This window comes from Homalodisca vitripennis, chromosome 7, assembly GCF_021130785.1.
Source record: "Homalodisca vitripennis isolate AUS2020 chromosome 7, UT_GWSS_2.1, whole genome shotgun sequence".
Taxonomy (NCBI): domain Eukaryota; kingdom Metazoa; phylum Arthropoda; class Insecta; order Hemiptera; family Cicadellidae; genus Homalodisca; species Homalodisca vitripennis.
The window spans coordinates 96,582,038-96,723,843 of NC_060213.1; the positions used below are offsets into that span (position 1 = coordinate 96,582,038).

Here is a 141,806-nt window from a genome sequence, read left to right on the forward strand (position 1 = left end):
AAGTTCAAGCATATCGAGGTATGCCTCTTTAGTGACTGTCGGTTCTGCGAAGAAAAAGGGTCCTATCACTTCATCTATAGCCAATGCACACCAAACGTTTATTTTAGGGCTGTCTCTTTCTTGTTCTCGAACATTATGAGGATTTTCAGTACCCCAAATCCTACAATTGTGTCTATTCACCTTACCAGAAACATGAAAGGTTGCTTCATCAGAAAAAATTACTTTTTCCAAGAAATTGCTTTCTCCAATGTTTATTGTTTGTTCTTCGAGGTCAAGTAATCTAACAGCAAAATCGTAGCGTCGAGGTTTATCGTTAGGTTTTAGTTCATGTAATAACTGAATTTTGTATGGATGGAGCTTAAGGTGTTTGTGCAAAATTCTTAAGACTGTTGATCGAGGTAATCCTAATTCCAAACTTGCACGCCGAGTAGACTTACCAGGGCTCCTCGTAAACAATTCTCTTACTTGATCAACAATAGCTTCAGAAACTGGAGGTCTACCAGCACCTTTTCTATGTTGGACACTTCCCGTCTGTTCAAACTGCCTATACTAGCGTTTTATAGAATTGTTACTCGGAGGATTGCGACCATACTCTAAACGAAACCTTCTTTGAACAGTTATTACAGATCTGCTTTCATGAAACCAAAGAACACACTTTGCTTTTTCTTGCACACTAGCCATTTTGATACTGAGGTTAGTTTAGTGTTTGTTTAGTCAACTGTAATTAACAGCTGGTATGGAAAGATCCATTGTTGACCAGCTGACTATGTCACAACACAGGTCATTAAGAAGAATCATACCTTACACCCACAGTTTAAGTGACATTTTTACTTTCTTTTTATAACTACTTTTTATAATTATTGTAATGTGTACAATTATTAATTTTCAGTCAGTATATAAAACTGTTTTAAATTTACAATGTAATAAAACAATTCCCATGTTTTTAAGTTGATTGGTTATTTATTTATTCAATCTTAAAATGTGTACAATAATTTATAACTACCCTGTATAATTAAATCCAATAAAAGTATGTCATTGGTGAGTTGCTTAACAAAAACGGTAACTCATTTGTACTTTCACAATCTCATAATAAAAAAGAAAAACATAAAAAAATTGAGGAAACTCATAATGGTAAAAGGCAAAAGGTGCTTATATGTTTTGACAGCCATGGACGTGACTTAGCTATTCAAGTGAATAGTTATTCAAAAACATTGGATGGTGTCGGTTTTGTGAGGCCAGGTGGTTTAGCAGAGGAAGTGTTAAATTTTGCAAACATTGATGGTGAAAACTTGGGACCCGAGGATGCCCTTGTTGTTATATGTGGTGCCAACGATGTTGCTCTCAACGAAGCAGAGAGAGCACTCAACATAATCGACAAGACTTTGCAAACGTATTGTATCCCCAAAATAGTTGTGGTGGATTTTCTAATTAGATACGATTTAAAAATGTGGTCATGTGTTAACAAAGAAATAAAAAGGTCAAATGCAGCACTTGAAGCTCTTAGTAAAAAGTACCCAAATGTCTTGCTGGTCAAGTCAAGTATGGCTAGCAGAAACTTACACACACAACATGGTATGCACATGAATGGTTTGGGAAAACACTGGCTTGCAAGAAGAATCTGTGAAGTATTGGTGGAGAGTACAGGGCCAGTCTTGATCCATAGATCAACCAGCGGCAGAACATCAACTCCAACATCACCCCTCAAAGATGAGTACAGGGCCAGTGGCGTAGCGAAGGGGGGGGTCCAGGGGGTTCGGACCCCCCCCCCGAAATTTTAAGACATATTAAAAAATAAAGCATGGAGCAGGAGAAAAAAAAGGAGAGTTATCATTTACTCTTGTTTACAAACATTAAATTGATTGATTTAATTGATTAAAGTGACCGTTGTTAAAAATATAATTGTCCTTTCGTTTAAATCATAAAGTATCAAACGATACTTATGGGCTCGGCCTTTCGGATAGTGTAGTGTAATCACGGTATTGCTATAGAGCGCGGTCACGTGACGTCGCAAAGCAACCTAAATTGTAACACGGCAAACATTCGACCTCCAGCGCTCGTTGTGTCAACAACTCCTGAAACAACATGAGTGACATCTTCAAGAAGATGGGACAGCGTGCCTTTGGAAGCGCAGCCAGCTAAGAGGCCTAGCTCTCCACCTGCCGGCTCGGCGCCTAAGAAGGTCGCTGCTCCTGCAAAGGGCCTTTTTAAAGGCCACAACGTCACCACTGCTACTGTGACATCTGACCAACCTACGGCTTCGGTTTCTACGCCCAGGATACCCTTGCTGTTCCTGGACAGTGTTCCGGACTGGCCTACCCACGCCAAGAAGTTGGAGGAGTTGGCGCGGGACGGCCTGACGACAACATTCCGCGATGCTCACTATCGCTTGAAAGTGACCACCGTGGAGGACTTCAGGGCGGTTCAGCGGTACCTATGTTTCAATAAGCTGCCCTTCTACACTCACAACCTTGGGTGTGAATGCGTCCGCTGCGGGGATAATCATCTGAAGATGAACTGCCCCAAAGTCTCGACGGAGAAGGGTCACTGCTGCAATTGTGGCGGCGATCACAACGCCAACTATCGTGGGTGTCCGGTCTACAAGGAGGCCAGAGCGGCAGCTGTCCAGTTAGGCCGCAAGTCCCGGCCAACCAAACCAGCGGCGTGGCGGTCAACGGCCCAGCCGCCCAAGCGACCAGCGCGGGACGAGTCACCAGCGAACTCCGTATCGGAGAGTGAAGCTGAGGACGACATGCCGCAGAAGAAGAAGCGCCGGAGGAAACCCCAGAACCCAGCCAACCGACTTCCTCGCCCGCCGGCAAATACACCAGCCACTCCGCCGCAACAAACGGAGGCGCCAGCAGCTGATGCAGCAGCAGAAGCAGCCGCCCTCGCCCAGCGCAGCCTACAAGCCGTCTTGAAATAGCTGCGCAGCTGACCGCCCTCACCCGGCTCTTCAATGAAGCAGTGGCCCTCAGTGGCACACCGACCAGCTGCTAGACTGCTGCAGGAGCAAATTGTTCCAGTTGACAGGCAAATCATTGAGCTCAACTGCTCAGATACTGCCCACAGACCAGAAGGAGCGCCAAGAGGCTATCCTAGCGACCCGACTTGGACTTGGACAGTTTAAATTAGCAACCACTTCGTTCAAATTCGTCTTGGGGACGTAAGAATTAAGTCAAGACCTTGATTTTAGTGTCATTAAACTGTAGACGTGTATATAATTATCGAAAAAATATAAAAAAATCACTTTCGGTCGGAAAATACACTTTAAAAGCTCTACTGATAAGAAGTTCCGACTACTTCGGATTTCACTGACTGAGGTATTATTTCATTTTCCTTAGTATATTCCGATCGGAAGTGATTATTTTTTTTCTCGATAATTATATATTTATTAGCCGGCGTTGAATTAATACCTGAAATCAATGTCCTAACAAAATTATAAATACCACTTTTACCTCAACCACTCAACCAGTGAAATCCAAAATCGTCAAAACTTGAATCTGTTCAAAGCTTTTCTTCGGTATTTACCGACCGGAAGTGATTTTTTGTCGATAATTATATAGGTAGTCGAGTACAGTTTTTAATGATAACAAAAAAATCGTCGTCCTAACTCAATCAAAAATACCACGTTTACCTCAATAACTGAAGTCTGAAGTAGTTGAAGTTCTAATCATTAGAGTTTTTCAGGTGTATTTTATTTCCGACCGAAATGATTTTTTGGATTTTTTTCCGATAATTATATACTCGTCTACAGTGTAATGATACAAAAAATCGTCATTATAACTCATTCATAAATACCTTAATCAGTGAAATCCAAAGTAGCCGAACTTCTAATCAGTAGAGTTTTTCCGGTGCATTTTCCGACCGTTAGTTTGATCTGCACCCGAGCAACGCTCGAAAATTACCCTCCTTTTCTAAAGGGTTTCGACCGTCAGTGGCCCAATGTCCCCGAAGGGGTATTTCATTTTTTCCACAGAATATAGTTGTGTCAATTATAAGCTTGAGTGAAGCTCTGTTTTGTTCTTTTTATTTCTTATCCAGTGAATCCAACATCACTTTGGTGCCTTATACTCGGCCAGAATCGAACTTCGTAAAGTTTCTGTAGCTATACAAGAAAATTTGTGGTACTAGAGTTGCTGTGAGAGTTGAATTTGCCTATTACATCTTTCCACTTTCTATAAGGCATAGTTACTAAAGCCCATATTTTTGGTATTTACCTTTTACCAGTGAACTCATTGGAAAATAACACACAAAACGTCCCCCGGATCTCCCGGTTTCGGACCCCCCCCGAACGAAATTTCTGGCTACGCTACTGTACAGGGCAATGAACAACAGTTACCAGTCAATGAGTCCAGCTCGATATTGGTCATCCTAGACACAGAATCCACTTCAAGCTGCGAACTGTCTGTGGTTGCAGAGCCGGTGAAAAAGTTAGCTTCGGGAAACTTCTCACCCCTCTGTCACACTACACCACCGTAAAAACTGCAAGTCCTATCAATAGTAATTTAATTTCATGTTGTACAAAGTCTGGTAAAGATACATGGGTGAATGTAATGCATTTAAATATACAGTCAATAAGAAACAAAGTAAATGAATTGTCAGTAATGTTATATGAAGCCCAATGTGATATTGTGTTAGTTAATGAACACTGGCTTCTTAATGATGAGGTGAATCTTTATGTGCCTGAGGGTTTTAAATTATCTGCCGCATACTGCAGGAATGAGCCCTACGGGGGTGCCTCTATTTTAGTAAAGTGTAATATTGCATACGAGTTAATTGATATTGCCCACTTAACTCTTACTAGCATTTTTGAAGCTGTCTGTATTTATGTAAGTACCTTTAATGTATTATTTATTTCATTGTACAGGACTCCAACCTCAATTTATGATATGTTTTTTAATTACCTTGAATCGTTACTCATTTTTACTAATAATAAGAAGCCAAACAGTAAAGTAGTACTTGGGGCAGATTTCAATACAGATTTTTTTAAAGTAAAAAAAAAAAATAGAAACAGTAACTCTCATTAATGTAATGAAATCTTTTAATTTGTATCAGGCAAACAGCCTTCCAACCAGACAAAATAGTGTTATAGATAACATAGTCACTAATATTGATAAAAACTATTTTGAGTGTAGTTTGTGGAACTACGCTATTTTCGATCACAAGGCAATTAACTTCAAGTTCTCAACCTCCTCAGTTTTTTCCCATACAAAAAATATCTCTTATAGGAAAGTAAATGATAAAAATATGTATTTGTTTTTACATCACTTGTCTCAATTTGACTGGGATCCCCTATTTAAAATGACTGATACACATGCTGCTTTTGAATATTTTGTAAATACACTCTCATCTGTGTATAATCAGTATTGCCCAAGAGTACAAAAATGTATTAAGGTACAAGATAGAAAGAAACCTGACTGTTCAAAATGGTTTGACGATTCACTAAAGAAACTAAGAAGCTTTGTAAATATACTTAGAGATATGTTAAAATTACCAGCATATAAATATGATGTAAAATTGAGAAATTGTTATGGTACACAAAGGAGATTGTATAAGGCAAAAATTGAAGAAGCAAAAATTAAGCACAATGATGAGTTTATAAATAAAGCTAGTAATAAGTGTTTAGCTGCTTGAGAAATTATTAAAAAAGAATCAGGGAATTTCAAATCAAATGTCTCTCTTCCCCCTATAATACCAGATCAGTTCAATGACCACTATATACATATTGGTAAACAAATATTGCAGTTAAGTCAGTCTACTAGTAGTAATAGGATAAGTCATGAAGTGTTTTTAACAAATGCTAAACGTCCTCTGGTAAAGTTCTGTTGGAAAAGAGTGGATGAGGGAGAAATATGTGACATTGTAAATTCTCTGAAGATATCAAAATGTGAGGATATTTTTGGATTTTCAAACAAAATTGTGAAACAGATGTCTCCATTCATAATTAAACCTTTAGTGTACATAGTTAATCTTTGTCTGTCGTTTTCTGTCTTTCCAAACTACTTAAAAACATCCAAAATTATAACTCTGTTTAAGAAGGGTGATGGAATGTGTATTGATAACTATAGAACCATAACAATTGTATCAGTATTTTCAAAAATAATTGTAGAAACTTGCGTTAAAAAACAATTATTAGATTATTTTGATAAATATCAAATTCTTTCATGTAGCCAGTTTGGTTTTCGTCCAGGATACTCTACAGTTAAGGCCCTAGATATTGCTGTGACAAAGATTTTAAGGAGCTTTGAGGATCATGAACTTGTGGGAATGACCCTTTTAGACCTCAGCAAGGCCTTCGATAGAATTTCTCATGGTGTCCTTTTGAAAAATCTTGAATATTACGGAATAAATAACGAGCAATTACAATTTTTTCAGACGTATCTGTGTGGCAGATTGCACATGGTATCGGTTGGAAATCAGATTTCATCCGCTAAGGAGGTTCTTGCTGGAGTTCCACAGGGTTCTGTCCTAGGTCATTTGCTATTTGTACTATATACTAATGACTTGCCTGTTAATTTAGATTGTGATACCATACTGTATGCAGACGACACCTCTATCTTAGTAAATGGAAATTGTTTAGATAAAGTGCTCAATCAAACTAATAGAGTAATTAACACAGCCAATGTATGGTTTGATTCTAACTATCTTAAAATAAATGAAAGTAAAACGGAACATATAGTGTTTACTTTAAGACAAATGCAGATAGATAATAAAATGACAAAGCCAATAAAACTCTTAGGTGTCACTATTGATCAGAAGCTTTTATGGGAGGATCATGCAAACAACTTAATCTCTAAATTGGCACATGTTTGTTTTTTATTGAGAAAGTTAAAGACCTGTGTAAGCCAAGACATGATGAAAATGTCATATTTTAGTTTTTTTCATGCTCATATATTGTATTCAAATATTTTGTGGGGAGGTAGTACTGGTGCAGAAAGAGTTTTTTTATGGCAAAAAAGGCAATAAGAATCCTTTTTGGTTTAGGGTTTAGGGGTAGTTGTAAGGCTTATTTTTCTACTCATAATATAATGACTGTACCTTGCATTTTCATTTTTCAAAATTTAATTTATGTAAAAGAGAGTATTAATGACTTCCTCTGTTTTAATGGTATCCATAGTTATCAAACAAGAAATGTAAACAACTTAGTCCTGCCTATTCCTAGACTAGAAAAATATGCAAAGAGTCATAAATATTTACAAATAAAATTTTTTAACAAACTCCCTGAATCATGGAGATTATTAGATTTTTATTCATTTAAGAGGCAGGTTTCTAGTTGGCTGTCAAGTCGTGCATTTTACTCCATAAGAGAATTTTTAGAATATAATATTAGTGACAGTTAAATGTGGGTATTTTAAAATGTTTATGTAATGTAGTATTGTATTATTTAGTATTGGTGTTTGTGTTATTTATTGCACATAATATGTTATTGATATGTAATATGTGAACTAACCAAAAAATTACTATATTATTATTAGTATTGTTATTTTTATGTATCTTTAAATTAGCAAGCTGTAATATTTTATTGTTGGAACTGACGAAGCCTATTGTAATTTTGTATTACTTAATGGTCAATAAAGATCTTGATTCTTGAAGTACTAATTAAATTCTACAATTTTTCTTTCATATCATTTATAAGCATTCCTAAGATAAAAAATAGTTATGTGTTAATCAAACAATAGTAGTGTATCTATGAAGATCCATGCAGTATTGTATAAAACAGTCCACCTCTTAATAGTTTAATGTTTTAGTTTATAAAATTGAAATGTATAATATTTTGAACCTAACTTTTGTGGTGCTTCAGTTATTTCATGTTTACTGAGTATGAGATAAACGTAAATGCAACTTATTTAAACTATGTACTTAAAGGTCAATCAATGCAATAATTATTTACGATCAGATCTTTATAGTTTTAAATGTAGAGTGAAAATAGTTTAGAGTGTAAGTACAAGTGTTCTGAGATAGTAAATGTGGAATTTTATTTTTCATTGAATTTAAAGTTAGATAATGCTTTAAAATACCTATAAAATATAAACTTACACAAAACCTAATTTTAAATAAACTGATAGATTGGATTGCCAAAGGGCCTGATAGAACACAATGAAGGGGTTAGGGCATAAACATACAGACTGACAGATGGACTCTCCTTTTACTTCTTGACCACAAAATCAACAGCAATCTTTCTTAGACCAAGCGGAACACATGCACTAGTTTCAAGTCTCTAAGGAATTTTTATCAAGAGTTATCAAACAGATGGACTGACAATGGCATGATTTCAAGGCTTACGTTCTTAAGGGAATCACTGCATGAGAATATCTTTGTTACTTGTATTTTTCATTGTATCTTGTAGTCTGAAATTTTCTCTTTAAAATGACATATTTAACAAGTGTATTTTAAAACATAGAACATTCCCACTTGCCATATCTTATAATGGTTTACATAAAACCAATTTTCAGAGATCTGTCTGATACAAAATTTTTGCATAAATGTTTGGGGATAAAAATACAGAATAGTAAAGAGTTGCTTAACAACGTGATTTGGAGTTCCTAAAGGAACATTTGTAAGACTAAAAAATTTTAGCCTGTATGTATATTTGACAGTACCTACCTTGTTGTAATGAAGGTGCAGTGATTCTTTGCAAAGTGTTGGAGGAATATGGGTTTCAACCTGGAAAAACCTTAGTTTATGGCTATCAAAAAGATGACTAATGAAGAATCAAAGCAGCAAAGAAAGCGCAAGACAAGATCAAAAAAAGATAAAAATCTTCTATAAAGAAGACAAATTATTTTCCTATTGACTAGAAATTATAATAAAGATACACATCTAAGGTAGACTAATAAAACCTGTTTTGTTATTCGGTACTAATATTTTCTTTTATTGCGTTTTCAGAAAACTTGTATTTTCAAATGTCATTGTTATTTTTCTCAGAACTCATTTGATACCAATATCATCCTCAAATTTTTACTGATACTGTATTACGTTGATATTCTCAGGTGGAACCAATAAACATGTAAAAAACAATAACATGACTACAAAAATTGTATTCTTTGTAATTGTATTTCTTTTTTATGTAAGTTTTGAGAAATTTTATAAAAATGTTTAAGCATATACTATATATTTTAATGAAGATTGGTTCAGTATAAAGAAAATAACTTACTTGCAGAGAAATAAGAAAACATTATCTGAAATAGGTATTAAGAAAATCAAAATATGTTAATATGGAAAAGGATACAGTGCACTGCTTCCCATGGTAACAAAATACAACAACATAATAACCCTGACATGCTGTGATCGCTTATAGCACCATCTTCTGGATTCCAAAGTTTAATAAATACCTATTCAAATATTGGTAGAAACTGTTTTAAGTAGGCCTATCATAGACATTACTTAATCATAATACTCATTCCCTAATGAATTATATCTAAAGCTGTTATACATAATACATTTACTCAAACTTAAAAACATTTATGTCCACAGTAGAATAGATTCTTATATAGGTAAAGGTTTGAATATACATATATGTGTATTTATTTATACTTGTGTATTGTTCTTAGTGTTGTTATTATGACAAACAATTAATGAACCGATACAAGTATTCAAAGTCCCAGCAGAACTTAACAAAAGAATCATTGCTCACATTGGTAGACAGTCGAACAGACTATTATATTACCTTTTGATCTCAAAATCAACAGATTTTTTTAGATATAGAGTATGTAGGCTATCATGTGTCATGTCTCAAGGATCATTCCATTAAGAATTTACAAATAGAAGGGCTGATGGACAGACAGGCGGACTGCCATTTTACCCTAAAATCATAAGGGTTCTTCCTCCAACAAAGAGAAACACACAAGTACCAAGTTACAAGTTGTTAAGACTTTTCTATCAAAAATTGTCACATAGATGGTTGTGTTGTCCTATGACGTTTTTGTTCTAAAGGCCGTCTTCCTCGGACCAAGCGGAACATATGTGCCAAGTATCAAATCGCTAGGACCTTTCTACCAAGAGTTATGGCACACGGACTTAGGAAGGACAACGACACGATTTTAACAACACCCTGTCGGTTCTTTTAATAATGTACACTAGTGTTTTTGTCATAATATTCTATACGATGATGGAAATTAATTTCATAAATAAATATGTTTGTGATAAACCACATGAATCTAAAGATTGTTGAATATAATACAAAAATTATACTTAAAGACTAATAAAATAGTAATTAAATGAATTTTAAATTTTAGAGCTGTCCTTACAAAACAACCGAGTGATTCCTCAAGATTTCAAACATCCTGAATCTTCCATTATTTTTCAAACGCTTTAACACCTTTATACTATTGTGTGGGAGTTTGTCACTTAACATCGTATACTGTAGCTTGTTAGACATGATTATACAACCCTTTCAACGGTGTTTCCTGTAATAGGTGAAGGATAAACTCGTATTTACTGTCTTTTGTAACTGGGAGTTGTCAGTTTAAAAGTAAATAACGTAAGTACTCCTATACAAAACTGTTAATCCAAGACAAAGATATGAACTTAGAATTAATATAATCTTGTAAGAACGTAATGATCAAACCATAATCATACAAAATTGATACTAAACTTTCCTGACAGGAACAGAGCAAAGGGAACTTAGGATATGGATGGTAGCACTCTGTCTAGCTTTTTTTACCGTGCAATACTTCTGGTTCCTCTCTGCCACCAACAACAGCTGCCGGAGGGTGCATACCACAGTCAACACCTTCTCAGAGGTAAATTCTCACTTACAAATAAGAACCTATATTTCTCAGTTTGTTCATTCCTATTTACAACTGATTTATCATAGAGCGGCCTTTTGTTAGGATCGATAAAAGAAGTCAAACGGTCAGCTGTTTATTAATGGTTTTACACATACATACTAATAATATAAGCTTGTACTGAAGAACAACTCCATAACTCTATATCACACATCAGGGGTTTAAAAATAACAGTCAAAATATTTTTCTAAGATCTCATCATTAGATATTAAATAAAAATTAATTTTCCTTAAATTATTCGTGTTGTTGTATTGTTTATATCGTTAGCAGTTGTATACTTTTCAGTTGCATGAATTTTTCCAACAAAATATTTGTTTTCCAGGTATTTGAAATAGCAGATAGAAGTTTTAACACAGTAGAAGTCTACGTGTTGAATAATGTTTAATAGAGAATTGATTAGTTGAAGTGGATTATATTGAAGAATCATGGTTTATATATGTAACTTACAGAAACAAAACTGGCCCAAGAAGTGATCCCTGAAGAACACTACGTAAATTGTATTTTATTTAATAAGGCATTATAAATGTACAGGTTTTATTCAATTATGCCGTAATAGCGTACGATGTAGGTTGCTTTTACTATATAAGAGATCGACAGACTGAGAAGACTGCGGCAGTAGAGAAGCTACTTCTGAGGTCGGGACTTTCCTTTGTTCACCTTTTGGGTAAGTTTTGTGACATTCAACCAGGTAATTATATCCTATCGTAACGCAATTTTTATCACAATTCTACTGCAATCTGTAATATATTGTTATGGCTAAAAAAACTATAACCCTAAAACAAGAATAATGATTAGCTTCAGAAAAAGTAGTAACGTTCTAAATATTGTCAACATGTACATGATTTTCCATGACATTTCTAGAATCATTTTATCCAACTTCAATTTCCGATATGAGGTAGTACTTGTTACTAACAATAACAACTCCTGTACTAGTCAAAATTTAAAATAAACTCAAGATACATTTGGTGTTTAATCTGAGATATTTCGAATGGAATTGATTGATAAACTCTGCCGGGTACAAGTTACAAATCTTACCATACAAAATACGATAATATCTTTAAGATTGTTAATTAATCAAATAATATGACAATGTCTGATGATTTGCGCCATTAGGATCGTTGTTTTCACTGGGATAATCTGGTAAGCCGAGGATCAAGAGATTCTAAGACCGGATAACCAGAGCGCTTTGCCGAATATTTGGATATATTTTTCGAATTAATTCTTTCACCAATTGGTTCTTTCAAGGCCCTTATGTCTTAAGTAATCACTTTCGTGAAAACAGAAGAATATATTAAAACATCTTTTACTTTAAATGATAACTCATTACAGCACCCATGCCAGAAAATATCAAGAAAGCAATAAAGGAGCAAAGCAAAACGGCCTCGCGGAGTGCCCAATAGAAACCGAGGCATCAAATGGTTGAGAGCCAATGCTACTTCTGGGGTATTCTACTTCGCAGATGATAACAATTATAACATTAGGCTCTTTGAAGAGGTAAACAAAATTATTCATTATTACAGGGGAATTAATTAACATTTAGTTACGTTTCTTTAGGAATGATCTTGGTATTGTATGAGTTCCTTAGTCTTTTTTTCGTACTCTACAATATTTGCTACCAGTTAAAACACTTTACATACATTACAGTTAAAATATTTATATTTTATACAAAATATACGTATACAATTTGATCCGGTTTGACTTTCATCGTTCAGGACTTAACAGGAACTAATTGAAATCGTTTCGCTATCCGTCCATCTGTCCGCTAGAACGGCATCCTTTGTTACGAAGGACCTCGTAGAGAGATCCTAGAGAATTGAAACTTGATACATATTGTGTTCCTCTTGGTGCAAGGAGCAATGCTTGGTTAGTTAATATAAGACGTTTATATAACGGTTTGTTTGCGCTTCGGTAAAGCTGCCATTCTACTTTTAAAGCATGTGGCAAACATAAATATGCGAGACGCGAAACGAAAGTTTTTTGCTCGTGCAAAACATATTACATGTACATCCATAGCCGAAAGGAGCGACAGTAACCTCGCACAAGCACGCCTGGATGGTTACTGAACAGAGAAACGCCCAGCCTTGTGATGGGTCGCGATTTGCTTACCTGCTACTTTTTCGGAAGGGATGATTCAATACCGAATGTTGAGTTTAGCTCCAGTTCACCTTCATCTTACGTGCAGCATCTGAAATCTGATGATGTTGCAGACTTGACTCCTGAAATCTGAAGTCATGTTCGTCTGAAGGGATCTAAAATAGTCAGCGACGAAGAAGCTCAAAACGAACCCCCACATCGTTTCACCATCAGAGATACCCAGACTACAAAAGTTAGTGCAATCTAGGTGAAGAGGTATTTTCACTGTCTCGTCAGATGCACAATTGAGTGCACTACGATGAAATCCCAAAGTAAGGTGGAGCACCCGAGTCTTCTACACATAACCCATCTATGGTGGGAAGGGTTTACTCAATGCGAAAGTTCAGTTTAGCTGCAAAACTTATTTTAAAAACTTTAGCTTGAGTATTTCCTTGTCGCAGGCCTATCTGGATGTGCAATATTAAACCACCTGTCTGCCTCTTGATAATTTTCCCTATGAAAGCCCAGAAAATATTAGAAGCGATTCAAAATCAATAACTGTAACAACACTAAAACAAACGAAAATTTCAAAAAACACCTAAACAGTAACCACGCAATAATGATACCATGACTGGACAATAACCACACAATAATGATACCACTGGATAACCAATGTAAAAGTATGACCTGTTTTGGCGCGATTGAAACAAAGAAGGGACTTTTCGTCCTAAACCGTAGTTCGCACCGGAACTGCTCGGTCACTCTTTGCAAATAAACCTCTCATTAGTACACTTTCTAAATTTCATTGGATTCTTCGTCCATTGCATTCCTAATTGATTCAGAACACAAACGACCAATAAACCAGTCTCCACGCAGACAGTTACTTTACAACAACAAAAATTTAAGTTTAAAGACTTAATTAAGATTTTGAAGACCTATTATTTTGTATGGGAAAGAGAGAGCGATTTCTGGTTTTCACCATTCTTTGAGCCTTTTTATTCTCTTAAAAATTATAAGTCAAATGAGGGGTTTACGTTTATTTTTTTTTTGAGTTGTCCCCAAAATCTTGCATGTTTGGGGAACACCAAAAATTTTCAAAAACCACCAAATGAAACTTCCTTATGTGTATTTCATATATTACACATAAATTAAATATATATGTGTTTGCATGCATGTATCTGTGTATGTATAGTATGCAGAAGCAAGAATAGATTTAAGTCAAGTAGCAATTATAAGTTGCAGGTAAGCCCATCACTAGCCTAGCCCTACCCTTGACATCAAAATGGCCGTGATAGTCCCACCCCTAGCGGCTACAGAGTGAACAAGCGTTCCGTTCCGTAAACCATCAATTGTGGAAACAAGTATTTTGAGAGCAACATTCATCATTAAGGGTAGTTACATAGTGTAGTTGCATAGTGAGAATGTATATAAGGGATGCAGAGATGTAGGTGGACATATACGAGGTATTGTACGGTAAAGAGGGGTTTCCTTGACGATTTACCTACCCTGAGGTTATGGTACCGAGGTTAAGTGTTAAAGAGGACTTTATAGTCCTATCTTTTTCTACAATAAAGCCAAATTTTCTTAAATTTCATTTTCATTTCAGTATTCTACTAAGTTGCTCGTTTCCTTTTCTAATTACTCGTACTAAATTTCTTCAATGATTAGTGATTAGTGAAAGTAGTGATGATAATGATGAAATGCTGCTAGGAGGTTAATCAAACCAATTTTTTTTAACAACTCATCACTTTAGCTCTCCTTTACCAAGCCCGCTTATTATTCGCACATCCAAATAACATGTAGAATTGTTTTGCCTCACTATTTCGACGATCTTTATACAGTCACAATGCGACTATCCTCAGTATCTTGTTCATCATCAGCCTAAAACCCACCAGGCACCAATGTCATCCTCATGAGTATTGGGATGGGTACAAACGATCATTGAAAATTCAGCATTATCTGATTACTATTACTCCCTCCATCACAAAAGGAAATAATGCTGAAGATGGAAACATGAGAAACATGAACTTTGCAGAGTTCACAAATTATAATTTCATGTTGAAGTATACTTAGGAATCAATGTATTACTTTGTCTAAGATGCGAGATACAGATAAAGTGTCATTGTGGCCTGTTGGATTACTTATTGAAGGCTTTGAAACTCCGATCGTGAAGGAAGGAAAGTTCGAAGGCTTCTACTCCAGTAGACCTGGAGGGAGATAATAATAATACTTTATTGTCATGGACATATATACATGTATTGACAATGTCAGAATTGTTGAACGTTACATTGTTCTTAGTCATACTAGAGCAGTAAAAAAAAACTTAGCCGCATAAAATAGTAACAATGCATGAAATGCATGTAATGTAATGAATGTAACAATTGTAAAAACAATGTAAAATTGATAATAATAAATTGATAAATAAATAAGTATATAAAAATAGATAACATCATAAAAAATTCAACAAGTTAACAAAAAAATAAAGACTATTAGTAAGAACAGTGAACAAGAACAAAAATAAACTATTTAAAGAATCAACAAGTAAAAAGGTATTGATCAACGGACAATATATTACAGAGTTATGCCAGGGTGTTCTAGGAAATTCCTCAATGTTATAAAAAGGATTTGCTAACAGCCAGTCATTGAGTTTTTTAAGAAAAACCTTACAACTATACAATTTAACAAAATAACTTAACTTATTATAGACTTTTTTGCACATGACGGAATGGCTATTTAACATTTTGCTTAATCGGCATTGTTGAAAACTAATATTATCTTTATTACGTGTATTGTATGGATGTAGGTCTTCATTATCATTTCTGGTAATTCTTTTAAGGAGTAAGCAGCAAGTTCAAAAACGTAAAGAGTGACAACAGTGTTAATTTTTAAACTAATGAATATAGGCTTGCAATGATATAATGGGGCTGAGCCATTAATTATTCTAATAACCCTCTTCTGCAATTTCAAAATCTCAACAATCCTTGGAGAGTTACCCCATACAAGCAAACAGCATTTCATTATTTACTGAAAGAAAGCGAAATATGCCATCCAAATATAATCTGTGGTTACACAATGTTTCAAACGTCTCAATAGAAATACAACTCTATACAGTCTAGTTTTAATGTGGTCTATATGTGTTCCCCAGGTCAGCTGGTGATCAATAAAAATACCAAGAAACTTAACATTATTAACAGTGTCCAACTCTGCAAGTTCTTGATTGTTATGGCCTTAAGCTAAATATTAAATTTTCAGTTTTACTTTTATTTAAGAGATAACCATTGGCTCGAAACCACGCCCCTGCCTCTTCTATAAAGAGCTCTTCACCAAATCATTCAGCTCTACAATATAATTTGAAACATTCAAGAAAGTTGTGTCATCAGCATAAAGGAAAGTTCTACTAATAACATTTACAGGCAAATCATTAATACTTATTAAAAATAACAAAGGCCCCAAAACCGAGCCCTGCAGCACTCCATATTTTAGGACAACTTCTTGAGACCATTCTCCATCGATAAAAACCACCTGCCTTCTATTTTCTAGATCGGACTTGAAAAGCGTCAATGAGCTACTCCGAAAACCATAAAAATTAAGTTTTTCTAATAGGTCCGAGTGATCAACACAGTCGAAAGCCTTGCTCAGGTCACAAAACGTTACCCGAGCAAAAGCCCTGCACTCAAAGGCCTGCAAAATTTCAAAAACCAAACTATCTATGGCATCAAGCGTGGCTTTACCCCTCCTAAAACCAAACTGAAATTTGGACAAAATGTTTTTCTCTTCCAAAAAAGTAACAACTTGTTCATAAATTATAATTTCAATCAATTTGGATACAACAGGTACAATTGAGACTGGGCGATAACTTTCAGGTTATCTCTCGGACCTTTCTTGTAGATAGGACAAACTCTGGAGATTTTAAGCTATTCAGGAAAATTTCCATCTTCCTTCTTATCATGTATATTCATGTGATTCATTCCTTCTTATCCTCTATCCATGGAGACGTTATCAAGTGGACATGGCAGGATTTGCTGTGAGCGTGGAGCTCCTATTTCAGGTACTTTTTGAAAAAATATTTAATTGTGTGTATAGCTATTCTTTATTTTGCTCATCACACTCATTGTCGATTACACCATTATGATGCAAAATGCGTAAACATTTTTCAGAGGCCGAATGCTCGAATGCCATACAAAGTTAGATACGAGGAGGATTTATTTTTAAGAAGTCTTGACCCTCTCAAGCTATCGGATATTCAATGGAAAGCAACGAATTGTACAGAGGTAAATTACAGGCCTACAATAAGTATCGTTGGTTAACATCACAAACTTTCTTTCTTTAGATATAACGTTGTACTTCGTGGTTTCCAAAGTTGTGGAAATTCTAGTTTATATATGGAATAATTTTAATTTAAACCTCATTGCATGCGTAGACATTTTGAACTTAGTACCTGTTATACGGTATATTAAGCGTTATGTTACACAAAATTAAGTGGACAGTGCAAAGATATTCAAGGAATCGGTCCAATGTAGACATATATTCTAGTCTATGTGTAGTCTTTAATAGCCAAATTACTAAGTTTATTAAGGACCTGACGTTTATCGCAGGCTTCAAACCACTTAAGTTAGTTAATACACAGGTAACCAACCCAAACCAGTTGGTTTCATTTGTTTGCATTGGTAACCAATTAATCATTACAATCTGACCTTCAATTTCTACCATCCATCTACATCTCAAAGTGTCTTTGTTTTTTCCCGATGTTGTTGTAGGTTAACCAAAAAATATTTCAGATTTCTTGTACTACATTGTTTAAATAGTAAAAAATCATACTCTTAGTAAGAAAATATGAAAATGGTTTGGGCATATTAACCATTTTTTATAGTGAGACATCTACATATATGTTTATGTTCACAAGTCATTAAAACGTTTGAAATTTAATATTATCTTTATTGCTTAATCTAAAGGTCATTTAACTACTACAGCTGGCTTTTAAATAGTTCTTGTCAAAGTAAACGTGTTTTAAAAATGTAATTCTTAGGCTTATGTGGCGATATTGTAACTGCCATCTCAGTTTTTCCCGTTCACAGCCGCGTTGAAATATCATTGGAACGGTTACATTCTTGGAATACTTTGGGCTCTACGTGTTTCTGTTTAATATCTGTTACTAAAGCTGGTTCTCCACAGCTAGGCCAAATATTTCAAGATTTTAATTGTGCTAACAATGTTCTGACGCAGTGTAAACTGAAATATATATATATATATATATATATATATATATATATATATATATATATATATATATATATATATATATAGAGTGAGTTGAACCGGAAAACTCGAAATGGTGCGTTTTACATCTATAAATATAACAGCTACAGAGGAAATAGCAATTCTATAGCTATAATAGCTTTTACTCAGAATCTGTCAACTGTTATAGTTAATAAATGTTAATACCTTAGCGACTGGAGTGAAGCTGTTTAGCGGCGTTCCTGTTGCGTAAAATATACACAAAGACTCGACAGAGGTATTTGTCAGGAACATTTTACTCTGGAAATTAGTATTTGGACATTTACGCGAATACTTAAAACAGGAATGGGGGTGTCAAATGAATTAAGTATTTTTCTTGTAAAAGATTATTGGTGGTTTGGTAGTATGTTTTGTTGTATTTGCATATTAAAAATATACTAAACAAAAAACTTACAAATTATTTAAAACTATTGCTTTTTAGTACTAATAAATAAATATTAATTTTTTAATTAAATACAATTTATTTTAAAAATTTTATTTTTTTCTTTGTAAATGTTTTAGTTCATGAAATTCGTACAGTTCATTTTTTTTATCTCTAGGTACTAAACTTTCTTAACTGCTCAAATAAATGTCATGTAATTGCTCCTAAGCAATCATGTTACTCCATAGATCTCTCACGAAGAAACTGTTTTGATTTTAAACATAAAGATTCACCAAATTTTATTAAAGTTTTGATAGAAACTTATAATCTCCTGAAAATACATTACCAGATAACGTGAAGACTCATGATTCAATTGTTTGTTGGAGTTTGTTCCTCTCGTATTTCACTCTAGAAACTAATAAAATCCTTTAAAATATTGAAAGAAATGCTGTAGCGATGAGTAGGTATCCTTGTTACTTCATAGATACATAAGGTACTTTTTGGTGCCAACCTCGGGGCTCCGCCCCACTCTTTAAGCATTCAAAAATTCGGAAGTAATTCTGAAGATGGTGGTATCTTCCAATTACCATAATTTATTGTAGAATCTTTAAAAAAAGTACTTTAATTATAAGGTTGTGAGGGGTGGAAAAGTAACGGATGACAAGTGGTGTCCTTCTATTTTAATTATTAACATTTTAGAATTCGCTTTAATACTTAATTGAATACTAATTTGAATTTATTTTTCAAACGATTACTTTGACGGTTACATGCATGCCGATTATTTAGACGATTTCTCCTAGCTCGTTAACATCATGTGGCAAACATTTTGAGAAAGATTTCATCTATAAACTTAAAAGTTTGGATAAAATTTCATTCCCGCTTATACAAGTGTGAGTTCTATGATGCTGCATGTCGCAACAATGTAAATGTTTCGTTTTGAGCTTCTTCGTCGCCGACTTTCTTTGGATCTCTTCAGACAAACATGACCATGGCATAGTAACCATGCAATTGGGCTGAGTGTCATTGAAGTCTATCACTCAATCGGTTGATACAATTAATATTTTGGCTCCTGGGGGAATGTAAAACTTTCTTTTCTGAATGATTATCCGTCTGATTGCAGGAAATCTCTAAAATAAAATTAGCTATATACTTGAAATGATATATGCAACCTCAGCATAACATGTTACGTGACACGCTCAGTATAAATTACAGCATATCAAACAATTATTTTCCTATGCTTAGTTATGAATTAAGCTTTGAGTTTGCTTTCATAAATGAGTTCATTTATAATAGCTAGTCTTAATTTATATATATGTTGTACGAATATATCTTGTGTATTTATGTATATATAAGTTTCTGCGCATTTTGTAACCAATTTTAATCTGTTCTACCAGATATTGGTGTGGTACACGCAGACAAAGACACCCAGCCCACAAAGCCTCATCGATCTGAATCTCTACAACGGCACTAATATCCCGATACTGTTCAATAATCTCTAATCTACTTGTCTACTTAAGTCTACTTTTCATATTAAACCAATTGACATGTATTACTCGTTTTCTCGATCAATATTAAATGGTACCTTTCCGCTATTGTGAGACGAGAACAAAGGCGTAGAGTTCATTTTACTCACATAGTTAGTCCTGAAATGAAGTCACGAAATGAGTTATTTATTTTTAAACAATCGATGTCCCATCATTCTCGTGTTTGCAAGATGGCTCTTGATTACATCTGCGAAGATGTCTTTAGTATAAACTGTACTAGAGTAGTCAGCACGAAAATAGTCCAATGGTGCCTGGTGCTTCTGAATCCCCCTCCCCCTCTACTACTCTACAATGTTGCTAGTTTTACGTGTATTGAAAATTACCTATTCGTCTCAACATCATCAGCTATTATCGCTAACAAATGCGTACATTTGATTTCATTCGTTTGATTTTTCAGACAAATTGTAAATCAAGCAGATATATATGATCATATGACAGCCACGTCATAGAGGAAAAAACTGGTGGTCAGCAGCGATTTGGCAAATCCGCCTCAAATGTCATTGGACTCAGTAGCGTAGCCAGAAATTTCGTTCGGGGGGGGGGTCCGAAACCGGGGATTCGGAGGACCTTTTGTGTGTTATTTGCCAATGAGTTCACTGGTAAAAGATAAAAATATGGAGATTTTAGTAACTATGCCTTATAGAAAGTGGAAAGATGTAATAGGCAAATTCAACTCTCACAGCAACTCTAGTACCACACAAATTTTCTTTTATAGCTACAAAAACTTTACGAAGTTCGATTCTGGCCGAGTAGAAGGCACCAATGTAATGTTGCATTCACTGGATAAGAAAGAAGAACAAAACAGAGCTTCACTCAAGTGTATAATTGACACAACTATATTCTGTTTGAGAAAATAAAATACCCCTTCGGGGACATTGGGCCACTGACGGCCGAAAACCCTTTAGAAAAGGTGGGCAATTTTCTAGCGTTGCTCGGGTACAGATCAAACTAACGGTCGGAAAAATGCACCGGACAAACTCTACTGATTAGAAATTCGGCTGCTTTGGATTTCACTGATAGAGGTATTTATGAATGAGTTATAATGACGATTTTTTTGTATCATTACACTGTAGACGAGTAGATAATTATCGGAAAAAAATCACTTTCGGTCGGAAATAAAATACACATGAAAAACTCTAATGATTAGAACTTTAACTACTTCGGACTTCAGTTATTGAGGGTAAACGCGGTATTTTTGATTGAGTTATGGCGACGACTTTTTTTTATCATTAAACTGTACTCGACTAACTATATATATAAGAAAAAAATCACTTCCGGTCGGTAAATACCCGAAGAAAAGCTCTCTTCAGATTCAAGTTTTGACGATTTAGGATTTCACTGGTTGAGTGGTTGAGGTAAAAGTAGTACTTAGAATTATGTTAGGACGTTGATTTTAGGTATTAATTCAACGCCGACTAATAAATATATAATTATCAAGAAAGAAAATCAAAAATAATCACTCCGATCGGAATATATACTAAGGAAAATGAAATAATGCCCCAGTCAGTGAAATCCAAAGTAGTCGGAACTTCTTATCAGTAGAGTTTTTCCGGTGTATTGTCCGACCGGAAGTGATTTTTTCAAATTTTTCTTCGATAATTATGTAGTTATTAGTCGGCGTTCAATTTATACCCAAAATCAATGTTCTAACATAATTCTATGTACCAGTTTTATCTCAACGACTCAACCAGTGAAATCCAAAATCGTCAAAACTTGAATCTGTAGAGAGCTTTTCCTCGTTATTTTTCCGTCCGGAAGTGATTTTATTGATTTGTTTCTCGATATTATAATATGTATTAGTCGGCGTTGAATTAATACCTAAAATCAACGTCCTAAACATAAGTATCACTTTTTACCTCAACCAGTGAAATCCAAAATCATCAAAACTTGAATCTGTAGAGAGCTTTTTCTTCGGTATTTACCGACCGGAATTTATTTTTTCTCGATAGTTATATAGGTACAGTGTACAGTTTAATGATAACAAAAATCGTCGTCCTAACTCAACCGAAAAACACCACGTTTTACCTCAATCACTGAAGTCCAAATTAGTTGAAGTTCTAATCATTAGAGTTTTTCATGTGTATTTTATTTCCGACCGAAAGTGAATTTTTTTCCGATAATTATGTACTCGTCTACAGTGTAATGATACAAAAAAAATCGTCATTATAAACTCATTCATAAATACCTCTATCAGTGAAATTCAAAGCAGCCGAACTTCTAATCAGTAGTTTTTCAAGTGTATTTTCCGACCAAAAGTGATTTTTTTTTTTTTCGATAAATTATATAGCCTACACGTCTACAGTTTAATGACTCCTTAAATCAACATCGTAACTTAATTCTAAGCGGTCATTTTACGTCCCCAAGACGAATTTGAACGAAGTGGTCGCTAATTTAAACTGTTCGCCGTTTTACGGTTCAGGTTACTTTGCCACGTCACGTGACCGCGCCCTATAGAAATACCGTGATTTCACTACACTATCCGAAAGGCCGAGCCCAAAAGTATCGTTTGATACTTTATGATTTAAACGAAAGGACAATTATATTTTTAACAACGGTCACTTTCATCAATTAAATCAATCAATTTTATGTTTGTAGACAAGATTAATGATAGCTCTCCTTTTTTCTCCTGCTCCATGCTTCATTTTTTAATGTCTTAAAATTTCGGGGGGGGGGGGGGTCCGGACCCCCTGGACCCCCCCCCCCTTCGCTACGCCACTGATTGGACTCCTTTAGTGCTGTCTAATCTAGTAACATCAAATTGCTCTCTGTTACAGTTGAAAAAAAAACATTTCATTTAAGTATTCAGAAACGAAAATATAGTTAAATGTTGTTATCTTAAGAAACAACTCTGATACGGAAGTTGTTGTACTACATACTATAAAATAAATTAAGATGTAATTGTAATACCGTACCTGTAAACTTTATCATTGGTGAAACTCAAATCATTTTGTTATAGTTTTACGTAAATATTTTAATATTATTGATAGGTAGGCCTATATATACTGGCTTTGGATGTAGCCATACTTCAGATTGTAACTGAAGATTGTCAACTTGTAGTTTTTCGTGGCCCATCCAGCATATTAATACATACACCTTAGATCATTAATTAAGTTTTAAGGAGCAATTTCACAATTCTTATTTATTTTGCTTCAACATTTAAATTGAATCACTGAGTCATTGTAACCTAGACTCAACACAGTATTATTAGTCGTACAATTTTTATGTTTCTATAGCACATATAAATAGTAATATTTATATTACAAACCCTCATACAATATCAATAAACAATTTCACCGGTTTCAATGACTCCAAAACTCATTTTATTTTCATTTCCCCCCATTAGCACAGGCTTGGGAGTTCCTTGCTGCAAGTGATTCCTGACAAAAAGCACTCTGAATAAAACATTTCTCCCCGGGTCCAAAGCATTGTGTTCCTGCTTCAATTTACCTAGTGGGCGCTCGGTTCTGATGAAATGAGATAAGGTGGTGCGTAGTTGTGACAACCGCCACCAGGGCGCTCCACCCGCGCTATCGATTTGCTCCTTGGGTGGATTCTGCCTCGCTCTGCAGACGACACGCTCAGCTGTCTTAAGTTCTTACATTATTCGTTACAACTTATAGAATCGTTAATGGTTCACTGACTGTTGTTGTTTTGTTACTATCAATCTTGAGTTATGATCATTCTAACAGTATTGTGTTACTGTTATTTACTCGCTTACACGGCTTCCGGTGAGTACACGTAGCTATTAATGTAATTTTAATGCTTTTATGATCTAATTTTTTTTATAACCACTGAAACCATTCTTCGGAAATTGTAAGTTTAACACAATATTGTTTTAGCACGAAATGATAAATATGGTAAATATATATTACATTCATATTATTTTGTTTAGCAATTTTACAACCAGTTTAGTGGGCGTGTTCTTGATGTTTAGAAATTTGCAAAGCTAATTTAATGGAATTAAATCATTTCAGTTTTATATTTGGATAAAGCGGAATATTAGTTATCAAAATTGTTATCGAGTGTTCTATTTTATTTAGATTTCAAAATATTAATGATCAATAAAAACTATTTACTTACATATACAATGTTAGAGTCTCAGTATACTAAAGGATTTTGTATGTAATATAAATTTTAAACATGCGTATAGTGTTAAGCACAACACATAGACAAATATTTGTGTATGTTTATACTAATATATACTTAAGTGATTAGTTTAGTTCATTATATGTTGTATTATTTTAAGTATATAAACGTTGTATTGGATCCATTCAGATCTTTAATAATAATAGTAATTGTCTGTATTCGTTTCACATATTTGTACTAAATTTGTCTAGGGCCTAATTTTAAATACTCAAGACTAATGTACTTAAATTTATAAATAAAATAAAAGCAGTCCTTTAACGTTTATTTAACGTCAAGAAGAAAATACCTCTAATTACAGTTGTTAGTTGAAAATTATAAAAAGGTCTTATTTTAGAGGATATAATTACCATTTTTTATGTTTTCAAGTGATATTCCGGATTTATGGGATTGATTCAGCTCCCTTTAAAGATACATTTAACTACCTTAATCACCTGACGCTATGCAAAGAGCGTGCCTTGTATTTATTTTACTAAAATATATTATTCAGCGATACTTCGCTAAATAATTAAACAAAGACTATTAACAGTTTATTAAAACTATAATACCCAGCATGGGGGAAAACGTAATGAAATAGTCTATGTGAAATAAACTTTAACTTTAACTAACATTTACCCCTTATACTGATAGTTTCAAGTGTATCTACCTATTCAAATGCCTTTACATTCCCTCTTTAAGGCGAGAACAGATCACTAGTATCTACTTTTCATTTGTTCACAAAATATTGGCTGAAGATTTAGATAAATCTTGTTATCTAAATGCATTGTAACTTTATTATAACATGTTTCCTTTGAAATTGTAATAATTACTTAGATACTTAAATGCCCTGCATACTAAAATACCGTTTCCCGATTAATCGATAAAAACGGTTCATTTCACATATGTCATCTGGAATGTGTCAGAATCGAGATGCATTATTAGTTTTGAAGGTTACTTAACACAACGCTAATGTTATAACGACGTATTGGTTGGTGCGATAATATATACTTTTATACACTCATAAAGTTTCTAAAATTTAGAAACCCTATCTTCTTGAATCCTTACTAGACAAAAACCATGACGAGTGAATAAATTTGTTTATACGAGTAAAATTAGTTTTTTGTTCTCTTAGAACAAGAAGCAGCTTAGATATTGCACCTAGTCCTATAAGGACCTTTGCGCTGCTTCCGGAGTGACAGGATTCTGGATGGTTTTTAAGGTTGAGAGTAGGAGTCGCATCCTTTCGAGATCCATGAGGAAGAATTTAGGGCACTTATCTCAAGACATGTCCCCTCGGAAGAAGAGGAAAGCCAGCTCTGAATCAGTCTCTCCAGTCAGAGCAGGCAGGGGGTGGCAAACTCTTATGTCCAGGCTAGCAAGAACCTTTGACTTTTAGGGAACGAACCCACAAACTCCAACAGTCATCTAGACCTATCGAACTACCCTTGCACCCTAGAATCTTGACATTTGCGGTTAGTGTTCTGCCGCTCTTGCATAGCCATAATGGTGTCCAGATTGGTGACACATCGTTTTTGCTGTCCCCAGTGTGGGTTCAACTGGAAGGTATAAACCATCCAGAAGTGAACACTCCTGGGTATTATAAAAAATATAATATATTTATTTTAGAAAATTATAAAGACGTTAGTTGCATTTAATAAACATGATTGAAAACAATTTCATCTACAATGATTCTCTAGTATTATACAATTCTAAAACTGTGTAAATTTTTACGTTATCTTTGGTTTGGGATTGTGAGGGTTATAATCGGAGGAACTTTTAAAAATCTTTTCGAAATTCTATTATGAAGATGATTGCAATAGGCAGATTTCTTTGAAATCTACATAATGGAAGGATAAAAGAAAGGGACCTTTCGATAATTTACAGTCTTAAATGAAATTAGTATGTGCGTGCCATGCTATACTCTTTCGTTCAAATGAGAAACCAATCATTTAGAAGTGAAGTTCCAGTGTATAAAGCCAGTTTCTCTTGTTTTATTGGTATTGTTTTGTGTATATTCATTCAACATGCTTGGGGAGGTGAAGTTTATACCTAAATCTAAACACGTGATGAGCGCAAGAAAGCTTTAAAAATACAGTGACCATTAAATTTACTTAATCCTTGAAAAATAAAAATTTTAAATGAACATCTCCATTTCTTTAGAAAATTAAAACTATGGTGACGAATAGTCACTACGGTATTAATTTGTATTTATATATTACATTATAGGAGGAAAAACAACATTTCAATATTAAGGTTGCAATTTTGTTAAATAATGTTAAATTAAGTATAAACATAAAATTAGTATTTAAAAATATTAGATTATTAAAATTCTATATGTACACTATTATTAAATTATGCGGTGTTTAATTAACTTAAAGTATTCCTTTCGATATGAATCGTTAAACATTTAAAACTACGAAATCATAGTTCTGTTGAAACTCTCAGAAAGATAATACAGCCCCGGTGTTTCCCAACCGATGGCCTGGTTACTGTAGGAGTCTTCTTTTGCGTCTTGTGAAGCACCCTCTTGAAGGAATGCGAAAATCAGTCCCTGTAAGGGAGTGATGCCTGAGCCAGTGGGATGTTTAGTGGGTGCGAGTCCCACACAAACAGCGGAATTCGCCGACGGCGCATTATCATTTTTTTCCCATCCCCACAAAAAATCCCTACATATCCGAGTATACTCTAAATAAAAGTTCCATTACATTTTTATTATGTTGAAATCCCTAATTTCATGATCAGAATACAAATAACTTAATTTCTATGTAATGTATTGGGCTTCTGTTAGACTTTAGTATTAGAACAATTAATTTGTTTCCTTCTGTTAGGCCTTTAGGCTATGTGCAAAACTATGAGCACATCGTTGACACATAGCATCTCTTAATTTCGTGGGATAATATATATAGTTATCTAGAAAATTAAAAAAAAGAGAAACTGGTCAAAGAAATAAGTTTTGTTAATGGCATGGTCTTAAAATGATAGCAATTTAAGAAATGTTACATCTCAATCTATATTTAAAATTATTATTATATAGCCTAAGCAACACTTGGACTAAGGTAACCTAACACCACAACGTATTCTAACTTTAAGTATTTATTACCATTTTTACTCTTCCAGTCTCTGTCGCTTCGGTGGAAAGCAAGCTGAAGTTGATTTAAAAGTATTTAAGATCCACTATGAAATAGATAATAAATTTAAGTATCGTATCAATTGAACATCAAAGAGAATAAAAATCCATCCAACATAATCAATATATTTCCAGCCAAAAATATTAACAAATTTAAGTACCATACCAAAACATCAAAAAGTATGAAAAAAATAATTTGACATAATCAATATATTTATATATATAGCCAAAAGTCTTGAAAGTTAACCTGTATTAAGTTCAGAAATAATATAAATTCTTTTTTTTTTCAAGTTATTTATTATAAAGTTTTAATGCAGAATTTATTGTGCCTTTTTAATACAAAATTTGTGTATTTGTTTCATTTAAAAAAACAGCTAGTGGATTTGTTTTAACTCAAAAATGCCAAATATTTCTTCTGTTGGTTGTACCATTGCGAAAAAATTTGGAAATAGTAATATTAATTTCCTAATATATAACTATGGTAACATAATTTTGTAATTTTTAAAATTTATGTAATTTAACTGCAGATGTTATTAGTGACAATATAATATTTTATTTTTTACTCTCTTCTTTCTATTAAACCGTTATAAGCTTCAGTTTTATAATTAGTACAAAATACGGGGAATATAATTTTAATTGTAATTAATTACTTCTTGATTATTTACAAGGTGATTGTAAAGTAACTTCCTTTTAGTGCAGCGTCTCAAACTTTACTCTTGGAATCTGGAGTCATGTTCGTCTGAAGAGATTCAAAGAAAAGTATTAGACAGCTTCAGATACCAGACGCAGCACCAAAAGGAAGGTGATCTGGAGCTAAATTGTACATTCAAATTAAATTTCAAGTCATTATTCCATTTGTTTTTGAGATATGGTGACGTATACAGACAAAAAGAAGAATTGATAGCAAAATATGTAAAATATGTAAATATGTCTTCAGCTCGTGCGAACGCTCAACAAAATCTCATGGTCCAGCCAATGTCATGCATCATCATTGAACTCAGTTTTACCTCCATAGAACTGAAGCGCATGCCAAATTTCAAGCATTTTGCTGAATTTATTCTAAAATATACGGACACACAAACGGGCAGAGGAGAACTTTTAACGCTTCTTGAGTGACAGGATTCGCTAACGCTCAAAAAGTTAATTTCTTTGAATACGATATGGGCATGAGAATTTGTTGCACTTCATTATTTATTCTAAACAGTGTTTTTGAACTACATTACTATTTTAATAATGCCGTGAATAACTTGGCTGAATTAAATATTAAAAATGCATTAAACTGGAGACATTTCCTGAGAATAATAATGTAGCCCACTCTATATTTTAATATTGTGAAGTCTACCAAGCTTCTCTGTTATATTTCCTGATTATTAAACATTCTTATCCTCAAAGCAACTTACTCGTACATTTTCTGTACTGGTGGCGACCTCGCAACAATATATGACAAATTATGTTTAGCCAAAATATGTGCAAATGTTTTAGCCCTGAATGTGCGAATATTAATAATTAAAACTATTTATCAATTTATATCGAAAGCTCATTTAAAAGATAATGGGTGCTTTCTTCTGCAGCAGCTTGAGTCAGAGGGGAGAGACTACACTATTCTAGCCAAATTTCCTAATTGATTTTCTCTATTTCTCCTAATTATACGATGCGGATCTTACTATATAATATTACTTTCTCTATCTTACATATTTGTTCTGAACAGATAATTATTTAACCTATACATATTGGTTTTAAATAATTATAATAAAGATTATAATGTCATAGTTATTCTTTATAATATAAATGATCCTCGTCAGCAGCACATGTATAGGCTGCAGGCAAATTTACTTTGTGTCGTATATTGAACTATTTTTTAGACGCATAGACCCAAAATCAGTCGCTATACAAAAAGTGTACTTGTAGCAGGTACGTTCACGACTTTTTCGTGTTGGGAATGTTAGAAAAAAAAACTTTACAACGACCAGTCAAGGTCTCGAGAGTGTAAATTGTTGAAAATGTTAAAATGTTTAGTAAACGAACGAAATATTTACATAATTATTAGCACAAAGTTCATTTACCAATAGAATAAGGTTTTTGTTGTTATCAAAGCAAAAACTGTTACAACAGCAATTAATAGCCAACTACAAGTAAGGCCAACCACAATGACATCATTTCTGGCTGGTTTATACTTGCCAGTTGTACCTACACTGAGCAAAGTAAAAACCGATGAGTCATTTAATTATGGCCAACCCTTTGGATATCCTGGTGTGGCACATCACTAACCGCAAATGTCGAGATATTGCGATGCAAGGGTCTAGTTTACTGAGGGGAATAACTGTTGGAGTTGATAGGTTTAAGCGTTAAAGTTAGTTACTAGACTAGGCATAATGGTTTTGTCACCCCTGCCTCCTTTGACTGGAGAGGCTGGTACAGAGGTTGCGTATCCTTCTTCCAAGGAGACATGACAGATTAATAACCCAAAATCCTTCGCTTTGGAATTTAACGGTAGGTGGATCCTGCCCCGATCTCACCCGTTCAGAGTATCTTGTCGCTCCGGAAGCAGCACAAAGGACCCTTTTAGGACCCTTTTAAGTGCAATAATTTCTCAACTTTTTTCCCTAAGATAATAAAAAAGGCTATATAGGAAATCCTTTAGTCATCCTTTAAAATGAGAATGTGAATATGGAATATTTCATACAGAGGAAACATATTCTTAAAAACTGTAATAGGTTGCGATTTCCTTTGCCTAGTTTGAAAAATTCAAAAGTTTGGTTCAAAATGTAAAATAAAATCATGATAGGGATAAATATGGTTTTAGGTTTTAGGTTGATCTATTATCAGTTGAAATAAAAATGGAAATTTACAGTACATTCCCGGAACATAGATTTTTAATTACCAAGTAAATTTAACGTACCTCCCTTTTTGCAACTCATTGATCTTATGAATCGACTATGTCTGGTTTTTTACTTCACTGGTTACAGAAAGAATATGTTAATCAGTCATCCTTAGTTCATTTCCAATTCTTCTTGTATAGTTTGGCGTACTATGTAGGGTTTGCGGTCTTATTTCTTGAATGAAGATACCCAGTGGGCTCAGGGTTTTAGCGGGAAATGGCTGAGTATAAATATTGGTTAGGCAACGGTTGAAAACCTGATTTGTGAGGCATCATGCTACTGAAAGCCCTTACTCTGGAAAGGCAGTCAGTTGACTAGCTCGGATGGATGTAGACGGGGCCTCATGGCATTGAAAAAACTCCTTGGTTGCTTATGGGAATGTTTTTTTAACCGCAAGCGGCTGGTGATGTTTGAGAAGCCTACTTTTGGTAAAAGGCAACTTAGATATGTTTAATATCAGCCTTTAAATGTATATTAAAAGACTACATTGTCTCGTATATCTGCACTGCTAGCGTTTATCCGCCGCTTTGTATGCAATTTAGTGGTCCGAGTGAAATATGTTATACGCCAATGCTTAGTTTGCCTTGTTGCCACAATCAAGGAAATATGTAAAAAAATGTATAATTTTATAGCTACTATAATTTACTTAGTATGTTTTGTTTTATAGCTGATTTTCCCCCTCAAGAAAATATATATCACAGATCAGAGAAGCCTACTTCTGTCAAAAGAGAACTAACATGGAGTTTATCTTAGTCTTTAACCCTCTTAGTGATAGAAGCCGCTCTAGCGACGTTCATTCGTTTAATATGAATGATAGAGATCGATGCGTCGACGTTCAAACATGCCTTCGAATTCGTCATCGCTGCTCGGCTATCTTCGATTAAATTCGGCCGTTATTTACTGCATTGTGTACAGAAACGTCTACTCTTTCCTCTAGATCTGTCTCCAGATGAATTGTTAAAAGAATTAACAAATAGCTGGTATTTGTTACGACGTTGTTTGTGTTTTACTCGCAGCCGCTAACCAATGAGTTGTGTCGGCGTGTTTTATCGGTGTTATTTCGTTTATTCCGATCGTAATACGTTCGAAATGGCGGATGATTTACGTTGAGAAGATATTAGAAATATTTTAGAAGAACAAATGAGTGATGTGAGTGACAGTGATATCAGTGCAGACAATTTTCCCGATGATTATAATTCAAATCCTGGTGCAGGCCATTCCCTCCAACGCTTACCAGGAAGACAAGAGCGGCTATGTATTGTATGTGGCCACACAAAAAAAATGGGGAGATCACGATTTTAGTGTCCAGGATGCAATTCTGGTGTTCATAGAGTGTTTCCATAAATTGGATAATTTTTGGAGACCAAAGTATCAAGGGAGGAAGAGAAAACATGATAGTAGTAGTGCCTAAGAGTGAATGGAAGGTTTCTTCCATGTACATACTGTATATATTTCCATCATAACAGTTTTTTCAAGTAAAATATTGTGCGAAAACTGTATATATTATTTATTTTCATGAATTTTAGAAAAAATTGGCTATCTTCAAATCTTTGTCTAGTAAGTTTTATACTATGTGGTTTTTGTGGTAAAAAGTTTTTTTTTTCAAAAACAGTTTTTTTAATTTTTGAGCAAGTTTTTAAGGGATATGTACAAAGGTAAGTAGTTTTATTTATTTTAAAATCGTTCTTTATGTTTTTATGAATATTTTGGTATATAATATGTTGTATTTTCAATAAATTGAATAATTTTTATTAATTTTTAAGAAACCCCCAGCTAAACACTCCAAATGCACCTATCATTCATAATAAACATATTCGAGAACTAACATGGAGTTTATCTTAGTCTTTAAATTTAAAATAAAAGTTGTTTTAATATTTTAGAACATTTACAGCTAGAATTGGTACATTAGTTTTAAAAAGAACATCCCAGCCAAATTTCATCTAACATAGTTCTTGTCGACTGCCTCAAAGGGTGTCTTCGAAGTGACATTCTGACCACCTTATGTTTTAGGACATTTTGTAAGGTTGATATACGTAACTTGAGGTAAATTAGTACTTACCTAATCGCTGACATCTAAAACTGTGTGAAAGCTTTTTTGGCTACTATTTAAACAATTTACTCACTATAAACGTAAACAAACTGAAAATAACAAGCGATGTTTACACAGAACAGTTGATTTTATTGAATTAATATTACACAACTTTAGAGACTAAGGTGTGATTTTTCGTGTAATAATTGTTGTCTTTCAAAAATTCCACAATTTTCACAGATTCCCATATCACAGGATTATTTTGTTTTATACCATTCTTATTTGTATGTGTAAGCAAATAGCTACCCTGAATACACAAGTATTTCATAGTTTAGTGTTTTAGAATGTTAAATAAAGATGTATTGCATTTAAAATAAGAATTTTGTTAATGGCCTAAAATTTTATTTTTGAAAATTTTTAAGGTTTTGATTATTTAGATATTAAATGAAGACTTCCAACATGTTTCAATTTCTTATTAAGTTCTGTAACGTTTTAAATTGCACTAAACAAACTAATAGTACCAAATTACTATGGATCGTCTGAACAGGTATCTTGGGAATTAGATATCGTGATGTATTATAGGTAGTTTTGCCACGAACAATGTCGTAACCATTAAAATAGGCACTGGCATAATTTTAGTGAAACACAAACAAATAAAGAATTTATTGTTCTAATTCCTTTTTTTTAAACAAAGCTGACTAAATATTTATTTAAAGAAAGTTTACAAAGGGAAATTAAAAAGCAATTGTTTAGAAGAAAAGGATTCGCCAAAGGGTAGACTAGTCACTGTTAACAAGACCCTAGAATTAGTGAGAAAACCGCCCTCAGCGCAGAAAGCTCGTTACTTCAAGGGCCAACACGTCATTCAATTATATCCAAAAGTAAACTAACCTGCACTTTGTACCTTTTAAAGTCGTAGCTATACGGCAATAAAAGTTTTATTGGATAAATAAAAATATATTTTATTTAATTCCTTGATTTCCTAAAGAGTATTTGTTTTGTCACCAAGCAAGTTATTCATTCTCTAATCAAAATGTTTTAATCATCTTTCTAATAGTCGAAATTGATTATTCATTAATACCAAGTTATTGTAATGTGTACTAGACGAATTTGTAGAATGTTTTAAGAAGATTATTTAAGATTGTAAGATGTCAAAATATTATAAGTAGGTATTTTTTGAAATACGTTTTCCAATATTCGTACTTTTCACATTGCTTACTTAAACATTTCTCACAGTAAAACTTTTTTTAAACAACTCTTTTATTTGGAATACATTAAATCCAAATATTTTTAAAATTTGATATTTTATAAATTGATTGTTCTTTGATGGTTGTGGATAAAAACAAAAAGAGAAGAATTCGTTCGAATCACGCCAACGTCACAAAACCATACATCAGAGAGCTTTTCTACATACAGATTTTGAGGATTCTTTCATACTTTTCAACATAGAATCTTATTGTAGAACTGTTGAAATTGTAGACTATGTATCTTGCTGATTATGGCACTTATCTCATGATAGTTACTAATTGGGAAAGCATTTCTTTGTTGAACATTCGTGTAATATCAAATAATTATGCATGTAACGTAAATTACAACAAGTGTGTATTAAAGCTAGGCACGCTATCTACAGCGTTTCCCTTCTATAAAGCCATTTGAAAGTTTTCTAAACATTTCCACCTACACAACTAGAACTAGACTGGAAATTGGCCTTTCTCTGTCTTGAATATCAATGTTGTTGGTTTGTCTATGCTGAATTTTCGACGTGATTCTATATTATAAAAACTATAAATGATAAAGTTTACTAAAAAAGCAATCACCCCAACTGCGTACACGATATAGTCTTTCATGATGACGTATTTTCATTAATACAAGTACTAGTTGTTAAGATTAGAAATTGTAAGGTTTTGTAATACTATATATTATTTATAAATATATAATAAAAATTTCTTCACTCTTTAGCCTTTCCTTGTAATACGATAGGAGCATTGCCTTGTGGACATGTACATGTGGATTTTTTTGTTTCAGCAATGTAACATTTTATTTTATTTTATTAATTAATAATTTCTCCTGAATGTATTTTTACGCAATTGGCACTCCGAATGCGTATTAACATTAGGCCAAACACAATATAAATTTATGTTAGCTTAAAAACATACACATTTACTAAACTTTTATAGAATGTTGGCTTATGTAAAATTTGTAATGTTTTCTTACTTATTACAACGAAAATTAATAAATAGTAAAAAGAATGAATAATGGTTTTACTGTACTTTTATTTTATTGTAATCAATTTAATTACAGTATTTAATATTCAACAGACATCAATGGTGTACAATTGATTAATTTCTGCATCATGTTTATATCAGAATAATATTAAATAATTTTGAATTCATTTAAATTTATATACAACCCTACTTTCAACAAAAGTTCAAAAATGTTATATATGAAGAAAATAGGTACACATTTTATATTAAAATATATAGTGACCAATGAATTACCTTAATTTCGTGCGTAGAGAAATTTTATTAGAATATTTCTAGGTTCCTTATTTAGGCCTATATACCATTTGATTAAGAGCGGCTCTCGTATTTTTTTCAGATAGCCAAATTTAAAAGTAAGAACGTGTCTGTGACTACGAGTACTGGGAGGGTAATCAGTTTGGCAACGTAGCATCTCTCTGATTGGTTGATGCAAAGATGCAGGTCGCACTGGCCACGCCCTAAACCGTCTTCTCTGCTGCACCCGGGTTTATTTAGTATCTGTTGAACAGTGATGATTCCAGCATAACTAAACTATGAAAGAACATTTTATTTCCTGAATTATCAGGCCTACTCAGTCGGTTTCATAACAAACTTCAATGTTTCGACGCACTGTGAACCAGAAGACGTTGATGTTAAATAATTTCCTATTCTCCTTTACATACTCAATAACTACAATTTTCCTACTTTATTTGTTTCTCATAAAATGTATAAAACCTTTTTTTAAAGAGGTTATTTTCCGGCTGTTATTTATGCCATCTTTTTATCTTTCAACCCCTATTTTCGTCATAGAATTATTATAAAGATGTAATATAATACTGAAGGAATTTGTTTTCAAGTCGAAATTGACTTGTTTTACTTGAAAACTTACATCAGTTTTCCTCGCTTTGAGAAGGATAGAGGTCGATTGGTGCAGAAATTTCACCTTCTTACTACAAAAATATATTTTGTTAACAGGTAAGAAGCAGATTGAGGCCAATCCAGATGCCAAGCGGTTATACGACGATCTTCTCAGTAACTATAACAGGTTGATAAGACCTGTTATCAACAACACAGAATCTGTCACCGTGTGGCTGGGTCTCAAGCTCACCCAACTCATCGAAATGGTGGGTAAATGGTTTTACTACTTGTTGTTTCGTAAGTTAGGGTTACACTAAGGCTCTTTATGATGATTACAACTACTGTATCACTATTTATGGTTATCCGAGATAAATATTGATATTCAATAAGGTAGTTATTAATGTACACAAACAAAAAATTACTGTTTGGAAATTCTTTAACAGTTCATGGTTTGAAATAAATTATGCTTTAACATTTTTGTATTGTCACAGAACTTGAAGAATCAGGTGCTCACAACGAATGTATGGGTTGAACAGGTAAGATTTTCCTACACACATATTGATGTTGTGCTGTATTGATATAGAACTAAATTATATTATTATCTAAAGTGTTGTTACTTCGATTCTAACCCTTAGACTAATAATACTTGGTGAACAGTAGAAAACAGAATTATAATAATCGCTAATAGACAAATAAACATAACATATAATAAACTATAAAAATATAATAATTTAAGGAAAACCTGAATTACTGAGAATTGCTGGTTAGTAGAAAACTCGAAATAGACACCATATTGTCCAGAACGTTTTTTTATAATCAAATGAAATAATAGTGTATACCTTATATTCAATATTAAACAATTTCAAATTGTTTATGAAATTGAATCATTAACTAGTTGTTCAGTATATACATAGGGTTTCGGACATTTGCCATCGTCGTATGTTACAAAAGGTATAACACAACGTTTCAAATGATTGGAAGTGCCGACATTGATTTGCTTGTTAGTATCCTACTTGCGCCTGTGCTGGTGTGATGTGTGATTGTGATTCTCGTACTCGTGGTGCTCGGGACTTACATTCTGGGCAGTGACAACGTCTGGACTGGGCTCCAAGCAGTTTTCGGTATGTTTGAACCCTTTTATTTGCCTTCTTTTCTTCTTTCTGTTCTTTTTATTTTTGTATGTATTGTAACCTTCCCCAGCTGACGAAGAGGACAGGTTCCAATCCTCGAAATGTTGTGTTAAACCTTTCTGACATATAACGATGGCAAATGTCTGAAATCCTGTTATCCTTCAAACCTTCCATCGTCAATAACAAACTTTAAATAAAGAGTATATGCACGATATATAGACTATTTCATATGCAAATTACGATTTATTTGGAATACATTACGTTTTGTTTACAAACTCTCCTGGAAATATTTTGGCGCTAACTGTTTGAATCTTTGCATTGTTAGTAAAAGTTACATCACATATATAACCAATGGGTGGTTTTTAATAAATAAGCCCTGAATAAACGCCAATGCCATCCACAATGTCAGAGACTAATGTGTTTAAGAGTAAGAGGAAATCGAGAGTGGTTGGTTTGGAACTCGACGCGCTGTCATCTGTTAAGACTATTAGCCCACACATTCCCCGTAGGCTTTTCCCGCTTTCTCTTCTCAAGTCGTCACAATCCCAGAGGAATTATACTATTTTTTGTAGTAAAGCTGCAAATTGGTTAGTTTTTTGAGTAGGCCAAAAGTAGGAATTTTTCAATTTGGAGGGTTACATCCAAACGGCACAATCTTTAATGCATGAAGAAAATATATTGAGCGCAATTATATAACACTAAATAAAAAATTGTGTAATCACAATATATCTGGACACTTTTAGTTATTGAAAAGTGCTTTAGAATAATGTGTTATGTCGATCGCATCTACTTTTATTACATTTATAGTTTGTCTCCTACTTTTCCAGAAATGGGTGGACTACAAGCTACGGTGGGACCCCGAAGAGTACGGGGGTGTGGAGATGCTGTACGTACCCTCAGAGCACATTTGGCTACCCGACATCGTTCTTTACAATAAGTAAGTTCATTAAATCTGTCGAACACAAATGTATTGCCATTTTTCGCTTTAAAGTTACACGAATCTGTCGAATCGGCATTGATCACACACTCGTGCTACAAATAGGAATGTAATAATTGCTAAAGTGCAACTTTTTATATACATATTTTAGCTTTCTATTATATACTAAACAGCAAAGAGAATGTAGTCAGCAATACCATATTTTATTAACATTGAAACCAATTTTCATTAGGTCCAGTTTTAAACCACTGAAATACTGCGGCACTAATACATTTAATGCAGTAAAAAAATGCCTTCTTTTAAGTAATATTATTTTTTTACATTGTTATTACGATGTACTCGTAAGAGAATGTAATTATTTATTTAATATGTTAAAATATGTATCCATATAAAAAATGAACTATATGTTTTTTGAGTGGATCAGATAATGGATCACCAATTCTAAACGTCATACTGCATTATTTGCTTATTAGTACACGGCTTTTTAATTCATGCTCCGTTGATGTTATAAGTTAAGAATTTAACACATTTTCTCCAATGAGATTTCAACAAATATTTGCCTAATATTGTGTCTTAAAAAATCTAATTTTTATCCCAACTTGCTTTTATTAAGGAAGTGAGATTTAATTTCACTTCTTATCTCCCAATTCGTTAATACTGGCATAGTTTGAAACGCTTTTAGGACGCTTAGTAGATATTCTATAAATATTAAGTGAACACAACGGATCATTTTATTAGAATTAAATTGACCATTTAACAGTAAGGATTTAAAGTTATCATTCTGTAGGTGAAAATACCTTTGAGGGTGACATCATTAACAAAAACTCTACTTTAGACAATCTAATAATCGTGTCAAATAATTAAGATTGAATTAGGAAGAAGATAACCAACTAAGGTTTCCAGGTTCATTCTAGGGATGTTCCTCTTTAATTAATCTAAATATGTTTAATGGCTGAGCGTTTGCTAAGGCTATTCCTCAGGGTACTGGCAAAATTTTTACTCTGACTGTCTGCCTGTTCGCAAGATATTTCGAGAATTTAGGTATATACTTGAAGTTTCTGCATAGAGAGGATCGAGATCAATGATTTTGCATGTCACTTCATGAGATGTCACTCATATCCTTAACGAAACCTCTTACATGACATTTTAGACCGTGCGTACTCATACCTCATATTATTGCCACTGACAGTCAGTGCTTGATGTTACAGTGCTGACGGAAATTATGAGGTGACCTTGATGACCAAAGCTACTCTTAAGTACACAGGGGAAGTCATCTGGAAGCCACCCGCCATTTACAAGTCGTCTTGTGAGATCAATGTACTATACTTTCCTTTCGACCAACAGAGCTGCATTATGCGTTTCGGCTCATGGACTTACAACGGCTACCAGGTACTCAGCATCATCTCAATGTCAAACTTACCACTTAGTAAGCCATTATCTAAAATATTTTAGAGGCTTAAATTTGTCGTAATAACTGCTAATACGATTTATATATATCTAGGTGGATTTGCGCCACATGGAGCAGCAGACAGGTTCCAACCTGGTCCCCGTCGGAATTGATCTGAGCGAGTTCTACCTATCAGTGGAATGGGACATCCTTGAAGTTCCTGCAAGGAGGAATGAGGAATATGATCCGTGCTGTCAAGAACCTTACTCAGGTATGTTTGGGTCAAGTAAAGACCATGGATGAGTTTTGATGCAGATTATGATCAACATATTAAATCTGAGGATGATATTGTTCTAAATAATTGCAGACATTACATTCAATCTGACAATGCGGCGTAAGACTCTCTTCTACACGGTGAACCTGATTATTCCCTGTGTCGGCATTACATTCCTCACTGTCCTCGTCTTTTACCTGCCTTCCGATTCGGGTGAAAAGGTAAGAGTAATTGTAATATTACCTTAATGCATTTTCTCTTAAAGTAATGTTAAGTACTAGCTTTAAAGTTAAATCAATCAGACTCTAGTTGTCTCGAGACGAATTGAGTTATGGTCTTGAAAGTACGAGCCTTCATTCCCACCTAAGCATGAGTTTGATGATAATGTCAACGTGTGAACATGCTGTCCACGGGATTTAAGTCCGCTGATATCCTACGAACGAGTGTAGATATAGATTTTAATATTGCTTAAACTTCGTTTCTGTGCAATAAGCTCCATGAAATTCGGAGATTGTCCATGTCAGTCTATGGGATTTAACTGTCCGCATAATATGTCCAGAATGAATTTAGCTATAGCTTTGAAATTGTGCATGGAACTTTATCGAAGCCTGTTAAACGACAAGGCGCGTGAGGTACTTTGCAATAAAGGAGCTTCATACTTTCCTAAACAATAATTTTTTATTTCCAGGTGACTCTTTGCAGTTCTATCCTTGTGTCACTCACTGTGTTCTTCCTCTTGTTGGCCGAGATTATTCCTCCCACATCTCTGGCAGTGCCTCTGCTTGGAAAGTACCTTCTGTTCACCATGATCCTCGTCACTCTCTCAATCTGCGTCACTGTATGTGTGCTCAATGTCCACTTCAGGTATCGTATCATGAATATATGGGCGAATAGACAAGACAACTCAACACACTTCTCAAATCAGATATAATCTTAAGGTACGCAATGTTTCATTGGACAAGTTATACTGTAGACTTTTAACGTCTCTTAATTTACAGGTCACCATCTACCCACAAGATGTCACCCTGGGTGAAGAAAGTATTCTTGCACGTGATGCCACGGATTCTGATGATGAGACGCCCTCCCTATTCTCTTAGGGACAACTATGACGAGTCTTTCTATGATGGAGGTTACATAAATGATGGTGACTTCAGGTACGCCTGTATACGAGAAAAATCAATCATTTCAAATATACCAAAATTAATAATTTTAAATTACATAAATAGGCTAAAAAGGGAATTGCTGTAAACAATGATGTACTTTTAAGGGACAGCATCAGTGATCCATATCCAGGAGATTCTAAAGGCAGTCCGCACGAACCTCGAGGATTCGAATCTGTGGCGAGCGCTTACCGAACTGCGATCGGCGATGAGTCGCGACACCAGCCTCATTCTTCAAGTAAGTAATAATTAGGTTTTACTTTGAAGATGGGTTTCGGTTTTGTAAATATAACAAGAGATAGTTATACAATTTACTTGACGAAGTGATTTTTTAATTTAGAAACTCTACTTCCGATCTGGATTGTACATGTTGACATGTACATTGTTGTTGGCACATGTTGACTTGTTTGAGCATAGTGACTACAAATAAAACCAGGGAAATTCCCCATGATGTTCTAATACATTCTGATTAGTCTCACATGTTTGTCATGGATTTCCACAGCCAACTACATTTTCGGTTAGTAATTTTGAATCTTTTACAGAAAAGCTTCGCCTCTCTTCTCATCATTTTGCTATAGGATTTTCGTATGCATAATCGTGTATCAAGATTGTAATCAATGGAATACATTGATTGTATTGATGAGAAGGCATTGACAACCCACGTTAACATCTTCAAATCATGTGCGTATTTCAAAGAGTTCTTCAAGTGAAAGTGTCAACTTAAAGGAATTCTGTTGATTGAAAATATTATCGAAACTAAAGCTGACGTTGTTTACAGACGAGTAAAACTGGTATCATAGATCCCATCGGAAATTATCTAGTAGTATTTGGACTATTCTGAAAAGACCTGCTTAAACATTTCTTGAGAAAAGGCTATCATTCTTTTTAACTGACATGACGTGACGAACGTGGTGACATATCGCTATTATTATTAGTATGAATGCCTCTTGCAGACAGGTTCAAAGACAATCCAAATGCCTCATTGAGGTTAGAAACTAGCTTTGTAATCTATCAACAAAATTCAATAGTGTTGCACTATATCCGCGCCAATTTTAATACTAGGACTGGCTGTCCGATCGTGATGTGAACGGTAAAGTTGTTATCTTAAGACACCTAAGTTTTTTCATAGGATAGGATCTTCTAATATCCAACTTGAGACGTCAACCATGCCTGAGCTTGTATCTTAAATAGAGTGTGAATGAAAACTTAATAAGATACTTGTAAGTCTGCAGTACTGTTACGCTGTCCATTACAACTAGCGTTGTAACAAACACAAACAATTACAAGTACAAACTCTGATTGCTTCTTTGCAAGTATAATTTTATTGATAGTCAATCGGTAACCTAGTGAGTCCAACAGTTCAATGCGGAGTTATTGATAGACTGGTGAAGACAATAGTACGACAAGAACATAGTCAGGAAAAATTGTGAGAGGGGATCCAGACAACATATTTTCCCGTAGTGGACAGAGAGTAAGAAGAGTAAGGCCCTTTTTTGTTTCTAAAAAAGTTCTTAACCCGTTTCTTTTTTGAGAACGATCTCTCAGCAGTGCATGTCAGTAATACTGAATTGTTTAAATAATAATAATCGTTTACTAAAAAAATGTAATTTATGAAAATTAAAAATTTGGGGGGGTTCCGGAACCCTTTGGATCCCATCGCAGGCTACGTTCTTGCAATACGAGGATTTGTGGCATACACGAGGTTGAATGGACATCCGTCTAGTAGCACACGTTTCCATTAACTCAAACTAAAAAAGTAATAATTTATTTTCGCACTATCAAACCATCAACCACCAGTCCTGCAGTAACAGTAAAATCCTTTATGCGATTTTAAAAGTTCACCTTGACACTACCATAAAAACAGCAAAATATTTACTTTCTTTAGAGAACTTTCTTTCCAGATACAGTTGAAAATTGTATTGCAACTGTTCTAGTGACAGACTCTGAGAACACGTTGCCTCGTCAAATGTCACCAGATGTTCTCTCGGCTCTCCAGGGTGTCAGATTTATCGCTCAGCACATCAAAGATGCCGACAAGGATAACGAGGTTAGTCTTAGTCCGTTTGTGCAATATGCAAGGTGGTTATAAACACCGAGAAATGAAGAATTCTAACTATTTTCTCCCACAGATTGTGGAAGATTGGAAGTACATCTCGATGGTTTTGGACCGCTTCTTCCTGTGGGTGTTTACGCTGGCCTGTATAGGAGGAACGTGCGGCATCATCTTCCAAGCACCCTCCTTGTACGACACTCGCATCCCCATAGACCAGCAACTCTCCGAGATCCCCTTCCGCAAGAATAATCTGCACTTGCCCGACGAGTTTTTGCAGATTCACGTCACTGGCGTTGTCTAATAGCCATATCTGAAAGATTGCCAGTGGACCATTAGAGTTCCTCCTGCAGAACTGTTATAGAACCATTTAGGATTGATGAAGAACAGTGAGCCCCCCAAAATCACAGTTTCAAGTGAACCTTGAAAACACGTGCATGAATTTGTTATATTTTCTACAGTTAGGTTCAGGACGAAGAAATTAGTAATTCGCTACCTAATGAAAGAATAGAAGAGTACACTACTTTGTTACATATAAAATTATCAGATAGTAGCTCCAACAGAATTAAGTAGTTTAGATTTAATTTTAGTACATTAGATTTTAGTTTTAGATTAGAGTTCATAGGGCCAATATTCTGAACTTGTAGAGCAAGAGGTTCGGGCTCAAATTTGAGAGCACAAAATGTTGTTGAGAAATTAAACCAGTGCACTTGAGCCACTAATTAAACCTGACTAAAGCCAAGCTCAGTAACTAATTAAACAAAAGCACGGGTTAATACAGATCCTCGAGTCTTCCATTGGTTTTATTTGTCACTCGTTGTTTATTGTTTGGAAATCCTAAACAGTAACTCGTAGTTATAATAGGTCACCAAGTTTTTATTTTATTTAAACAATTTACAGAAACAATAATTAATTATAATTTTGAAATCAACTTACATTTGGTTTTTCAAGAGTACTTTTCTAAAGGTACGAATTAGAGCCTATAGATATTATGAAAATCATATTCTTAATTAATTGTTGATATTGATATATATTTTGAATGGCTTACTTAATGTACTAGTAAGATACTTGTCAACGCCCGTTATACAACTTAACTAACTGTATAAAATTACCGATAAAGCCTCTTAATGATTTAAAGTAAAATTACTATGAATAAAAATAACAATACTAAAATATCTCTTATAATGTTTTACTAAGTACTGATTGAGTGCTGCAAACAATTTTAAGTACATTTTTAAAAAGGTAATTTGTAACTCTGACAAATTTGTGAATAGTGTAACTCCGTAGCAAGTCCACAGTGTCTTTGCATGTTGGTGGATATTTGTCGGAACCACGAAAAACTCGGCAGGTAAATACAAATAGTAGAGAATTAAAAATAATTATAGGTTGCTTATATTTTAGAAGGCATGGCATAACAAAATCCTTGATGATCTTGAATTAACAACTTTGTTATTAAATTACAGTTTGGAACATTAGATTTTTCAAAGTTAGACTGTTTTGTTACTTACATCTCCTCAGAGATTTTAAATGTTAACCACAACATTTCTTCAAATGCCCTTTTAAATTATGGCAATCTTGGATAGACACAACAACTAAAATGGGCAAAGTCCTATGCTATAAATCCTATAAAATTAAATTTAGGAGTTCTTAAAGGTTCATTAACTTTTCCTTCATTGTTTCCAATGTATACTAAATACTTCTTCCGTAACACTTAATCAGTATGTTGATAAACACAAAACAAAAATGAGCCTATAAATTCAAAAGTTTTAACATGTAAATATGTACACAATATTTAGAAATAAATTTTAAAACAAAGTGTCAAAATTCATTGTTTATCAATGGCTTTTGTCCGGATTTATTTTAACTCACACCATATATTATTTTATATGATAACATTTATTTGGAGAAATAATAATCACAAGAATATGTGAGTACATATTTATGGAGCTTCAAATTTAAAAATGAATCTTATCTGACATGCTTAATCTAAGATATGTATCCCCTATGTAAGCTTAACAAATGTAGTTAATCAAGTAACGAAAATATATTTGTATGGGCAAATGTATCCCCATTGAGACAAATTACATGGAAAAGATGCACTCATAATATATTTATATAACTGTTTGTCAAATTGAAGTCAAATTGCATATTATATTTTTTAACCTAAATTTCAAACTGTAAGGAATATTTATGATGATATTATAAAACATATTGTAATGCACAGGATCTAACAACATATATTAAATTTATGTTATAATATTAAAGTGAGTTAACATTATCAAAATTTATAGTACAGTGCATAAATATAGAAACTAATTTAATTCACCATTTAACAGGAAACTAAAGTACTTATAGTTTATTTATTAATAACTCGCATTTGACTGTAGAGTATTGTGACCTTTATCAATACAGACAGTTGATAAACCCTACCAAGATGTCCTATATAGACACCAGCAGGATAATTTGGGTTAAGTGGAAAAGTTTCTTCTTCGGGCACACCACTGCACATTTTTAACCATTGATTATCTATATACATTTTCTATTCGCCCTCAAACAAAAAAATACTGTAACATATACTATACGATGTTCTTATTTGATATGAATATTAACGTTTTTGACGTTATAAAGTGTATCATTAACTTGTAATTATTTAAAGAATTACAAAGGTTGTGACTATGGTTAATATTTCTGTGATCGCTATTTTAAGAATATACTAATAGTGAAATACTTTGGATTGTTATGGAAATTAGTCTATTAATGTGTCTTCCTGCTGAAACATGCTTGCAAAGAAGTTAGATTTTGTTTGCACTACATATTTATATTGAGTTAGGCTATTAACTAGACATTATAATATAAAAGGTTTTAATAATGTAAAGAGGATATTAAAGTGTTTAATTACAATTGTTGCATTCTTAGTATGCCCACATCCTGTGAACAATTTAAACACTAGTCAAGGACTTGTTTTGTCAAAAATTCCGCTAAAATACAACAAAATTGAGGTAATAATAATAGCGGTTTTATACAACAGAAGAGAAAACTTGGACAAACTTAATTAATGAAAAGCGTGAGGCAAAAGTAAATTCAAATAATCTCTTATTTTGCCCGGCGAAGTTAGGCCTACTAAGCCTTCTTCAACACTTAACCTGGGCACCTTCGGCTTAGAGATAACTTCCATACCACCACCAATGGCCGGGCAGGCCAACCGCTTGCAAGGACATGATCACTCACTAGAGATGGACTAAATCAGATGGGTGTCTGAATTAGCACCCCTTCAATTTAACGTCACGAAGGGGTGAGCGCTAAATCAGCGCAGTGACCGTGTCCATGCCCTGAATAAGCACCCACTTGTAATACGGGGGTCCTTATTCAGCACAGTGACCGTGTCCATGCTCTGAATAAGCACCCACTTGTAATACGGGGGTCCTTATTCAGCGCAGTGACCTTGTCCATGCCCTGAATAAGCACCCACTTGTAATACGGGGGTCCTTATTCAGCGCAGTGACTGTGTTCATACCCTGAATAAGCACCCACTTGTAATACGGGGGTCCTTATTCAGCGCAGTGACTGTGTCCATGCCCTGAATAAGCACCCACTTGTAATACGGGGGTCCTTATTCAGCGCAGTGACTGTATCCATGCCCTGAATAAGTACCCACTTGTAATACGGGGGTCCTTATTCAGCGCAGTGACTGTGTCCATGCCCTGAATAAGCACCCACTTGTAATACGGGGGTCCTTATTCAGCGCAGTGACTGTATCCATGCCCTGAATAAGTACCCACTTGTAATACGGGGGTCCTTATTCAGCGCATTGACCGTGCCTATGTCCTGATTTAGCATCCTCTCGATTCTATTTACAATAATCACGGGCTCACAGCGCTCGCCTATTCCTTAAATATTGTAGTGACGGAGAAAATGACACGTTGGATCATGTTAGTCCCCGGGCCACAATTGCTCGAAAGAACGTACCAGCGAATCCCTACTGTAACCAAGTCCCAGGACTTTTTCGTGGGCTACGGTAGCGGACCTTATTCGGCCAGAGTGCGATGCCCAGGATACAGAAATTCGGTTGCTTAATCTCTACAGAAGTTGACTTTTTCAACATGAAGATCTCTTCTTCCAAAGAGGTTGTAACTGAGTTTTTCTCCTCACATTAGTGTAAACACGAAAAAAAACACGTACATGTCTAGTTCAGTTAACTGTTTAATTATTTTTTTTACTGTACTTATGCATCTTCTTCGTTTTATAATTTTCTGCAAAGTGATAAACCGTTAAAATAAATACGCTTTTTTATTCCTTCGGCTACTGTAAATATTTCTTGCCACAATATCCGGAACTCCAGTTATGGGTACCTTACGAGTAGCCTGTGTATTCACAGTTTGGTTCATTAAATTGAATCTTGTGCCAGTGTTTAAATAATATATATAATAATAGTGCATTAAATGGTGCCACACATACTACAATTTTGTGTCATTGCTGTTTACAGTACACTTCTATTTCTCGAAATGTTTGGAATATCCAGTTTCATTGAAAACCTGGATCTAAACATAATTTCTATTTTTTTTCTTCCTAAAACAGATTAATTTGGACTATTGTAAGTGTTTCAAAATAAAAATAGCCACATCGGTCCAGCGTTTTTACCAAAAAAGAACATTTTATTTTTATTTGTGTAGATACAATCGTACATAAATTATTTACTAGCTTAGTCAAGTAAGCTGCACTTACTTACGCGTTTTTCTCTTTTTTACATCAAGATTACTATCTTTTCTTATTATTACTTAAAATTAGACGTTATCGGTGATAAACTACCAGTCTTAAATTGAAATGAGTTTTAAACGGTGACACCATATAACGACACCCCACATTTCATGATTCTGGAAAATCTTTATTCAAATCCCCTCAAACGTCCACCTTTGCAACCTTGTAAATTGTGATTGAGAGAGGTTTTAGGCAAAGTTTTCCACAATGATCCACATCACCCGAGACATGGAGTTTTGAAAATTATAACAACCTCAGAGGTTCATATTGCTGATTTAAAACTTTACATAAGATGTAAGCCTACATATAATATACTAAATATTTATACATTTAAAATTGCGAAATATATTTAGCTAACACAAAACTTATTGAACTTAGTATAGTATCAATCAATCAATTTGTTTTACTGCCGTAATACATGTTTACATGAATGGCATTGCCAAGTTCATATGTTAAAAACAAGCACATCATCTGATATTGGCTACATAACTAGGCTATCATGTTGAATTTTTATTGCGGTTACAATATATTATAAATTCCTTGGTACCATATAGGAACTATCAGCACTGATTTTAACTTCTGTTTAAATTTCTTATCATCGACATTTTATTTGTTCAAGTAACAAGTTATATTTTTTTACACAATTGAAAAGTTCATTCAATGGTTGTTTGAAAATTACATTGCCCAATTCTAAGAAAGTTACTCTGTCTGATAAATTTAGTCATGAACTAAGCTATTTGTGGGAATAAAACCTAAACTTGCTCTTATATACAATAACAAATGCATTAGTTACTATGAAGGAACAGTCAGAACCCCGAGACTTAAATAAAGGTTTACAATTAGTTCTACAACTAACATTACAAATAACTCTTAAACTCTCTCTGTAAAATTTAAAACTTTCTTACATTAGTATCTATTTATTAGTATTTTACTTAGTACTAACTTTAACAATAGTTTCCTAGGTTATTTAATAATGTCACTTTATTTTTACACTGTTACTGATTTTTTAACTAGTTTATCATTTAAGCATACAAATAATACAATTTAACTAACACCTTTGCTACTAGTATGTACGAGTAGTTTGTGTCTGCCACAGACATCGTGTTCAACTTTTAGTTAATCTAATATATGAATGCTGTTGTGAAAGTAAAATTCAGGAGACTGATGGTAACAAGTTGTTGTGAAGTGGTAAGTTACTCATGTGAAGTTCATGTCATGAACTGGACGAAAATCATCATAAAGCACATCACGAAGCCAACTGCCTATATACAAACAGATTTATTAGCAATTTTGTTTATCTAAAAATGAATACACCTATATTATCACAAGCATTATAAAATATCATAAAAAGTCCATTTATACTTACAAAATCAATTATTACAAGTTTAGTTATATATATATTCACACTTTTATAAGATCCAAAAATCAACTTAAATAATTCTTACATCAGTAACCAGGTTGTTGTTGACAGAAACGAAATCCAAAGCTGTAAATTCTACTGGAGTGTGAGCCAGCTCCAGCATTATAATTTCCAACTGAAAACAATGTTAAATACGTATAGAACCACTGTTTTAATAAAATACCATTGGAATGTACAGTCATAAAAATGTAAATACGTAATATAGAATAATAAAACAAACAGTCCACTCCGTTTTAATACATTGCATTACATTAGTAACCTCAATTGCATAGGAAGTTATTGATAATCGATACTACTCTACCATGGTTTTTAGGAAATTCTAAGCCTTAATATTATAATCCTTGACAAAGCCCAAGAACTTGTAATTTGAAATTGGTCGTGTTTCGCTTCGAGCATTGAACGGTGCATTACTAAATCAAAAAATCAAAATAAATGCCTGTTACAAGTGTTATACAATTAAGGATTTCTTACTAACATAAAAATCTATAAGGGTCTTTATTAAGGAAAACAAATAGCCTAATAACCCTTCAACTGATATTATGATATCAAATTTAGATATAGTCTCGAAATTTCTACTGACGTTATATTTTCGTTTGAGCATAAGTAAAATCGAGTTAAATGAAATACATTTCCCTCCATGGGTTGTCCTTTATTGTATCCTTAGCGGAGACTTAAAGTAACAGCTACACATATTCTGACATACTTATATTTTATTCACTAATGAAAGAGTGTAATTTTTTGAAGAAAAACATACTTGTCCCAACTCGTCTTTTAAAAATGCCATCAACCCTTCAGATGTTTTATGCTAAATTGACACTAAGGGATTTACGAGTTATGGTTTAGGACATAAAAGCCTAGGGTACAATAACATATTTCCTTATTTTATTTAATACTAGCTGTTTCCCGCTGCTTCTCACGCCATTCGTAATCTTTGCCCGTATATGAGCAGTTCTGGTTCAAGTGAATTAAATTTACAATGCCTATGTAGAGTTGTTGCCACGAGCAAGAAAATCTGTACAAAGTATATGGTTATAACCACTGTACAAGTAAATGTACTTTATTACTTGTGTGGTCTAACACTCAATCTTTAAGTTAAACCAAAATTGTATTTTAAAGAGAAATATACACCATAACCTACCGCCTTCAAATAGTGTTTGGCTATTTAATATACGTAACTGTCTCGTAATTGGAATTATAACGTGCAGGCGCTTTTAAAACTTCTTTTGCAGTGCCGCCTGGTGGTGAGTTACATGAACTGGCATAACATATAAACCTTCTACGTGGAAAAATACATATGCATACAAATTTTCATAATGATCGGTCAAATAGTTTTCGGTTCTATAAAGGACATACAGACAAACATTCATATGTGTGTGTGTGTGTGTGTGTGTGTGTGTGTGTGTGGTGTGTGTGTGTGTGTGTGTGTGTGTGTGTGTGTGTGTGTGTGTGTGTGTGTGTGTGTGTGTGTGTGTGTGTGTGTTGTGTGTGTGTGTGTGTGTGTGTGTGTGTGTGTGTGTGTGTGTGTGTGTGTGTGTGTGTGTGTGTGTGTGTGTGTGTGTGTGTGTGTGTGTGTGTGTGTGTGTGTGTGTGTGTGTGTGTGTGTGTGTGTGTGTGTGTGAGAGAGAGAGAGAGAGAGAGAGAGAAATGTAAGTGACTGTAGGTATTTTAATTTTATTGTTTGAACTTTACCACTCAAGGGGCTGGAAATCTCAATCTCATTCCTGACTATAAAAAATAAAAAAATTAATAAACTACTATCTGTCTATCTGCGCGATATGTCAATAACGGACTGACCTACAGACTTGACATTTTTTATGGTTTCATTTTTATATAAGGAACATTATAATTATAGGAGTTTGGTGGCGTGAGATTTGGTTGAACGTTAATCGACGTTTTTACATTGATTTTATGAGTAACGATGATGCCAACGAGAAAATCACAGAATAAATCAATTTGTAAGCGAACTGAGGACATAGTACAACCATATGACGTTTTATCATGGGCCTGGAAACGAGTGTAACTACAGGCTAGAAATTTTGCATGCAATGCGAAGCCTGTTAAGCGACAGGTTGTGCGGTGTATCCCTACCTTTTAATTAAGTGGTAACAGAAGTGTATGGTTCAAAATCGCTTCGAAACCAGTGATTAATCACGGAATAAAAATGTAAAACGTTACATTAAAATTGGTTTATACAGACCTGTTTCCGGTACTCTAGCTGGTGTTCACCCATCGTCATCTTGCGATCAATCTCAAAGGTCAGTGATTGGACCTAACAGAAAGCAGTACAAGAAAGCTGACAGCAATCGTGGTGAAGTTACGATATGACTGAAGATAGTTTGGTTTGAAATGAACATTTGCGTGCATAATGAGAATTAAGTTTGTACAAGAGTAATCGTAGGAGATTACTTTCAGCTGCAACTTAAAAAATCCTCATACTATAATACCCTATATCACCATATACCATATACTATTCTACCCTGCATCCCATAACAGCTTTAACGAAGATAAATATATATTTTACATTTCCATATTAAATTTGTGTAACATTTTGTAGTCTACAATACAAATATTTTATACGACCTACATTAAACCTTAAATATTATCTTTGAAACTAACATTTTGCATGTATTTAAATAAGATTTTAAATTTTTATCTCTACATCTCTTTCATCAAACGTTATATGCTATCGACTGTGTGTCGCTAAGAATAGTTTATTCAAAATATTTTCGAATATAATTAGTTACAACAATTACGGTATGTGATAATTATTAAACGTTTGTATAACATCAATGCATTTGAATATACACCAATTCAATGTCTAGTAACCGTTTTTAGGGTGCAATTGTTGCACTAGCGTGAATTATTCATCATCATTTACTCAAATACACATCCATTCATTTTTGTGTGTGTGGATATGTCATTGTTTGTTGGACAAACATCAGCAATATACTTATTTATTATTTTTGTTATGCTAATTAACAACAATTAATTAAATACACACACGCACACATATTTATTTATTTATATACAGTCTCCGTAAGGAAGTTATCTCCTAGCACACTAAACCAAATTCCCTTTTAGTTATAGAATTTGACTACCTTCGACATGAAGTTGATTTGGATCAGTTATATCAATTCGTAATTTAGCAAGAATTTGGTTAATTAAAACACTAATTAATTAATAGCAACATTATAATTTAACAAAGATTTAAAGGTGATTAACTAGTAAATCTTGCATATGCAAATGATCATATATTTTGCGGATCTCTGCTCGGTTACCAGACGCTGGAATAACAGGAAGTTGAACTGGAGGTAAACTCAGCGTTCAAATTGAATCAACCCTTTCTACCGTAGTTACGTTATGTGTAGGTGTCTAGTATTCATTACTTACCAAACTATTTAGACGAGTTCCTGACCAAGAGATGCTTTGCAGTTCAAACAATACCCTGTCATGGGCGAAGACCGTAGCTATGGGAGCATGGTACTCATAACAGTCGAGGACGTAATGGAGCCCATACACTCGCCAATACGCAGAGATCGACTGCAGGGACATTATTGTCCCACTCACAAGTGAGTTGGCAACACGAAGTGAGTAGTTCCGGTTCAGTTTCCTGTTGTACTCGAACAGTTTCCTCAGTTGTAGAACTAACCTGAGTGGGTCATGATGTTCCTCTGTTTGAGCAGTGCTAAGCTCTACCCTCTTAGACAGCATACGCAGCAAGGCAGACACACGGTAGCTTGTCATTATATTGACCAATACATCGATAAAATACATAGTTTCAAAGTATCTAATCAGCCATGCAAATGAGATCAAGCTGAGAGTCGAGTAAGAAATAACCACAAACAAACAAAAGTCTCTGTTAAAATTGAGAGACAACGTTAATGACTCGTCGAAATATGTTGTGTCTTCCATGCTGAGATAACTGGAGCTGTATGTTCTGAGTAATACCCAAACATTGATACAGATTGATATCAGAAAATAACACACGGTTGTACCAAGCAGAAATGTTCTTATATCTGATATACCTGTGTTGTTAAGAAAAATACACAGATTAACAAAAGCTATTGCCTCTGCTGACACTAAGACGGCTTTAGTAAACTTAGAATGTACGCTAGCTGTACTAAGTTTTAAAATAGAAAGTTTAATTTTATCAAATAATTCTACAAACTTATGTTCTGATATCATCTTTAATGGTATTAGTTACGGGTATCTTCATAGTCGTTTAGAACCATCTATGATTATAATTCTGTACTAAAACAGTGTTGCCACAACAAAAACCAATTCATTTAATGCTATTTGTACTGTACACACGTTAATAATCAAAGTAAACCGTCTTTGGGCTAATAGATATTATAATATCCAATCTATAAACGTCAGTTTGTGGAATAAATAATTTAACATTTCGTTAGAAGACATATTTGGCATCCACTTAATAACATTTCAAAAATTTTACATCTTTAAATACTGGAAAATTTGTGGATATTATATAGTCCTTCATCTCAGTTTTCGGTAGATTTCATAGAAATGAGTTCATTGCAACAGGTGCCATACCACAATAACTCTAAATGTTTATATAATATGCGTAGCCTTATGTACTATAATGTAAACTGTACAAGTTTTCAATATGGTTACTGTTTTCATTTTCCAAAGTTTGTCGTAACTATTTCCCAGCATATACACAAAATGGCCCGTCTATTTTAATAATTGAAATTAATTGATCAATTTCAATTTAAACCGTTACTATTGCACATTCTTAGACATATAAATATTTTAATGGGATGCCCTTAAAAATTGTAAAAGAAGTGGTATTGGGTAAAGTATGTCAAATGTCAGGTAGGTATAGTAGAGTAAAACCAAACAGTGATCTGGAATTCTATAAGGTCATTTACACAATGTTTATTCTTTTATGTTTTTAAGATTCCGTAGGATTCTTATTTTAAAGAATTGTTTTAAAAATAAATAATTTATTTCACAACTCAGAGGTGTTCATGTATGAACTCTACGCCCTTGTTTTCGACTCAGCAGAGTGGAAGGGTACCTTATAATATTGATCGAGAAAACGAGTAATACATGTCAATTGGTTTAATATGAAAAGTAGACTTAAGTAGACAAGTAGATTAGAGATTATTGAACAGTATCGGGATATTAGTGCCGTTATAGAGATTCAGATCGATGGGTCTTTGTGGGCTGGGCGTCTTTGTCTGCGTGTGCCACACCAATATCTGGTAGAACAGATTAAAATTGGTTACAAAATGCGCAGAAACTTAGATATACATAAATACACAACATAATGTATTCGTACAACATAGATATAAATTAAGACTAGCTATTATACTGTATAAGTGGACTCATTTATGAAAGCAAACTCAAACGTTAATTAAAAACTAAGCATGAGAAAATAATATGCTAAACATATCACATAACATCCTTTGCTGGTGTTGCATGTAACATCTCAATTGTATAGATTTTTTTTTTATTTTTGTTGAGTACACTCATTGTACATTAACCTCAGTTAATGGTATACTCATGATGGTTGAATACCGAAACACGTGTATGGCAATAACATAATTTTAAAGAGGGTTTTAGTTGACTAGTTATTGTACTAATATAATATATATTTAATGTTTTAAATATTAAATTTATTATACCTAGTGATTATTAGCCTTTTCCACGCAATATAACCATAGCCTTATAGTTGATCTATTTTGACTAAATAGTCCGAGATAAATTACGGCTATTGGAAGATAACACAATATTTTGAACTACTTCAGAATATTTGGATGTCCAAACGAGTGGGGCGGAACCCTAAAGTTGGAATTCAAAAGTACCTTATATATCTATGAAGTACAATGGTAAAAATGCTATAACATTTCTTTCAATATTTCTATCGATTTTATTAGTTTCTAGAGTGAAATGAAAGAGGAAAAGACTGCAATTTCGGAGACAACAATCGTATCGTGAGTATTCACGTTATCTGGTACTGTATTTTGAAGAGGTTTAATAATATATATCAAAACGTTAATAACAAAAAAGGCTTTTTTAGGCCATGTGTGGTGTTTTATGAGCTAAAATACGAGAAAAAATAATACTCGTATTTACAGAAAAATAATACTTTTAAAATAAATTGTATTTATTATTAAATTAAATTGTATTTATTTAAAATAATGTAAAAATTAATATTTATTTATTTGTTTCAAAAAGAATTTGATTTGAGTAGTTTGTTATTATTGATTTTTTTTTAAATATGATAATACAGCAAAACATACCGCCAAACAACCAATAATCACTCTCAAAAAACATTAACTATTTGGCCCCGATTCCTGTGTAAAGTATTCAAATAAATGTTCAAACATTAATTCGCAGAGTAAAATGTTCCTCGCTTTATCTCTCAAGAATCTTTATTTACTTATATTTTATGCAATAGGAATGCCGCTAAATAGTTTCTCTGTAATGTATTAACATTGCCTTTGACGGTTGATAGATTCTGGGTAAAATCCTAGTTATAGAATTGCTATTACCTCTGTGGCTGTTTTGTTTATGGATATCAAACTCATCATTTCAAGATTTCCGGTTCAACGCACTGTTAAGACAGTTATATTTTATCAGTTATACATTGTACTGGAGTGTAATATATATTTTTCACTTTACACCGCATCAGAACATTGTAAGCACAATTAAAATCTTGAAATACTTTGTCCTAGCTGTGGAGAACCAGCTTTAGTAACAGATATTAAACAGAAACACGTAGAGCCCAAAGTATTCCAAGAATGTAACCGTTCCAATGATATTTCAACGCGGCTGTGAACGGGAAAACTGAAGTGGCAGGCACAATACGCTGCATAAGCCTAAGTTAAACATATTTTTATCGCTGCATAAACTACCTTTAATGTTAAACATTTTAATGGCGTGATCATAGAGTTATCTCGCTATAAAGAATGGTTTATATGCACAAATGATTTCCATATATGTCGTGCTAAAAGTATGATATTTGGATATTTAAACAATGTAGCACTAGATGTCTGAGATATTTTTTGTTAACCTATAACAATATTATAAAAAATAAAAAGACACTTTTAGATATAGATGGGTCGTCGGAATTGAGAGTAGGCATTAACTCAGATTGTATTCGGTAAATGGTTACCAATACAAACAAATTAAACCAACTGATTTAAGTTAGTTACATATGTATTAAACTAACTTAAGTGGTTTGGAGCCTACGATAAACGCCAGGTTCTTAATGAACTTAGTCATTTGACTATTGAAGACCACACATAGACTAGAATTATATTACTACAGAGACCTAATTGATTCGATATCTTTGAATCGTCCTCTTAATTTTTGTAACATAACGCTCAATATACCGTATAACATGGATTATGTCCAATATGCCTACGGTTGCAATTGATAATTATTTAATATACGAGGTGGTATCAGAAAGTTCCTGGACTATACTCGCCATGTTTTTGGATTTGTACAGTCACGTCAAAAAATAGTACAGTCCGGGAACTTTCTGATACCACCTCGTATAAAGCTAACATTTCCGCAACTTAGTGATGAAGAGAAACCACGAAGTATAACGCTATATCTAAAGGAAGAAAGTTTTTTCCATTACTCAACGTTACTTATTGTCAGGCCTACAATTTACCTCTGTACAATTCGTTGCTTTCCATTGAATATCCGATGGCTTGAGAGGATTAAGACTTCTTAAAAAGAAATCTTCCTCATACCCAACTTTGTATGGCATTCGGGCATGCGGCCTCTGAAAAAGTTGTTACACATGTAGGCATCAGAATGGTATAGTAATCGATTGTGATGATTGTGATGAGCATATTAAACAATAGCTATAAAATATACACACAATTAAATATTTTTTCAAAAAGCACCTGAAGTAGGAACTCCACGCTCACAGCAAATCCTGCCATGTCCACTTGAAAACTTCTCCTCCCAGGCCAGCCGGAGTAGAAGCCCTCGAACTTTCCTTGCCTCACGACCGGTGTCCCAAACCCTCCATTGAGTAATCCAACAGGCCACATTGACACTTTCTTTGTATCTCGCATCTTAAACAAATTAATACATTGATCCCTGGGTGTATTTGTGCATGAAATTGTCAATTATAATTTGTGAACTCTAATAGGTCATGTTTATATGTTCAGTATTATTTCTTTTGGTGCTGGAGAAAACATATAGTACGGTAATCCGATAATGTTGATATTACAATGATATGTTTCTCACAATCCCAATACTCATGATAATGAAGTTGGCCCCCAGTGGTTATAGGCCGATGATGTCAGAAGGTATACCAAATATTTATAGGCATTCGATTGTGTTGACCACAAAACTCCACTCGAAAAACTGGAATCACATGGCAACCGAGGTGTGCTATACTTGTGGCTTAGACAATTACTAAGTGACAGAACTCAAATTGCCCAAATCATAAATAAACTTTCAATTCCAATCTAGTTGAGCTACGGGGTTCCTCGGAGATCAATTCTCAGTCCAATTCTGTTTCTCATACGTGTCAATGACATTAGATCAACACTACTGCACGGAAACGTCATGCAGTATGACGATAACACAACTCTCTGTTTCAGTGGAAAACCAAACTCTCTTTTGGAAGAACAAACTTTTGTTGAAATCAATAACTGTGTTCAACTTTTCAACAGCCTCAATCTCAAAACAAACAAATCAAAATGAACAAAATATTAGCTCTGAACTCTAATATTATTGACTTTTGCTATACATGTAAATCTCGTCTCCGCAGTAAACATTGATTGATTGATTTTCAGGAAAGTGCAAATCGTCGAAAAAGTGGGATGAAGCAATTTCACTATGATATTTGGATGCGCACGTACTAAGCAGCTAAGGAGAGCTAATGAAATGACTTGAAACAAATTGGTTTCATTAACCTCGTCACTAGCTACTTCTCATCACTACTTTCACTAATCAGCGTTAAAGAAAATTAGTAATAAGAAAAGGAAACATACAACTTCACAAGACAGTATAAGGCTGAAATGAAAATGAACTAAACGAAATTTGGCGAAAAAATTGGTGTACTGAAAGGCGGGCGGTCGGACTGCCCTTTACTTTTTGATCTTAAAATCAATAGAGATTTTCCATGGTCCAAGAGGGACCTACGTTCCTAGTTTCCAGGTTTCTAGGTCCACTTAATTAAGTGTTATCACACAGATTATCGCAGATGGAAAGACAAACAGAGTAACAGACTGCGCTTTGACTTTTTGTCCCCAAAATCTAAAGCGTTCTTCCTTACACCAAGAGGAGACATGTTTCAAGTTTCAATTCTCTAGGACGTTTCTAACAAGATGTGCCAATCTGGCGGACAGACGGACAGACAGCGAAACGATTTCAATAAGTTTCTGTAGAGTCCTTAATGATAATGCAAGTCATACTGGATCAAATTTTTTACGGATATTTTAAATAAAAATAAATATTTTAACAGTAATTTTTTAACAGGCCGCAAATGATGCCATAACAAATATTGTAGAGTACGAAAAAATTAAGGTTGCTGAACAAACACTAAGAAACTCGTAATATGCCACGATCATTCCTAAGGAAATGTAATCAAATGTATGGTAGTTCCCCTGTAATAATGAATAACTTTGGTTACCTCTTCAAAGAGCTTAATGTCATAAGTGTTGTCATCATCTGCGAAGTAGAATACTCCAGAAGTAGCATTGGCTCTCAACCATTTCAGCCCTCGGTTTCTATTGGACACTCCGCGAGGCCGTTTTGCTTTCTCTTTTACTCCTTTCTTGATAACTTCTGGCATGGGTGCTGTAATGAATTATCGTTTAAAGTAAAATATGGTTAAATATATTCTTACTTTTTGATTAAATTGATTACTTATGCCAGAAGGGCCCTTATAGAAAAAATATGAAAAAATCAATTTGAAAAAGATACCCAAATATTCGGTGGACACTTTGGATATCTGGTCCTGGAACCTCTTGATCCTCGGCTTACCCGATCATCCCAGTGAAAACACCCATCCTATTGGTGCAAGTCATCAATCTGTGTCATATTATTGTTTATTGTCATGTTGTTTGAATAATTTAAAACCGTAAAGGACGAATTCTCGCATGTTGTATGGTCAAATTGGTAATACCTGGCAGAGTTCATCGACCGGTTTCTTTCATAATTTCTCACATTAGACACAAAAGTATCTTGAGTTTATTTAAAACTTCAACTAGTTCAGGAGTCGATGTTAATAACAAATACTGGCTCATAAAAAGTTCAAGGAGGATAAAATTACTCCAAATGAGCTTTAGAAATTTCATGAAAACTCAAATACATGTTGACGATATTTCATGTTTTAAATGGCCTAAATAAATGTATTTCAGAACATATGGCTTAACTGTATTTACAAGCACACTAAAATATGTAAATGCGTTGTCACTGATCAATGTCATGTCACTAGTGTTTTGTATATTAAGTACTGTATGTACAGAAAATCATAATACGAATCTTAGCCTTTGGTCCTGGACGCTTTGGAAGCTTTGTGAGACTGGACCTGATTCTATCAAAGCTTGAAGTTCGTCGTGCATTTTGGCCTGGTATTTTGGGTTCTCAGAGAAAAAGAGTAGAATTCACCGATGCGGCAATATAAACTTCAGGAAGTGAAATAAGATGAACACCATGAACACATCTACGAATCCACATAATGAGGAATTTCAAAGTTTGCTCCAAATGCTAACTCTTTGTTGTTTCTCAAAAGATTTTGCGATGACAATATCATGACAGTGTGACATACCCTATATTCAAATACTGGTTTTCTTACCAATACTTAGATTTTGTACTCTGAGAATACCGGATATTATATATCTTAACACCTCCTTTATGACCATCGTTTAATGTTCTGTAACTATCACAACATTAAATACAGTAATTGCATATTTAATATACTTTTCCCACTGAAGTCCTTAGCGTATAATATTTACATCTATGTTTTTGGCATGAGATACTAATTGCATTGTTTATAATAATTTGCATTGGTCGAGACAATTTAATTTAACTTCACCTGAGGTCACGTGATGCCTGATCAGCATAGCGTCCTCAGTATGCTGCCCGGGCCGGCAGTCGTTCCCGTCATTCAAGATTCCCGTGGGCGCTCTCTATCTTTCTCTCTCGGTTTGTGATAGGTCTCTTGCTCGTTTCGCGTATCATTGTAATATGTAAATTACACAGGCTAAAATAACAAGGTAACCAGTATCTCGGTCTCCCCGTGTAAACCCCTTTAGGTTTTGTGGAGATGTAGGTTCCCTTGTAACCATTTTTCCCTCCCAACGCCAGTGATTGTTGTTGTGAAGTGTATTTTCAATGTCAGCTGTGACTCCTATACCCATGGACACCGGTCGCCTCCCTAGGAGCCTTTCCGGAGAATGTGACGGCAGACGTACCGACCCGCGCGCCTGATCTGTAAGAACGTCGGTGAGTGGCATCGTTCCATATAAACCTTTCTGTTAACTGATAACCACCCATGTCTGTCTCTTTATATTTATGTCTCTAGCAACATCATTGGTCCTTTAGCCGGATTACTATTTTATTTTAGTCGCTTACCCTGATTTGATTCAAGTAGGTAGTAATGTTTTGTTTCATACAAAAATCAATTTGATAGATAAAGGAATATATTATTGACACAGGTATACCATAGTGAATTAAATAAAATAATATTATTTTCATGTAGCGACCTGAGTGACAAAGTGGGCGATTAATGAATTAAAAAGCGAGTGTAAGTGTATCTGATCACTTTATGGCGTTAATGATTATGTAAGTTGTTCACTTGTCAAGATTTGCCACAAAAAACCGTGGTCCTGTTCTGTAGATAACGGTAAATTATATGTCTAGTAGGTATGTTATTACTTTTGCTGAAGCTAATCATTATCCCTGTTTTAAGGTTATAGTTTTGTTAGCCATAACAAAATATTACAGATTACAATAGCATCATGATGAAAATAGCGTCACAGATAGGATATAATTACCTGGTTGAATGTCACAATACTTACCCAAAAGGTGAACAAAGGAAAGTCCCGACCTCAGAAGGAGCTTCTCTACTGCCGCAGTCTTCTCAGTGGCGTCTTCCACGAGGATCCACACAAGGGCGGGGACCAGCCGCAAGGTCTGCGAGAGACGTGTGAGCTCGGCTAACTGTTCGAGTCTCTGATAGGTGGCGGTGATCACATATATGGTGCGGGGAGAAGGAGGGGTCTGCTGATTAATATGCTAAAGTAATGAACAGATTGGTAGTTGGTAATGCAACTATCAGCTTCAAACTGAGCATAAGGATATTTCTGTACTTCAGAGAATGAGAAACTAAATAATATATTGATCAACCCTATTCTGCTGTGAAGTGTGAGACTATAAGGACAAATATCAGAAAGGACATTTTGGAGGTCGAATGGAAATAATAATTCATCTAAATTTGTTTAACTTGTGGCCTGTGGAAAAATCTCCACAAAACAAAATACTGATTGTGTTTATTCTATGTACATTAGGAATACTACCGACCTCTTTCACTGTTTCACCTTTTCAGTTCCATCCAGGTACTATAAAGATGAGGTCTAAACAATAAATTACATTGGTAATGCTGACAATAATTCCTTGTGCTTTTAACTTTGTGACATATCCTTAATGGCGGAACTGATAATTCTTTGTATGTAAAGAGTATTATTGGGTAAGATAAATTTTAAGATCTTGTCACACTCTGAGATTATGCAATCTACCATAGGTAGCCCAAAGAAATAATTTTGGTTAAGAACTGATCGGATAGCGATTTAAATGCATTGATAAATTTATTCTACCAACGTTAAAATCTAAGACTTGCTGAAGTAGTGGTTCTCCACATGGATTTGTATCCTACAAGGAAAATTATTGAAACATTAGTTTGTAAGGTGTTAACCATGTCCAAATGTGCTAACATTATAATAATTTATCTTTCCTTAAAGATCTGGAAAGGCAGTGGTTTAATGGTCAGTGGTCAATGTGTTAAAAGCATGCTGGCTCTGCAAATTAAGTGTTGTATAAATTTAAAGTTAAATTACATTAATTAAGTTTTTATCTTTTATGGAGCTATGGCATGTCTCACAGTCAAAACGAAATATACTTTGTTAATATACACATTGTTTGCAACAAAAATATGATTTAGAACTGTCTATAAAAGAATTTTTTCCCCTTTAAAATTCATAAGCCAGAAAATAGTGTCACGAAAATAATGGAAATAAAAGTTGCATTAAAAACTTCGACATAAAGAAAATTAGGTAAACTAAGAAGGCTTTGGTACCTCACTTGTAACAAAACGAAAAAAAAAATTGAAAACTTCCAAAAATATAACAGAAAGATATCTTTGAAACTGAAAAATGTATATGTAAAAAGTAAACTAATTCTCAATATATACTGACAAATATGAAATTCTTGTACTTAAAAATATTCCTAACTTTAAATCGTATTGAACTTGTTGAGCCGGGGCTCAGTTTGGGCAATTTATTTTTTGTCTATTATTTTCCCACCTCGGCCACTCTTGTCAGTCGGTGGGGGAGTCACTCCGTCAAGTATTGATTTTCTGCCTGGTTGGACTGATTGGTTGAGGTCAGCTGGTTGACCTTGACTAGTTTACCGACCAGCTGTTCACCGGCACCGGCACCGGCTACTGTTCGGAGCGGTCAGACTGTTCGGAGACACGTTCGGAGAAGCTACTGCGTTTGCTGTCTGTTCGCTGCTCGTCCCGTTCCACATGGCTGGCTAATTCTCCGACTTTTGGCAGGTAAATGTTCTTTTGCACTCTCTTAACTTATTTAGTTGGCGGTTTTTCTCTCCCACCCAGACATATATTATCGTAGATTAGTTATAAGTAATTTATATATATTTTTGTAACTTGTGTTCCTCGTGTACGTGTTCGTGTCGCAAAGTGTTCGTTCCTGTCTTTCGTACATTCTAAAATTTGTTAATTTATTTACTATGCTATTTTAGTTTTTTATATTTTTTTGCTCTAGTGCTTTCTAACTGATCCGTTCGGCGAACGGAAATTCTTTTTTCCGTGTACACACTTTGTCTTTTTAGTGTAAGCGAGACGGTACAGACTTTGTAAATTTTTGTTACCTCGTGTTTTGTGTTGCGTGCAAAATTGGGTGGCAACATTCATGATTTCGATTTTATTATTTAATTATTGTTATCGTCTTACGTAGTAAAAGCAGCCTATGTAGCATGTTATTACGGCATAATTAAATCAAACTTGTACAACAATATTAATGCCTTATTAAATAAAATACAATTTATGTGGTGTTCTTCAGGGATCAGTTCTTGGGCCAGTTTTGTTTCTGTATGTTCATATATAAACCATGTTTTTTTTAATATGTTCCGAGTTAGTGAAAAATGCAGGAGGCCTCGGAAGCGTGCCCCTCCCAAACTCGGAGCAAATCATAAAAAAAACAATCACATGCCACTAGTGGGAAGAGACAAAACGAGACAAGATTTCGAGTAAATGATATATAATTAATAGGTGGCAAACATTTCCATGCAAATTACAATTACTTCAGCACCACGGTGCACCGCGTAACTTAAAAACTAAATAACAACAATAAAATAAAATTCCAATAATAACAATAACACAATAAATAAATAATATAATATTAATAACACAATAAATAGAAATTTGGTCTATAAATAACATATATCAGGTACGGCGGTGGTAAATATAAAATTTTTAACAGGTAATTTTTATGAACTGAGGGGAGGAAAAAGGTTGTAGAATTTCTAGGCCCACTATTTTTGAAAAGTAATTTTGTTTCAAGTTTGTGGCCGAAATTTAAAAAAAATATATTTAAAGCCAATTTTCGAAGGAGGCGGGGGCTTAGTTGCCTCCACGAATCCGAATTAAAGATGAAATCCTCCCCTTCAGGTCATGTAACTAACTAAATAAATACTGGCTAGGTACTGGCCCTCCTCCAGATCTAACATCTGGCAGCGCTCCCTGCATCCCAGTCCTCGCAAGTGGTATAAGAAGTAAAAAACATTTCTGGATCCAACCTTGTTCCGGATGAAATGAATATGAGCACATGCACTCCGGTTGGATGCCGGTACAGGAGCACTGGCAGGGCGCGGGGCATTCAGTTTTGGTTTCAGTGGTTTCATTGGGCAGACTCGCCGCACCAGTCCCGCTGACGACACTCACGGGGACCCTGCCGAAAGTAGTGGAGTTAGCCAGCCATGGAGAAACGGGAAGAACAGAGAACAGCCAGAACACAGTAAGCTTCTCCAAACGTGTCTCCGAACAGTCTGACCGCTCCGAACAGTAGCCGGTGCCGGAGCCGGTGAACAGCTGGTCGGTAAACTAGTCAAGGTCAACCAGCTGACCTCAACCAATCAGTCCAACCAGGCAGAAAATCAATACTTGACGGAGTGACTCCCCCACCGACTGACAAGAGTGGCCGAGGTGGGAAAATAATAGACAAAAATAAATTGTCCAAACTGAGCCCCGGCTCAACCTCCCCCACTAAAAAGGGTGCAACCCCAAACAAAACCTCTCCCCCACTGAAAGAAGAACCAACAAGCTCTGGCACAGGATACGGGAAGTCGAGAACCCTAACAGGAAACGAAGTCCTGAGCAGGAGGCAGACAAAACACGGTCCTCCTGAAAAATTTTGAGAGGCGCCTCTCTAGGAGAAAGAAGAAAATAGAAAGAGAGTAAAACGACACTACAGAGGAAACTAGGGGTGATCAGTCCCCGGACACCCCCGCAGCCGCACCAGTATCCAGAGCATGACCAGAGGTATCACCACGGAAGGCCTTCAGATGAGAAACGTGGGCCTTCCGCCACAACCTCCCCGATACGGGATCAACCAACTCAGCAGTAACTGGGGAGAGAAAACGAAGAATCCGGTGGGGACCTGTCCACCGATAGCAAAGTTTGGCTGCCCGTTTATCAACGGCCGAACTGACCGGATGGGCCTTACAAAAGACAAGATCCCCCACCTGGAAGGGGTTAGCAATACGTCCCTTATTGAATTTTCTCCTCACCCTTTCCCTAGACTGTAGGAGCTTAACCCTGACTGCCTCCCAAGTGTCACTCACATTGGGAGTACCAGGCACTGGTAGAAGATCATCCAGGCTCCAGAGATTAGACAAGGGATCAGAAGGAGGACGACTAAACATGACCTGGAAAGGCGTGGAATCATGACTCTCGTGAAGAGCAGAATTGAAGGCTAACTGAAGCCAGCTCAGATTTTCGTCCCAGGTAGTTTGTTTCTCAGCGTGATAAGCGATGAGGGCGGCTCTGAGATTGCGGTTGAACCGCTCAGCATGAGAAGGCTGGGGGTAGTAAGGAGATGTCGTAACATGTTTGATTCCATGCCCAAAACAGAAGCGATGAAACTCCCTCGACACGAATTGTGTGCCGTTGTCTGAGACGAAGGTGGCGGGCACTCCAAAATTCTGTAGAAGGCGGGACTTGAGTGCCTTTACGGTGAGCGACGCCGTGGCACTCCTAAGAGGAATCAACCAGCAAAACTTAGAGAAAGCATCCACAGCAACAAGCAGGGAGGTGTTCCCTGACTTGCTACGGGGAAAGGGTCCCACATAGTCAATGAACACTTTCTCAAGAGGCCGCTCCGCCACCTCGGAGGAAAGAAGTCCTAATTTGGTATTTTGTGCTGGTTTACTGACCGAGCAAAGATGACAAGCTCGTACTCTACCAGCAATGTCTCTGTCCATACTCTTCCAGATGAACTTATCTCTGATTTTAGCGATGGTCTTGTGAATACCTAAATGACCGCCCACGGGAGAAACATGAAAGTAGGAAAAGACCATCGGTATGAGGGCACTCGGCAGAACAATCTTGGGACCACCTCCGCGTCGGGCACGACAGCAGAGGACACCCTTGGACAAGAAGTAAGGAGAGTGGGCTACTCCCTCCTGGAGCTCACCAATGATGTTTGACAACTCGGGGTCTTGAAGTTGGTGAGAGCCAAAACTCTCAAAGGCAGCAGGGAAATCCAACATCACAGTCCCACACAACGGTGCTTGAGAATCAACAGGATCGCTGGGTAGATGATACATTCTAGAAAGAGCATCGGCGACGACGTTTTGGGTGCCGCGAATGTGCTGCACCCTGAATTTAAAGGCCGCAATTTTGACAACCCAGCGACCAATCTTCCCGAGTTGTCGAGGATGGGCCAATAGCCAGGAAAGAGCCTGATTGTCAGTTTCCAGCAGAAATTCGGAATGCTCTAGGAACCTCCGAAACTTATCCATGCCGAAAACGACCGCCAGACACTCCAGCTCATAAATAGAAGATTTCTTTTCCTGAAGGGTCAAAGTCCTAGATGCAAAAGCTATAGGTTGCCGAGCACCGTCGAATTCTTGAGAAAGCACAGCTCCTACAGCACAGGATGAGGAGTCAGTCTGCAAGATGAAGGGCCTACTAAAGTCCGGTATTCGCAGCACAGGAGGTTGGATAATTGCCTCCTTAAGCAGTTGAAAAGCACGTTCTTGATCTTCACCCCAAACGAACTTTGCGTCTTTCCTTCTTAAGGCGTTCAGAGGGGCGGCCACCTCGGCAAAGTCAGGAATAAACCTACGGTAGAAATTAACCATGCCGATGAATCTGGCAACACCCTTGGCATCCTTCGGAGGAGGGAAGTCCCGAATGCCTTGGGTCCTGGCAGGGTCTATAGATACACCCCTAGACGACACGAGGTGACCGAGAAACGATATTTCAGACTTGGCGTAAGACACCTTCTCCGGATTGACTGTAAGGCCAGCCCTACCCAACCTAACCAAGACCTCCTCAAGATGTTTAACGTGTTCCGTGAAAGACTCACTGTAGACCAGAAGGTCATCAAGATAATTAAAGACATACCTGAACTTCACATCGTGGAAGATGGAGTCGAGCAACCTAGTTAACGTTTGGGCCCCCACAGCTAGCCCCATAGGCACAGATCGGTACTGATACAAATTCCACGGAACACAGAAGGCCGTGAGAGGACGTGATTCCTTCTTCAACGGAATCTGATGATATGCTTGGTTCAAATCAAATATAATGAAAAATTTGGCCTTACCGAACCAATCAAAAGCAGAATGGAGATCGGGGAGAGGCACTGAGTCTGTTTCAATTTTGGCATTAAGTTTTCTTAGGTCGACCACCATACGATTTTTTCCATTCGGCTTTGGAACCAAGAACGCTGGACTGGCATACGATGAGTTTGAAGGCTCAATAACTCCTTGATCCAAGAGATCCTTGATGATACCACGCATAACCTCCATCTTTGGAGGAGCCAACTTGTATGGGTGGGAGCGTACTGGCTGAGTGTCAGTCAGACGAATTTCATATTCAATAAGATGGGTAGAACCGAGCTTGGGTGTGAGGACATCCGGAAATCTTGAGCAAAGCTCACGGAGAACCCCAGCTTGCTCCTCATCCAAGTGACCGAACGGGTCCCCAGGGGCAGAACCTTCCTCACACTCCACCTCACCAACCTGCGATGTCGATTTGAAATTCTCAGAAAAGGGGACTGACACTCGCCGATTGAATTTGAAATAAGACTGGCCCGCCTGAAGATCCAGCACCAAACCAGTCTTTTGAATAAAATCCGCCCCCAAAATACAATCCATACTCAGGTCCTGGGCCACAAGGAAGCTCCACACCCATGAAAAATATTCAACCTTAAACTTGATTGAAGCCTTCTTCGAAATTGGAAGAGGGGAATTAGAAGCAGTCCAGCAAGTTAAAGAAGACTCCTCGGTGTGCTTCACCAAACCCAACCTTGAAATGGCTTCAAAAAGACGGGAAGAGATGAGGCTACAGGCTGACCCGGAATCAACTAGGGCCTTATGCACTGAGTCTCCCACTAAGATATTGATATAAGGGCACACCGAAGATGCTGTCCTAAGCCGTAGGTTTCCCTTTTCTGCTAGGCTCGTAGTGTCCAAACTATTAATCAAATTTTTCGCACAGGTACTATTTTTTTGAAATTTTTTCTTAGACCTCGGGGGAACTTCAGAGAAAACCCCCCTTTGATCTAGTTTTTTGGACCAGTGCGATATCTCCTAGGACACTCCCGACGAGTATGACCTCGTTCACCACAGGCATAGCAGATGGGTGGATGAAGCCCACCAGAGTGATGTGGCCCATCCACGGGATTCTGTACGGCCGTGACAGCCCTGGAGGGCTGGATGGAACGATGATTGTTCCTCTCCGCCCTCTGCCGGTCAGCAAACTGCACGCTGCGCGAAGCAATGCACAGACGGTCCAGTTCAGAAAAGGTGGAAGGGCGACCAGCAAAAACTAGACGGGACCTCTCTTCAGGATTGAGACCCTCAAGAATGGTGGTGACCACAGTACTTTCGGGGATATTGAGCCTTAACACCCTATCAGTGTCCCTCACCTCGGCCACAAACTTAGCCAAACTCTCTCCGTTGCCCTGAGGCCTAAAGAATTTCTCCACACGGAGACGTTCCCTCAACTGACCAGGAACAAAGAAATCCAATGCCTCCCTATGAAAATCATCCAGGGTACCACCCCTCTGGAGAACTCGAACCAGACAGTCACCCAAAGGTGGCCTACAAAACGGAGAGATGACATGCAGGAAGCTCGCTCCCTGAAGACCAGGCAAGTCATGCAGTCGCAGGATCTCAGAAAGAAACCGCAGCAAGTCTTCAGTATCTAGACCATCCACCGTTGGTAGTCGCTGCAGCAACGGGGTAAGTGGGTTTGGAAGCTTGTGATACTGAACAAAGGATCCCGTCATCACAGTCCCCAGTCCTCCAGATCCAGCAGGCATTTGGGTCACAGACCCCCGGGCCACGTCCACACCAGACACCTCCGCAACGACTGATCCAGGGATCTGGCCTTCACCCTTAACAGCCGCAGCAGAGTCAACCGCAGACACAGTTTTTTCAGGAGCCTTTGCCCCCTCGTCCCTCTCGAGTACAGTCAGCAGGCCGTCCACCAAGGTGATGCGTTCCTCCAACCACTCCCTATCACCAGAACTGGTAAGCTTGGATCTAAGTAGCGACAGCCTCATATGTAGATGGGTAAGCCGGGACAAATACCTAGCCCTCTCTCGGCCAGTAGGCGGCGACTCCAACCAGTCCTCCTGACCATTTTCAAAAGTCTCCAACTTAGCCTCCAAAATAGGCCTCTGCTTCTGGAACGTCAAATCTCTAGGCCAGGTCGTGTCCAGTTCCATATTATCCCGCAGTTGCTTCCGCATGGACTCGCAGTCGGAACCCGGAGTAAGCCCACGAGCCAACAACTCAAAATGGAGATCCTCCTTCAACAAGTATTCAGGCACCAGAGAGACAGGCATGATAAATAAATAAATGACACAGACTAACAAGTAACACACACTGACTCGAAGTCAACTACTAACAAAGCAATAACTAAGGCGACAAGAGAATAACTTAGTGAGACAACACTCTCAGCAGGGTCCCCAGAATTCCTGCCGTCCACGAAACACGGCAGCGAAACCAAAATACCACAACAAAACACTACGCCGTACCAGAACAAAACCAGAAAAAAAACAACGATGACAAGGTATAACAAAAACACACAAGTAACAAGAATCCGAAAATAATAAACAAGTTTACACACTTCCTGTAGATCGGCGGAAAATAGCACAGCGAGACGGCACAGGCGCAGGAAGTCAACTAACAACTTCAACTCGTGCCTCTCACCACCAGTGGCAAAACAAAAACCCCGGGCCCGCAGAGGGTAAAAACACGTAACCACGCTCTGCTACCATTTTGTTCCGAGTTAGTGAAAAATGCAGGAGGCCTCGGAAGCGTGCCCCTCCCAAACTCGGAGCAAATCATAAAAAAAACAATCACATGCCACTAGTGGGAAGAGACAAAACGAGACAAGATTTCGAGTAAATGATATATAATTAATAGGTGGCAAACATTTCCATGCAAATTACAATTACTTCAGCACCACGGTGCACCGCGTAACTTAAAAACTAAATAACAACAATAAAATAAAATTCCAATAATAACAATAACACAATAAATAAATAATATAATATTAATAACACAATAAATAGAAATTTGGTCTATAAATAACATATATCAGGTACGGCGGTGGTAAATATAAAATTTTTAACAGGTAATTTTTATGAACTGAGGGGAGGAAAAAGGTTGTAGAATTTCTAGGCCCACTATTTTTGAAAAGTAATTTTGTTTCAAGTTTGTGGCCGAAATTTAAAAAAAATATATTTAAAGCCAATTTTCGAAGGAGGCGGGGGCTTAGTTGCCTCCACGAATCCGAATTAAAGATGAAATCCTCCCCTTCAGGTCATGTAACTAACTAAATAAATACTGGCTAGGTACTGGCCCTCCTCCAGATCTAACATCTGGCAGCGCTCCCTGCATCCCAGTCCTCGCAAGTGGTATAAGAAGTAAAAAACATTTCTGGATCCAACCTTGTTCCGGATGAAATGAATATGAGCACATGCACTCCGGTTGGATGCCGGTACAGGAGCACTGGCAGGGCGCGGGGCATTCAGTTTTGGTTTCAGTGGTTTCATTGGGCAGACTCGCCGCACCAGTCCCGCTGACGACACTCACGGGGACCCTGCCGAAAGTAGTGGAGTTAGCCAGCCATGGAGAAACGGGAAGAACAGAGAACAGCCAGAACACAGTAAGCTTCTCCAAACGTGTCTCCGAACAGTCTGACCGCTCCGAACAGTAGCCGGTGCCGGAGCCGGTGAACAGCTGGTCGGTAAACTAGTCAAGGTCAACCAGCTGACCTCAACCAATCAGTCCAACCAGGCAGAAAATCAATACTTGACGGAGTGACTCCCCCACCGACTGACAAGAGTGGCCGAGGTGGGAAAATAATAGACAAAAATAAATTGTCCAAACTGAGCCCCGGCTCAAATAAACCACCTCCTCTTCAATTCACTATGTGAACTCCATTCAATTCGTGGACTAGACATCTACTGTGTTAAAACTCCTACATGCTATTTTCAACACCTAGAATCAAATAGTTTGTTGGAAGAAACTCATGCTAAAAATTTTACCATATCAATTATAGAAATAGTACAAGAACACGAATAGTTTAAGTAAAATTAATTCTTATTTAGTATCTAGTGATGAGTTCTTGAGACAATATGTATTATTTTTAAACTCCTGATGTGTGATATAGAGTTGTGGAGTTGTTCTGCAGTAAAGTTGCTTTGTATATGTAAAACCATTAATGAACAGCTAACATCACTTGCTTCTTCTACTTTACCTAACACAAGGCAACTCTATGATAAATCAGTTGTAAATAAGAATGAACAAGCTGAGAAATATGTTATTATTTGTGATAATACCTCTGTGAAGGTGCTGACTGTGGTATGTACCCTCCGGCAGCTATTGTTGGTGATAGAGAGGAACCAAAAGTATTGTACGGTAAAAAGAACCAAGCAGACAGTAGCCATCCATATCCTAAGTTCCCTTTGTTCTGTTCCTGTCAGAAAAGTTTAGTATCAATTTTGTATGATTACGGTTTGATCATTAGGTTCTTACAAGATCAGATTAATTCTAAGTTTAAATCCTTGTCTTGGGTTGAAAATGTTGTATAGGATTACTTACGTCATTTACTCTTAAACTGACAATTCCCAGTTACAGGAGACAGTAAATACGAGTTTATCCTGCATCTATTACAGGAACCAGCGTTGAAAGGGTTGTATAATCATGTCTAACAAGCTGCAGAATACGATGTTAAGAGACAAATTCCCACTACAATAGTATAAAAAGTGTATTAAACGCTTTTGAAGTGAATTAAAGCGTTTGAAAATTCAACATGTTTGAAATCTTAAGGAAGCACTCAGTTGCTTCGTAAGGACAGCTCTAAAATTAAACATACAAATCAATTACAAAAATAATTTTATTATTTTTTTAGTCTTTAAGTATACATTTTTGGATTGCATTCATGGGGTTTAGATTCACGTGGTTTATTGCAAACATATTTATTTATTAAATTAATTTCCATCATCGTATAGGGTGGTATGACAGAAACATTAGTGTACATTATTAAGGACCCGACAAGGTGTTCTTACAATCGTGTTGTCCTTCCTTCTATCCGTCTGTGCCATAACTCTTGATAGAAAAGTTCTAGCATCTTGTAACTTGGTACGTGTGTTTTTGAATTCAGGCGTAACATGTATTTCAGAGGGAGAATTCTTAAATGTACTTTTTATTTGTACCATTTAAATATTCGAACCAGGAGTGCTCATACATGTTTAAAGCCTACAAAGTTGGTTTAATATAAGTTTATAACGATAAATACATTTTCTTTATATGGACAACAAGGCAAACCCAACTTATGGCATTGGAGAAATCAGAGCGGGCAAACTCAACAGTGAGGTCAGAAATATCACTTATTCAAATTAGCGATGCATAATCCTTACGCACAAATCCTGAAATAAGAACAAAATAAACATTATACAATAACTATTGAATCTCTTAATAATAGACACTGAATTACAAAGATCAGGTGTGTGCCAACCTATGTTTGAAAAACATCATAGGGCTTTATCACATTACATCATAAAGGCTAACTAAGAATACTACGCCATTCTCTTTTTGCATGCAAAGCCGCGGGTAATTGATTGCTCCTGATATATGTTTAAAACATATATCAGGAGTTCCGATGACCATATGGTCTAAGATATCAGACTTTGGATCTGAGTTAGACATAGCGCCGTCTCAAATCCTGTCTGTGATCGTAGTATTTTTTTTTTTCAGTACATCGATATGTACTGAATCGACTCTCCACCTTATTCTATTTGATAAGATCCTTGCACAGCCCAGTGGCCCATGTGGACGGGAAGAATAAGTCTTAAAAGAGGATCAGTTTCTCTTTCATAAAACAATTATATAAATTAAAACATTAGACTGTTGTTATAGAGGGAACTATTTTAAAATACTACATGGATCTTCCTAGAAGGGCTATGAATCAAAAATGATTAAAAAGCAATACATGCATACATAGCATTACAAATTACTATTTGTCATTTCTGGAATGTTAGATAAATGATTAGTAAGAACACTTTTTAGAATTGTATTAGTACTTTTTCAGATGTGATGATATATAGCTTAGTAAATGTCTTATCGTGCTATAGAATGTTAATGTTTTCAATGCTAGGAAACTGGGTTTAATATTTGAGAATTATAAAGTTTCTAAGTGTTCTAGGATTTTTTAAACTTTTTTATTGTTTTAATACCTTTTTATTGCAAATTTAAACCCCCTGGAAAGAATACTGTATATTCAATATAAACTCAATTTGTAAATATTTTAAGAATACGTTTGATATATTTTACAACAGAAACTTACCCATCACTTTGTTATTCTGTCTAAGTCTGTTGTGCACTGTATCATACAACAAATGCCTGCAACTAATGTTTTTAGTTCGCAAAACAAAAGTCACGTTCCCGTTAGTTAATAGAAAATGTTGAGCACTCGATAAAATAGATGTACTTTTCAAGAATAGTATGACAAAACTGCCAGGCCACCTGTGCTTCGCTTGCAACTCGCAACACAATAGTAGAGAAGTAATGAAATCACTCGAATTATGTACAGTATTTACCTCATTCCAATAGCAAACATTTGGTTTCTGTCATTCTGAGCCAATTAATGAACAAACTTACATTTTGGAATAAGATCCAGTTGCCGCAGGTACACAGTCGATCCCAAAAAAGGAATTTACACACTTATTTTGGTCCAAAATATGGTCCTACCATGGGATATGTATAAATATTGTATTAACCTGTCAACAAGTTTATAAATTCAACCTGTATTTTAAGTTTGAGTTTTCAACTTTATTCTGTTCGGAATGTATTAAACGCTAAATAGCAGGGTAACAATTATTTATTTATTTTTAAAATGCTACAACACCAATGAAAACGGTTTGGTACAGTACATGGTCATGTACAGTATGGTACCCAATTACCTTGTAGCACTACTATATTATTTAAATGTATAGAGGAAATTCTTCAATTAGTTCTCCAATCACAGTCTACTTTACATCATTGAACAAAAAAAGTTTCAAAAAGTCGGGGTTCAATTTAATATAGTGTAATTTATATAATAAAAATAACAATAGGCTGAGCATTAGTGAAGCATATCACTCGTGAGGCTAAAAAACTCATGTCTGTCTGTCTATCTATCCACACGACACTCTAAAACAAACTGAACTATATACTTACAATTTTGCATGAATCTTAATTTGTATATGAGGAAAACTGAGTTAGATCATGGTACCAGTAAATCCATCGGATTTAGCTGAGCATTTTCCATGTTAGAATATTTTTAGGGATTTGTTTTATATTGGTATTATGGGCAATCCTGATGGCAACAAGAAAATGCCAAATAAATAAATTTGTAAACAACTTAGTACACTCATTAGAGATTTTAACAAAACAAATTTTGAAAAGTTTAACCTACATGTCCTGACACATACAAAATCATATTATGCTGGTGACTTAATCTGTAGACTGTTATTATTTAAACACTGATATGAAACCAAATTTAATGAAAAAAGTGTGGCAAAATATCTTGTTCAAGATTAAATTAGTATAATTTGCATGACACTTTTTTTGATAAACAATAATGACTTCTTTGAAGTTGCAGGTTCAACCAAGAAATTTGGCTGAGCATTGCTCAGTAAGCATATTGAAAATATCAATTTGTAATGGCTATAAATAGAACATTGTGACATTTTGAATATTACACAAAAATCATATTTTATATATGAATATTCTTGCAAGCAATAGTGAAGTAAAAAACATAGCAGGACCAATCTTAGAATAACAATACTCGATTATCATTATTAAAAGTGAAGGAAAATTTTTTGAATGATTTTTTATATAAGTAAAATAATTGTGCACATTTACTACAATATGTGATATAAAAATCAAGTAATGTATCATAAGTAATTAAATAAAACAAGTAATTTGCCGTTTAACTTGACCAATCAACAAACAACACAAACAAAGCTGTGTTGGAATTCTTTGAGAATTACAAGAGCACGTAATTTTTGTGCCTACAAAATAAATTTATATATTTTAATAAGTGGACAGTATGGAGCTGTAGTAAGATATTAAAAATTAAATTGTACTGATTGGACATACAATTTGAGCCAAACTTAGAAATATATAGCTGTTTTATAACCCCTATAACTAAATATTCTTATTACATTTTACTTTAATAACAGTATAATATTATTATATTTCTAAATAAGAAATCATCACAGAAATCACTCAAATTGTATTTTTATTCATAAAAATTCATTTAAAAAAATAACAATCAACTAATTATGTGCGATTGGTGGCTCAGATAATACTATAGTATGTTTTAATGTGATGCTGATGCACGGGATATCTCAATAGGGTGGAGTTCCCAAATATTAGGTTGAGTTTCTTGTGCTAGTGAACAATATTTATGTATTGTGAACAAACGATTAGAACCACCGGGCTACCAGATTTATTACTTTCTATCTTTCTATATATAAGTCACGTATAAAAAAGGCCTTAGAACGTCAAATCTAAGTACTAAGCTGCTTGTACAATGTTCAATCTTAAATAAATTGTATGTACGTACTAAATTGTAAAAATATTGTTTTAGTTACATTACAACTTTTTGTTTTACATGGACTTGGATTTACATATGGCCTTAAAGGGCTATAGCCCAGGGTAACAATTTTTAGATCAGTTAAAGCGCTTGCTTTAGTCATTATTTTTATTTGATGCTGCTAAACTCCAAATCAACTTGATTGCTCAGTCACTCAAGTACCTCATTAACAACTCTAACATTGATTAAAATCTCATTAACAACATTAAGCCAGTAAAACTTCAGGTGATATTAAAATGTATGCTAAAATATTTTTTCCACCTATTTTAAAAGTCTAGTTGTACTATCATACAGTGCACCATAATACCACATAAAATGTGACCGTTATGTTGTCACTTGATATTCCACTGCAAATTTTTGTGCATAATATAGCATAAAAAGAGGAGTTCCACAGGGATCTGTCCTGGGACCTGTTTTATTCTTTCTCTTCACCTTAGATAGTTCAAAATATCACTACTTACCACCAGTAATACAGCTGAAAACATGGAGATCGCAGCCTATCCAGTATATCCTTATCAAATCCTGGGAAATATGTTTATTAATACATTTTCTCATTGATTCTAATCAAACCAGACGTGACTGCAGGCTATCTGTGTATTTAATTAAAAGTTTTAGTATAACAATTCAATCAGGAAGTGCCGATGGCGAACGGTGTAAGACGTTAGACTTCAGGAGATATAGATGGCGCAGGTTTAAATCCTGTTTGTGACCTTTGCACTTTTTACCAGTACTATTAAACTTGTCCTGTATTGACCTCCCTATTATTAGGCTTGATAAGACCCTCGCACAGGCCAGGGGCCCATGAGGACGGGCTGAATAGGGCTTAAAACGAGATCGGCCTCTCCTTTTAAAAGAAAATTACACGAGTATGTGGAGCTGAGAACTTGCATGCAGACAAGTCCTTTTCCATTTAAGAAGACATTTTAACAATCACTTTCAAACGGTGTATTTTGATCTAAGAAGATCCTAAAACACTGTGTATCCGCCCAATTCTAAGGTGAAACCTATAACCAAATAATCCCTGGACGGAAAGTAGAAATATATCAAAATTTAAATTGGAAGTTACATATTACAGAATTGTAAAATGAAATAATAACAAGTATTCGTCCCTTCTATTTTCTCCGAATGTGTCTTCAAAGGATTCTAAAAACTTTGTATTTTGCTCTAGTTAATAGTAGATTAGAGTATGGTTTGCATGTTGGAGAGGAACCTATTTTACCAATTTAAGACCACTTATTACTTTGTAGAAAGCATAATTCTGAAGAAAAGCAGACGATTCGTCTCTTGCAAGTTTTCTCCAGCTAAGAATATTACCATTGAGATCTCTTTTTATATTTAAAACCGTATTTAATAATGGAAAATGTAAATATAATGGAATTTTGTATACAGCGAATTTAAGAAGCTCTTGTAATGTTTTGTTCCGAAACCTAATTAAACCTTTTATACTATAACATTTAACTTCTTAGCACCATTGCTACTTTAATAAACTTAATGATGATATTAAATTACAAACAAACTATAGATTATTTGTTAAACTAGTCAAGGTGTGGTTGCTAACTCAGGGATATCCTGAAACATTATTGTGTGATGTGCGTTGACAATACACAAATATAGTGGCATAATAAGTTTTAGTTTTAAGGAAAGACTTTCGAGATTGGGCAACAATTACATTTGTACATATAAGTTTATGTATTCCTGTGTATATGTATATGTATATGTATATGCACATGTGGTATACATGTACCGGTATTTATTATGTACATGTATAATTTGTTGATTTAGGTGTTTTATTATGAACATAAAGTGTTTTGTTTTTTATGTTATATTTAGGTATTTGTAAATAAGTCTTATTTTAGTAAATTCTAGTTTTTTGTTTGCTTGGTTTTAGTGTATTTAACTAATTCAGTTTGTATGTAGTAGTACATCGGCATGTATCAGGTTTGGCATGAAAGCACATCTTTTGTTTTTTAGTTGTTACGAGATAAAAGGTATCCTATGTCCTTCTCCCAGTCCTTAGCTACCTCCCTACCAATTTTCAGCCAAATCGGTTCAGCCGTTCTTGAGTTATAAATAGTGTAACTAACACGACTTTCTTTTATATATATATATATAGATATCTCAGTAGAGTTGTTAATTACAGACTAATGCTCCAGAACTCATTTTATTTTGTAATAGTTATAATCATTATAATGGGACCCCTAGTTGGGCTAGTTAGTAGCCTTAGGGGCACTATTATTTTCCTGTTGAGGTCAGCCTGGATCTTAGAATAAGTCTAATTTCATTACTTTATATTTTAAAACGAATTAGGAAAAAAGTCGAATGTGAAATCATTTTGTTTTGTAATGTATAACTTCATGCAGAGGATATAGATATTAATTAATTATTATTATATTCAGACAGAAGAATGTTTAAGCTTTTTAGTAACTTTACCAATGATAGATGGAGATGCAGATCTAAAAAAAATAATATTGTGTGTTAGGTATTAGGTACTCCTTATAAGTATTAGGTACTGTACTTAAATAATATAATTAAACTATTTCAAAATTTAATCAAAGATGTAATGGAATTTACGTCTGTTTACTTCTTTGTAACCTACAGCTTTGACTATCTTAAGCCGCGTTTACACCGGAGCTGACAACATTGCTGCCAGCAAAAGCTGACAACATTTACAAAAATCGTACTTTTAATTCCGTCAACATTTGCTGCCAACAATGCTGTCAGCACCGAAAAGTGTTGGCAGCATTTACCCACCAGTAGTCGGTAAAGATCAAAGAATGTTGTCAAACATATGCTGGCAGCAATGTTGACGGGACTAAAAGCGACCGTCAACAATGTTGGCAACACTTCCCTTAGCGCACGTGGTTGGCCGCCATGTCGTTCCGACAGCGTCAGTACTACTCTAGTTGCGACTGTTGATGGTAGTACGTCTGTGTTGTTTGGTGTCCGTGTTTCTCAACTCAATATGAACAGCGACAGCATTGAGAGTGAAATTGATTGGTCCCGTGAAACAGTCATGCAATTGATTGACCTATATCGAGAGCAACCAGTTCTTTGGAATCCGATGGACCCTGATTTTAAAAATAAAAACCTAAAGAACTATGCATGGAATGACATTTCGCGGGAAATAAAAGCCAGTAATACGGAAGTACAGGCAAAAGTGAAAACATTGTTGGCACAGTTTCAAAGAGAACTGAAGAAGAAGAAGAGTGGTTCGGGGGCAGACGAGTATAAAAGCAAGTGGTGTTATTTTAAAGCGATGCTGTTTTTAAAGGATAAAAACTACTGCACGGAAGATTAAAGAAGCTGGGATTGCCACTGACGACAAAGAGGCTGCCGATGAAACAGTGCAGGCAAGTAGTTAACAAGATTATTTTATCAAATTGTCACATATTTTAATGTCACTTTTATAGGTTAAAAAAGTTAAACATAAACACAACGGTCTAAAATTTGTTACAAATTATATAATGTAATTAACACTACTTTAATTGTTACTTTGTTATTGTTGTAAATTCAACTACACGTTATAATATGTGCAAACGTCCTTATGTACATTTGTATTTTAGGCCTAGTAGTTGTTTTGCCATGGCACTGAACCCTCGTCACTTTGAAAGTAAACACTGATTTCATCACGTATTTGTTTGGCCAGCTGGGAAGGTTTTTTTGGAATCTTCTTTAAACGAAGTAGAGTGTCTCTAGGCATTCCATCAACTCTCCATTGTCCTGGCACTAATGATCCTGTAGCTAGGTCCTCGACATCAAAAGCTCCGGGAGGTGTATACGTTGAAGCTGATGACATACTTCTTCGCAAAAAGTTATGCAGGTGACAGCAGGCTAAAACAACTGTGTCTGCCCGCTCTGGTTCCAATAACATTGGTTTCCTCAACACACGGAAAATAACACTCAATATTCCGAATACATTTTCCACTACTCTACGGCCCCTGCAGTGGCGATAGTTGAAGACACGTTTTACACTTGCCTTATCATGCAATCCAGGAAACGCCTTCATGATGTTAATTTTTAAAGGAAAGGCATCGTCAGCCAGGAAAAAGTAGGGTACCGGTAAGTACTCCCTTCCTGGAAGGAAACTTGGGTCGGGAAGATTCAAAGTCTTATTTTGAAGGTGTTGTTTTAAGGTACTATTGCCAAACACTCCACCATCAGATAACCGTCCTTGGCAACCAACAGAGACGTAAGTAAAGCAATAATTTGCATCAACAACAGCCAGGAGAACAATGCTGAAATAACCTTTGTAATTGAAATATTCAATCTATAGGTTTATCATCAAAAAGTAACTAAATTTCTATGGAAATAAAGCTGTTTTGATTTTATTTGTATTATTTATGTATGTAATTAAACTTTGAGTGAAATATTCACTAAGTTTCTTTAAACCAACCCATTTCCAAAACAACTATTATTACTAACAGCATAATATAACCAATCACATATGTATTTGATTTTTGGATATGGAAGGAGGCAATCATGGGACACTTGGTTATATACAAGTATTCACTTACCTTTATATTATCCTTCAACTCATCAATCAAAGCTGCACAAACTTCAGGTATTATTCCAGAAATTGTAGATTTTGACACTTTAAACAGGTAACTGAGACTAGAGTAAGAGTCTCCACTGGCCAAGTATCTCAAGGTCACTGCAAGTCTTTCTCGTGCAGGTATTGCTAGCCTGTAATTGGTGTCTTGTCTCGCAATTTTAGGTCCAATAGCTGTGAGAAGGTTTTCAAAGTCGTTACTTGTCATCCTCAAGAAGTTTTTAACGCTGCCGTCACACCTCAACTCTCTTGACAATGGATTAATATCGTCCTGATTTAAATCTGAAAGTAAGTCACTTCCACTATACACAGATCTGGCCCTAAGGGAAGGCCTTACCCAATATCTCTTTGGTCTTTTCTTTTTACCTATGATGACGCACGCTGCTGCTACCGCCGCAAGTTGCTCGAGTGTTGACATCTCGGAATGCAGAATGCAACTAAACGCACCAAAGCGCAAAAATGTTGTCAACACATGTTGATCAGTTTCGGAATTCGCCAACATTTGCTGCCAGCATTTGCTGCCAGCATTTGTTGATAGCAATGCTGCCAACAAAAGCTGGCCAACATTTGCTGACAGCATTTGGTGTAAACGCGGCTTTATGGTTATAGCCTATATTATCAGGGGATTGTACAACTATTTTCATGTATGTGACAAGTGCAAAGAGAAGTTATTATAAGCTGCGAGTTCGCTTCGCGTAATTTTCCAAAAAAAGTCTGAGAGCACAAAAAGTGACAAGTTGATGTTGATTAGTCAGTCTTGTCTTGGTCTTGTCTTGTTGTTGTTTGTGTTAGTAAACTTGCGAAATAGCGTCTGTCATGATATTAATATAATTTGTTTTTGTATTACGATTGATTGATTAGTTGATGTAACTATTTTCAAGTAATTGATCTGCAAATTGTTGAGTGAATATACAATTGCAAGAGAGTGTACAATTAAACTGATTAATAGACTTAGACACAGAGCCCGATTGTGTATTCTGTGAAGAAGTTGAGTTTTCTTTGATATCTGACTTATTCCCATAGGCTAATTCCAACATGACAAGTCTTGTATTAGGAATGAGATTATCTTTATTTGATTTTCAGAGAGTTAAAGTAGATGATGTAGATCTTCATACAAAAGTGGAACACTTCAAAGTTGAAGTTTCAAAAAAAGCTAATGTACCAAAAGAAAGTTTAGGTATGATTTTGATATTAATATTAATAGCTAGTTATACTTTAATTTATTGAAATAATCTATAAACAAAAAGTAGCATAGCCTTAGGTTTATGGTAGCAAATTAATGGGCACTTTAGCTAAATCTTCGGTGAATCATTGCTGGACATCTAGGCTAGATAAATATAAAATTAATATCTGGAGTGGCAAAATACAAGTTTTATGTTATTGGTGGGTACGGTCCAATAAGCGGACCCGGTTTTTTATATCGAAATTGGCAAACGATATTACTTAATCATAACCATCGATATAATCAATCGATACTGATGAATTATTTTTAACAACTTAAATAATCTATATGAACAGCTGTAAACACTTTCAAATAATACAAGGTAATATTTTAAATTTCACGTAACATTGTGTATTAAAATGGCTGTCAATCTTAGGAAGCTTCACGAAATTGCTTTAAAAGACGATAAAATATGTTTTTATGGCTTCAGGATGTTGGGTTAGTACCTAAGAATCCATTATGTGATATTTGTGGAAAGGTAACAAATGTAACTGTCAGAGGAGCTAACATGGTCGTCTTCAGATGCAAAAAAAGAAGGTAATGGTGGACACAACTTTAGTAAAAACGTTTTCGTTCTGTTTCATTTAGTTAAAGTTATGAGTTTCCCTGATTTTGGTTATGTTCATTTATTATTTGTTATCATTAAATTCACATTTTAATTTAAACATATGATTGTTATTACTTTTATATCGATTGATAGTCTATGATTAGATATGCGAATATTAGGTATCGATGATTATATTCTTCGATATAAAAAACCGGGTCCGCTTATTGGACCCTACCCTTATTGGTAATTATCATATAAACGGCCGGAGCGGCAAAATACGAATTTTGCGTTATTAACTTATTGGAATCGTCCTATAGAACAAAAAAATATAAGGTTTGATGGGGTGGAAATGAGAAATAACGAAGTTCTAGAACATAAAAAATGGAACAACTGTTCACGTGCGGAGTAATATTTCCATGTTGTACATCGAAGTTGAGCGTCACATGACCTTTTGTGACCATAATTCAACCTCGTGATGACGTCATCGGATGGGTCGCCATCTTTGCAATTACGTAAATGAAAAATAATACTGAAATGAGCAGAATTTTGATCAAAATGAACAATGTTTTTCTTAATTTCGAGCAACAAATTAATTACTTGTTATCGAAATGAGACGAGTGCCTCCGGCCATTTCATCTTACAGTAAATTAGGTTCCCCTATTTCACTAGGTAGTCTTCTAGGATTCACATTCAATATTTGAACCAGTCCGATATTGTCATAAAACACTGAATATCATTCTATCAGCTGTCAGTGGCATTGAGTGTCAGTAAATTACCCCCTAGAGTTGCCATTCATTATTATAATATTTTAGCTGATTATACTCATTCTTAACAAACCAGCCTATATGGTTTTTATAAGTGCTGCCGAAGCCCGCGCTGATGTCAATTAAAGAAAAACATCCCTCGAGATAGTACCTATCAGTAAAATATAAAATTCTAGAGGAGCTGATCAGAAATATAAATTGAAATGTAATGCAAAGGCAATTATGTAAAGTTGAAAAACTTAATAAATTATGAAAAACTCAAATACAAATATATAGATGGATATTAACAGAGAACACTTACCATTAGTGTGTTGGCGGATACAGCTGAGCAGCAGCAACAAAAAAGTGGATTTTTAAAAACTGCAACATTTAAAACTTTTTTTCTTACTAATTTTTCTAATTTTCCTATCGCAACGAAACAACAAAGTCTCCCGGTTTAAAAACAACACGCGACCGCACGACGAACAAATACACTCATTATTTAAAATTCCATGTTCAATTAAATAGGAAATAATTTCGTTTCGGTTAAAACGTTAACTGTTTACGTGCCCTACTAAACACTCCGACACACACAATTCACTAGGGTTGGTCGAACTAGTGGATGGTTGATTCATGATTGTAACGCTCTCACTCAATCCAATCTACTGAACACGATATCTTGTGAAGCACTGACTCTGCCCCGGCGAACTCAGATAACAGATACGTTATCAGGCTGCTATCAGTCCCGGCCGCAGATAATATTCAAGTAAACAGATTATCCAGACACAGCACACAAACTGAACATTAAAACATTAGAAACTTAATATAAATATAGGCTACCCCCTAAAATCATGTTATTTGTCATTTGCACCCCCTAGTACTTACTATATATATTTTTTGTTCAGGAGGGTGAGCAGAATACGTTGATAACGTCAAATTCGTGGTTTGCCGCTCCGGCCTTTTATCTTATAGCTACAATGTTATTAACCTGTCTTCCTCTGGAACAAGTAATGTAAGGTTTGCAAATGACAAATAACATAATTTCTGGTAATTCCAAAATCCTCACGGGACTGTTTCCCTTTTTCTATGATCATGGGCTTGCTCATAGGTTTTCCTTCAGACCTTTTAGCAGAAAACCGCTGGAACAAAATTTCATATAGGCCTAGCCTAACTTAGACTTTTTAAGTTTGTCAAGACTGAATGTCTTTTACACTAGTGGATAAGCAAATTTTATAAGTTTATTCTTTTATATGCTATATATAGTGGAAGAAGCTATATTATATTCTTCCGTTATCTTATTACTATTCTCACCTTTTTCTAAACGTTATATGATGTCAAGCTTTTGTTGAATAATATCATAGTAAGTTAGTTGCAATAAATCAAACAAACCAAAACTATTGTGCAGTTTTCTACTATTCCTGTACACTGTACACCACTAGCACACAATCAACAAGCTGGGCTACAGTATAATAAGCTGCCACCAACACAATTGGATTATGATTATCAATTTTAAATATCGATACTATCGAATACGACATTAGATATTCATAAAATAATCATTGCCAACTGTCTTTATTTAGACTAGTGACGTCATTACCAGCTGTTGGCAGTGACATCATTATCAGCTGTTGTTGTTTTGTTTATGTAGAAGTAGGCTAGTACAACAGGCACAATGGTGATGAATATGCAGATATTGGCTCAAAATAATTTTATAAACACTGAGCAATGTTTTAAATAGTTACAAGATAATGACCTTTCTCCTTTAAATCCAACTTGTCCAGTTTGTATTGATGAGTTGAAAACTAGAATTAAAGGTGTAAATCACAAGAAATGTAAGAATAAACATCACTTATCTAAACACAATCTTGAGAAGACTTTTTGGATAATCTAATTTTGTTATTGTGAATATAATGAAAAATGTTATACTATTATAGTTGAAATAAAAAAAAAATTATGGTTGCCTGTAAAGTCGGTTTTACGGGCGAAGATTTTACGTGACGTCTTTTTCTCGGTAGAATATTTATTGATATGAATATTATTAAATTGCACAATAGGAACAAGGAATTGAATGAAAATAAGAATTGCACAAATTTTAACTATAGAAATATATTTTGTTTACTAAAACATTGTACATAATTTGAAATTAATTAAAATTTGTTATTGTAAATGTTAAAGTTGAATAAAACATTTACTAAAATTGGAATTTGAAATTCTTGCTAAACACAGTTAAATTCTAACTCCGCGCGTGGTGATTGGTCGGTTTAGTTCGTTTGTTTGGTCGCACTGTTATGACAGGTTAGAGGTTATAATTTGTTATTTTAAATGTTTGACTAGCAATACGCGCTGTGTCTTCTCAATCGACTGAATTATGATTGATTGCAGAGTGATTTAAACTAATAATTTACTTAACACTATCAACATTTGTCAATAGTATGACATAACCTATAAACTCAGTTTCTCAACTTTTGTGTCAATCTAACAATTAATCAATCAATCATAGTTTACGATAATGAAATATCAGTGTACAATTATTTACCTTTATTGTTGTAGTTGTTGTAAATGACGAATCTAAGCACTCCACATTTTCACGAATAAACATAGTTATCTGCTTTATCCCGTGCGGCGGACCCACAGTTATCTGCTTTATCCCGTGCGGCGGACCCACTGGACGGGCATCGTAACGTTACCGGGCGTTACACTTTTTCATGAGTGACTCCGAGCTGCAACCTAATTTAAGACGTTGTCACGTCAATAAACTATGACTTTTATTTAATAATGAATGTACTTTTGACGGCATGAGTACCTGTAGAAATGCCATTTCAGATTGGTCAAAGTAATCGTAAGTACTAAGCTGCTCAAACATCGTTTTAAAAGTATAGTTTATGCAACCATATACTTTTAAAAAACTTTTTTTAATGCAACATACTTTTCCAAGATTGATGCCGGGACTGTTGAAAGTGCCATTTATTATCGAGTGGCGGACTAGTGGGCTTTTACCGTACTTTAGTATAATTTGGATGTCTCTGCCCCTTTCTACTATTTTATATTGGGCTATAAGTAGGTAAATACATACATACATATTATAAATAGAATTTAAGTTAAACTTAACATTTAAAAGCGCTCATGTGATCTTACCTGGAATTTACATATTATCTTGAAGGATGTTTTTCTTTTTTTTTTGCCAGAAGTGCTTGCCAAAGCCTGCACTGATGGCCAGGGGCATTTCTGATTAGTACTTTCCTAACCTCTGATTACATCCCAGATCATTCAACTTTTCCAACATCAGATTATGTTGGATATGCCCTTTTTTGGTTTTTTTTTATATTGTTATTGGTTATTTTTTAAATCTCATTTTAACCCTTCTCGGGTCAATGACGGTTATATAAGCCTAACTTAACATTTCCCGGGGGTCATATGCGTATATTTACGCATACACTTGTTTTGGCCAAGCGTCAAATGCGTCTATATACGCATAATCATGTTCATGAATATCCTTATTGTTTGCATTTGTCAGCTATTCCAGCTAATCGGGAACATAATATAAGTAGTTTGGCGGCAGTATGGTTGGGGGGGGGTGCCGGAGTTGCTTGAGCTGCTTGGGGGGGAGGACCTTTAGCGGCAACTGAATGAAGGTCATTGTCGGTTGCTTCTTTGTTTACTGAGTCGCTCTCCACTCGGCATACTGAACTGAAGTTGTTAGGTTGTTTCATACTCGATCATACCTATTGAATTGATGTAGGTGAAATTTATAATGTACGTTGTCTTGGAATAAGTCATGAATATTTTATTCCTACATCCCACCCAGTTGTATTCTAAAAAGTAATTTCGCAATCAGTTCTGTAGTTATTGAGTGAAGTAGTTTGGTGGCAGTAAGGTGGGGGAAGGGGATTGTGCCGGAATAGCTCGGGCTGCTTGGTGGGGGGAGGGGTTTTATCGGCAAGTCAAGGTCATTGTCGGCTGCCTGCCTCTTTGTTTCTCAGTCGCTCTGCACCTTGCGCACCACGGCTAGACGGAAAACTTCATCTCATGGGAAGAGACGCAAAGGGTCATCATTGCCATGTCTGCTATAAAAAATATCTGCGAAAAGAAACGATCTATTTTTGTAAAACGTGTGTCAACAAACCGTTCCTTCACCCAGATAGCTGTTTCGAAGCTTATCATAACATGGAGGACTATGTGAATGGACAGTGATCAATCTCCTTTGTTATATGATTAGTTTTTACTTTATTTGTTTTGTATGTTAACCCTAATCATGTAATACATACTTATTTTTAGTCATAAAATGTTTTATTACGCTAAACCTAAACATCAATTATATTTATATACGCATGTCAATTCGTGGAAGGATCAATGACGCTTATATACGCATACTGGTCTATCACACAAAAAAAGGTGGGAAAAATTATTTATGAATAGATTTCCATTTTTCCATGACAGGTAAGCAATTTAAAATCAAATTGAGTAGTTTTTGTCAAACAAAATTTTTTTACCCCAACAGATGAATAATATGCAATCTAAGGCTACAGTAAGTTGACCCTGGAAGGGTTAACATCTATGTATTTTATATTACTATATCTAATTAATATAATTTTAAACTATTTCATGATTTTACTAAACAACAAATTTATGTACTTTCAAATTTCAGAATTGGTTTACTGTGGTAATATCCTTGATGATGACTCTACTTTGAACGCGTGTGGGATAAAATCTGGAGTCATGATTCATGTACTGAAGAAAAAAGCCAAAGGTAAACTATCTATGATTGTTGCTTAAACATACGAGGAGCGACAATAGTAATGAGAATGATATGAAAAAAATTGTGCTTATAGTTATAGTCAAGTTTAGTGTTGTCGCCTTCAAAGTAGTTCCCTCCTGATTGCACACACTTTTTCCAGCGCTTCTGCCATTGATGATAACATTTCTGGAACTCATCTTCTGTAATATCCTCCAAGACCCTCGTCACAGCTTTTTGGACATCTTGTTTTGTTTGAAAATGGTGTCCCTTCACCGCCATATTGACTCTTGAAATATAAAAAAGTCGCACGAGCAATATCTGGTGAATAAGGCTGTGGTAGTACTGAAATTTGTTTTGAGGTTTAAAATTGCACAGTATGGGATAGGGCATTTTTGTGATGCAGAGCCCAATTATCAGCAATGTTGGCACAGACACGGAATAACTCTTTTACAAAGTTATTACTAGACAAACCGTTTATCAATTGATGTTCAGTTCTTCTTCAATCATTTTCACAGACAATCTTCGATCAGATCGTATGAGTTCATGCACCCTGGTCAAGTTGACATACATCCGTGAGGTTGAATGTCGTCCACTGCGGTATTCATCTTCAAAATTCGTTCTGCCTTATTAAACATTTTATGCCAACGAAAAACTTAACATAAACTCCTCTCCAAAAGCCTTTCTGAAGCTTTCTATAAGTTTTCGTTGCGTTTTCACCCAATGTAACGCAAAAAGAAATGGCATTCCATTGCGCAATATTATGCACTTCCATTTCCTTGTCAAGAGATACAAACATATGTTAACTTATTACAGCACAACTCAAAACTGAGCTGTCGTATCGATGTGCCGCTTGGACTACAAGCATCTTATAGATCAAGGTTAAAGATGTACCTAAAGATTGAATTCATCAATTCAAAATGGAGAGGTGATTCAATATGCGGACGATACGACTCTCTGCATCAGATCAAGTACGAAACAAGATCTTGAGATCAAAGCCTTTATTGAACTAAACGCATGCATCGAGCACTTTTCAAAGATAAATCTAAAAACTAACTATGCCAAAACTAACGTAATAAAATTTTGTCTCCGTCAACAAGAAGACGAATACAGACCAATTGTGATGGCGGATGAAGCTATCTTAGATGAAGCCGAATCCACCAAGTTTCTGGGGATGTACCTGGACAGGGGACTGACCTGGAGCGATCACATTGACAGAGTTTGCTCAAAGGTTGCCTCAGGCACTTATGTCTTACGCAATCTAGCAAAATTCTGCTCGTTTGATGTACTGAAAACTGCCTACTTTGGCATAGTACATCCACATTTGATCTACGGTTTGAAACTATGGGGCAGCTGTTTTAAATACAAATTTGACAGAGTATTTAGAACACAAAAGAAAGCTGTTTGAATAATTTCGAAATTAAAACCCAGAGAGTCGTGTAAAATTGCCTTCAGGGAGCTTGGATTTCTAACCTTACCCAGCCTCTATATTCTCGACATTACCCTGTACTGCCGATTCAAATGTGAACTGGTTCAGGGCAGGGACGTCCATCAGTACGAGACCAGAGGCAGGAACAATTTCAGGACAGAACAGCATAGAACGGCTATGTTCGAACACTTGCCATTTCAAATGAGTGTCAAGTTAATCAATAAGCTCCCTGGAGATCTCAAACGAATTAATGAACCCAAACAATTCAAATCTCGACTAAGACACTTTTTGTTGTCAAAGGCATTTTACTCCGTTGATGAGTTTACGATGGGCCGCTGGAATGAAAATTAATATTTTATTATTATTATTCTATTTATCCTTTTCTGATATCCAAAACATGCAAAATACAATATATTGTTAGGTTCACACATGAGTATGTGGAATTAACTGTGCCTATGATAAGATAGGTTTTAGTTTATAGATTTTTAAATCAATATGTTGAAATGACGCTTGCAATGCAATTTTGTTAATTGTTTTACTGCAATAAAGAATTATTATTATTATTACCTATGCAAGCCTGCAGGGTTGTCACATCTTGCAAAGAAAATCAGTCTCATTACTTTATTGTCAGACCTCGTATATATTCCATAACCTTCCTTATCAAAATTTGTGATGTACTTATGATAGACTACCTACATAAAGTCCAGATTATTTTAATATACCTAAGATGACTGAATAATCAGACAATATTTTTTTAATGTTTTCATACCGCTGCAATGAGATGTACGAGTAAACATGACATATCACATGAAATTACACAGGAAATGATGGATTGGTTAAATTTCAAATTGAATTTCAATACTTATGAATTAGTATTTGGTTGATATTTTTTAGTCAATATTACAATTTCGTGAAGAAATGAAATTGTATCATACATTTTAATACAATGTTAGGCCATTAAAGTAAAATAGACATTAAAAATTTGGTATTATCCAGAGGCCACTATTTTTAGAAGAATTTTTTCTCCAAACTACATTATTAGAAAGCACAGACTTTGAGTACTTTGAAAATTACATGTCATTAGGACAATCTGTTCATGTTTTCTGCCTTACAAAGGGAAGCAATGTCAGGGAGAACGTACTCTCCACTATTTGTTATTAGCCTACGTAAGTAGGTAAATATACATATGTACGTAAAAAATATGTACATACTGTAAATCTAGAAAGTTAAACGTGATCTCAGCTTGAATTTAGGTATTATCTCAAGCGATGTTTTTCTTTTATTGTCAGAAGTGTGGGGCCGAATCCCGCACTTATGGGCAGGGGTATTTCTGATTTATACTTTCCCAACCTCAGATCATGTCCCAGATCATCTAACTTTTCTAACATCAGATCATGTTTAATTAACCAGGCTATCTTTAACTTTGGTACTACTAGTAACAAATTTATGATAATTTAATCTAAAAATAGTGGTCTCCTCGCCGACATCAATTCCTTTTGGGAGACAGAAAACAAGAACTGATTTTCATAATGACATGTAATTTTCACAGTAAGTCAAATAAAATTTAAACTAGTTTTTGAGCTGTGTTGATATGATTCCCTCTAGAGTGTGATATGTAAGCCCTGGATATGTGTTTATTCATAAGCTATGCTAACTGAAATAAAGGTTGCGATCTCCAGGCTTTCAGCTGTATGACTGGTGGTAAGTAGAGATACTTTGGACTATTTGAGGTGAAGAGAATGAATAGAACAGGTCCCAGAACAGATCCTTGTGGAACTCCTCTTTTTATGCTATAATATTATGTATCAAAATTTGCAGTGGAATATCAAGTGACAACACAATGGCCACTTTTTATGTGGTATTATACTGCACTGTATGATAAAAAAATTAGACTTTAAAAATAGCTGGAAAGAACTATTTTAGCACAAATTTTCCTGAAACTATCTTTGCTTAATGTTTTTAATTATATTTTAATCAATGCTAGGGCTGTTAATGAGATACTTGAGTAACTGACCAATAAAATTGATTTGGAGTATAACATCCTCAATGTCAAATAAAAAAAATACTTACGGATGCGCTTTATCTGATCTAAAAGTAATGTCAGTGTAACATGTTATTGTTATTGAGAATATTTATTTTTTTAAGAAAATTCTGGTTTATCTATGAACTTTTTGTTGAGGTCACTTTGATTTTATAATATTCACTTGTTACTTCAATATGTTCCAGAAATACCCAAACCTACTCAGACTATGTCAGAAATTGACATACAGAGTTTAGTGATGGCTTTTTCGAGCGTTAACTATGAACCCTTCCTACAGGAGTTCACTACAGGTATAAGTTAGCATAGTGAATTGTATTATACAATGTTGATGTTGCTACCTTGAGAATAGCCTTCCTTTACTCAGCATATGGTCGCAACTTAGCTTCATTACTTATGGCTTTGATACTGTTTTTTAAGATCAATACTAGCATTATTATAAACCATTCAACTAATGTCTGTTTCTCTCTCAATGAAATAATTGTTTCTGCAATATCAAAAATAACTAGATTAATTTTAATTGATGTCACAGTTTGATTTTTGTACTGTGTAAGTGTAGGCCTACAAATTTTTAATGTGCATTTTTTTTTGTATTGTGTTGTGCAATTTTAATTACATAACCAAAGCAATTCAGTAGATTCAATTTTTACCATTGTCTGATGATGAAGTGTTAACTCGGAAATATGTTACTAGTGACAACATCTCATAGTTTGTTTTTGGATTTGATGGAAGTAAGGATACCTAATTAAGTAGGATTCTGTATAAGTAGACTGTAACAATTTATGTGGATGAATGTTAAACAACGTATAATGGGTTAATTTATTTGTAAAACCTAATGAAAATTTGGGCATGTCTGATTATAGAATTGAAGCAACCAAAGAAAAATTTGCATAAAACAATTTCTTGACTTGTAAATAGTTCATTTTAGAACACAATCTGAGAGTTGTTAGTTTCTGTCCTCTAGTTATTTCTTTTTTCGTAATCATACATTAATTTAAAATTTTGATTTTACAGAAGCTAAGTCGGCCAGATATCCTGGATAACATCATCCTAATTACTCCAGGACTCAGCCAAGATCCTGTAGCAATATCTATGATCCAGGATCCAGAACTGCTGGTGCGCATGGGAGACATTGATACTGTTCGCAGGTATGTTGGATCAATGAAGATGTGTGTTTTTAAAGCTAATTAAAAAGTAATATTCACAACTCTGGAACACACTTGTTAGGTCTTGAAAGTAAACAGTTTCGCTGGGGTACATCTATCCCCTGTTTTGTGTGTTTTATACCCACTAAACTCCCCAGAGTGCCCTTTCACAAATATTTTTTTATATACGCCATTTATCTTTACACTATACTTTGTAATGTGTCAAATGAATAAAAAGGGGCTGTTTCTTTTTGAACAAACTCATAAAAAACCGAAGCTGAAATATGCATTTAAAACTCTAATCCTCCCTCTTTTTGTTAAATATCCTCTCCAACTTGACATTTGGCATATTTACACATTTTTAAAACTCCAGTAAAGCAGCACTGTAAGGATTGATGTTATTATGCCAGTTGTTATAACAGTTGATTTAGATGTGTAGTTTAATTTGTGTATTTATAATACTTAATTGTTCCAGCCATTACAATAATTAAGTATTTGTCATATTTGAAAGGATCGTAGAATTGCATCCAGCACTGGCGGAGGCAGCCAATCACATCGCAGCTGCTGTACACGAGGAAGCTATCGCAGCTCCCACCTCCACCCAGCCCACTACGAGTTCCGGGTACTCGTACTCACTAGATGCCCTCAGCGACGACGACGAGATGGACTCTTCTCAGGTAGCCTATACTTTTTATCCTTAAATAACAAATGCTATTAGTACAATCTGTCAAAATAAGTAAATGTTAGTTAATAAGGGCTCTGAGAAAAAATCTTAATTCATGTCAAAATTTCTTCCTAAACTGAAAGATTTCTGATGCTGATAAAAATCAAAGAAATCAAACTGTTAGAAAACTGTTTTGTAAAAGTTCTTTTATTCTATTAAAATGTAAAAAATGTTAGTTAATGTTTTGTGTTTTTGTTTCAACAGTAATGGAATTTTGCACTAGTTATTGTTTACTATATTGCAGAAAAATCTTAAAATTATGGAAGTCTATTGAATTTTCGTACAATAGCTTTCTCCGAAAAACTTGCTAATTTACAGAGCACAGCCTAGCACTTTATGCACATGTCTATGAAAAATGATCATAACATTCAAAGGGTTAAGTGTCATTAATATTTTCACAACTTTGTGAGGGGAGACTGATCCCTTTTTATACTTATTCTACCCTTCCTCACAGGCTACCGGCATATGCGAGGATCTTGTGAAACATAATAACGGGAGAGTCAGTGCAGTACAAGCTTAACAGTACTAATTAAAAGTACTAAGGTCACAGATAGGGGCAGCATGATAGCATTATACCTTTAAAAATGTTAAAGGAGCCCTTTAACATTTTTTTATATTTTAGTGTAGTAGATAGCCATACAAAGTTAGGAGTGGGAAGTTCGCTATGAAACAACTTGAAAACCAATGGCTAAAAGGTGAAAATGGCCAGACAGTTGTGCTGTTTGCTAGGAAAGGATCACTCAGCAGTCACCATCTAAGGAGCAGCTATGTTTGTCACTGCTAGACCATTGGCTGGACAGTTGTGCTGTTTGCTAGGAAAGGATCGCTCAGCAGTCACCATCTAAGGAACAGCTATGTTTGTCACTGCTAGACCAATGGCTGGACAGTTGTGGTGTTTGCTAGTAAAGGATCGCTCAGCAGTCACCCATCCAAGGAGCAGCTATGCTTGTCCCTGCTAGACCAATGGCTGGACATTTGTGCTGCTTGCTAGGAAAGGATCGCTCAGCAGTCACCATCTAAGGAGCAGCTATGTTTGTCACTGCTAGACCAATCGCTGGACAGTTTTGCTGCTTGCTAGGAAAGTATCGCTCAGCAGTCACATTTTTACTCTAGTGCTCTTGGGGAATTGTATGCACTTTTCAAGTTCAACATGTAAAAATGTTAGGCACTCGAAGGGTTGAATCAAATACATATGTATTTTCCTTATTAATATTAACAACTAAGCAACAAACCAACCAATTTTCTAAAATATGTTTCATCACAAGTTAAGATTATTCAAACTTCATGTAACTCCTTATTCCTCTCCTAATTTTATAGGACTATTCCAATGCATTCCTTTTCCTTGATCCCGATGATGAAAATGATGGTGCAGAGTACATGATGGAAACTTCTGAGATACCGGTATTGGTAAGGCGTTTTAATTTCTAAAAATAATACAAATAATTTTTGTTATCTTAGAAATAATGTATTTATTGTTCATGTGTTGTTGATGGTTGTCAAGTTTAGTATTTCCAAATGGATGATTATTATTCTTGATAAGTATAATCAATGTCAACTGTTTTTTCAGTCATCAGACTCCCAACCTGTCGGGGCTCGCCACGCCATTACAGCAGATCAGCTGGCAAGTGCTCTAGCGTCCGCTAGCAGTAAGTTGTCTCATTTCTCCATTTGATTGTGACATATGATACAATTCGATACTAAAGGGTTGAAAGGGCAAAATGATACCCGCTGTCACCACGACCCTGAGGAACTATTGTAACAACTTTGAAATATAGACAAACCAGGTCATCTTGAGGCTCTTTATAAACCTCAAGATATCCTCAGGAGCTGAAAACCTTATCTCAGCAGATTTTAGCAGTGCCCTGTGCCATTTTATGGGTTGGTAATAATAACAAACTGATTATGAAATAAACAGCCAAATGTCGTAAACTTGTAATGTTTAGACTTTATTTTAGCTATATAAAAAAAAAGTAGTTTAAGCCATAAAATTCACTATTGATATACATTTTTTAACCTAACAAGTACAATATAAATAACATTAAATTCCTGATGATTTAGAATTGAATTAACATGAATTGTGGGCTCGCATGTTTGCATTATAAATTGTTTGATTTTCATGTTAGCTATTAGTAGTAATGTGGTCTTGTGTAATATGTGTCATTCCTATGAAAAAGTATTGTACACATTGTAATCAGAATATTTGCACTCTACACAATTACATTTTCCACCTTAACCATAGATCTTTTCCCACTGAAGTGTTTACTCAAGCTAAGTGATTATTTCATGTGCCAGGTCCCAGTCCTGGGGTAAACCAGGACAGCCCAGGGATCACATCGGAGATGTTCAGTCAGGCCATGCAGCGTGCAATTGCCAGCGTCGTAGCTCAGGTGAGTATTGTGTGCTACTACAATAGCACATGATATATATAGTTTAGTTTATGTTTTTTACTGTAAATTCACAACTTTTTAGTTCATTAGGATACTATGTCTTAATTTAATATTTTTTGACTCCATACTAAGAAAACTTTCAACATTAATTAACCATTACAACTGAGTATCGAAAGACCTCACTGAACATAACGAAAGAGTTATTGCACAGATGTGCACATGGTCAGCCCTTAGACTTTTGGCCTCCATAATCAATAGGGTTCTTCCTGGACAAAGAGGAATCTAGCCCCTATCCCCAATTACCTATCCAGAATATCCTGTCACTCCAGAAGCAGCGCAAAGGTCCTTATAGGTGCAATTTTCTAAGCTTCTTGTCGTAAGAGAACAAAAAAAAGAGGAACCTATGTACCAAGTTTGAAGCCTTTAGGATCTTCTTATGAAGAGTTTTTAATTAGATATTTTATTTTATGAAGTGCATGGGTGATTTTGGGTGATATGGCTCATGCATATCACAAGTCTTGCACTTCCACTTGGTTAAGAGTGACATTCTGAAGTGGACTGTGCTCTGTTGAAATCTGAAACTTGAGGACTGGTTAAGGTTTGCTTTTAGCTCTTCGATATAAAATTCTTTACTTCCCCATAGTGTGCAATAAAAAATTTAATGTTGCTATATATTCTATTGTAATTCAGATTTCTAAGGTTTATTATAAGAAGTAATAAATTCAAACTTATTTTTAACCCTTTGAATGCCACAAGGCAAAACATTTAGTACAAAAGAAATGCACTAGCAACTATATTGCAAGTCGTATGCGAAAAATGCCAGGGAATAATAAGAAGTATTACCGGGCTTCAGGAAAAAGAATATATTTTTTTTATTTTTCATACTATTTTTATAATTACTATAGTTACATAACAATGCTTGAAATTATGTACATAATGAAAAAATCATTTTTCAGTACTGGTAACACTACACTAAAACAAAAATAATGCATTACTTACATTTATCCTTTGGTTCTAAAGTATATCTAATATATGGTCTTCATATTTTCCAAAAAAATATGTACACTACACACACACACACACACGCACGCGAGATATCAATTTAACAAAGCATTTTAGAGATCCTAACCTCAAAACGATGTAAACACAACCATGTGACCGAACAGACTGCTATACGTAGCGAGTTGTTCACGCGCCAACGATGCCCCGGTTGATCACTGCCAGCTGTTCTTGCTTCTATTATTCTGTGTTTTTTTTATCTTCACTAATACATTAAAGTACTTTGTGAACTATTATTTATCTATTGCAGGATAGTTAACAAATAAAACAATATTGGTTGTGAAAAGAATTCATTAAAAATAAAGCGTTAAAAATTACGATAACAGACGGCGACGACGGATCGTCGCCTGGCACTTTTCGCAAGGGTTTTTGGCGACGATATATCGTCGCCGTGGCACGCAAAGGGTTAAGACAATTTTTTTACAAATAAATATTTGTAAGAAAACAAAACATGGACTGTCAAATACAATCAAAATTTAAAACAAAAAACAAAGTTCAAATCCCAATGAAAGCTATCCGACGTCGCTGTAAACAATGTACAGATGTAACATAGAACACACAATTTGACATAGGAGTAGAGCTTTCACAAAGAATTCAAGAATTGCACTGTCGTCCTCCCCACATGGATACCAACGTACAGTGCAAAACGAGGTTTAGCCTAACCTTCATGATTAGTTATTTTAAAATTTAAGTAATAACTGAGAAAAATTAAACAATGAATACAGCTGGAAATTGTTATTATACTTCGGTCTGGCTCTCCCCACGAAACTTGATAATTCCAATTACCTTTTGAACATACCTCATATATCATAGTATCACTCTTGCAGGGATATTACTGGAAATTTATTGACAAATATCTTGGATCATTATATTCATCTGTAGTGATCATCAGGAGAAGCTTTCATCTCTGCATCCTAATCCACCTTTGTTCTCCTGTGTGATATGTCAAGACCTCCATCGTTACAGTTTTTAATCATGTTGAATCCTCTTTAGCCAAGAATGAAATCTAAAAGAACTTTTTTATGGATTGGCTTATTTCCTACAACGGTGCCAATTTCATCATTATACCATGTCAGCAAGTAGGGTTGGAAACTTTTTCAGATGAATTACTGATTCGATTACTGTAGTTGCTCTTTACAGTTTAGAGAAACTTGGAAGGATGGTGCTTTCAAATTATTAATGGACAATCATAATTTTGGAATTAGGAGTGATGAAGTTAGTGCTTTTAGATTTGCAGCATAGTTTAAAAATGTAAATTACAAAATGATTTATTCAAATTATACTCCATGAGTTGACAACACGATTTATGTTGACAGCAGCCCAACACTGGAGAGGCCAGTTCCGAGGCAGCCCCAGCGCAAGGACCGACACAGCTGGCCCAACAGATGCAGCAGATGAGAGAGCTGGGTCTCACAGATGATGCGGTCAATCTACAAGCGCTACAGTTGGCCCAGGGCAACCTCCACGCAGCAGTCGATTTAGTCTTCAGTGGTGCAATTTCTCCTCCTTGAGTCTTTCTGGATCAAACGTTCTCTTGGAAAGTCAAGTTGTTTGTTGTATGATAGCTCCTGATTTGTTTGTGAATTATAGAATTAAATTAATTATGATTTGATTATTTAAAAATATTTATCCTTTCACTCTCAGTTGATTTTGAACTTTAAACCAAATACGTACCACTTACAAGTTTGTGTTAAAACTCAGGTATGCAGTGAGTCTGACACATTCCATTTTAAGATATTGGGTAGATGGATATTTAATGTCAATGAATGGAAAAGAATATTTCAGTGTTTATGTTGGAAGCTGGAAGTGTTCATTCAGGAAGTGGTATTTTTAATCATCTTTTTCATGTTACATGTAATTTTGAGTTTTCTTGTTTACACTATGACACATATTCACAATATTGTACAACTACATTAGAAGTTCGATTGACTGATCTAAATAAGATCAGAACTACTTCAGATACGGAAAAACTCGGATAATAAAGAAATTGCTATAAAATATCTTAATTTACAAAAAGAATGTTGATTAATAAAAATCATTTATTTATAGAATAAATTACTGTAATACTATCCCTTAATAGAATACAAATTATAAAAATATCACTACTTGCCAAAATAGTCATTGATAGATTTTTATGAGCTCTTGCTTCTTCTCGTTGCGGCAAGTACAATAGTCACTTCGTCCACACCCGACTCAACCATAACCATCTTTGTCCTATACTCTTCTTGTTGTCTAGTCTCTTAATCACTTTAAACTTTAATTCTAATGAAACAATAACTCCGTTATTTGTACCACTCATTATCAAAAAATAAAACTATGAATAACTGAGCTGTTCCATGTCAAACTAACACACTCAATATTAACAATCCCATTTTAGATTTGCTAAAATTTGGTATACTCATAACGAGTGCTAAGAATAAAAAAAATACTACATTTTTTATTTCAAACTGTTTTTGATGTGTAGTGTCCAAAAAGGTAACCAAAAAGACATGATCAGATGTTTCTGTGGAACTCTCCTAATTAACCTAGATAGTTGGGGGACGTATCATTTTGCAGCATCTTTATATATATATATATATATATATATATATATATATATATATATATATATATATATATATATATTCTCATTATTTTAAAACTGTAAATTTAACAATGATAAGTTGATTTTGATTGGAAACTTATTGTCTGAGGTAATTAGTGAACAATTACCTTATCAAGAAGACAGTGCAGTCTTATCCTATCATGGCAAACCAATTAAACAACAGCATATTGGAGTAATAGTTAGTCTGGAAGTATGTTGTATTTAAATATTCACTAAATAGGTGTAAAGCTGTACACAACATAGTTACAGGTGGGTATAAATCTTATACAGTAGTTGGAAGTTATATCAGGTACATATAGTAAATTATTTGGTTATGATTTGTTTATTTTTTCATGAACGTGTTTACAAGTTGTAGACATCCATAGGTATAAAATTAGACACCAAATTCATATATGGCATTTTACATTGTTTGCTGTATTAATATACTTCGCTTGAATTAATTTTAAAAATGTTTGCAGCTAAACTTCATTAATAATGTTAAGAATATCTTTACTATACTTTGAATCAAGTAACACTTAAAACAACGGCAGTTTATTGCAAATTGAAAACTCAATTAAATATATATTTGATACAATTTATTTACAAAAGGGAAACTTAACACAATTATGAAGGTTTCTTTCCTTTGAATGATATCCATATGTAAGCTTTCAATATTTTATTAGAAAATCAGATTGCCTATATATAAACAAAAATTATGTAACACTTACAAACTATCACTGTCATAAATTATAATAAATTCTTTTCTACTTAAGATATACTATACTTGGATTTTAAAGGTATTTATTTGTAAACTTAATCATTTGAAAAAATGTATGTGAAGAATAATTTACGTGTTTGAATCAGAATTAGAAAAATCTTTATTCAGTTGTTACACATGGTGTACATGAATGGCGTCACATGATTGAGAAAGTAACAGTTAAGTTTACTAAATATGCTTTACATTATTACATTACATTGAAAATGTTTATACTTCATTAATGCACGACAATAATAAAAATAAGGTTGTATCACCACCATACTGAAATATCTTTCCTTTACTGAACCACTGCCTATGCCTCTCAAATATAATGACTAAACTTCTTAAGAGAATCAGTGTATAATTTAATAATACAGTACATTTAATTTGAGTTTGAGTAGTGGATAGGGCTGTTTAGCACTAATTCCACCTCTTTAATAAAGGCATTGTTTATTGAAAAAATATACAGTAATTCTTTTACTAAGAACAATTATATTTTAAATACTTTATACAATTTTATAATCCCAAAGTATTTGTAGTAAAAAAGGAACGTTATTGTTAATAAGAACAGGAAAATAACATGACAGAAAAGTCTAAATTATCTAATCGTATGAACGATGAAGGTTGATGAAGTTAATTGGAATGTATTGACTAATTGAGTCTACGATGTGCGTGGAGTAGTTCATAGACTGTCACAATCACGTGCGCTAAAGTACAGGTAAGTCTCTTCATGATGCCACTGTAGTTGAATTATAAGTAGAAAGAAATTGTAAGCGCATAAGAAACAATAGTATCGCATAATGTTATTATATTGTTTAATCAGCTATAGTTCCATAATTTGAGTGTTATTCATGCACTTATTTTATTCAAACTGCATAGATACTCGTAATTGTAAAAACTGTAATATTTAACAGTTATATGTATCATTTAACGATTATAAGTTAATTTTGGTTGGAGATTTGTTGTCTGAGGTAACTAGTAAACCTTATCAAGAAGATAGTGCAGTCTTATCCTATCAAGGCTAACCAATTAAACAACAGCATATTGGAGTGAGTGTTAGTCTGGAAGAATGTTGTATTCTAATCTTTACTAAAAAGGTTTAAAGCTGTTCACAAAATACGTACAGTTAGGTATAAATCTTATACAGTAACCGGAAGTTATATCAGGTACATATAATAAATTATTTGGTTATGATCCGTTTATTTATTTATTTTTATGAATGTGTTTACAAGTTCTAGAAATCTGTAGGTATAAAATTAGACACTAAATTCATATATGGCATTTTACTCGTTTATTGCCTGCTTAATTAATCTTGTACTTCGCTTGTGTTAATTTAAAAAAAATTTTATTGCAGCTAAAATTCCATTTTTAAGTACCTCCCTGTAGGACCACTAGATTGGAGGAAATAAATATACAAGGCATGATTTTAAGTAAGTACCAATTTGAAATTCTACTACTGCAGTCAGTGCCCCAGGCTTGGCACTGTCTAACTACAACTGTTAGCAAGACACAGACGCAAATACTGCAAATATCCATCGTTTTTACATCTATTAATGTTTATGTCAAATGCCCCTATCAATTGAGCATCCCACCAACTGTGAAGTACGAGCTGTTATTTGTTTTTTTGATGCCAAAGCTGTGAAAGCAGTTAAAATTCATCAGTGTAAGGAAAAACATGAGGGAAGAAGTGGTATCAAAGGGGTAAGAGCTTTAAAAGATGGGTGAAAGAATGTTCATGATGAGAACGTAGTGTACAACCCTCCATGATCACCAATGGTTTGATGCTGAAAGTGAATGATGATGTGAAAGTGACCAGATATTTTACAATTATCAGAGTTTCCTCAAGTTTCAAGAAGTGTTCCTTTGGAATTTTTAAACTATAGAAAAAAAAATGTTATGCTATATGACAATATCCATCTGCATGTGACAAAAGGAACACCAGATCTCATCACAGTATTTTGTTAGGAACTTGATAATCTCTCAAACAGCTTGGATTTAGCGCCCAGTGACTACCATTTGTTTTATCACCAGAAGAAGCATCTTGGAAGGTCAGCCCAGCAAGGATGACAATAGCAACAAAAAGATTGCAATGCAGTCACTGTTCAATCAGGCAGGTTGTTTTTGGATATAATAAATGCCTTAATATTGATGGACGTTATGTAGAAAAGTATATAATAGTGTGTGGGCTTTCTTAAAAGAATAAAATTGTCACGAACATTTTTGCTTGACAATTTAATATCTCAAAACGGTACTTATTTGAAAAACATGCCTTCTACTAGTAACTAGTTCAAACTATTAATTTTTAAATAGTTGTTAGGGACATAGTTGCAAAGTACATGATACTTGCGAGGATATGGTAGAAGAAACTTATAGAACTTAAGAATGGGATCCACAGTTTTTACAAAAATCCTGTATTTGAATGCACAAGATTACAAAAATACAAGACTGTTCTATTCCCCCTCCAAGAAATATGATTGATGGGTTTGGCTTCCAAACTCAGATCTTGTGTACACTACTGATTTGCTGTTATATAAGAGCTAAAGTTTCCAAACAGATTGCATTACATGTTATTCAAAGAATATAAAGCGAATATATCATCAGGTAAGACATTAGTTAATACATTAATATTATAAGTATTATATTATTAATAATTATAGTATTAATATAGTAAAAGTTTTACATATGCAATAATTATGATGATCCATAAAGGCAAATAAAAAAAAACTCTAAAAGAGAATTGAACTAAGTGGGCCACATATAGATTAGATCTCAGCTAGTTCACCTCTCATTTAAATTCTTGCTTTCTTTGTGAGTAACAATATTTTTAATAAATTGTATAAAATAATATTTATAATAAATAAACGTAAGTATATCAGATTTTTTTTATTATAGAGATATAATATTATGATAAAAATGTTTTAAATCGTTAAAATACACGATCATGTTTTGTTTAACACACATTTTAATTATGGGATATTTCGATGATTGAACAGAGTTCACGATTAGTAAAAATAAATTTATTTGCTACTTAATATTATTAATTTGTACAGTACTTATTGTTTAAGACCACACAAATACATAAAAATTTACCATTTTGCATCTTCTAATATTATAATTGTAATTTAGAAATTCGGAATTTTTTTTAATTAGCTTTGATTATGTGATTCAGATAAATATGTTTAATCTAAACAAGAACAATAAATAAGGCAAAGGTCACACAAGAGATAGGCCTAGGACTAACAGTGTGTAAACTATTGGGTACTTTACTACACAGCTCAGCAATTAATTAAGGGTTATTCCATCTTTATGAACATCATTTTCAAGGTACTTGATTGTTATTTAGAATTGATTGGCCCCATAACTTTATAGGTACACATCCACAAATGTATTTTTTTATTTGGAATTTTACATTAAATTTTTATTTTTAAAAGTTAGTATAATTTATAGTAACAATGTTTTCATTAGACTATTAATTAGTTATCCATGCCAATTTGATTACATTTTCTTTTAGAACTTTAGTAATGGCAGGTAAAACAAAACTTATATTTTCTAAGTTTGTTTGACTATATATTAATTTAATGCTCTAACACTTATAATTAAATTTGATGTTTTATGAATAAAACTAATTCTTCTAATCCCAATGCCAAACTGAGATCAGGAAGAAACCACTTGTAGCTAGATAAGGAAGTACCTAAAGGTCTGTTTAGTGGTGTATGCAGAGCAGCTAGAGATTAATTTGAAAGGGATTATTTATAGACATCCTTCATTTAGTTCATAATATTTTTTATTTTATTACAAATTTGCCTAGAGGAGGATTTCATTCTTCCTCCCTCCCCTTTATTATGACTGCATATTTGATTTAATAGATATGCCCTTGTTGTTATATGTTAAGTCACCTGATGATAATGTATTCACCAGTGTACAGAGATAGTGGAAAGATAAACTGTGTGATAAAACAACATGCTTATCCCATTGTTAGAGTAAGAACTGATAAAATTGGCTATTTTTACACTCTTCAGTTGATGATGCTCAAAGCTTAGTCTGGTCTGTAAGTTCATAGTCACCACATCAGTAACTATCTATTCAAATTGCCTTGCAGGTAAACATGGTCTTGATTTGAAACTAATTATAGTTAGTAGTAGCAACTGTTTTCTAGTATAACTTTTATTTTTGATATGAAATCTTTCCCAACCAAAGGATTCATTGTCAGCACAAAGATATGTCTTTAACAATTATATGGCTATTGTTTACAATGTATGAATGAACTAATTTTAGACGTAGTTTTGTTGTATTTTAAAAAACTATGCATGTTACATGGAGTAGTTTTCACAAGATGTTTTATTTGTTGTTTATTTTCACAGACATACAAAAATATTTAATCAAATTGGCATTTTATATTAGGATAATTTAAAGTTTTTAAGACCAATAATTTTGCTTTAAGTATTTATAGCTCATAATATCTGCAAGAAAATGTAATGAAAGATAAAACACTTGCGATTAGTATTATTGGTTGAAGAAGAGGGAAAAAGAAAAATAATATATTTTATAATGTAAAATAATATTTAATAAATAATAATCCGTGCATCAAATTAATCATAGCGATGTCTTGACAACTAGGAAACCACTCTCTCGCCAATATGGGATTAGCCGATTACAAAGGAATAATTGGAACAGCTGCAAGTACGGCTTCTTTCATTCTCCTTCTATCTCCATCGTAAGTACATATATTTGCATATTTTTTACATTTACAGTTTATTAATTCTCGTCATACTGAAAGCTACATGGAGTGAAACATGGAAAATAAAAAGTTATCAATACAATTTTTTTGATTTATGTACAAATAAACAAAAAACAAAAAAAAAAAAAAAACGCGGATAAGTGCATAATTTTATTATTTTTAATTTTCCTCTGGTTTCTAACAAAAAAACCCATAGCCTATATAACACTTATTACTTACCATTAAGCATATATATTTTTTAATATCTTAAAAATATGATGCGCAAAGACAAAAACCAGTGTATCATTCGGGGAGCTTCTTAATATCAGTCATAGGGTTAAATGTTTTTATTGGTTATTCAGAAAAAAATCTAATATTTCTTATACATAACCATTTAAATATGTAAAAAATACTCTTTTCAACAAAAAGCGTTTGGATACATTTAAAATGAGACATTTTCCATAATTTAAAAATAAAAAAATAAAGCTGCCAAAGTGTTTGAAGTTTAAGATGTTCTGATGGAACAAAACAAGATTGTTTTACTACAGCCAGTTTATTTACACTTTGCAATGCATAATTTCAACTGCATTGACTTTATACGTACTGGTTTTCAATGCATTTCAAACATGTGCTATTCAAAACATAGGTCAACTTCAATTGTGATAATTTTTACATTATATGATATTAGAAACTACTATTTTCCTGCAATTTCTTTCAGGTTAATCTTATTTGTTTTGGTATTGTATTCTAACATTCTTAAATTACCAGTAATATTAAAAATCACATTTTGACTGGTTATAATGTTATTTAACTTATAAGACCACTGACAATGTTGTGTGGTGAGTTAAATCTATGTGTAACAATTTGTCGTTGGTTAGTCTCCAAAGGACTAATTTCCTTGCCAGTAACCATCTTAGATATAACAACATTTAAATGGCTACTTTATATTCGTAATCAGTGACCATAAACTCTGTATAATATTTGAGGAACAAATATTTTAATATATTCATCTAGCTTAATTAGTCATACCCCAGAATACACACATTTTCATGGAAAAAACATATTCAACAGTCTCAAAACAAACATCACAGATGGTTCTGAGATGAGTATTTAGAGTTTGTAATGGTTTTATAAACCTTATTTTATACTAAAATTATAGTGTTATTTAGTTATAAAAATGTATAGAAACAGTAATACCATAACTCATCATCATCATCATCATCAGACGTTTCCGTTATCACGGGTCGTCGTACACAGCCTCCTCCACTTTTGTCTGTCATTCCAGGTCTCCTCTTCCTCCACCTGTATTTTCTGTAGTCCCCTTCTCTCTAAGTCTTTCCACATTTGGTCTTCCCATCTTCCTCTCGGTCTTCCTCTTGGTCTTCTTCCTCTTTCCTCGTTCTCCAGTGCTATTCTAGGCATTCTATTATCTCCCATCCTCTTCACATGCCCCATCCACTGTATTCTTCTTCCTTCCATTGTCTCTTGCAGAGAAACTACCTTCAATCTTTCTCTAGTTATTTCGTTCCTTATTCTATCTCTTCTTGTACTCTTCTCTATCCCTCTTAAAAATCTCATTTCTGCAGCTTGCAAACTGCTTAAATCATTTTTAGTCCACGTCCACGTCTCTGCTCCATATAATAAAATTGGTTGGAAATAAGATTTATACATCAATACTTTTGATTCTTTCCCAATGTTCCAACTCCACACAATCTTCTTCACCATATTGAAAAACTTTCCACTCTTCCATATTCTGTTTCCTATCTCTTCTCTTATTGTGCCCCTATCTGTTATGATACTTCCTAAATAACAGAATTCCTTCACCTTTTCAAGTCTTTTTCCTTCAACTAACACGTCTTTATTATTTCCTTCCCTTCTCTCTACTTTCATTGCTTTACATTTTTGTATGTTCATCTCTAAACCATATTTCTTCGCCACTTTTGCCCATTTGTTCAACTCTCGTTCTAACTCTTCTTCCCTATTTTCCCATATCATTATGTCATCTGCATATGCTATTGTCTTAAGTTCTTCTGCTCCTCTGTTTCCTTGTACTTCTAGAATAATTTCATCCATTATAATATTGAAAAGGAAAGGTGAGAATATGCTTCCCTGCCTTACTCCTCTCTCTGTTTTAAAAATTTCCGTATATTTTTCTTCAATTCTTACCCTGTTTTTACATATGCCGTACAGGTTCTTTATTCTTTCTACTATTCCCTCACGCAATCCTCTCTTTCTCATACTCTCCCATATCCTTTCTCTCAGTACTTTATCATATGCCTTCTGTAGGTCTATAAAAGCTACCGTTGTATCTTTTCCGTATTCCCACCTCTTTTCCAACACTTGTCTCATCACAAAAATAGCATCCACCGTTGACCTACCTTTCCTAAAACCACATTGCTCCTCTCTTCCTGTTTCTTCCAGTACTGGTCTAATTTTCTGCAACTAATTTTTCATAAATTTTTTGTGTATGGCACAACAAAGTTATTCCCCTGTAATTCTCGCATTTTTGCTTATCGCCTTTCTTAAAAATCGGCACTATTATTCCCATTTTCCAGTCTTCTGGTATCTTCTTTTCCTTCCAAATCACTCTCATCACTCTGTACAACCATTGCATTCCTAATGGTCCCGCCGCCTTTATCATCTCAGCCGTCAGCTCGTCTATTCCCGCAGATTTCCCCTCTTTCATCTCTTTAACCGCTTTTTCCAATTCACACATACTAAAATCCTCTTCATCTTCTGTCTCCTCTGTCATATCTCTTCTTTCCTCTTCATTTTCTGTTCCTTCTAGAAGTTCCTTAAAATACTCTTTCCACGTCTTCAAAACCTCTTTCTCCTCCCATTTGATTTCCCCTGAAACATCCACCACCTTAGTCAAGATCTCTTTAGGTTTCGTCTTGTTCCTTATCACCCCATAAAAAATCTTCTTATTTCCTTGGAAGTTTGATTTCAGTTTTTCTTCAAAATCCTTCCATGTCCTCTCCTTTGCCTCCTTCATCATCTTTGCTGATGCCCTTGCAAGTCTCTTCCATTTGTCCCTCTTTCGTTTGACCTATCCTTAAACCATTCTCGCCAAGCTCTATTTTTGTTTTTAACTGCTTCAGCAATTCTTTCATTCCACCAAGGGGTCTCTTTATCCCTTTTTTTACTTGAAGTTCGTCCACAGGTTTCTTCTGCAGCTTTGACTATAGCATTCTTGAAATTTGTCCATTCCTCCTCTCCTGTTTTGACCTCCCCCTTGGGTATTGTTCCTCTAATGTTATTTACAAACTCCTCTCTAACTTTCGTATCTTTTAACTTCCATGTCTTGATTCTTGTTAGTCTTTTTCATGTATCCTTTCCAAACCTCATTCTTTGAAAATCAGCTACCACCAGCCTGTGATCTCCTCCCATACTTTCACTGGGTATAACTTTTACATCTGCCAGGTATGGCTGCAGGCATTTGGATGGTTTTTTGGATCTGGGGCTTATGCTCTGCTATGAGGACAATAAAAAACTGTAATAGGCAGATGTTTCATACAAAATCAACCTAATCAATTCGGCAAATTGTTTGCCAAACTTGTATTTTAGTAATTTTAATAGACTCTGTTCAGGAGGATATAGTGCAGGAATTTTTAATATACCAGTGGATTGGTATATCTAATTTACTATTAAAACAATTATTAAATATAAGCTTAGAGAACCAAATTAATTTAACATATTTATATAATTCTGATTTGATTTCTTTTCACCATGCATATTTCTTGACGTATACATATGTTAATTGAAAGATCATCCCATTAAACATACAAATAATAATTGATTTTAATGTACATAACTATTTCATTCCTGTTTTTAGGATTCTCTGTTTGAAAATATGGAAGAACAAATCTTCAAAGAATGTACCATTCCCTCCACTAATGGAAGCAATGGCCAGGTAAGTAATTTAGTTTATTTTTACCTAGTAGTACTAAATCTGAAATATGAAGGTTTATTTTAATACTCCTTTTTAGTTTACTACAGTCTAAATATTATTATACCAGATATAAACATTGAATATAAAGGAGTATCAATTTTAATCAAAACTTTATGGAACTATTAGCAATTACCTGCAGCTTTGCATGAAGTTTCTTGCTCAATAACAAGAATGATATAGGCATATCCTTTTTAAATGGTATACCAAACACTCCTGAGATAATTGATGGTCACTGAAAGATGTTCTAATCTTTACGTTGGACAAAAGCATTTACTTTTGGCTGGCCATAGTAATCTACTTCCAGTCCATTGTATTTTTAATGCCATGGTTGAGTTTCCCTTATTGACTGAATCAAGAAAATATGTACATACTTAGGTCTGAAAACCCTACTTTGGTTAAAAATGTATTGTGGCCATTGCAATGTACTCTAGTCTTAGATGTTTTTATGCCACAGTTGAGTATGCTTTGTTTCCCCGACCAAGAAAATATATACATATGCAGGTCTGAGAAGCCTACTTCGGTCAAAAAACTTCTGACCATTGTAACTTAGTTATGGTTCCATCCAATATAAGCCATCCAATTCTATAAATTGAGGCACAGTAAAAGTTAGTGCTTGGAATCTTTCTGCGATGAGGCAGGCGGTACTACTGTGTTCGGTAAAGTGAACTTATTGTCTCTTTCATTTACTGCATTGATGGAGCAAGTAATGAGTTGCTGTCTCTATGCAGGTCGGCTCACTAGAATCACAACTGGAATCTACTTTCCAAGTGCAACGCTGATAGTACTATCATGTAGCATAACTTTTTATTTTGTTCTCTTAGGAAAAGAAGCTTATAAATTGCCTCTAGTCTTATAAGGACCTTTGCGCTGCTTCCAGAGCGACAGGATATTCAGGATGGATAAGGTTGGGGGTAAAGGCCGCCTCCCATCGAGATCCATGATGAAGAAGTTAGGGCGGTAATTTTAAAGTCATGTTCCCTCGAAAGAAAGGGAGGCCAGCTCTGAACCAGTCTCTCCGGTCAAAGCAGGTAGGGGGTGGTACACCCTTGTTGAGGCTAGCAAGAACCTCTGAACTTAGGGAACAAACCCCACCAATTCCAATACATCTCCCGCAGTAGACTAGACCTATTGATTTACCCTTGCACCCCAAAATCTCGACATTTGCTATTAGTGATGTGCCGCTCCTGGACATCTATAAGGTTGCCCAGATTTAAGTGACACATCGGTTTTTTGCTGTGCCCAGTAGTAGGTTCAACTGGAAGGTATAAACCAACCAGGAGTGATTCATGCTGAGGTTCGCAGAGTGACTTTAAATTAATTATTAACAGAGAGGGTAGTTGTTTTTCTTGAAAGCTTGCAAATATCATGGAGGGAGACAGAACATGCGTACACACTAATAGTGGTGCAGTCCTAGTGGTAGACATAAGAACTAACTGAACTAATTCCCCGGACCCCATAGTATCAAATAGGATTTTCCATACATTGTATGTTGACTAGTTGAATTTGGGGCTAAAAAGTCCTCTCTGAGACTTAAAAGTGGGTATCAGTGGCTTAAAGGTGATTTTAGAAACATCATCAAAGTCTGAGCGAGCAGACTTGTTCAGTGGTCAACCATACAAGTAGCAGCCATGGTCGCCATTACTTGACTTGGTCACCTTATAACCACTGTTCCCACCGACATGGACATTCACAAACAACTGCAACTGAGCCACTGTGGTTACATAAGTTTATTCTATGTCTATGAAAATCAAAGTGCTTACCATCTACTCACATTGTGTTCCAGGAGTATCCTCATGTTTCAGCAGGGACTTGTCATGGGGGTTTGGCCAATCGTTGTCACTCACTCCATTGGTCTACTGCTCAACCTGTGTTATTTAACAATATACCTCACCTTCACCAAAGATAAGGTATTTTAAACTTACTTGTTAAAAGAGAACTATATTGATTGTGTCTATAATTTTAGACTAAAATTATAAAAATTATGCTTATAATTCCAATACGAAAATTATATTTTTTAAACATATTTATACCCTTATCCAATATTTTGATTTATTTCAATACATTGTTTGTAATGGTGACAAAATTGATTTCAAGAACTTCCATAGTAGTGATGTCTTAATCACCATCAAATTTTCAATTTTTACAATTTTAAAACACATGCATAAATACTAATAGCTGTGAAAGGCAAATGTTTGGTCAGTAAGTCAACCATTCATCTTATCACCTAATTTTAAAATATTGTTCTTTAACAACTTTAACATTATTGACATTGTTTAATCAGACTATGTATCAGTCTAAGTATGAAATGATATATGTTTATCACTTATAAATTAATAACTTAATACAGTATTGTATGTTTACTTAACATGTATTGTAAAAACTGTCTTAATTTGAAAATGGCGAAAGACAAATTGACATTAAATGGCAGACAATAGTACCAGTGGCATAACTAGAACTTGGGTTTTGCAGGGTGAATCTGATTGAAAAGCACATCACAATGGGGAGGGATATGGAATAAATTAGATAGGCTTAATTTAACGTAAAACATTTCACACAGTATGTTATATTTATATTATACTAGCTATATCCCGCGGCTTCGCACGCTTTTCGTAAGCTTTGCCCGTGTATGTGCACTTCTGGTTCAAGTGAATTATTTTTCCAGTGCCGATTTCGAGATTGCCTTGTTGCCACGATCAAGATAATCTGTGTATGTTTATAGCCATCATACACTTACATGTAACTTATTATAAAGTGGCCTAACACTCAAACTTTAAGTTCAATCAGAAATATATCTTCAAGACAAATATACATCATAACTTCAATATAGTGTTTGGTTATTTAATATACATAACTGTCTCGTATTGCAGTTTTTAGTGTGCAGGGGCTTTGAAAACTTGTATCTTTTGCAGCACTGCCTGGTGGCGAATTACATCAACGGGCATAGTATATAAACCTTCTCTGTGAAAAAATACATATACATACAAATTTTCATAATGGTCGGTTAAATAGTTTACGATTCCATAAAGGACAAACACACAAACATTCATTTATATATATATACTAGCGGGCCCGGCGCGCTTTGCTGCACATTTCAATAATTTTTTGCAAAAGTTGCCCGCGGCTTCGCACGCAATTTCCCGTTGAAAACAGTACACTATATTCACTTATTCTTTTTCTATCACATTCTAAACATTGCTGAGATAATTGATAGTCGTTCCATCGTGAGCCTCTTGGGCGTATTATGAAGGTATGTACCATATTCCTGCCTCTATCTAGCTGTTACCCACGGCTTCGCACGCAAATCTTAAGAACCGAAGTCCTTATATTACTTAGTAAATTTTTTTTTTTACTATAATAAATTTTAGATTAAATTAGTTATATCTCCGATGCCACGATTGAGCTTGCTTTGTTGTCTCGATCGAGAGAATATGTACACACGGAGTTTTGAGAACCATACTTCTGTCAAAAAAAACAACTAAGGTTGATTTTATAACATTCTTTATATTTGTAGCCAACGTAAGATAGTAATTATGATATCTGCATTACTCTTCTGATCAAGCATGAGCATGGTTTATATTAAATAAATATTGCAGTTAAAGGTGAATTTTTACGTCAAATTTGAATTGTATTATCTGGATAGTAAAGTCTATGTTTAACAGTGATTGCAAAAACAGTTTAAACAAAATTTGTCGTTTCTCTTAAGCTTACTCTATGCTTTAAAACTATAAGTGTAATATATGTTTACAAAGAACAGCTGATTAAAAATTTGAAAAGACGTTAACATATGTTTGCTGCAATGCATTTCTTATGGGTATTTCTGTAACCAGTGGGGCGGAATCCTGAATCGGGAAAGGGATGGGCATAGCTTATAAACCTTCTCCGTGGAAAAATACATATACGTACAAATTTTCATCATGATCGGTCCAATAGTTCACGATTCCATAAAGGACAAACATACAAACATTCATTTTTATATATATAGATTATTATAATATATATATTAAATATTATATTATATTTATATTAATTTAATATATGTAATGTAATAAATTATATATATTATGCAAATAATAAATGCCTTATAGTTTGGTAAATAAGGGACCAAGATACAGCTGGTTAAAGTGAAATCAGAACTTATTAATGTGTGTATACTGTATTTTTCAAATACAGTGAAGGTTTTCATAATATGGTTATATTATGTTAAATTAATTAAATTGAGCCAAAAAATGTATTGAATGCTGTAGCATTAACATGAAAACAATTGTATTTTTACATATGTCTTTTATATTATTTTTAAATATCCTTGCCACATTTGAAGGATATTAGTCCATTTTTTTCATAGCCAACATCAAATTGCTCAATCACATAAAATATGTTTAAATTCAGAACAGGCAATGGGATTTTTAAGGACATTTACCAAAAATTAATTTTAAACCTGTAAGATAAGGATCATATGACATATATTATTTATTTACAAACAGCAAACACCATTATTATAAAGATATAAGAAATAATGGCTAGAACATGGTAATAATAATGTAGCGATGGTGAGAAGAGTTGATTCAATGTAGATGTTGAGTTTAGCTCCAGTTCACCTTCCTCTTAGTGCAGCGTCGGATACCTGACACTGTCACATATTTGACTCCTGAAAATCTGGAAACATGTTTGCCTAAAGAGATAAAAAAAAGTCGGCACAACTAAGTGCACTAAGACGTTTTTAGGCACGATCTCAAAGCAGGGTGGAGCAACCGAGTTTTCTACACAACACATGTACACAATTTACAACTGTGCACCTGTTGAGACAAAGAGAATACATCTTCACCTAGATTACACTATATTTTGTAGTAAAGGTGTCTCTGGTTTCGAAACGATGTAAAGAGTTTATTTTGAGCTTCTTTGTCTCCTTCTTTTATTTGAATCTATTCTGACAAACATGACTTCAGATTCCAAGAGTCAACTCTGTAACAGCTTGAGATTTCAGACTGCACTAAGAGGAAGGTGAACTGGAGCTAAACTCAACATTTACATCTGTTATAATGAAACATGACATTTAATTGTTAAATAATTGATTTATGATTTTTAATATTTTTAAATGATAGAGTGAGGTTTGTTACATAATTATGTAACATTTTGTTTTTTATAATCAAAAATTGATTTTTAATATTAATATTAGAGTATGCAATTCTAAATCAAATAAATGATCAAATTTAAATAAAAAAAAACTTTAGTATCAAAATTTACCCTAACTGCAATATACATGAAATTCATTTAACTAGTTCAAATTCCCCATCATTAGAAATAAACTAAAAACAAGGAGGTAAAGTTACAAATTATTAGATTTGTATTAATTAGTTTAATTACTATTATTACTATATTACTAATACTTAGTTTTTATGATTGACAGGCAGAGGCTCAAAAGTGCATGCTACGATGGTCAACCATATTGGTACCATTAACAGCTTATACACTCTACGAGGACAAGTCGCTGTTGGAAGCTAGGTTTGCCACAATTGTAACCGCTGTTACAATAAGTCTAATGCTGTACCATCTTTATGCTGTTGTAAGTTTGTCTGAAAAAGAGAGTTCCAATAATTGTCACCTCTGTAACAATAAGTTTAATGCTGCACCACATTTATGCCGATATAACATACTGAAACAGCGATTCCCTAACATCATGTTGACGCCACTACTAGTCTTGAAGACTATGTAAATAAAGAGATTTTTTACTTTGACTTTGATTCCAAATCAAATTCAAATCATCTTTATACATAATGTGCACACATGTTATACAATTAAAAAATCTTGAAGTTACATTACACTTATATATCTAGTTAAAGCACTTAATATAGTATAGTTAAAAAGGTTTTAGACAGAAATTTTGACTTATAAAATCAAAACAACATGAATAACACAAACATTGCAGTCACAAAACTGCAATGTTTTTTTGCAACCAAAATTTGCTTTGCCGAGTTATATTTGCAACCTTTAACTATTAATAAAAAGAAATCACGATTCAACATGTCACACTTGTGAATAGTTTGAACAAAATAATATTTTTTGTAAAAATATATTTTTATTAGTAAGTTGTAAAACCCTATTTGTATTATAATAGTTGATCTTATTCACTCCATGTATCAATAAAAATAATGGATATTAAATCCAACCCAGTAATTTAATCTAACTCTTTTAATTTACAAAATGAAACATTTGATAAATTTAAAACAAGTAATGATTCAAAATAAAGTTTTTCTGTTAACAAATAAATAATACAAAATCGAATGTACAAATATGATAAATTATCTTTATATTTCAATGTGTAAATGTTTAAATTGACTCAGAAACCATTGACATACATTTTTTTAATTAACAAACCCCCATCTCTTAACATTTGTAACCCTGGAAACGTTAGCATACCCATTTGTTGTCGATCAAGTAACTTCCTAAGTGCAATTGACACAAAAAGTGTCAATTAGTATTTTACCAGTAAAATCATTATTAACGGTCAAAGACCTTTAAATTATACATTAATTAAAAGCCTTAGAGTTGTTTTTTATGTTTAGTGGTCTTGAATTTTCTTTTGTTCTATTTCTATTTGCCAATTTGTGTCTTTTCCCTAGATGTGATTTTGTTTTTAATGTCTGTGCAGTGGGGATTGTATTTATAAACAAATAGTTTTCTTCTTTGTTCGGAAGTTTTTTATTCTAGTTGTAAAAAGATCATTACACTGTTCTAAGAAATTCAATCTATCAGTTAATTATTTTTTTAAATGTTTATTTATATCAATGGCTTGATAATTCTTGTACGAATTGTTGAACAAAGTTGGAATGTTGTATACAATATTCATTGTTCATAAGAGACTTTTCATGATGTTTTGGTGGGAATATGCATTTTGAGATCTGCCTTACTGAGCAGTTCGATTTAGTTTCCCTTGAACTTCCCATGCTGGCTAATAAACATTACCCATGCTTTTCAGTTCCCTACAGAATTATTGTTTTTGTAAGTATTTCAGTGTATGTGATATGTACTATATTTCATTTCTTCAATTCCAGAAATACGTGATCGCATCAAAGAGTACAAAGGACCTGCCATTCCCGATAATAGTGTCAGCGCTCTGTGTCACGTTTCTGTGGACGTTGTACGGCATTGCGATAAACAAAGTAGCTCTCCAGGTGAGGAACTTATTGTTGTTCATTTCATACTGAAAGTAAAATGTCATTTATTAGTCAAAAAAAGAAAACCGTACGTATGTGACAATCTCAAAATATGTACAATAAGACAAAACTAATTACGGGCTGACATGTTATAAGAAACAATGTGAGACAACTTTCATACTCTCATTAACCAAAATTAATTGCACACAGCTCAATATAAATAAAGTATGGAATAGTTATGATTCTCAATTATTCAATTCATAGTGGAATTGTCAGACTTCAATTCCTCAGCTCTTTTTACACAGTTCCTACTTTAATTTGTATGTTTATTTTAAGATAATTTTTATTGGTTTACGAGATATTGAAGTGAAGGGTTGATTGATAGGTGTAGTTTACTGTGAAGGATGGTTGCTACGAGTGGGTGGAGCTCCTTTAGTATTAAAGATTTTTTCAAACCTAAATGCTAGGAAGTACCATCTCCAGCCCGTGATAACTGGGAGAAACTAGAACAGAACAAGCCTCTCCTTCTTCTAAGATGGCTTGTCTGAGATAGTGCCCCACATCGCTCTTTATGATGGACACATATGGAATCTTGGCAGAAGGTGACCCCAACCCTCATCCTTGTCAATTCTGAATATCTTATTTATCTGAAAGAAGCCCAGTCATGAAAGAAGTCCTTATAGGACTAAGTGCAATTCAATCAAGTTTATTCTTTCTAGCACAGCTTCTAAAAGTGTGTTTCCACACATAACCAAAAACGTATAACGAGCATAACAGCATGAGCTATGAATGTACAACCATACAATGAATGAATGTACAGTATTTTGTCAATTATCATTAATTTAAACTAAGAGTATAGTAAGTTTTAAAAGGCTCATTTTGGGACTCCTTATCTATATTTTCAACTCAGTTACTACTTTCTTACTGTAGCAGTAAATATTTTATGAACATACTTGTAATTTGAAACAGCTCCAACAACGGAAAGCAAAATGGAATGCTCAAACACATTTGACATGTCCATAACAATTCCTACTACACTTACGCATCTATCAATAGACTCTATTACAAGTTCTAAAAATGAAATTACTACAGACAAAACTAACTTTTCTTGATGAAATCCATGTTGCATGTCATCAAGGATATGATATTTTTCTAAATATTCATAATATCATATGTGCATGGCCTTTTCAAAAAATTTTGAAATTACTGGACACAAGATATTGGCCTTTAATTTTTCAAGTCTTTCTCATTACCTTTTTTGTCTATATGTATTATTTTGGATAGTTTAAGCTTCTCAGGAAATATGCCTGATACTAGAGAAGAATTAACCAAATGAGCCAAAACTTTACACAATCACGATTTAGCTGCTTTTATCACTGTCATTGGGATCTTACATCACAAAGGTTACAACAACTTTAGCAATACCATTACAAGCACTTTAAACTGTGCTTGTCCACACAGAAAATCTCGGATTATCCAGAGAGTGCATACACAAATTACTTACAATGAAAAAACAAAGATCCTAAAAGAAGAATTTCTTAAGGCACAGGAATAGTACAGACTGTCAGGAAACCAGAAACAAAAAACTGAAGCAACCGGAAAAAAATAAATCTTATGACTTGAAGCAAGCACTGAACACATCTGTCAGGCTAGCAACAAGAGCAAAGCAATATGGGAAATTATAAATAGCGAACAGAAAGCAGCCCATGCAGCTCAGCCAGTATCTATGAAATGCTTAACAATGGGTGGCAAAAGGTTACAGATGCCACAGAAATTGCAAATAATATTAACTTATTTTTTATAGAACTGCAGAAGAGACATTCAGCAACCAAATGAGTTGTAACTATTTCCAGGGAAACCTCATTGAAATTGAAACCCCCTTTGCCTATGCTTCACCCTGCAACAACTGAAGAGATACAAACAGTTACAAATTCCATTAAGTCTAAACCATCAACTAAAATTGATAACATATAAAAAAATTATCAAACTCTGTGGGAAAACACTTTTGAATCCTGTTTTAGCTATTTGTAACATGTCCCTTAAACGAGGCATATTCTCCTCCAGACTTAAAAATGCTAAAATATATCCAAAACAAACAAGGAAATAAATATGAACTAGCCAACTACCAACCCATCTCCCTTCTACCTACTGCCTAAAAAATTATTGAAAATTAGTTCTTAAAGATTACTTACACATTTTCAAGAAATAACCTCTTAACAAACAAACAACATGGCTTCACAAAAGGAAAGTCAACGACAACTGTGATTGCTGATCTAGTGGAGTTTATAAGTCTGGGGTACTCCTACCTTGTATTATAACTGTGTAGCATATTTCTATGTAAATTCATTATTCTTAAAAGAAAAACTGAGAAGCTCTAAAATTACAGAATATAAATTTAATAATATTTCCATGGCAGTCTTACAGAGTTTTAGAGTTGCAATTTAGTTACCTAAACTCCATCTAATGAGAATAGCAAATACTTCATTTCGGAAGAAAACATTCACAAAAATCAAGTCATTGTGCAGAAGAAATTTGTGTGCATTTTGTTGAAGATGAGGGCCCACTTCCCTTAATTCTATCTCTATTAATAAACTGCTCCATGATTCTGAATTTTTGCGATTCTGGAATTTAAATTACTCAAAGTAACACTAAATTTTTATGTTCGTTTAACAACTTTGTTGACAAAGCTGTTATTTTTCAAACAACCTTGTTTATTTTCAGGTTCAGACCGGTTTTTCATTCTGTGTTTTTGCATTTGAGCTAAGTCTGTTTGCTATCTATCCAAGCAAACCGACATCAGAGTCGGAGCAGAAGTCTGGTGAAACCTCGGATTCTAAGAAAGAAAGTTAAACTGTTTGTAGTTTTATTGTTCATTTTATTAAATTTTTTATTTTATACCATTTGCTATTCTTTCCTTCTTAAATTTTGTATAGAGAGTGGTTCCCTTGTGTGACTTGTAAATTTTTTTCTCTCGCCCTCATGTACAAGAGAAAGCCTATTATGGTGATCCAAACTACCAGATTTTAGTTGTAATTCGAAGAAGTACCTGTTTTGAAACACAAAAAAGGTGTTTTCATTAAAATGCCTATTGGAATTTACAAATGGTTTGCTGAGGGAGAGGACATTGGCTGTGATTATGCTAGTTTCAAAAGAAGTCATTCATCCAATGCTGTAAATTGAGGCATTACTAATATGAGCGCTCAGACTGCCATCTGTGGAGTGAGAGGCTCCGGTAGTAAATATTTGAATGATAACGATCAAAGTTATGTGGCACAGCCCTAGCATCAGAACTGACTGAAATAATCCCCCAGAACTCAGTACACTTTGATGAATGGTTATCTCCAGTGTAACAAGGACAGTCAAAGCCATTGAAGAGTTGTAGGATTATATAATTGAATCATAATAAGTGAACATATTTCAAATTGATTGTAAGTCAATTAACACAAAACATACAAACACATGTGTTTTAAAAATAGGTTTATATACTTATAATGTTATTTTTTGTTTAAAGTTTCAAGATGATGGAGTTTGTAAATAAATGAAACAGTTACAAGTACATTAATAACATGCCAAAGTCAAGAGTTATCATTCATGTGTAAAAGAAATGTCTAAAATACTAATACATGTTAATTTTGATATTTCGCAGGACAGCCACATGTGAAATCCCTTTACTGTTTCCTGTCAACCAACTGAAACAATCCCAGTTGTTAATCCATTGTCAAATTCCTTTGTTTCATAATGTGCACAAGGTACAAAGAATAGTGCAATTTAAAATATTAACTGTATTGTTACCAAACATGACATAAAGTGTGAAATAGAATTTACTTTAAAAATAGGCATCTAAGTATAAAAATTATAAAACTCTGCAGAAAAACACTTTTGACTCCTATTTTAGCTATTTGTAACATATCCCTTAAATAAGGTATCTTTCCCTCTAGACTTAAAACTGCTAAAATATATCCCAAACATAAACAGGGCAAGAAAGATGAACCAGTTAACTACCAACCCATCTCCCTTCTATCTACTGCCTCAAAAAATTATTGAAAAGTAACTTTTAAAGATTGCTTCCACACCTTCAAGAAATAACCTCTTAACAAAGAAACAACATGGCTTCACAAAAGGAAAGTCAACAACTGTGATTGCCGATCTAGTTGAATTTATAATGGAAAATAAACTCCAACACTGGATGTTGGAGTTCCAACACTAAATGGAGTCAGGCAACACTGTCTCCAGTGTATACTTGAGCCTGAGCAAGGCATTCGACTGCTTTGGCCACTATCTAATTTTGGCCAAATTAAAAAGTCTAGAGTACTCCTACCTTCTTGTATTATAACTGTGTAGCATATTGCTATGTAATATTAATTCACTATTCTTAAAAGAAAATCGGAGAAGCTCTAAAATTACAGAATATAAATTTAATAATATTTTCATAGAGGTCTTACAAAGTTTAGCTTTATCAGTGGTATATGAATCGTTTTGAATACTTTGTAGAGTTGTAATTTATTTACCCAAACTTTCTATGAGAAGAGCAAATACTTCATTTAGTGAGAAAATATTCACAGAATCAACACATTGTTTAGAAGATATTTGTGTGTATTTGAAGGTGAGGGCCCACTTCCCTTAATTCTACCTCTATTAATAAACTGCTCCATGATTCTGAATTTTTGCGATTCTGGAATTTAAATTACTCAAAGTAACACTAAATTTTTATGTTCGTTTAACAATTTTGCCAACAAACCTGTTATGTTTCAAACAAGCTTGTTTATTTTCAGGTTCAGACCGGTTTTGCGTTCTGTGTTTGTGCATTTGAACTAAGTCTATTTGCTGTCTATCCAAGCAAACCAACATCAGGGTCGGAGCAGAAGTCTGGTGAAACCTCGGATTCTAAGAAAGAAAGTTGAACTAGTAGTTTTGTTGTTAATTTTATTAAATTTTTTATTCAATAACATTTGCTATTCTTTCCTTCTTAAATTTTGTATAGAGAGTGGTTTCCTTGTATATTATATAACTTAGTACATTTTTTTCTCTCACCCTTTTGTACAAGAGACATTATATTGTGGTGGTCCAAACAACCAAATTGTGGTTGTAATTCAAAGTACCTGTTTTGAAATAAAAAAATATGTTTTTTATTAAAATGCCTATTGGTATTTACAAGTAGTTTGCTGAGGGAGAGGACATTGGTTGTGATTATACTATTTGTAAAAGAAGTAACTCATCCAGTGCTGTAAATTGAGACATACAAAAAAAATGTGTGCTCAGACTGTCATCTGTGGAGTGAGATGTCAGGTGGTAAATATTTGAATAGTAACAATCAAAGTTATGTGGCACAGCCCTAGCGTCAGAACTCAGAGGTGACCGAAATAATCCCTTAGAACTCAGCACACTTTGTCCGTATGAATGGTTATCTCGAGTGTAACTAGGATAGTGACCAGATGCAAATTCCTAAAAAGGGGACTTATGGGGGTGAAAAAGAAGACATAAAAACAAAAAGGAGGGCAATATTAAATATTCTTATAAACTTTGTGAAAAAAAAATGTATTTATATATATTATTATAAAAAAACACAAATTATAAATTAGTATTGTATTGCTTGTAATCCAAATAATAAACTCTAATAGGATTGTTTTTACTTATAAACCAAGAAATAAAAGAATTCATATTATTAAATTGTATATTGATGGATAAAAGTACATTGTAGGCTATTATTTTGTATATAGCATAAGATTTAATGAATTATTATTAGAATTTTTCTTTTTTATAATTATAACTAACTTGAAACAAAATATTAAAAATTATGTTAAAGATAATATTTGTAAAATAATTCGAATTAATTTATTTCATTAATTCATTACATTATTAGTAATATATTCACAGACATATATAAGCAATTATCACTATAACAGAGAAATATATAATGTATTGTTAAAAAATTCATAGTACATGAAAAGGAAATCAAGGGGTAGTAGTGTCAGAGCGTCTGAGCGGATAGAAGCAACAGTGAGTCAGTGACACTATACACAACACTCAACATACAACTGAATCTAACAGCAGTTCACATGCCATGGCATTATGTGTGTGCTGCAATAATGTATTAATGGCCTATCTTTGGGACTTTGGAAATCGGAAGAACTCCAATGCTACTATTTTTTAACATTTAAGTATTCGCTAAAAAGCCGGACATTTTACATAATTTCAAAAGCCAGAAGGACAAACATTACAAAGGAGGACATGTCCTCCTAAAGCCCGGGCGTCTGGTCCCCCTGTACTCACCATCATGAACATTTTCCCTCTGTTCAATGAACATTTCTCATCAACAAAGACCTCTTTAAATTGATATTCTTCATCATCGTAAACAGTACAAACGTGGTGATAAATTTCTGCCAAAGTTCCATTATTTGCTATTATAAAATTAATGAGACACTGCAGTCTCATTACTGACAGCAACAAAATATGGAGTCCTGACTGTAATTAGCTCACACAGGGATAAGTGATCAGTTACCCCCCCCCCCCCCCACCCCCCCCCCCCCCCACCCCCCCCCCCCCCCACCCCCCCCCCCCCCCACCCCCCCCCCCCCCCACCCCCCCCCCCCCCCACCAGGGTTTAAAAACGGCTATAGATTATAGTATGGTATAAATATTTTAAATACTTGTTTTTAATCTAACATTTATACATTTTTAAAGTTTGAAAAGGGGGTTCGCAGTTTATGAATCAATTTATATATTTTCGTATCAGAATAAGGGATGACAAATATGTTAATCTCTTGACATTTTTCTCTATTTGAACTGTGAAATTCAATGTCTCAGAAAACCACGGCCAGTAGATGTTTCTTTGTGCCTGTTTTTTGTTACTAGTTGGTGAAAACAACACATTTAGGACCCTGACGTACGCAAGTCTTATGCTACAGTATATTTATATATTTCTGAGGAGGAGTTTAGGTATCGCCATTAGCCGAAAGTTCCAATTCCTGATTGTGTTGACTACAGAACCTCTACATTTAAAAAGGTCCCAGCTCCAAAAATAAATTTCCCAATATTATTCTGTTACAGTTGAAACTCCATAATTTCTAATACTATTATTGATCCTCAGGTGTCTGTCATTTTTGGTGATGAGAAATACATGCTGTAAGAAAGTTTGCAAGACCTTCTCTACAACAAGTCTTCCTCTGCTGCATGGGACTGCCACCAAGTAGAAAGGAGCCTACAACGAGTATCGGGGGCGTGAGTTTTAATTAATACATTATCTTTATCATCACAATAATTTAGTTACTATTTTCTTATGTCCATGACTCTAATTATAAGTTACTAAGGGTCTTCTAGTTATATTAATAATTCGGCGTAGTTCACAAAAATAGTACTAATTTTTAAAGCTGATATGAAATATATTTAATTAAAGACGTTTTTTGGATTAACATTACTTAAATGCAGGCCATTATCTACGATGAAGTAAAATATTTAAATTGTGCAATCGATGCCTTGATGCGGAGTATTCCGGAAGAAAGGTGTTTGTTTTGATATGAATTATTTTTAAACGGTATTACTGTATCACAATGGGTTTCGGAACAGACGTTGAATTGAACTGTTACGGACGGAGAGGTTTTTAGTAACGAAACAGTTTTGTGATTACATATATGTGTTGGTTTTGATAGGAATACTGGATACACTAGGATTGAGGAGGATATCAGAAGATGTATTTCCGTCCACCAACCCCTACGCAAATCTCAACCGGGATCGTTTTGTTGCCCCTCGACTCTACAGATATACACCCACTTCGGTACTACCCAGCCCCTCACACTCCGCTCCTCATTGTGATCAATAATTTTCATCTATTATTGACCATTCTGGGGGACGTGAAAAGCATACATGGATTCCCCTTCACTTCCAGAAAATTTCTTTTCAACTAATACAACGCTCCAGGCACAAGAACCAACCAACCTCTGAGCCCTTCAACGCCAGGATGACCAAACATCACGTGTCGTGCGATGACAAAACCGTTTCTAGGTACTCTTAGGTTAAGATAGATAATTTTAATGTTTGCTTCGCATATACCCTAATGTACAAAATCTATTACTCAACAAAACTCTCCGTCCAAAAGTAACAGTTTAAATTCCGAACTCATTTATCCTGCATCCTTTATGTTAACAATAGACCGAACATGTTGATTATTAATTAAAAAAACCAAAGGATCATCCAAATAAAGCTGAATTTGTATTAGTTAGTTAATAAATAGCACGTACAAACAGAATAGGTAATATTATATAATTTCAACATGATTAACAATATTAAAGTAGGTTACTATTTTCAAACATTAATTAGTATAGGTTAACTAAATTTTATTTTTTTTTTTAGAACTATGTTTAATATCCGGCATTAAATTCAAATTTAATATACATTTACATTCAAATCATTCTCACGAGGAATTGTAAAATATATGTACGGCTATAGATTATAGTATGGTATAAATATGTTAAATACTTTGTTTTAATCTAACATTTATACATTTTTTAAAGTTTGAAAAAGGGGTTCGCAGTTTATGAATCAATTTATATTTTCGTATCAGAATAAGGGATGACAATATTGTTATCTCTTGACATTTATCTCTATTTTGAACTGTTGAAAATTCAATGTCTCAGAAAACCGACGGCCAGTAGATGTTTTCTTTGTGCCTGTTTGTGTTTACTAGTTTGGTGAAAACAACACATTTGGGACCCTGACGTACGCAAGTCTTATGCTACAGTATATTTTATATTTCTGAGGAGGAGTTTAGGTATCGCCATTAGCCGAAAGTTCCAATTCCTGATTGTGTTGACTACAGACCTCTACATTTAAAAAGGTCCCAGCTCCTCAAATAAATTTCCCAATAGTTACTTCTGTTACAGTTGAAACTCCATAATTTCTAATACTATTATTGATCCTCAGGTGTCTGTCATTTTTGGTGATGAGAAATACATTCTGTAAGAAAGTTTGCAAGACCTTCTCTACTACAAGTCTTCCTCTGCTGCATGGGACTGCACCAAGTAGAAAGGAGCCTACACGAGTATCGGGGCGTGAGTTTAATTAATACATTATCTTTATCATCCCAATAATTTAGTTACTATTTTCTTATGTCCATGACTCTAATTATAATTTACTAAGGGTCTTCTAGTTATATTAATAATTCGGCGTAGTTCACAAAATAGTACTAATTTTTAAAGCTGATATGAAATATATTTAATTAAAGACGTTTTGGATTAACATTACTTAAATGCAGGCCATTATCTACGATGAAGTAAAATATTTAAATTGTGCAATCGATGCCTTGATGCGGAGTATTCCGGAAGAAAGGTGTTTGTTTTGATATGAATTAATTTTTTAAACGGTATTACTGTATCACAATGGGTTTCGGAACAGACGTTTGAATTGAACTGTTACGGACGGAGAGTTTTTAGTAACGAAACAGTTGTAATAACATATATGTGTGGTTTTTGATAAGAATACTGGAATACACTAGGATTGAGGAGGATATCAGAAGAATGTATTCCGTCCACCAACCCCTACGTAAATCTCAACCGGGATCGTTTTTGTTGCCCCTCGACCCACTTCGGTACTCCCAGCCCCTCACACTCCGCTCCTCATTGTGATCAATAATTTTCATCTATTATTGGACCATTCTGGGGGACGTGGAAAAGCATACATGGATTCCCCTTCACTTCCAGAAAATTCTTTTTCAGCTAATACAACGCTCCAGGCACAAGAACCAACCAACCTCTGAGCCCCTTCAACGCCAGGATGACCAAAACATCACGTGTCGTGCGATGACAAAAACCGTTTCTAGGTACTCTTAGGTAAGATAGATAATTTTAATGTTTGCTTCGCATATACCCTAATGTACAAAATCTATTACTCAACAAAACTCTCCGTCCAAAAGTAACAGTTTAAATTCCGAACTCATTTATCCTGCATCCTTTATGTTAATAATAGAACCGAACATGTTGATTATTATTAAAAAAACCAAAGGATCATCCAAATAAAGCTGAATTTGTATTAGTTAGTTAATAAATAGCACGTACAAACAGAATAGGTAATATTATATAATTTTCAACATGAATAACAATATTAAAGTAGGTTACTATTTCAAACATTATTTAGTTATAGGTTAACTAAATTTTATTTTTTTGTTAGAACTATGTTTAATATCCGGCATTTAAATTCAAATTTAATATACATTTACATTCAAATCATTCTCACGAGGAATTGTAAAAATATATGTACGGCTATAGATTATAGTATGGTATAAATATGTTAAATACTTGTTTTAATCTAACATTTATACATTTTTTAAAGTTTGGAAATGGGGGTTCGCAGTTTATGAATTAATTTATATTTTCGTATCAGAATAAGGGATGACAATATTGTTATCTCTTGACATTTTATCTCTATTTGAACTGTGAAATTCAATGTCTCAGAAAACCACAGCCAGTAGATGTTTCTTTGTGCCTGTTTGTGTTACTAGTTGGTGAAAACAACACATTTAGGGACCCTGACCGTACGCAAGTCTTATGCTACAGTATATTTTATATTTCTGAGGAGGAGTTTAGGTATCGCCATTAGCCGAAAGTTCCAATTCCTGATTGTGTTTGACTATAGACCTCTACATTTAAAAAGGTCCCAGCTCCTCAAATAAATTTTCCCAATAGTTATTCTGTTACAGTTGAAAACTCCATAATTTCTAATACTATTATTGATCCTCAGGTGTCTGTCATTTTTGGTGATGAGAAATACATGCTGTAAGAAAGTTTGCAAGACCTTCTCTACTACGAGTCTTCCTCTGCTGCATGGGACTTGCACCAAGTAGAAAGGAGCCTACACGAGTATCGGGGGCGTGAGTTTAATTAATACATTATCTTTATCATCACAATAATTTAGTTACTATTTTCTTATGTCCATGACTCTAATTATAAGTTACTAAGGGTCTTCTAGTTATATTAATAATTCGGCGTAGTTCACAAAAATAGTACTAATTTTTAAAGCTGATATGAAATATATTTAATTAAAGACGTTTTGGATTAACATTACTTAAATGCAGGCCATTATCTACGATGAAGTAAAATATGTAAATTGTGCAATCGATGCCTTGATGCGGATTATTCCGGAAGAAAGGTGTTTGTTTTGATATAAATTATTTTTAAAACGGTATTACTGTATCACAATGGGTTTCGGAACAGACGTTGAATTGAACTGTTACGGACGGACGGAGAGTTTTTAGTAACGAAACAGTTGTGATTACATATATGTGTGGTTTTGATGGGAATACTGGATACACTAGGATTGAGGAGGATATCAGAAGATGTATTCCGTCCACCAACCCCTACGCAAATCTCAACCGGGATCGTTTTGTTGCCCCTCGACTCTACAGATATACACCCACTTCGGTACTCCCAGCCCCTCACACTCCGCTCCTCATTGTGATCAATAATTTTCATCTATTATTGACCATTCTGGGGGACGTGAAAAGCATACATGGATTCCCCTTCACTTCCAGAAAATTCTTTTTCAGCTAATACAACGCTCCAGGCACAAGAACCAAACCAACCTCTGAGTCCTTCAACGCCAGGATGACCAAACATCACGTGTCGTGCGATGACAAAACCGTTTCTAGGTACTCTTAGGTAAGATAGATCATTTTAATGTTTGCTTCGCATATACCCTAATGTACAAAATCTATTACTCAACAAAACTCTCCGTCCAAAAAGTAACAGTTTAAATTCCGAACTCATTTATCCTGCATCCTTTATGTTAATAATAGACCGAACATGTTGATTATTATTAAAAAAACCAAAGGATCATCCAAATAAAGCTGAATTTGTATTAGTTAGTTAATAAATAGCACGTACAAACAGAATAGGTAATATTATATAATTTCAACATGATTAACAATATTAAAGTAGGTTACTATTTCAAATATTAATTAGTATAGGTTAACTAAATTTAATTTTTTTTTAGAACTATGTTTAATATCTGGCATTAAATTCAAATTTAATATACATTTACATTCAAATCATTCTTACGAGGAATTGTAAAATATATGTACGGCTATAGATTATAGTATGGTATAAATATGTTAAATACTTGTTTTAATCTAACATTTATACATTTTTTAAAGTTTGAAAAGGGGGTTCGCAGTTTATGAATTAATTTATATTTTCGTATCAGAATAAGGGATGACAATATTGTTATCTCTTGACATTTATCTCTATTTGAACTGTGAAATTCAATGTCTCAGAAAAAAAACCACGGCCAGTAGATGTTTCTTTGTGCCTGTTTGTGTTACTAGTTGGTGAAAACAACACATTTAGGACCCTGACGTACGCAAGTCTTATGCTACAGTATATTTTATATTTCTGAGGAGGAGTTTAGGTATCGCCATTAGCCGAAAGTTCCAATTCCTGATTGTGTTGACTACAGACCTCTACATTTAAAAAGGTCTCAGCTCCTCAAATAAATTTCCCAATAGTTATTCTGTTACAGTTGAAACTCCATAATTTCTAATACTATTATTGATCCTCAGGTGTCTGTCATTTTTGGTGATGAGAAATACATGCTGTAAGAAAGTTTGCAAGACCTTCTCTACTACAAGTCTTCCTCTGCTGCATGGGGACTGCACCAAGTAGAAAGGAGCCTACACGAGTATCGGGGGCGTGAGTTTAATTAATACATTATCTTTATCATCACAATAATTTTAGTTACTATTTTCTTATGTCCATGACTCTAATTATAAGTTACTAAGGGTCTTCTAGTTATATTAATAATTCGGCGTAGTTCACAAAAATAGTACTAATTTTTAAAGCTGATATGAAATATATTTAATTAAAGACGTTTTGGATTAGCATTACTTAAATGCAGGCCATTATCTACAATGAAGTAAAATATTTAAATTGTGCAATCGATGCCTTGATGCGGAGTATTCCGGAAGAAAGGTGTTTGTTTTTGATATGAATTATTTTTAAACGGTATTACTGTATCACAATGGTTTCGGAACAGACGTTGAATTGAACTGTTACGGACGGAGAGTTTTAGTAACGAAACAGTTGTGATTACATATATGTGTGGTTTTGATAGGAATACTGGATACACTAGGATTGAGGAGGATATCAGAAGATGTATTCCGTCCACCAACCCCTACGCAAATCTCAACCGGGATCGTTTTGTTGCCCCTCGACTCTACAGATATACACCCACTTCGGTACTCCCAGCCCCTCACACTCCGCTCCTCATTGTGATCAATAATTTTCATCTATTATTGACCATTCTGGGGGACGTGAAAAGCATACATGGATTCCCCTTCACTTCCAGAAAATTCTTTTTCAGCTAATACAACGCTCCAGGCACAAGAACCAACCAACCTCTGAGACCTTTAACGCCAGGATGACCAAACATCACGTGTCGTGCGATGACAAAACCGTTTCTAGGTACTCTTAGGTAAGATAGATAATTTTAATGTTTGCTTCGCATATATCCTAATGTACAAAATCTATTACTCAACAAAACTCTCCGTCCAAAAGTAACAGTTTAAATTCCGAACTCATTTATCCTGCATCCTTTATGTTAATAATAGACTCGAACATGTTGATTATTATTAAAAAACCAAAGGATCATCCAAATAAAGCTGAATTCGTATTAGTTAGTAAATAAATAGCACGTACAAACAGAATAGGTAATATTATATAATTTCAACATGATTAACAATATTAATATGGCTTATACCATCATGCTGATGTTTTTAAATATTTTAACACACCACAAAAGGGTTGATTTTTCTTCAATTTGAATTATAATTTCAAAAGGACCCTTATTCCCAGTTATATAAAGTCTAATTATATGGATTTTTCTTTTGTCCTGGAAATTTCGGTGGAGATTTTTCATGATAGTCTGCACTCACTTGACTGTGTTTACGTTTTAGCTCTTTTGAATCTGCTACCTTAGCTGTTGTATGTGTGTGCTCTAAAATGGAATAGACATCATTCTACATTCCACATCATTCTCCGTTCTCATGTCTACATCATTATAATTAGGGGCTATTGGAGTTTTGGTGTTGACTAGACCTAACGCATCATCATGTTCAACCATACCCTGACAGGCTTTGCCAAAAGATAATGTAGGCCTATACTTGTCATCTAAGTTAAAAGAGGAAAACCATTAATAATCAATAATATTTATACAAAGATACACTTAAGTGATGAGGCAACCACAAGTTCCACGAACACGATGACACTTCTAACCTCACTCTGTACACTCGTTCCCAATAGTCAAGAGTCTTTCTTTACTTAACATCTAGATTCTCGAGAAAATATGAAAGTAAAAAGTCACTAATCAGTCCTCTTGTTCGGTTAGGAAAACCTGAATAATAACTGTCTTTACAATTATATAGCTACAAAATAGTTTGTTCAACAAACAAATTGACCAAACATTGAATGAACGATCCAAATTTAACTGACACCAAACTACTGTTGACACTTCCAGCTGAAGTTATTCAAAGATGCTGCAACATGTATTTACATTTCAATTTTATAATAGTGCTAGGTCATTAGCGTAATGGGGACAACAAAGACAAAGTGAATATCTCACTTTTACTCAATATTACGCCAGTGAAGAATTTAATACAACTAATGCATTGAAAATACTATTTTAATACTGTAATAAAACCGACCTTAACAGCACAGCGACTGCCATAAGACCATAATGTTAGCTATATTACACATTACTCAAGTTCCACATAAGATAGTACTATGATTATTTTTATTTTATAGATTTGACTTATTTATAGTTTCCACCAAATTATGATTTTTTTACAAAAAGTACTAAAATAATTAGAAAACCCCAAGCATTTTATTTTTTTCATTTGAGATATTAGAAAAAATAGTATGTAAGGAACTAGTATTTAGTGTAGTAAGCATCTGGAAAAAATTTGGCTGCATCATCTCCACTCGTTTTTAAGTAATGTGTAAAAAGTAGATTTTCGGGAAACGAGCAAAACTTAAAAGGACAGCACTAAATGAATAATCAATCTGGCCTACCTTAAATTAGTGGCTTCCAGGATTGTGTTCTTTGGATCTTCTTCGGTAACATACAGATCTTCTAACTTCCTTTTCACTAGAGTTCTCTTCTGACTTACTTTTTTCCAGGTCCTTTAGTGCTTTGTCAGGGAAGTACACCCGCCTACAATCTAGTACCTCCATAGCTTTGACGATGTATCTTCGTGGTTCTAGGCCCAGATCCTTCATTACTTTCATTTTAGTTATACAGCCATCGTTGAATGAAAGAATAGCTTCACATACACTAAACTTCATTGTTCAGTAGTGTACAAATGTCCTCTTTGGAAGACGTGCTGGACCACGTTTTTCAGAGACTCGTTTGGATTTTGCGATTAACCTTCCTAACACTTTTGAAATATTTAAGGATCAGCTAGGGATTTAGATATTGGCTACTAAAGTAACATAATGATCTCTGGAAGAAAATAATTCTGTTGCTCATTTTTTTTTATTATTATTATTAAAGCCTTGTTGTACTTTCATCATGACTCTTCCCCTTCGGACAGAGCTGGTGCATTGGCCTTTCCTTAGTTTGACATTATGTGGCAATAAGATGCCAGATTGCTTTCTGCATATATTTTAGTACTATGGGTATTTAGCCTAATGGCAAGATCATAATGTATGGGGTTTTATAAAACTACCTCAGTAAGACGGTTTTTGCCAGAGAGAGCGTTACCATCCGTTTGATTTGCACTTGTTTTTTAAATCCCACAACCTTTTAACCACACGCTTTTTGACGTGTCACACATTCTTGCTTGGTTATATTACAGTCTCCATATGGTTTGGCTTCCGATATAAATTTATGGGCTGAAGAGTCCACGTCACTTAAATAGTCAGTGTACCTCACATCATACTTAACAATGGAACGTTGAAACAGGTAAGGGCTCGTTTTGACCTCCATTCCTACACTTGTTCCAATATAATTAGCACCACAGTCAGGCGAATGCACACTACTTTAGCAGGGCAACTACAGTGCTTAGACATGGGATGGAAATGTTTTCGTGCATCGACTGAGGTTAGCGTCATAAACCTGTTCAATGATTTGACCTCGTTTATGCCAAGTTTCGTGGAGAGCAACACAAATCTCGCTGGGCGCCACTTTCATTCCGAAGTACAGCCTCTTTAACGGCATTTCGCATTGCCGACGCTTCATTTTTTCACACGCCGTACATAAAACAATCTCATGTTTTGCAAATTTGTTTGGAGGACGAGGCGAATTGAGAACGCCACACAGACTCTGCGAAGCAGCGTAGCCTTAGCCCAGAACGATCGTAACCGATATACCAAATTGTGGATTTAATTCATAAAGCTAAACACATTTGTCAGCAGCAGCTGATTCAAATTGTATTTCCTTGCAATTAATGAAAGATTTGTCAGATTGTTCCCACCGTAAGCAGAATAATGGAAATTTTGTAGATAGGCCAATCAAATTTGTCTTTGACATTTGAAGTGTATGCCCACAAAATCTACTGTTTATTATTTAATATTCTAGGCTGTTATTGTTGTTTTTATTATAAATATCGAAGTTGTAATCCAGTTTTAGCTTCGAACTTGAGGTGGTTGGCCTACTTTGTCCAACAGCAGAAGGTTCTGGCAATTTATCTTCTGTTATACCAGATTTTGTAGCATTCTTAATGACTTCCTCTTCTTGTACCAGCTCCTAGAGCTATTCATTTTCTTCTTATTTGCCATTTCAATCAGAAAACCAACTCAAATTATCACAATCACGTACTGAATACAAACCACTAACTGACTCAAATATAACCAAATTTTTGTCCAATGTTCCAAACACAAAAATAATTGGTTTTTTTCAGTTAGCTCAAAAGGCGTTGGGGTACAAACTGATAGACAGAATAAAAAACCAGTTGACAGTCAGGCCAACCCTTTCAACTAAAGTTATCAAAATGCCCAAAGAATTATAAACATATAAAAGCAATACAACTATTCAAAGAGCACCCCTAAATATTCTGTGAAAAGTGATAAAAATGCTTCAATTTTTTTCACAGCGAAATAATTTAAGCGTTTATATTTAATTTTGGTGGTTTTGAACTTAGATCGGATGTATTTTAAACGAATTTTTACATTTTATTCTAGTTTTTTTTTTTTTTTTTAGTAGATACTAGTAAACAAGTTACCATAATATTTACCTAATGACATTAAATCTGACTATAATACTGAGTAACTATTTTTGAACTCAGTTTTCCTGAATGTAATTCTACGGGTATATATTGAGTGCACTAATGGCATCTACATATTAGGTAAGTAACAGAACAACCCTGGGTAGTGCTCGGCTGACCCAGAGACAATCTACATATCTGGGGTCTAATTACATGAATAAACAAGCTTTCACCTTCTGTAGTCGGACACTATAACTCGGCTTTATGGAAATAGGACAGCATTTCATATGTAACATATTGGACCCACTTTTCTTACATAGGGTGCCTGTGTTAGAACAATTTATACGAGATTGCAAATAAAATAATTAGCTTGTTCTCCGAGGCTGATACTGTAAAATGATTTTGAATACACCCCTCTTTTAAAGTTATTTTCTAACTAACTATATGGCATATACCAACACGTATTGCCAAAATAACTGCTACAAAAATGAGAAAATTGCTCTTTTTAAACTGTAAAAATTTGAGATTTTAAATAACCCCATTTTTGCATGTATAGTCACAACTTTAATCTTTGTATACTTTTAATTTATTCTGCATAAAAGTTATTTAATTTTGTTATGCGTTAGTGTTTAAAGGTAAATAACATCACTTTACACAATACCATAGTGTTTTTGTAATATTTAGACACTATTTTTAATATGAGTTGAAAAACTTCACAAAACAATAGTTTCTACATTATGATAGTAAAATGTAATTACAATACTTAGTTATTAATTTTGCTTTGCTGTTGCTATAAAGCAATATTTGTTTCATAAGACAAAAACCAATGTTACAACAACCTTTTCTATTTCCTACAACCATAATATTCACTACAAGTGTATTCAACTGTATTTTTTTTATTTGTACAAAATGTATATTCAAATACGCGTTACATTCATGTCAGAAATCATTTAAATACAAAATAATGTAAATTTACATATTGATAAAGCTAGCGTATGTGTTAGTGAATGGAATGAGCGTGTATATGTAGATTGTGAATGTGCGTTAATACATGTGAGTATAAATAGAGGTTTGGTTTGGGTGTCTGTAGGTGATGTATGTATACGCATGTATGTCAGTGGTATGGATATATGTGATAACTTTCAAAGATATCTACTATGATGATAATGTCATAAGTAGTGAATTTAAGTGTGAATGATTAATGTGGGTAATTCTTGAGGGTGTGCGAGGTGAATGATTTTTTTGAATGATTGACGAATTTAGCCTGGTAACTGCGTGGAATAGGAAGTTCAAAAATTTAATTTTTGTGTGAAAGTTAACCAGTAGTCCGAGCAGCCATGGTGTAAAACTTTTAAACGCAAATAGTAAAACCACCGAATCTGGTTTTCTTGTTATTTCAATAACAGCGCTGATAGTTTAGCTAGCTATTATTTTTTTGTACTTCTGTAGTATATGATTTTGAAATGAAACTAATAAAATGGTAAAATCAATGTAAAATTTACTTATTTGAAAAAGTACTTTTTTAAATAAGCAAATTCATTCAATCGCTACTAAAGAGCAAGTACAGTAATATTAATTGTACTAAATTAAAAGTTGTTCTTATAAGTACAATTAGAAGGAGAATAATAAAGACAAAAGATAGGCACTAGAGACATAAGTAACTTGTGCCTACTTCAGACTTAAGTTTTTATTCTAACAATTGTAATTTCATTTATTGGTCAATATTGGACGAATCTCTAGTACAGTCCAATAATTCTCAATCATATTTACATTATAAATATGAACTATGCTTGTCCAATATTACAAACAAAATACGGACAATGTACATCTATGAGTTATGTTTAAAATTTTATTAAACTATGATAAATGTTTTAAATATATACTTCAAATGTACACCTTCATTGGTCAGTGAAATCCCTCAATGATCTCAAAATAGGACACTTGAACTCTTGTGGTTTTGAAAACTCTCACTTGTGTAATTTGCAAGTATAATTTAATTACCAACTGCTCATTAACAGAATCAGCAACACAAGTGGGTAACCAGACACTCGGGTAGTGGTTGGTGCTATTTTAAGAAAGTACTTCACCTGCTACAAAGTACAATCATCCTATTTACTGGTACATTGGAAAAAGTTACAGGATTAATTAATTATACACATATCATTTTATTATAGTACATGAGGACATCTATATAGAACGTTCATCCATACCAGTTTTAAAGAGACTGAAATTGTAAAATATCCATCTATTATTTGTAATAAGAACATCAAATAGAATTTTTATATTATTATAGTAACAATATAAGAATATTTTGTTTTATAGGCTTCAAAATTACCCAAACCTCCTCAAAATGGATATAGTAAGGTTTTAAAATTATCAAGTAAAGCCCATCTCATATTAGGGTTCTTGGGCACTGACTGTTAGGTAAGCTTATTTTCCCTTGAAAAGCTTCTTGAATTTAAATAAGGTATATACAGCATTAACAAAAAGGTTATCTGATCTGGTTAAGATTAATTTATTCTTAATTCATTTATTTTAATTATTGTTTTTGTTTGAAATTTGTAGTGTTAAATCACTATCAATTGATGATACAGCGGTTTGTATGTTATCTCTCTGTAACTTACTTAATTTTTTAGCAAGTGTGTTTAGAAATCAGAGACAATGAGACTGACCAATTTTTTCATTTGATAATTTCTTATCAAAAGTGTTTTAAAGACAGATTGGTACTATTTTTTATTAAACATACAAAATCTTGTATTTTTCTAAGGACACTAAGCAATCATTACAGTATAATTATTTATACTGTATTATTCTCAATAACTTTCAATTATTCTCACTACAATTAATACATAAATTTTAGATTAATATTATTGATAAACCACACAGCATGTTATGTTGTAATCAAACTATAGTGAAATTAGTCTATTAAATAAACTATAACAACTAACAAGTTTTACTCCAAGTAAAGAAATGACGTAGATCCTATAAAAGACTAAACGGAATGGAAACCACCAGTCAAAGGGGTCATCTGGTGTATGATGTGACAAAGAAGAAAATATTGATCGCCATTTTTATTTACTCAGTATTTATTGCTTTAGATTCTTTGTGGGTGGGTCCGATTAGAGAATATTACCACGAAAGTGATGCATGGATTAGTATGTTGAGGACCACAAAATGTTCATATACAATGAAATTTCGAACGACATTTATTTTAACATTTCGATCAACTGAATCTCTAAACCAGATCAAAATTTTCCTAAATCTTATTTAAAAAATCTCATTCTTTATTTTGCTTTTAAAAAACCAAGTTGCAATGGAACACTTTTGAAACCAGATCTCTATTCAGTGGTAAAAATATTTTAAAATATATTGATTTAATTATTAGATGTGAACCTGTTTTTTTTATCTCGATTACATTTTGCATACAATAACAGATGATTTATTTAAGTTTACCCGTGTAATCTAACAGAGCTATAATGGCCAAGGGAGTTTACAAGCCCCCCTCCCCCCGCTACCTAGAGATCTCAATGGGACCTTAAAGTATAATCGAGAATAAAACAATTATTGTAAAAACTAATGCACACTATAGTATTTAAACAGTTGCTAATCAGCTAACCCATACTTAAGCTAATTCACATAGTTGGAATTTATTCCATTGTGCATGTATTTGTATATATAAAGTCCTGTAAAACCAACTTCCCATACATTTTTAAAGACCTAGCTACACCACTGCTATCTAGATCTACTCCTAAAGAGTTTTATAAAATGTCTAACCATTTCAATCATTTTCTCATACTTTTATTCATTGATCATTTATAAAATTTTTTTTCATTCATTGCTGATAAAATCAAAAACTATTCCATAGTTAATTTTTGTTTATGTGTTTACTGTCATTTTTACTCATCTTATCAAGATTTATAGAATAAAAATTAACCACTTATGTATATGCTAAATTTTAAGATTTTGCAAACATTTTTTTGGTGAAGAGCAATGGTCAATGGTATAGTTTCACATTTAAGTCACTCCAACAGAAAACTATTAAAATATCCCTGTACATTTCTCAAGACATCTTGGTTTCTGATACTCTTATTCCAACCTAAATTAGGTATTTTTACCTTAGACTGAATGCTATACATATACTACCTACTTGATATCCAGAATTCAAATAAAACAAATGTTCTCTTTTTTCCTATGATTGTTCAAACTTTATCTTCTTCATAGTTCTAGTATCACCAAGACCTTTATAAAATTATGTCAACTTCATTTAATGTCCTTCTGGAATTTTTCTAGGTCACATACATGTCCATGTTTCTTTTGGAAGAAAGAAGACTGACAACACTACAAAAATACCATTATGTCTATATTTATTTTCCCCTTTTTAATTTGGATCAAACAACCCATGACCCATGTCACAATATTAACACTTTATTTTATATATAAAATCTTGTTCTGCAGATATAGAGTTTATCAGTAGTAGTAGCAAAGAATAACTAGCACAGAAAAACATTGGATATTTATAAATCAACTAACTTTTGGTCATACTTTCCCTAATTCGAGTATATCAGAAATGTTTAACATCACATATAGAAATAACTGGGGTGAACACGGTACTGATTATTGTTGTAGATTTTAATGAACTTGTAATAGTAGATGAACACGAAAATAGAACATTTTTCCAAAACCTTGACAGAATCTTTGTTTTTACATAGACAAGTGTTTACATTTGTTGCTTTGTGGTTTTACAATGTATGGTACATAATCAAATAATCGTGAATTATTGGGCCTCACTTAGATACCACGGGCAATAGAATTATAAAAGTGAAAGCAACATAAATGAAGTAAAGAGTAAAATATATTCATCAGAAGAAGGTTATATTCAGCTTAGTTCTGTAGTAAACCACAAAATCATAAAATTTTTAGTCCCAAGTTTAGTATAGTTGTAACTGATTGCATGTAACGATTAAGTAGCATAGTTTTTTAAAACCAAACCAGAACTGACACTATGGAAATAAAAACAATTATTGAGGAAATAAAAACTAATTATTAAACTTCTTAATTATAGAAGCTTCCATCAATTTGTCTTTGAGCTTGGTTAAAGAATCAAGTGAAGTGTAAAATTATAACAAAAGCTGATTCCTTTGAAGGTTCCTGGGTCTCCTCAGGAATGTGGCAATAACTTTGCTAAAGCCTAACCAGCGCCCGGTATTGTGAATTCCTTACAGCATTCTTCAGCCTTGACCATCTTTAAATCCAATTACAGTAAAGCAGATTAAGAATTCAAGCAAATTGTGTCATGAAATTACTACTTATTTAGTTTTATGTACATTCTAACACAATTGTAAGGTATATAGTGTTGAGTGAAATATACTGTCCAACCTTATATTATTGGAAATTTTTGTTACACTTAAACTATATAAATCAAAATTTATTTTAATTGGTAAATAAACAAGGTAACCATTGAAATTCAAGGTCTTTCGATCAAATCAATCTGCACCTACCTGCATGAATTGTGCATTTTCTATATTTGTCATTTATAGTGGAATTGTATTTTTCCAGGCAATCCACAGTCAAATCCCTTTTTCAGTACTAAATTCAAATGGGTTGTTTATTGAACATGTGCTTAAGAGGTCAAATTTATATCACCACAAACCTCATTTGAGAAACAATGATACAATGACTGCATAAATTGTATTCTTTCTTATCTGTATTCTATCTGTCCATTGTATTAAATCCAATATGATGCCTTAAATATTAAAATATGTATATAGCCATTTAAAAATTATCAAATAATAATAGATTGTTAAGATAATATATAAACCAATAAAACTTTATTTTATGAGAATGTTTAAAGGTGTGGGAGAATATTTAAACACACTTCTTGATGCAATTAATGATTAATAAGAAAAATAAACAAGGAAGTAGCCTGTATCCCTTATTGTTAACGATTGGAAAGAAAGTTTATCAAAGAAATTGAAATGTCACTCTAAGACAGGTTCCTCTATTTTCCTTGCAACTCCACATTTTTGCCTACCGTTATAATTTTTTGTAAGTTATCCAAGGGAAATTTTCCAAAAACAAAAACAGCCCACAGATATAGTAATTTTTTAACTTTTGCATCAGTTAAAAAAAAACTGATGCAAAAACTTTTTTTTGTTAGAGGGATGAACATACCACTGAAAACAATGTGTGTGTTAAACCACAGTCATTCAATAAAAACCATATAAAACACATCTTTAATCAAGATTCTAAAATTGAATTACAATGGCCATTAACAAGATACCAGGAAAACGGTTAAAAGGATATTACTCCCTAAGATCCTAAATAACCACATTGTTTGATCTCTCAAAATATTTAATGTGCTGAAACCTATGATTCCTTTGTATACAAAAATTACTAAATTTAAAAGTAAATTTTATTCTTGACTCTTTAAAATCCATTTTATAGTATTGAAGAATTTTTTAATATAAATAACATTACCTTTTAAACATACATTTATATTAAATATTTATTTTTTCATCTCAAATTATTTAAAAGTTGTTTCTTACATTTAAAAGTAATTACTGACATTGTCAGTAATTTGTAAAAATTCAAATGAGAAATAGAAATTATTATTTTTTATGTGTGTGTAAATATTGTTTTATAATTAACTAGCAGTTACCCGCGGCTTCAAAAGCAAATTCTCAAATAAAGGACATAACCTATTCAATGAAAACAATTACGTGTAATATGATGGAGTCGTATATTTTTTAAACATATGTAGATATATATTCCCGATAAAGAAAATATATCCATACACAACCAGAAAAAGACTGGTAATGCTGTCACTCGTTATTGCCGGGTTTATGTGCCACGCACAGAGCTGCTCAGCTGGTAGCACATAACACATTTATTTACCAAACTGCTACCAGAATCCCCTGTTTCATGTTTCATCACGTCAGATCGTTAATATATTGAGTTTACATCCCAATCGCCATCGTTATTCTCAGATAAGTTACAATCTGATGAATGACCAACTCACAACACATCTGAACTCTCAACTCAAATCTAAAATTGATAAAAAATTTCTGAATATTATGACAAACATATCCCGCTATATCAACTTAACCATAATCAAAAGAGATGAAATTACAGTAGCAACTTCAAAACCACAACTGAAAACTAATAGTTATGTTCTTTCTGTTTTCTAACGCCTAGGTAAAACTACATCATGTGCTTTCGCAACAGTTCTTTAGTTGACTGTCAGAGTGTAGTAGCAATTAAACAGCACTACTGTGGACTTATAGTAGTTCAAATAAACACTACTAGAAGTCAATGTGTACCATCTTACAGCTGCCGGGCATTGTTGATGTGAAGGAGCGGTTTGGCACATGTTAACACAGACGTGTCCCAAAAATAAATTTTTGAACCAATTTTTAAAATTTTGAATCAATAGTCTTTCTAATGCACTCTTCTAACCCTCTTTCCTCTAGACCTAATGATAACCACAATAAAATTGATTTATATGAACATCCAATAAGAAATTAATAATCGTGTACGTAACTTAGCCTCAATCAAATTTTACTCCGTTTTCCAAAAAAAAAAAGCCATGTTATATTAATTCCGCATGTAGGGTTATCTTTTTAATTAGTACGAAGATAAGATTCATTTGAGTCTAATGTCTTAATTTGTTTTTCCATACAAAATAAAAGCTCTGTTAACATATTGCAATCACGAAGTATATTACAACTCATGATATACACTTTACAGTATCATCCCCTAGTAAATAATCTTTTAACAATCTTGAAATTAACTGAAAACTAAAGATTTTAATCGATTGCATTAAATTATGTTTTTTAAGATAAATTATTATGTAAACTCATAGTTAGAACTTTAATTATTGTTACAAATTATTTAGTAAATAACATAAAAAAAAAGAACAGATAATAAACAAAATTAAATTCAGCTGTATGTTATATGACTTTGTTGGTGGTAACCCTGGAAGCGTTGATCAAACCCATTTGTTGTCGATCGCGTAACTTCCAAATTGCAACCGAAAGTGTCGATTGCACTTTACTGATAAAAGCATAATTACTGGTCAAAGACCTTTAGATTGTACATTAATCTAAAGCCTACAACTTGTTGTTTTTAATGTTTTGTAGTCTTTGATTTTCTTTTAACCCATTACTAGTTACCAATCTGGTGATTTTCTCAGATGTGATTTTGTTGTTAAGCTCTGTGCAGCGGATATTGATGTTTGTAAACATATAATTTATTTTTGTTGGGAAGTTTTTTTTTTATTTGAAATGAGCAAAGTTATATCAAAAACTGTTTATTATAACACCAGAATGGGTGACTCATGTAGATCAAGTAATATTTGTTACATTCTGTAGAATCTGACATCACTAACTTTATTGAGTAATGTATATAACACTACTTATAAGATTTTATATGAAATTTATAAAGAGACTCTGAAAGACCTACAAAATCAGGGTACACTTTAGAATTTCCGATAGACACTTCCAGGGTTAAAGTTTATGATCAGAAACTAGATACTTTTATACTTGTGCAACTGCCTAGTTCATAATTTGGATGACTTTTGTATTGAAAACAATAATATTTGTTTGTTGACCATCCTCTTGATAACTTAACTGTCAGTTCTATTTGTTATTTTAAAACAACATTAGGACTTGTACTGTATCCCTCCTGATACCATTGGGTTTCTGGTCACTTTATTCAAAGTATCTCCATTTTATCCTCTTGATATTTTAAATTGACTTAAAACCGTTTAACAAAATGCAGTTTTTAGACATAGACTTTGTGCATGAATTTTTTTAGAGTTATTAGTTTCAACTATTTACGTGACATTTTCAGATAAGGCTTACAAAAGTATGCATAAGTTTACTGAAAACCCATGGTTTATTGTATGATTAAATATTTGTCACAATATCTTAAGGCAAAGGTAAAACTGTAAACTTTAATATGCAAGGAGCTGTGCGCTGGACAATTTTAATTGTGCAGAAGACTGAAAATTCATACATGCAGATATTACACAAATTTTATGTAGTCTTTCATCAGTTTTAAATTCACAACCAATAATTTTAAACTGGTTGTTTTAAAAAAGTTAACATATTGAAGTTTACTTTTTTATATATTGCAAATTGAAAGTCATGTTATATTTTCAAATAAAATAATTAGTGTTAATGTGTCAAATTTTGCAGTGCAAAGTACGTTTATTGAATTTTAGGTAGATTTTTAATATACTTCAATTGTTCATAAATTTATGAGTAAGGTCTAAAATTTCATTACTGTGCATAATTTTCACTTTTGTTGATCTAACCACGTCAACGTGGACACTTTAGGTATGTCTATAAACTAATTTTTCAGAAGGATAAAAGATTTTTTTTAATAACGTTTAGGCTTCAGTTACATAATTTGCTCACTGGTATCGTTCAGGCGGTTGGCGTGTCCGAACTTATAATGGAAAGATCACACCAATAGTTTGTTCCTGCAGCAGTGATATCGCTAAGTATCTTCTCTTAAAAAAGTTTATAAAAATCTACTAAAAGAATAATTTCTATGCATCAACCATTAGAAGACCTCCATAGTATTGTACTTGCACCAGTTATAATAATCTATTTCCAGCAGCTGGTGGTCATCAGTTGTTTAATAAGTGAAACATTATGGTTGCAGTTTCAGCATGCTATAAAAGTAAGATGCTAATAATGCTGAGATGTGTTGCGTTTTACAGTTTAATATCTTGTGTTACAACCGCTGCATAACAACTTGTATTTCCTAAAATTATGAATTTTACACTGCTGCACATTAATTTTAATCATAGCAGAAGCACAAGTTTTACCTCAACAT

The 141,806-nt window shown here is 34.2% G+C and overlaps 4 protein-coding genes across 11 annotated transcripts; 3 read left to right on the top strand and 1 right to left on the bottom strand.

Annotated features, from left to right (window-relative positions):
* The first annotated feature begins 23,597 nt into the window (after window positions 1-23,597).
* Window positions 23,598-45,154, top strand: LOC124366062 (acetylcholine receptor subunit beta-like 2). 2 transcript variants are annotated; one of them, XM_046822271.1, is made up of 12 exons: window positions 23,598-23,788; window positions 35,433-35,581; window positions 35,807-35,851; window positions 37,273-37,382; window positions 38,591-38,771; window positions 38,884-39,040; window positions 39,137-39,264; window positions 39,732-39,907; window positions 40,042-40,197; window positions 40,311-40,441; window positions 42,138-42,250; window positions 42,333-45,154. In XM_046822271.1, exons 1-12 carry the CDS (start codon window positions 23,734-23,736, stop codon window positions 42,555-42,557), a joined length of 1,626 nt encoding a protein of 541 aa, XP_046678227.1. In that variant the 5' UTR covers window positions 23,598-23,733; the 3' UTR covers window positions 42,558-45,154. The 2 variants fall into 2 exon arrangements, with proteins under 2 accessions (XP_046678227.1, XP_046678228.1); XM_046822272.1 differs by having other exon boundaries at window positions 40,317-40,441.
* Window positions 45,155-53,495: 8,341 nt separating this feature from the next.
* Window positions 53,496-79,802, bottom strand: LOC124366811 (galactosylgalactosylxylosylprotein 3-beta-glucuronosyltransferase P-like). The gene is made up of 6 exons (XM_046823413.1): window positions 79,560-79,802; window positions 60,446-60,662; window positions 58,054-58,220; window positions 56,312-56,485; window positions 56,074-56,187; window positions 53,496-53,650 (listed from the first exon to the last, which is right to left on the bottom strand). Exons 1-6 carry the CDS (start codon window positions 79,800-79,802, stop codon window positions 53,546-53,548), a joined length of 1,020 nt encoding a protein of 339 aa, XP_046679369.1. The 3' UTR covers window positions 53,496-53,545.
* A 534-nt stretch (window positions 79,803-80,336) lies between these two features.
* Window positions 80,337-97,232, top strand: LOC124366063 (ubiquitin-like protein 7). The gene is given in 9 exon segments (XM_046822273.1): window positions 80,337-80,771; window positions 86,752-86,853; window positions 90,494-90,552; window positions 90,554-90,598; window positions 91,320-91,453; window positions 91,962-92,127; window positions 93,742-93,820; window positions 94,467-94,561; window positions 96,937-97,232. Coding segments are annotated over 9 exon segments (1,017 nt in total). The 5' UTR covers window positions 80,337-80,629; the 3' UTR covers window positions 97,132-97,232.
* Window positions 97,233-98,369: 1,137 nt separating this feature from the next.
* On the top strand, window positions 98,370-119,729 carry LOC124366064 (sugar transporter SWEET1-like). 7 transcript variants are annotated; one of them, XM_046822280.1, is made up of 7 exons: window positions 98,370-98,474; window positions 103,579-103,675; window positions 107,514-107,591; window positions 109,414-109,537; window positions 113,035-113,190; window positions 114,680-114,799; window positions 119,554-119,729. In XM_046822280.1, exons 2-7 carry the CDS (start codon window positions 103,599-103,601, stop codon window positions 119,680-119,682), a joined length of 684 nt encoding a protein of 227 aa, XP_046678236.1. In that variant the 5' UTR covers window positions 98,370-98,474; window positions 103,579-103,598; the 3' UTR covers window positions 119,683-119,729. The 7 variants fall into 7 exon arrangements, with proteins under 7 accessions (XP_046678236.1, XP_046678237.1, XP_046678234.1 ...); XM_046822281.1 differs by lacking the exon at window positions 98,370-98,474 and adding an exon at window positions 99,004-99,679; XM_046822278.1 differs by lacking the exon at window positions 98,370-98,474 and adding an exon at window positions 99,826-100,127.
* The last annotated feature ends 22,077 nt before the right edge of the window (window positions 119,730-141,806 follow it).

Bases quoted from the DNA above. Each gene is read 5' to 3' on its own strand.
- LOC124366062 (XM_046822271.1), top strand. From the start codon at position 23,734: ATGATCATTCTAACAGTATTGTGTTACTGTTATTTACTCGCTTACACG. The intron at 23,789-35,432 runs GTGAGTACACGT...TTTTGTTAACAG, and splicing joins ACTCGCTTACACGGCTTCCG to GTAAGAAGCAGATTGAGGCC. The intron at 35,582-35,806 runs GTGGGTAAATGG...GTATTGTCACAG, and splicing joins TCACCCAACTCATCGAAATG to AACTTGAAGAATCAGGTGCT.
- LOC124366064 (XM_046822276.1), top strand. From the start codon at position 101,526: ATGTTATTCAAAGAATATAAAGCGAATATATCATCAG. The intron at 101,563-103,578 runs GTAAGACATTAG...CTTGACAACTAG, and splicing joins TAAAGCGAATATATCATCAG to GAAACCACTCTCTCGCCAAT. The intron at 103,676-107,513 runs GTAAGTACATAT...TCCTGTTTTTAG, and splicing joins ATTCTCCTTCTATCTCCATC to GATTCTCTGTTTGAAAATAT.
- LOC124366811 (XM_046823413.1), bottom strand. From the start codon at position 79,802: ATGACAAGTAACGACTTTGAAAACCTTCTCACAGCTATTGGACCTAAA. The intron at 58,221-60,445 runs GTAAGTATTGTG...AATTCATTACAG, and splicing joins TTCCTTTGTTCACCTTTTGG to CACCCATGCCAGAAGTTATC. The intron at 56,188-56,311 runs GTGCTTTTTGAA...CAACTTTTTCAG, and splicing joins GCGTGGAGTTCCTACTTCAG to AGGCCGCATGCCCGAATGCC.